Raw genomic sequence first — 125,819 nt, forward strand, 5'->3', positions numbered from 1 at the left:
TCGAGTTGTGTTTCATCATTAAATATGCATTTGTGCTTGAGCTTCCTGTAGATTTCTAGGCAGGTGGGCGCTTGCAAGCTGAAATGAAATGAGGTACTCTGAGTAACCACCTGGAGGGTCCTGGCTCCAAAACCACAACCACAAAACCCAACGTCCCAGGGCACTTTTCCTAACTTGGAGTGATGGGCAGTTACCTGCTGTTGAAAAGGGAAAACATCTTCCCCTTCTCTCCTCAGCTACCCTTCCCAGACCCATTCATAAGGGCCAGAGCACAGCAAAGGAGAGGCCCCAGGGTAGCAGCTACAAAGATATCAGCTTCTTCTCTAAATAGTCAGAAATCAGACAAAGAAGTGCTTTTGGCCATCAAAACCTGCTGAATGTGGCCCAGTGATCAGGCAGCAGCAATGATGCTTTATCCTTGTTTTCCCCTGCTGCATTCTCTGCTCCTTGGACACGTCTGTCACATGCTGTTGGAAATTGAAGGGGCTTTCTTACCCCTGTGGGCCTGTTTTTGAGTCTCAGATAAAGGTTTTACAAGACTTTCATGGAAAGCCCTAGAGAAATTCAACATCCTGTCAGAGCTGGGACACAGGCTGACTGAGGAGATGATGCACAGCCCCAGGGCTGCCTCAGGGAAGGGTTTCTTGTGCCCTCATTCCCTTTTCTATCCATCTTGCAGCTCCAGCAAAGAGCTCTGGATAAACACAACTTGGGCCTTTAATAATGTACAGCTTACAGTGAGCAAGACAGCAGCCTTGTGTGTCTTCTCCTTTTCAAAGGTTGCTTCTCCTCTGTTTCCTCCATCAAGGCGAGGGCCAGAGGCAAGTTTAATGCTTCCCTGGCTGATAGCAGGAGGGCTCAGTGATGGAGATGGGAGCACAAAGGTTCTGGGGACAGCCAGCGGGATGTCAGAGAGGGAGAGTCCTGAGGAGATGGCACAGAGAGGCTTGAACCTGCCCCCTTCTGTTCTGTCAGTAATTCACCACTGCTGTTTCAGTGCAAACAGATTCACCATGTGATGCACGGACAACTCATCATCTTAGGAGGCTACTCCTCCCAGCAAGGATGTCAAGGGCTCCCTCCAGTTGCCAGAAGGACTACTGCTACCTGAGGGGTGATTTAAGGACATCTGAGACCTCCTTGAGGCAGATGTGAAGCATAGCAAGGTGCCCCATGGCGATCTCAAATGGCACCAGATCCCCGTGTTAAAGCAGCTGCCTTGCAGGCGTCTGCCCCACTGGACTGCAACATGGGAACACAGCTGCCAAAAATGCACATTTTGTACCTTAACATCATTCCAAAGTCATGTTGGGTTACAAATTACAGATCCAAGTGCTGACTTTGCCTGTCACAATTCCCAGCAAGATGTTTCAGCTGAGCCAATTAAGACTCAGTCTGGTAACTTTCTGTAAGTTATTTCTTTTAGGATTTCAGCAATAGGCCTGGCTGCAATGTGACATTTCTGAGCACTTTGTTCTAAGCTGAGGCAGTCTCTGTTGATGCAAGCCACCCTGTGAAGACATGAGCAGTAATCCCTTCAAAGACACAGCCCTCCTTTTCCTGTGAAATGCTGTTGGCAGTTTGTTCCTTTCTGAAGGAAAACAGCAATGCTACAGCATGATACATAGTTTATTGTTATTAATTTTTGGATATGTTATTCCTGAGCATATTCTATCTCTTGAAGTTTTTTGTTAACTGGAATCATTTTCACTATTTAAGGGAATCTGCCTATTGAAATGTGGACTTTCTCTACGTATTTAAACTCCAAATGAGTTTAAATAAGGCAGATAATAAAGAGAAGGAAACTTAACCAAGACACACGGTCCCAGTTCAGATCTTCCTTGAGCAAAGATTTCTCTTCATGCATAGTTTTCCATATCACCGCTTCAAATAATTGGGAAAGACCAATGAAACTGCTCAGAGGAAAGCCCTGGGGGCAGACCAGGAATTATTAAAATGCCATACCCTGCCCATAGCTTGTACCTGCACCTACATCAGCCCAAGCCACAGGCACTGGAATCAAATGCTACAGTCCCTGCTAGGGATTTTCTGGATGGTATTTCCTGTGTCTGTAGAGAAGAGAATTTAGAGACATTTCCAAATTCTAGAGGTGATCATCTGTGAAGTTTAAATCTGTTTCATAGTTGGGATAGGGCATAATAATGTACTGCCTTACAGATAATTCTGCATAACATAGTTTTTCTATCTCATTCTGTCAGCTGCAGCATCTCTCTCCATTCTTACTGCAGCCCAAGAAACTCTCACATTAAATCTTCCCCCACCAGTCTTGTCTGTCACGTTTACACCAGCCTACATGTTATTGTCTCTTTAATTTTGCTAGGCAGGATTTCATTGTGCCTTACACCATCCTACACATGGTTCTCATGCTATCCTCTAACTTTTTTTGCATCCTTTATTTTGTAGTTCTAGGCAGTTACCATTTCTCTTAGTCCTGTTGTTTTACATTATTCTCCTGACCTGGCTATATGACTATCCTATTTTTCATATGATCACATTTCACCTTCTGCTTTCCCCAGTTCTGGTGGGTTCTCATTTGTTTTGCTGGCAAGGTTTTGGTGTCAATTCACCAATTAATTCTTTTTGTCACCACCTGCTACTAACACAGATTAGGTGACTATGGACTTTTGAGAGCTTGAGCCCTATTTTCCAGCAGTTTTAAGGGGAGACAAGCAACTCACAGCTGACCTGCCAGTTTGGGAGCCCAGATGTCTTCAAAGGATGCCTGTACTGGACCAGACAGTAGAAATCTGCAGTAACTCACATGAGGAAAAGACCAAAAAGAGGAAACTTCTCATGTTTATTACAGCAGTGATGATTTCACAGTGGGAGTGTGTTGCCTTATTCCAGATTTATAGCTGGGATCTGTGAATGTCCCAGGGTTCAGCATGCAATCCCAAAGACACTCTATTTGCATGTACTCCACATTCAATAAATAAAAAATGGAAGTGTCAGAGAAGCATTTTAAAACACTCTGTTATTAAGCAGTTTCCAGCAGATCTTGTGCTTTTTGGTCATTACTCTCCCACGAGCTCTCCCTGTATGTTGTGACGAGCTGGAGATATTCGAGCTTTACTGCCAGACTGAGAACCAAAGCAAAGGGGAGGAAAAAAAGGAGGAAAACTCATCTTTAAATCTGTGTGTCTTAAGATAAAATCCTGCCTGCAGACAGCCCCAGCCTGGCAGAAGGAGTGATGACTAAGCCCCATTTCCTTCTGTGAGCAACCACTTCACTGACAACCTCAGACATGCAGCCCTACACACCAAGGGACACTGATGGGCCATGAAATTTGAGTCTGTATCAATGATACGTTTAACTTCCCATCCTTCACTCCAGTTCCAGATAGATATAATTCATAAAGGACAGTTAGCAAACAGAAACAAAGCCAGTGTTAACGCAAATGTCAGTTTTTTACCAATCCACCCTTTTTCTGCAGATTCAGGATCTGAAAGGTGATTAAAGCAACACAAGATTATTACTTGGAATGAAAGCATGAGGATATATTTTTCCTCTGAGGTGCAAAGCATGTAGAGGGAAGAGTGAGACCTGCAAGATCTCTGAGCAGGGCCTTCTTTCACACCTCTACCTCCTTTTCAAGCTGTCTGTACCCTCCCCAGCCCACTTAACTCACTCTTCTAGCAAGGGAGACACAGGATTTTCATTCCTGCAGCACATCCCTTCTTCCCCAGAACTCCATGTGAGTGGGCAGACCACCAGATCTCACTCTTGCATGACCCCAGCAAAGCTGAAGCGTAACTTTGATCTGAGCTGCCAGCTTGGAAGAAAAACAGGTGGTCCTGAGAGAGGTCCCTGCATCCTCACCGATGTCCTCCCCATGGTTACCTGTCCCCTTAAGCTGCCCACTCCCGGGACCTGTCCTCTATGTTGCTGTCCCTTTTTCTGCTCATTTCTCCCTTATCAGAACCTTCTTATTTCAATTCTGGGAATCACACACTTTCATGTCAGCTATATAACCCAGGGATGTATGGTGTATTTAACCACTACAGTCAGCCCCCTTACTTTTTACCCTCCAGAACATAATCTTTTCTTTCCAGTGGAGGGCAATGTATTGCCATGCAATGACCTCTTAAAGATGAGTAAATTTATAGCTCTTCCACCCCTGCGAAGACAAATGAAAAAATTTAATTTGATTTCCTAAAGCAGGACTTTTCCTACTCCCTTATGTTGGCACTTACCCAGTGCCAGGGCCTTACACACTTCATGAAGTGACAGGAAATAAAGTAATTTGTGCAGTAAGGCACCTCAGCCATTAGGTAATTAATCCGAGATATTTTTGTGTTTGGGCTGGAATGGAAGGATGAGTTCCACCTCAGTGAGAGCTGAATGTTTCTGTGCCCCAGACTTTTTGCTCATGCCTGCAGATATTTCCCCACTAAGTGCCACACCTGACACCTACAGAGGTGACAATGAACACAAGCTCATATCTCTCACTTCTCCCACCAGCTCTGCCAGGTTTGGTGACTTGGTTGAGATTTTGCCCTTTACGCAGTGCCTTAAAGTCACAGCCCCCAAAGTGAAGGTTCCTGGTGGATCCTACCACATGTGAAATTACCTGTGCTCCCATGATCATTTTCCTCAGTTCCTGTTGGGTCATCCCAGAAGAAGCAGCATCACAGATGAAGCAGCAAGTTTGAAATTCGCTGCCTTGGACTTTTTGATTATTATTCTGCTTCCTCTGTGAGAGATGAACTGCACTTCCAGCCTCGTGTTCTTTATTTGCAGGTGATTTTGGTTTAACTGCACTATTGATCCCAAGATGGATAGGAAGTCCAGCAGCTTAAGCTCTGTCCCTGAAGGTGTGAAAGCTTCATTAGATTTATGAAATTGTCCAGGATAGACTGGGGCTCTGCAGTCTATCTAACAAAAAAGCTTTACATTTTACTCACATTCACATGATTTGTATTCCTTGTTGAATTATTATTTTTATTATTATTATTTAGACTCAATGTTTCTCCTCTAGCTCAGCTGCACAAGAAATGCAGTCAATTAGTAGGCAGGGAGATGGGCAGTCCATCCCCCATGAGTCTCACATATCCCATCTCTCAGCCTCATCCTAACACCATCATCTCCCTTTCACATCCTTTCTTTCGGGTAGGACAGATTTGGCATTTTCTCTGGGGGAGTTAATGAGGCTTCATGATTTCCTGGTGTTTTCACCTGGTATAAACCAAAGCATCTTTAGAAGGGGTCAGATAAAAGCAAGGAACAATGGCCTTAAAGGTGTGTCCCAGTTTTATCTGGGATAGAGTCAATTTTTTTCACAGTAAGGGTTGTGTTTTGTATTTTTTATGGAACCAGTGCTGATAACTCTGGGATGGTTTCCTTATCCCTGGACGGTGCATACACAGGGCCAAGGTCTTTTCTGCTCCACCAGTGAGGAGGCTGAGGGTACACAAGGAGTTGGGAGGGGACACAGCTGGGACAGTTGAGCCCAGCTGAGCCAAGGGATAGCCCAGACCACAGGGCATCATGCTCAGCACACAGAGCTGGGGCAAAGATGAGCAAGGGGAGGACATTTGAAGCAACACTTTGTCTCCTCAAGTCACCTCTGCGTGTGATGAAGCCCGGCTTTCCTGGAGATGGCTGAACATCCTCCTGCCCATGGGAAGGGGGGGATGAATCCCTCAGTTTGATTTTCTTGAGGGAACAACTTTTGTTCTACCTTTTGAGCTGTCTTTACCTTAGCCCAAGACTTTTCTCACTTCCACTCTTCCGATTCCCTCCCTCATCCCATCATGCAGGAGCCAGCAAGCAGCTGAGAGGGGCCGAGTTGTCACCTGGGGTTAAACTATAACAAGATGCAAATAAAACCTGGCATCACCTTCTGACTAAGCAGGAACATCACCCAGCTGTGGGGACAGAGCCCCAGGCAGCACACTGCACACCAGCTCCATGGCTAGTGGCACTGGGGCACCAAGGGGACCACTTAGGACCAGCAGTTTTTAATAACTTCCCTCACAGTGTGTCATGGGGAGTTACTGGCAGATCCCTGACTAATTCAGAGGCTGAGAAGTCCAGAGAGGATAATGAAGTTAGACAGGTATTAGCTAAATGAGACAAGAAACAGGCCACCTTGAATATACAATCCAAAATGTGGAATTTTTATTCAGAAAGGAAAGCAAGCTTTGAAAGCTCAAGAATAAGAAGTAGTCCAAGAACAGACAATAAATAAGGTGAGTGTAAGATAAGCAGAAACTGGTAAATGTCATCAAAATGTGACCATGGCTCTGGGCTGTTCTCTGGAATAGCTATAGGCTCTGCTGCTCCAAAGGGAATAAAGGCAGGGAGTACCAGCACTGGATGGATACACTGGTAGGATTGGTGAGGAGGATGGCAAGGAGTCTTGAAGATCAGGAAGAAGGAGACATGACAGCCACACACTTGGGGATTTTGCAAAATGGGAACATCCAAAGAAATGCAAGCAGGTTTCAATATAGCTGTGTGTGGAGGGAATGTAAATCAGCCTGCTGGAAGAGCAGCAAAACCTCCCTGACATCCATATCAAAGTCTGTGAAGTCACACAGCTTCCAAGAGGTAGGATGGGAGCATCCTGCACCCAGTCTGGATCAGCATGAGACAACTTCCCCTGGACACTGGTAAGCAGGCATGGCCACAGCCCTGGCCCAGCCACCCCCTCTGGGCTCCCATGCCATCAAGGCAATACTGCTCTGACAGTTTCCCACTTAAGATAGAGGAGAAACATTCCTGCTTGCACTTTTCTGTGGTTTTGGTGAAGCTTCAGCATGAAAAACCCTTACAGAAATGGCATCTTTTTAGGCATTTCTAATTTTTGTGCATAGCAAGAAAACACGCTTTTCTTCCCATGAAACAGTGACTGCTCTCACCATTAAATGGCTGTTTGGATTTTCATTACATTTTCTACTTGCAGAAACCCTTTGGACATTGGCATTATTTTAAACTAGCTCTAGCAGTGATACTTGCAGTCAGAACAAAAATGGAGCTTTAAAAGGTCCTTTACAGCTCTGATTTTTCTCGCTTCTGCCCATAGAGCATCAAGATTTTTGCTTGCATGTTCAAGGATTACTGAGGATGTAATATACTTCTGGTATATTTTTAACACATTTCACAAGCAACATCCCCAGATTACAAGCAGTATATCCCTTTTCTACAGGTATATTTTTGGCTGTACCTAGTGGTACCCTGGAGCAGCCTGGAGCCACAGGGATCACTGCCTGGCCAGAGCAGTTGGATGTGACGTGCAGAACTCTTGTGCCATCACCAGCCCTCATGAACCAAATCCTTTGCCCTCCCTTAAAGTCTCTTTGCTAAATGGTGGGAATGCACCAATCTGGAGCAGGCAGACAGCAGGTTTGGTTTGTTTTGTTTTGTAGGGTGGGGAGTTCCTCCACTTCCTCTGACAGAAGAACCATGGGATGCACAAAGTGTTACTGTAATTAAAACCCCTCTGCTGAAAAACAATTTCACAAAACAGGCAGCCCTGTGCTAAACAAGTGCTTTGAGCTCCCAGGCTGGCTCATAGTCCTGGCTGACCTTTAAAGAGCGTTTCTGCTGTGGCATTAATTTTCACAGGTCCCTTAGGTGGGCACTTCACAGAGTCTTCCCCTCACTTTGCATGCTGCAATTCCAGGCTTATGGCATTTTCAGACACGCCAGCCAAAGACCTGTGCAGGCTTATTTTATTTAATGGGTACTTATATATCTTTTTAATCAAATATTTGGCTGCTGCAATCATCTTGACTAATGAATGTGAGCAAGACCCCTCTGTGTTCAATGCCTGGGTCCTTCTCTTCATTTCACACCCACATCACACCATTCCTCCCCTAATATAGGGACACAGGTACAGGGAATCTTGTCAGAATCTAATTGATTATTTCTAAGCATTACTGGAATCTATTTCTTCCTCTTGAACTAGAATCTGAAATAGTGAATTATTGTCCTATAAGGTAGACCGCCTAAATAATTAAACCTTTGACCATGTTGCTACTTTAAATACAGTATTTTTAAAAGCTATTGAAAAAGGCCCACTTCCCAAAATCATTTTTCAAATCTTACTTTATTTTAAAGCACAGCCCTCATAAAAAAACACCTCTGAAGGCAAGCACTAAACATATTTCTAAGCTGTCCTAGAGTTACTTGGGCTGATTTACCAATGTCTGTGCACTACAGATAATGAAGGCAAACACTGCAGTGACAAAGGGAGGCCAGACAGTGTAAGGTCCTGCTTTGGAAAATCACATCCCAAGTAGCAGCCGCTGCCCCAGAAGAGCTCCCAGTAATTACAGCCCCACAAGGAGCATAATGGGATGTAATACAGAGCAGTTTGTGAAGTTCAAAGTACACCTGTGGTGCATCCCAATTCTACAAACAACTATGGCAAACATTATATAGCTTTCCTTTGGGGACTAGTGAAAATTATACACACAGCAACTAGAAATCTATTAAGCCATTCAGCAGGTAATAATTCCTGCCAAATCAGGCAGTAATGTTAGCTGCTTGTTAGCTGTATTAGATACCCGCAGACAGAAGGCATCCTGCACCGTTCTGTAGCACAGCATTAGCCCTTGATTTGTTTCAGGCCACTGGTATTTGTCACCCACTCCCTCAGGAAGCCAAAGCCACCACCTGGCATCAGTTAGCTGGAGGCTTCCCTCTGTAAATTGATCTTTGTGAATTAAGGCAGCAGAAGCTGCGGGCTGAATTACACCCAGCTGTGTGCGGGGCTGTCTTAAGAGGAGATTGTATTTTTAACTCAGGTGAGCCCAGAAAGGGATGAGCAAGTTTTGCTGCTGCAGTAAATCATACTCCAAAGGCTTAGTGATCTCCTCCAAAACACAGCTGCAAGCAGACCAAGAGCTCTAGCAGCAGTATTAGCACTTGTATCCAACATCAGACTTAACAATAAAATGATCAATGCTCCTGCAAGAAAAGAGGTGAGAGAAAATGCATCAACAGATATTTTATAGGCATAAAGTGTAAGAATTAGATTTCAGTAAGTTATGTGACTCCTTGACCAATTATTGGGTAGTAATCTTGGAGAGCAATCTAATTTAAATTTCTATTTGCTGTTATTATATTACAGCCACTAAGAACAGGAGCCTGTTGTTCCTTCCCCTCCTTTTTCCCTGATTGCCTTCACCCTTTTACCGTGGAGCTGCTTATCCAAAACTCCATCTGGAGCATGCAGGCAGTAACCCCCAGGGCAAAGGGCCCCTTACTGCAGGGGTACCATCCCCACTCATGTATAAAGAGCTCAGGCACCTCAGTGCCATAAGTGATACACTCCTCCATTGTGTAATTTATTTAAAAACCACATCAGATTTTAATTATCACATTATTTCCATGTAATACCTAAAAATCATGGCAGAGGGGCACTATAGAAAAAATGTTATGCAGCAAGTCTCTCAAGATGTAAAGACCTGGGTGTTAAATGATCTTTCCCATCACATCTTAATTTTTTTTTTTAAATGAAAAGGGCAGATTTGGAGTTATCTGAGCCACTTCTACCTAAAACCTAATATACATGACAGCTTCACAGTGTGTGGTCCAGCTGTGAATGAGTGAAATGCCTTTTCAATACCACCTGTGCACATCAATATAAAGACAATATTGAAAAGTCTCTTGTGTTTACCAAGTTAATGTGCACCTTTTACGTGCTCACTTAAGCCAGTGTGCTGGGTCAGTGGCAAGCAAAGCTGTTAAAGCAAATACAAATAGTATAAAAACTGAATTAAGTTTTTCTGTATCTTTGCAGTTGCCTCTCATTTTATATTCTTTGCCTCCTTTTTTACGCCCTGTGTGAATTTGAGCACCATCCCCCGGCTGAAAGGCTGACACTTCCAGTTATAACTTCACTGCAGTGAGAAAGCCCCAGGAAGGTGACTCTGGATGCTGCTGCCAAAGCCTGGGTGAGGGGTGCAAGGCGATGGAAGTCACCAGGCTGGGCTGGTGGTGCCACAGTGCTGTCCAGAAGTTCCAGGCATGTGGTTTGAAGCAAGGAGACTCCCAGCCCTGCAGTTCCTTCCTTCTGCTTTCTCAGCAGGTATTGATTGTTTATAATGTATTGGAAAAGTGCCTTTCCTGATCTACCACCCCAGAGGAGCCCCTGTACCTTCATTACCTTCCTCTTTAGGTCTGGACATTTGTCCTGCCTCAGGGAATTCCCAGTCCCCCTCCCTTCTCCTCTGCTGCTCAAACACACCAGAAACAACACATGTGAAGTTATCCCTATGCTGAACAATGGAAAAAAAAACCCCAAATGGTATTTAATGTGAATCAGGGCTTAAAGTCAGAGAGGCAAAATAAATCCTGCATTGTCATTAATACTCATGAAGAGTGAAATATTTTTTCCTTTGGGAAAGACAGCAAACAAAGCAACAGAGTGATTTTCATCACTTTCTGGCTTTGGCCACAGCAGCAGGTGAGCAGGGGCCACACATCTGAGGAGACTTAGGGGACTCACTGCAGCCCTACATCACACGGTCCTGCAGCAGCAGCACCTCCTCCTCCAGGATCAGGGCTGAGGCAGCTGCCAGCACTGCCCACCAGAGAGAGAAAAACCCTGCAGATAGGATCAGGCAGGTGCAAATGTTTTCTGCCAACAAAATTTCACATTTTTAGTATGTTTTGAATGAAACCTTTAACAGCAATTTTTTTATGCCAGTGAATTTCTCCTCAGATTTTTTGTTTAAGCTACTCCAGCTTGCTTGAGTTTCTGAAGAGCAAGAACTCTATGAAAATTAATAAATTGCTACCCAGCTATGTATTTAACAAAAATTCTGTTTCTAAGGACCAACAGCCTGTGTACCCAGCAGAAGGCATGTATGTGGTCACAAAAGCTGTCAGGGGAGATGCTTGGGTGGGCTAAGGAGCAGGCAAGGAAAGCTGCCCCTTCTTCCCAGTCCAGCTCTGGATGCTCACCTGCAGTGACCCTCAGGATTCAGCCCTGGGCAGTCCCTCTGTCCGACTTCTTGGCCTTGCTCTGACTGCTGGAGCCAAACAAAGCTCTCATTTAAAGGATAATTAACCTTCCAAGTGAAAGTCAGGGTTCCAGGCTGCACAGAGGTGCTGCAAAAAGGAAACCATGGAGACCCCAGCTGCAGGTCTGTCAGTTCAAATCCCACCCCACTGCATACCAAGCCCTCTGTCTACACAAGCTCCAGGTATATTTTATCTGTCCCTCTAACACACCCATTTATAACATGTTTAAACTGTTACAGTGCTGGAAAATAGTCTGCCATTTGGTTTCCCTGTCTTCTGGAGGCTGGAAAAGCAGCTGCTGCAATTCTCATTAGGGTTGGAGTGGGTCGCAGCACCTGGCCCAGGCAGCCATTACCTGGAGAAAGCATTTAACAACTGCTATCCTGTAGGTTCTTCAGCTGGGAGAGGAGGTGGGAGCAGGCATGAAGGGGAAGGCTGCATTCAGGCAGCACAGCTGAACCATGACCGTGGTCTGGACACCACCACAAATGGCACAGAGTCCCCTAGTCCCCATGCCATCTGGTTTCTCAGCCTGGTGCTCAGCTCTGGTGCCATTACCACAGCAAACACACTCCATTCATTAGGGAAATGATGGACATACTGGAATTTAAAAAAAAAAAAAAACAACAACATGCAGAGGAGGGCAGTTGCAGAGTGCTACAAAATGAGACATTGACCCCACAGGTCATGGAGCATTTTTTCCTGTCATCCCTTTGATCATTAGTTTTGATCTATTCAGCTCTGTAGGGCACAGACAATAAATGAGAAACCCTTTTCCTGAGTACAACAGGAGGAGAAGAGGGAGCAAGGGACAATAGGTATTTGGTGGGCAATATTTGTGTCATCAAAGAGCTGCCATCCCATCACCAGTTTCCCAGCCCAGAGACTCAGAGGCTTTTGCCTCCATGCAGTGAGGAGCTGAAGGATCAAGTGATCGAGTCCACCACCAGAACAACACCAGGAGCCCCAGCATCACCTGGGCAAACACACGGGCTGTGCTGTGGGATGCACCTCCCGTTCACCCGCTCCACATTCTGTGCTCAGCCCCTCTGGCTCAGCTCCTGATGTGTCAGACACTCTCTCACCTTTACCTTGCAGACGGGCCCATGCTCATCTGGCTTGGACAGATTTTAGCAGCTGCCAGGGTGCTGCAGGGCACGCAGGGATACAAGAGTGAAAGGACCACGAGTTAGATGAGATTGCACAAACATTACAAAATCATCCTCCCTCTCAAGGTGTTTCACAGCTGAGGAAAGATGTATCTGCCCTTTTGGACCTTGCTGTCAGCTTCCACATTTGGCAAATAAACCACATTAGACTTTTTGTAGGTCAGATGGGTTAATGGAGGTGAGAGAGGAGCAGAAGGTTGCCAGGTCACAACTTCAATGAGATCAAAGTGCATTAGCAATAATCAGAGGAGTTTTTCTATAAATACTCAGGAGTCTGTAAATACAAGAGGCACACACAGCTGCTGCCCAGTCCCAGCCCAGGACAACTTCCAGGGTGTCTGCTGAGGCTGAACACTGTGATTAGACCAGAGCAGCCTGGTTACAGCTCAGCTCCCCAAAGCAATGCAAAAATACTCCTCTTCCCCAAAACAACCCTCAGGCAACAGCACATTTTGCTCAGAAATGCCTGGCAAGCCATACTGAGAGCCGTGCTGAGACATCCATGCAGTATCAATGTAGCAGGGTAGGATTATCATTCCCTACACTTTGTGGGGGACAAGCAGAACCTTGCTACAACCAATCTCTCTCAGGACCATGATAAGCAAAGCTCTCCCTGGCTTTATCTCTGCTTGTGTGATGGGTGCATGCCTGTGCCATCTCTTGTGCGCTCCCTACAACCAGCTGCAAGGAAAGGTTGAGGTAATTCAGAACTGAATTGCAGTGAGAGTACAAAAACCTGCTCGCAGTTATCCCCTGAAGTGGTGTCACATATTGCGTGTGACATCTTCCCACTCACTGATTCCCTTTCAGCGCACCTCTGGTATTCCCTGTGCTGAGAAATTCAGTCCTGCTCAGCATCCGTAGGACATCTCCCACCACTTCTGGCGGGAGCATCTGCAGGGAGACACTGATTGCTTGGCTCCACATAGAAAGCCGAGGCTCTAATCTTCCTCAGCCTGACGTGACTACAAGGCACCAGCCTTTCCAGGAAGGTTTGCCATCAGATGCTTTCAGTGAGCTGCTTTTTTCCAGGCAGGTTGCGCTAAAGGGTTTTCCAGGCCGCAGCCACGCAGGATTTCTTGTGGGAAAGTGCCATCCAGTGGCGAAGTGTGAAAGAAACCCTGGCTGCATTCCTGCCAGGCACAGCCTCAGACAACTGAAACGTGGAACGTGCTGCAGTAAGGCCACTTGCCCCCTCCCACCCCCACGGTGCCCTAGCTGCAAATCTGCATTACAACAGATCCGTGCATGTTCCTGATTTTCTGGCTTCTTTGGGAGTTTTACCAGTTGCTTCATATTTGCTATTTATTATTGTTTGAGGCACAACTTTTGGTATTTTTCACCACTAACATGGTCTGGCTAAAACAGAGTTCAGAAGTTGGAGAAAATAAAACCAACCCACAACTAAACAGCACCTTGCCAAATGGAGGCTTTGGGGGTTTCATCTCAGAGCAGTCACTGCAGACAGACCCTTGCCATGCTTTTGGCATCAGGCCCAGCCTTGGGCTCTGCAACAAGGGAGGGATAGGGAGACCCAAGCAGGACCAGGAAGAAAATTTTCCATACAGCTGAGTAGCCAGGGCATGTAGCTGGGAAGGAGAGATGTATTTAAACCCCTTCTCCAGCTAATGTGCATTTATAAAAAAAAAAATTGGAACTACTCTAAGATGCTAAAAGAGATTTGTCCTGGGTGCTCATAGAGCAGTTCAGCTTCTGGGCTTCTATGAAGCGGAAATAGTTTCTTCTGTGCTGGTCTGTCTTTCAAACAAAACATCTTTCTTGACCTTTTAATTCATGAGAATAAGAAAAGAACCCAAGCACTTTTCTCAGCTGTAGCAGTGTTACAATCAAGCACTACACCTCCAGCTCCTATAAACTAAAATTGCTGCTGTACTCTCTGGGCCTCCCTCCAGCAGTAAGTGCATTTACACTAAAAACAACTTTGGGGGGAGAAAAAAAACTACAGCCACTCTGTATGCTACAGCCCAAACACTTGGGGGGCATCAGTTCTCATGGAGGTGAGGGACACCTGCAGCCAACACCGGTCAGGCTGGGCCTTCGCTTTGGCAACCCAGATTTTGATAAAATTGTTGAAATAGACATCTGCAGCATCCATATGGGAGCTGGGATCTCTGTGCCATTTAAAATAGGAAACTAAAAGGCTTGTATCAGAACAGGGGCCTGGCACTTGGAGCTGGTTATTCCACCACTTTGCTCCTGTGGGGGAAATAAAAAAATAAACAAAACAACAAGCCCGCAACTAAGTGATGCTAACAACGTATTTCTCCTAACTTTACTGCCACAGGAGTTTTTGTCCTACACAGGAACACCAGAGTTACCAGGCAGGGAGGTTGCACAGCACTACCCCACAGCTGGCAGTAGCAGCCCAGCCCAGCAGTCGCCTCCAGGCAGCTTTTCAAGTAGTAACTCATTCATCCCAACAATATCTAGCCTTTGGTACAAACATTTGCACAAAATGAAGAGATGAGCCTAAACTGACTTGGCAGAGACCTTTCATTTATTCCAAGTTCAGCTGCATGAAAATATCAGCTTTTAAGCCAATTAAACCTGGAGTCCTACCTCATCTACTGAAATAAAACCAAACTCCTGGAGAAGAGGAAAGTGACCCAAGTTCAGGCAGACTGGAACTGTTTAGGGCTCTTTGCAATTTTCTGTGCAAAACCAGCAGTGCTCCAGCTCATCCTGCAGGCAGCAGGACAGTAGAAGTGTAAGTCTCCTTCATAGAATCCTAAAATCAGTAAGTTGGAAAAGGCTGCCTCATCTTTCAGCAGATGGGGAGAGCTGCTCCCGTGTCTTTGAGATTTCATTCTTGAAGAATGCCCAGCCTTCCTGGACTCCTCTGCCCTTCAGCATTGCGCTGCTAAGGGATTCTGTCAGCCAGTCACAGGACAGACACAAAGCTACTCCTAGATATCAGTCCCATTAAATCCTCCTACATAGGTGTAAAATTGCTTTTTTCCTGTAACCTCCCCAGTAACAAGCCTTTGGAGAAGAAAAATATAATCTCCTTATATGTGTTTTTTTTTTTAAACACTTGCCTCTGCAATTAACCTTTTGGATGCTTTAAGCCCAACCCAACACAGAACAAGGGGAGATCCAAGGGTCAAGATTGCAGAGGGATTTTCTGGAAATGCCTCTGTTTCACATTGCGCAATGTGTGCTCTACACAATCTCTGGGATGACCTACCCAGAGGCTGCTCAGCCCCTCCACCACTCACCAGCAGCAGATCAGATTTGGATCTGGTGTTACAGGTGTAGAACACTGATGTGAGCCATTTCCAGCCAGTCATTCCCACTGTACAAGGCTGATTTTAGTATTATGTCTGGTGTGTTTAAATATTGATGACTCTCCATGCACTCCAAGTCATTAATAGGAGCTATTCATACTTTGTTTTAGCTCTTTTAACATACCCCAAATCAGCTGTGGCTGTGTAACTTCTCTAAAATTACATCTAGATTATAAAAAAAAAAAAAAGAAAACATACTACAAAAAACTCCCACTTACTTCATTAGATCACAGCTACAAAAAAAAAAAAAACAAAAAAACCCCAAAAAAAACCAATGGTTGTGTAAGGTTGCTATCCCTCCCCTTCTACACAAATGACAAATAGAAGCTTAAAGCAGCTTCCCTGGAGCCTCAGGAAGATGAACACAGAATTTGTGCAACACTTGAGATCTCCCCACAGCTGTGTGCGACAGGAAGAGGAATTCACTCCTTTTCTTTGCACTTGCTCACTGTTAGTTATCTATGTGTCAGAAATTTGAGTTTTTCAAGTGAATTTTAAAGACTCTTCTTTACTAGAGAGGAAAAAAACTCTTGCCTTAGCTTCAGGCCATTGCAGTGTTTTAAAAAATCCTGTCACTAGAGTATGATACTGTTGCAGAACCAGGACTGCTGGAAAAGCACAATTCAAATTAACTTTTTTATTTAATGTGTATTTGCCTATTGGTCTTTCTTACCACAGGAATCAGTGTACAGTTATGACTCAAACAGTGACTTACAAAAAAACTACAAAACTGTATCAGTGATAGGGAAGATGTTACTAATAGAGTTTTGTAATGAAATTGTTCAACAATTTCCTCTTTGCACCATTTTCTGTTTGATTCCAGCATGTAAACGTTTTACAATGCTTGCTTTAAAAACACTTTCCCACATTTATCCTTGTTTTGGAGTTACATTTACCAAGTTTTGAAGCTCTGGCAATTGATAAGCTTCTCTGATAAAAATCTGAGGCATCTTTGCAACTCAGAAGAAACCAGATCTCCCTCTTGTGGTCTTCTGTGCAAACAGCCTCAACTCCACCATGGGCTCAGAAGCGCCTAAGGAAGAGTTTTCTCCCATCAACTATCAACAGAAATTGTAAGCAATTCCAATCACTACATAAAGTGCTCTTCCTAGAAAGAATGAGAAAGAGATTGTTTTCACTTTATTTTTATCTATATGGTATTTTCTTGCAGAAAAACCACAGAGATTGAAAACGCAGTGCTGACTCCTGAATAGCACCACCTGCAAGAAAGTGGGGGGAAAAAAGTTACAGAACAAAGTAGATGAACAAACCCAACAGTGGAGGAGCTGTCAGGCTTCTCTAGGTAAGTGCTATCTAGCTGAACACACAAACTGCACCTCTAAAATGCTCACACTTGAGTTACACAAAGCAAATTACACCTCTACCTCACAGACCAACCTCACTCCTCAAAAGCCACAGCAGCTATGTAGGGACCCATGCTCAAAACTTCCCATGTCATGAGATTAACAAGTCTGACACCAACATAAAAAGAAATTTTGTGCCTTTATTGGAATGGTGTTAGGCTTTAAATACACCAAATTTTAATAACCTGATTATTTGGTTTAATTAGAAATGACACTACAGAACTGCAATACTGGTCCAACAGTCTTGTCTTTACTTTTTTTTTTTTTAAAGCAAGAGATAGTATGAAAATGCACCAAGTAATCAGAAAGCACTAGCAGGCATTGGTTAATCCAAGATAGTAGCTTCATAGTTCCAAAAGCACTCGCATTGTATGGAACCCAGGATTTAGACTGGTCATGATTTGCAAGAGCTAGTTGCATGACTCATGACTTTTTTTTCTTTTAATTTACTTTCAAGTTGGTCACTGGTAAATTTTTTTCCTCAAATATTACAGTTTCTTTTATTCATATTTTTCCTCAAAGTATAAAAAAGTATGAAATATAAACAAGCTCCTGTATTGCACCCATGAAGGGGTACAATGGAAGCATTAGAGAGCTGACTATCTACACACCATCAAATCCCATCAAATCTTGGATAATTCATTAATATACAAAATATCAGGGCACAGAAAGAACTAAAATCCACTTTTTTGTTTTGTTACGCACAGGTTCAAATAATCAATCTAAAGAAAAAACGTGATCATTTTGGCTTTCCACTACATCCGTATGTTGAGACACTTATTAAAATGATCCTGCTTAATTGTGTTTGGTCTTTTCCTTATTGTCAAGTCATGTTTGTTATCTTAATACCAGCCATCAGACAAACTAGTAATCAGAAAGACTCCTCCTCCTCCCCACTTCCCCATCCCTGACCCCTGCAGGGTCAGCTTTAAGACATGACTCCAAACACAGGGTTGTGACGACAGATGCTAGGGCCAATCTCTTCATAATCTTTTTTGGTATGGCATACTTGGTAGAATTCAGGCTGTAAAGGGAAGGAAAAGAACATTAGTGTATGGTATAGACACCTTATTTTAACAATAGCAACTCTTATGTAGCCAGTGCGAAAAAACAAAGATAGCACAGAAATCCTAAAATTAACTTACATCACACATGGCTAAACACCAATGCAAAGAATATATTCTGCCACAAAACTAAAATGCACTATTTAACAACTCACACAAAGCTTTAATTCAGCTTTCATTTGCTCTTCCAAGTCCTCACAGTCTAATGCAAAAAACTTCAGGGCAGGCAGGAAGGGTCTATTTACTACCTGAGGTCTATCAGAAATTCCCCAACCACATTCAATATACAACGAAGGGGTGATGAGAGCTCCAAAAGCACAGTCAGAATGGCTCAAACATGCTCAGCTTTACAGCTAAACTTACTGTGGAAGCCAGCATTGATCCTCCAAACCAGACTGCATATCTCTGCATATGGTGTGTAATGACTTGGACATCAATGGGCTTCGGCTGCAGAAAGGAGGAGAGAAAAGGAACACATTAAAAATCACTTCTGCTGGTAAAAACTAGACCTAGTTTTAAAGGAGTGTATATACCAAGCTTACTTTTCATAAATTAGTATTTTCTTAGATGCTGTGTATGTAAATTTACAATTACAGCATCAGACTTTCCCTTGTACAGTGAAGGGTAAGAAACGGCTCCTGCTTATAGAGCAACAGTTACCTGCTTTATCAGGCATAAAGAGGTACTTGCATTCACACCCATTTTTTTCACACTATGTTCTGATTAATTTATTGATGGACTATTTATTTATGCAGTTATAAGCATTGATCCATACTACCCAGACCTTTCAGAAAAAACACACTTTAGGAGGTTAATTTTTAAGTTTCACATAATTGCTCTAAAAAAGCATCAGTTGCAGATTAAAAGTTTATCCAGGATCAATAGAGTCAGTCATGCTTTTCTAAACTACAGCACTCATTCCAGTCAGCCACAACCTTCATTCCTTGTGTTAATCAAAACTAGCAGTGTATGTAACAGTTTCAGAATTTAATTTGTTTCAGCCCAACTCGCTGAAATTTGAAACAGCATCTAAAAATGTTCTGTAACACATTTGCAAAATTCCAGCCAGTGATTCTTTACCATGCCCAGCACTTTGAAGAAAAGAAGAATCACATCCAATTTCCTTACTCAGACTCTGCTTCCTTACTAAGTGGTAAAAGTCTACTAAAGAAAACAGAGACTAAATGATGTTTCTTGAGCCAGAGAACTGTGTATGACTGAAATTTCAGAGTTGCCTACCATGGCATATTATAAAGCACTGCTGGGGCTTTAAAGGATTGTTTGAGCTCACCTAGCTAGATTGCTACTAAAAAATAAATGAGGAAAATCACTTCATTTTTGCTTTAAAAGGAAAAAACCACTTTATTTTTCCTCTGCTGCTCTTTTATTTATGTAGAGACAACAGAAGAATGCAACAGTTAGGTCAGAAGTCTGAAGTGGAAAAAACACAAATTAAGGATCATGCAGTTTAGTAAAAAAACAAAGTCCCTTGTAGGATAAGATAATATGATGTAAGATAATTGAGGAGGGAAGGGACCACATCACGTCTCTGGTTTGGCCTCCTGCTCACAGCAGGGTCAGCTATGAAGTCAGAGGAAGGTATTCAGGGTTTTATCCAGCTGAACCTTAAAATCAATAATCTCCCCACATATGTAATGAGGTGCTATCAGGAGTCCCAAAGCCTTCCCTTCTCTAATCAAGGCTCACTCATTCCTCACAGGACACATGCTCCTGACCCTCCTGGTGGCTCAACAATGAGCTTGATACATCTCTTATCTTTAAGCTCAAAAGACCAAGCACAATGAATTGTAACCGATCAATAAACACCAAGCACAAAGACAGCTGGAGTGGCCAACTGCTGGTATGTGATCAGTGTAAAGGATGAATCTCTGAAAAGCCTCTATAGGAACTTCAAATAAGATAAAGACATTTCAACAAAGACCACGATCATTGCAAGATGTTATTTGTACATTTTCCAGGTAACAGAGGCTTGTTAACTGCATGAGCTGCACAAACCAACCTTCAGTCTGCCACCACTAAGTTCTTCACTAAGTTTCAGTCTGGCATCAACAGTCCTTTTCAAGTCTCGCTGTAAACGGCGACCGAAGTCCCTGAACATGGTTGAGCCTCCAGAGAGGACAATATTCTGTTTTGAACAACAAAATTGGTTAACCACATCTGAAAATGAAGGTCTCCAGTTTTCTGCAGTTCCTAAATTTTAAATATCTAAACACAGTTTTTAAAGCTGCAGTTAGCAGGTATGCTTTTACTGTAAGATTTAAAATATCTAACACAAATATGACACAACATGAATTCACAAAGAGTTTGTCATTAAAATTGGCTGTGCTTTAAAATCTATTTATGTCTTATTACATCTCACCACTTTCACTCAGTTTTTCATTTCCCTAATGAAAAAACACATTCTGAAAACATCTACGTGAACAACAAAGCCTTCTGCATATTGGATTCATTTCTAGAAAAATGGTTAATTTTGCTCATTTGGTTTTGGTTTTTAAGAGTTTCAAATATGTACTTTGATAAAAATCACAATTCTTCTAAAACCAGTATATATAAAAAAGACATTCTAGCTACTGACCTTATATAGAGGACGTCTAACATCAATGGGACAATTCTGAATAACTTCATCTACTACTTCTGAGATTGGTTGTGTAAAGTCAGGATTAGCAAACTGCAATCAAGGATAAAATCAAGACAAGTCAATGTGGAGGACCATGTATTGCAAAGGAAAAGTGGTAAAGAGGAAACAAGGTAAGAACCATTCTATAATTCTAGAGATGGCATGAAAACTAACAATGCAAACAGCTGGCAAATATTTTTTCTGCCATTTATAAGTACTTTATGTATCAACCAGAATTTTTATAAAAATTAGTAGCAATCAAGAATCAAATCATGCTGGCTTGCAACAATAGCTGGTATCTATTTATAAATAAGGAGAAATGTAAGTCAGGATAACCACTTCCTTACAATTTTGCAAATAGGATTTCTCTGCTATCATCTAAAATGCATCTAAAACAGGAAGTACAGACAATTCAAATCTACTTACCTCAGGATGGAAGAAAATCTCTGGCCCCAGGAATCTCTCATAACCAACATCAATGGTAAATTCTTTCTTTGAGATAGCATTAATTCCAGTATATTGTTTAATCCACTTTGTACCATCTGTGTCATACTTGTTAAATTCTTTTACTAAGTCAGGGCAAACATAACTAAAGCGCTCCTGAAAATTGAATGGATACAGTTAGAACCATCCAAAGTATAGAAATTTCAAAAAGTGTAGTAATTTAAACTTTTAAGAGTAAGTATTAAACTGGCAGATAAAGAACAGGCCTCAAAACAGCTGAACTGACATTTACTGTACACAGGTAGATAATGGCTCTGCTACTACAGATCATTTCTGTGCAGCACTGAAAGCTCTTGCTGAGCTAAATTACTTTTCTTCTGCTTTTCCTCTAAACTTTGATGATTGTGAGAAATTAATTCTGAAGTACATTGAAGAACTGCCAGAGAAACAAAATTTAAGTGTACTTTAGACTGAATGTCTTTCAGAATAGCTTTGTTCTCTAATGTGTACTACAAAAAAGAACACATTAATATTCAGAAAGAATATAGAGCAATTACAGCTCTTTATATGACACATTCAACCAATAGTTCTTCCTACAGAACATTACAATAATAACAGGACAATAACAACAACAATAATGATAATGGAGGGGAAGAGAAAGGGGAGACAACAGGTGAAGAGTGAAGTTCCAGGCCAGACTGAGTATAACCCAACTGTAAACCTTGGGTTTAAGCTACTTCATATTATTATATTATTTAGACATTTTTATATTACTTAGAGCACCATTAGTCAGAGTACAATTATTTTCAGATATTCTTGCACTTTAAAACCATATATCAAGTTGTGATACAAAATCTTCACATCTGCAACATTCACATTACCTTCACTGCTTTAGCTGTTTCCAAGGATTGTTCAGGAGGAATTCCTACTTCTCTCTCCCTCAGCAACTGCTGAATGAAGTACGTGATATCTCTCCCAGCAATTGGAATGTGTTTGATACAGCTGCCAATCACATATCCTTCAGCCTGTAAACAAAATTAATGGGCACAAAGATACTGATAAGAACCACTTTCAACAAAGCTCAGGAGGGAGAGAGAAAGACATGGAGTCTAAACTCCTATCCACTACCTCTGATTCTGAGGCTGAAGCCCTTTAAGACTGGCTCATTTAATTACCACAAATCCAATTCTTCACAGTATAGCCTTACTTTACACTTTGCATTGGTTTATAATTCTTACAAGGTTAGAAGGAACAGAAAGGTCACTAGTACATAAGGCAGACAAATCACTATACTCACTATTCCTTGGCCTTTATTTTCTCTTCAAAATGAGGTTACTCTTACCAAAAAGGTCAAGGAACCTTGTTTCATGAAATATTATTTTAGAATAACTGATGTGGCCCTGCAGTCACAGCCACTGACGTAAGACGTTACAATTCCACATGAACCAAAATTAATTTTCTGAAAGCAGGGAGAAAATGCATCATTTCAGCACATGAATTGAGACTGCTTAGAACATCAGACTTGCCCATCCTCACCCATCAACCTACCCTTGCAAGTCACACTCATCCTGGGGACCAGTATCAATGCATTAAAAATATCTGGTCTAAACAAAGAAACCAAGTGTGCAAGGTTGGCCTTCCACCCTACCAGACCTGCTAAATCCAAACAGAATCCAGATATCACACTCATAAAATGCTTAAATTTTCCTATATTCACACATCTTACATTCATACAAAAATGTCTTACTAACATGAAAATAATGTCATAAAAAAAATCTACCGCTATTGTTAACTTCACTACTGAAATAAGCATTTGTTAATTCCTTTTTATCTGTTTTATTATAGAAGTGGTGGAACATTGTTGACAATTTGTTCAACATGTTTAAAAATTTCAGAAATCAAATAAATGGCATTCTGCAAAAGAGGTGAATGCGTCAAATGATATAGAATACCTACTCTTATTTCAATTTAAAAAAAACCAAACCCACAAATCAGGAAAAGTTCCACTTTTTTAAACAGCAATTTGCACTACTAAGTACAATTTAAAAGTTTACCTATAGAAGGTCTGAGGTGTCAGTTGTTCCCTAAGTCTTATTAAAAGTATGTTATCTCAGATGAACAGTCTGAACAAAGATTTAGCCACTATATTCCACCAAAATTAGTAAGAAATTGCTACATGGCAGTGAACATTTGACCACCACCAATGCTACTGTTTTTAAAAAATTAATGTTACTGTGGCATGATAAAGCTTTGTATAGATTTTTGTCTTAAAAACTGTAATCTAACTTCATTTTGAAAATACAAATGTATCTGGTACACAGACATGAATTTAACTCCCCCAGGAAATATAGGCAGAGAAAACTGTTCTCAGCCACTTGAAATGAAGAACACTATTAAATATTCCAATTACAAAATTTTGAATATGTAGCTTTCTGAAAGGAAATCCATACCTGCAGTAAAACCAATAATTTGACATTAAAGAAACTGCAGCCCTAAGTGCTCATTATTTAATAAAACATCACACAATCATCCAAGTTTTTGCTTTAGCAACCTGATGTATTGGAACAGATATTCAACACTAACCAACCTCGGGGCTGTTTTTTTCCAGTCAAGCAGTTTGGGGTTTTTTTCTGCTATATAAACCTCCCTGCTTGTATGGCTGAAGCACTACTAAACACTGGGAACAGATGGAGAAAAACTCTCAAAAACACTACATCTGCTCTCAAATACTTCGTATTATTTCTACTTTTTATATAAATGGACTGAGCTAAATGAAAATGAAAAGTCAAACTTTTTCTACTGACTACTGGAAAGAGCCTATTCACTCTTACCAACAAACCAAATTGGAAATGTGCTAAAGGAATTTTGCCCATCACTTAGCATGGCCTTGGCAACTCACCTTTTAAGGTAACTGACTAAAAGACAATTAGCCCTGCCAAGCTCAGGGTTACAGCAGTTCTTCAAGACTTCTGCACTACAAAATGAACCAAACTCACACCCACAGCCCTGGGAATTATCTGAAGTTTTTGAAAACTCCTATCTCTGCTTCAGTCTGTGTAGGTGTACACTTCAGAGAACTCAGAGGACAAATTGTTCTCCATTGAAGGTGTTTGTGCAGCTTTGAGGCACACTTACCACAGGAATAACGTGAGTGACACCATCTCCACTGTCTATAACTGTACCAGTCAGCGTTCGCTCTCCTACTTGTCTCGACGTCCAAGATGCAGCTAAGGCAAGGACAGCCTTGGGAAAAGCCACACACCAAAATCAAATACTAGTAAAACAGCTGCATTGCAGACCCCACTTTCCACCAGCCCTCCCAAGGACACTCAGACTGACACCCCCATAGTAATTTACAGCATGGAAACTGATTTAATAGTATTACATATGTCTACACAACAGCTTAAAAAAAAGAGGCTGCACAAATGTAACTTTTGACTCTTGCCTGACGTTTTTTTCAGCCACGCTCAAACATCATTTTTTGTTACTTCATACTGAAAGGGATGCAGTTCTTGGATTAATACAATTACTATGATGTGGTGTGGTTTTTTTATTTACTTCTGATGCAACAGATATTATACTTTACTGCTCAGAAGCCTTCTATGGAGGTAACAGAGGAACAGTATCCAGTGACTACCCACTGAAACAGGCAGTGCTGGAACTGCCAACCAGAAGGACCTAAAATATTCCAAACATCACTTACACAACTTTTCACAGTGAAACTAGTTTTAGCCCAAGGAGAAATACTGCAGCTGTGACTTTCAACAGCTGTGCCCTTACCTGAACAGCAATATATAGCCCTGGAACGTTGAAAGACTCAAACATGATTTCAGCAGTATATTCTCTATTTTCTGGAGTATTTAATGGAGGCTCAGTCTGTGAGACAAAAAAAACCAAATCCCATGAGTTTTACTTACATTGAAACTGAACATTTGACTTTAAAAAAAAAAAATGAACAACTACCAAATCCTAAGTTTTGGAAGATGAGTCATTCAACAACAATAGCATGTAAAAATAGTAATGTACAAAGGGTGCTTTTAAGAATTTATGCAAATTGCATTAAAAGAAAAAAACAGAAGTGCAATAAAAACTACAGTAGTTACTGCTTTAAGCATTTACACGGAAGGCCCCCTTTGTGGGTTGGTTAGCTCATTACAACTTTTGATTTCACTTGAAAGAATCAAGGACTATCAAAATATGTCAAAGGATGCAGTTTAGCACATTTAAAGAATGACATTTTTCAGATTTCTCAGTGAAAAGAGCCGCTTTCCTTCAGAAGGCAGCCACTCTAACACAAGATATGCTCAGCTGTAGGAATGTACTCAAGTGAGAGAAGCTGAACAACATAAAACATACCATAATAGTGTGCTATAGCTTTCATTGAACAATCAAACATACTCAAGGCTCTACTCTGAAGGAGCATTTTGGATAGTACTACAGAATATCTGAGAGGAAAAAAAATATCACTTTTCCATTGCAGCAACTGGGTAACAGGAGGGGATAAAGAGGAGGGAGTCAGACTCTTCACAAAGGTGTTGGAACAAGGGGCCAGGGACACAAACTGCAATGTGGGAAATCCTAAGCAGGTATTAGGGGGGGGAAAAGGTAACGTAAAGGGGGTCAAATATTGGAAAATGGGACCAGGGTTGTTATGGCGTCTTGATCCTTGGAGATATTCACAGATTGTATGGACACAGCCTTGAGCAACTGGACCTAATTACTGCTTCAAAGATGAAGGCATTTGAACAGGTATGGCCAACACCTCTCATTCCAAACTTGGATCTATAAATATCACACTAAACAAAATTGCCTATTTCAATGGCCTTAAATAAAATACTAAGGAATAGCAAATGCTTCAGAATAACATTGAGCTTAATTTAGATCTAATCAGCCCAAGTATGACAATCAACCCTTCCAGTTTCACAGAAAATAAAAGACAGACATTTACTCTCTAGATACTTCATCCAGATGGCAGTACTGTAAAAACAAAATAATTGCAATTATGTAAAGTCAAAACACAAGTATTTTTTTTGTCTTAAACATATAAACTTGAGATTATTGAATTCAGTGGAGAAGTAAAAGAAAAAGGTCATGAATCAGACAATTTGGAGGGAAATGAGAAGAGAACAGAAAAATGTTTGCTGTTCAGACACAATAACATTTTTAGAAAATTGAAGAACCTGGATGGCTTAAGGCAAGTCAAGAAAGCTGCAAGCAATTTATTTACTTTAGTTTTCAAAAGATGCATATTTATATTTAAGAATTTACATAAATCAGCACATTGTTATTCATCATACAGAATTTCTTAAGCAGGGCATAAATTTACCTACCAAAAGAAAATAATGGTCCTCAGGTTCTGCCCTTAGATACTTAAAGATTACTTGCTCCATAAACCTCTCCATCAAGTCCCAGTCTTCAACTATACCATGGCGGATAGGCCACTGTTGGAGAAAAACATCAAATTATAATTGGAAAGAAAAGGAAAAAAAAAAGAAACAAAAAACCCCAAAACCAAACAAAAAATCTGCTTTCAGCTGCAGTAAAAGTATATGATCTACACAGGCAAGAAACCCTGCTTTAAGCCTCCCCTATTCCCATGTGACACCTATTCAAAATTCTGATTCCAACCATGAGTAGCAGAGACAACACATTGCATTTTTCTCAGTACAGCAGATTGGTGGCACTGGGATAAACCAGAAGTTCCCCCAGCCCAGTGCCCCACTCTGATGCTGCTGACAGAAGTTGCCAAGGAACAAGAGAATGTGGCATTTCTGCTTCACACCCTCCCAGCCTCACTTATGAGGAAATATATATATATATATATATACACACACAATAAATATATATTCACAGTGCTTTGCAAATTCCCACGGGCTCCCCAAGGTCAACAAAACTAATACCAAAGCTTATTTTAGAATGAATAAATAAGATTTAAGTTACCCAAAAAGCATTCTTAATATTATATTTACTGTACACGTGATGCTTGCTAAACAGTATTGAACAATTATTTTTTAAATTTCTCTTAATACCTTGGTTGCATAAGTTGGTTTTTCTATTGCTTCGTCCCCAATAAAGAAGTCTAAATCATCCACACCTTTCAAAACCCTCCTTTGTGCTTGATCGACCACTTTTGCTGACTCTTTGATAGCAATACCTTCAACAGAGAACACAAACATTATTGTAGGTCACATATCCTGCACTGAAAAAAGCAAACCTACACTGATAAAAGATAATACTGTAATCACAGTCATCCTTTGTTTCAAGCATAACTCAGAAAAGCTACACAGAACAACAGATAATTTGACTTCCAGTCACGGGTAAGCATGGTAAGGACTTAAAAAGTTAACGCAGTAACAGGCTTAAATACAAATTTAATTGTTAGACACTCAACATGCAATCAGGAAAATAAAATATAAAAAGAATCACTAAAATAAGATATCCCTACAGAGCTCAGATTTTATTCAACAAATGAGCTAATTTTCCACACACTCCAATAGTAACAATAACAATTTTTATTATTAGTGCTATTCTTTTAAAAAGAATCTCTCCCCAGGTACCAGCACTACAGCACCAGCAATATCTGCTGTATTTTTTCAAATCTTAAACACAATCCTTCACCCAGATGAGGAAATTCATATATACAAGCAGCATTAATATCAGCCTCGACTGTTCTAAGGTTGTCCTCCAAAAGCTTTTTCAATGGCAGAAATATTTTTACAGTTCTCACCTTCAGCAAGAAGTTATGTTTGCTCACAACTAAGATTAAAAAAAACTTAAGAAAACAGCTGCAGTCTCAAGCCCAGCAGCCAGGGCAGCACAGCTACAGGACCTGGAAATCAGCAGCTTGCTAATGGGTAAAGCACCCCGAGCTCATTGATCCTCCCCATCCTCCTCCCTCCCCTTCCCACACAGAGCAACACAAGCAGAGCCAGAGAAACCAAGAAGTTGAATATTGTGAAAGACTGAACAGGATGAAACAGAAGTCATTATTCTGAGCTCTTCAGGAAGAAAACTGAATCATACTGCAACTTCTGTAGCTGCTTACAGGAGAGCAGAGAGGAAGCAGAAGGCCGGAGGAAGCCAAATAGGGAGTAGATGGGAAGCAGAACCTAAAATCACAGGGAAGGAAATGTCGCAAGGCAGGTGCTTGCTGCAAGTCAAGAGAAGAGTCTTGACAAATATTTTCAGGTCATTGTTACAGAGCTTCCACACCTGGGGAAATTTTTTTGTGTGTTCTCTTCAAGAACTTTCAGGTAAAATCCATCACTTGCCTCAGGATCACATCAACTTTCAAGCCCAACTAGTTTCACCCTGTTACGAGCCTAAAACAAGATGAGAGCTCTCAAATATTTTTCTGCCCTCGAGGCCAGCTTGTTCAGCCCTGCGTTTGAAAGGCAGAAATTAGGAGCAGACAACCTGAACCAAGAATCATATCCTGAAAATACAAACAAGAAAATAAATCTTGCTGAAACCTCAGCTGCAGTGCCTGAGGATGGGCAGCACTCCAGCAGTACCCAGAGCAGTTGCCTTTGGTTTGCTTGGCACAAGAATTAAGAGCTTTTAGGGGAAGAAAAAAAAAAAAAAAAAAGAAGAACATCCTTGCATTGAAGCAATTTTTGTGCTGAAACACTATTCAAGCCAGTTTTTTCTTTTAGAAGTAAAGCAAAGGCCAACAGGTATCGCAGATTAACTGAAATAATGAAAAATCAAGGGAACTACTGGGTAATGGAAAGAAGGTGACTCCCATTTTAACATACAACAGGAAAAACCTGATTAAGTGAATAAAAATCAAGCAAAATTAATCATCTAAAATCTAAAGGCAGCCAGGGAAGAAAGCAGTGAGCCCAAGCCTCATCAAAAAATTGGCCCAATATATTCTCATTTACTTCACTTTTCATGCAAGCATTTATCATCTCTACAGAAGCATATTCAGAATTAAATCAAGAACACATCATAAGGAGATAAAAATTTGTTAAGAGCAGTAGTGAATAAGATAAGCTGCAAGTGAACAAGGCACAAGGAATGCTGCTCAGACCTGTTTAACAGCAAACATTAATTTTAGAGAATCAACCTGATAAAATGCAGCTGCCACTACTGGAAGTCAAAGGAGAAACCAAACCATTTTTCCACTGGGAATAATATTAAGGAACTTATAGACACCAAAGAGCTTTTTGTAACATTTTACTTTGAAACTAGGTACTGCTGTACTCTATTTTTGTTTCTCTAATGTGGATTAACCCAGTGCTACTTTATTTCATTCGAGGCAGAGGATTAACACAAACTCAGGCAGTTACTGGAATTATCTAGCTTGGATTGCAGTACAAATGAGAAAAATGTCTTTTTTATTGAGAAAATTGCAGTCAAGGGCCATTTCAGCTGTAGGAGCATCTACACTGAGCATCCTTTTTTTCAACACCCCACACTATATCAAAAGGCTGTCAAAAAATCTCATTTCCCCTCCTTCTCTTCTACTTTAATAGCATCCCTGTTGGATAAATTTCTCTGCTTAATGATCTGACAAGTCATTCCATTCCCAGTGTTTAAAGTGTCATGATATTTCTTCTTTTTTGGAACAAGAAAGTGATCTTCAAATTAAATAAACCAAATCTAAAGATGCAGAAAAAGTATGTATGTAAAGTCTGTTTATCTGAAATTAAATAACCACTTGCCCACTTATAATTTAACAACTGCTATGAAGTTTAAATAGCAATGTAAGGGCTTTTCCAATATTTAGAAACTTTTTATATCTAATGTTAGACTAGCTTTTGTGTGAAAAGCAAAACTGTACTGTTTTACGTGACACTGAAGTAAACTTAATGAAGTTAATTTGAAAAACCAAGTAATTAAGAAATATCTATCTGAAGCCAAAACAGAAGATACAGAAAGGATTCTCTTAATGCATTCCTTGTTCTCATACAAGTGACTTAGCCTCACCTTTCCACAAAAATTACTTTCTGAAGTATGTTTCTTAGAAATATTAACACTATTAACAGAGCCTGAACTACCAAGTTCTATTTTACAGTCACTGTGCTGAAGCAGTATTAGCTCCAGCCCTCTTCCTGTTGTATTTGCAAGGAAAACTGGGTGTGCTAATTATTCCTTTTCACCAGGATGTAATCCGTGATTACTTTGGCACAGATGAACAATGACGAACTGCCAAGTGGTGAACGAGGTCAAAAGGTGAAGCATTTCTAAAGGAAGCTGAGTGAGTTCCACTCTCTGGATTAGGAATGTATCTCTTCAAGTGGGAGAAAGAGTTCAGAAGACAGGGAGCAAATAAATAAGCTATTCTACATGGGGGAAAAAACTGACATTTTTTCTTGTTGTATTTGCAAAGCACAGTAAATTAACATAGCTGTAATACTGACAACTACCAGGCAAATAGAACATTTTAAACCCTAGAGATATTAAACCATACAGTTTTATTTCTCTTTTCCTATTATAGTCAACTCAGAGTTTTACGAGAAAAATCACTAAACGGCAAAGAACCTCCAAAAAAGTAAATGTAGCCATGCTACTGGATTTTTACATTATTTCAATGTCCAACAAATTAGCCTAACTATTACTATCCTTTTGTAATGAATGTATCTTTCTAAACTGAGTATCCGTAGCAAAACAGAAAAGCCACATTATTACTCTGTGTCACCTCTCAGAGGTCAAGTCACTCTTTTTAATGTGTTTTTTTTTACATGCCATGTTACAGAAACTCCAAGAGTAACTTCAGCATCGATACACACTAACAAATACTTACATGAAGGGATAATGAACTGTGGTTCAGTATTACCCGCATATCCAAGTTTTGTATACCTGTTGAGGCAAAAAAAAAAAAAAAAAAATCAGTTGTAATATTTAATACCACAAATAACAAAGACACCTCCCCTTTTTAATGAACAGACCACTCGTCACATATAACAAGGACACCACGCTGACTTTTCTTTAAAGATGAACAAACTAAAAAGGACTAAGGCAAACTAAGAATTGCTCTCTTTTAAAGTGTAAGACAATGCTTCCTGCCACAGATCAAGAATCACTGCTAACTTCTACTCTAATAGCATTTTACTACGGAACACGAAGTACGTCATTCAATCTATCAATATTTAGGAGTATAACTTTGTCAGAGCAGTTCTTCCCTGCTCAGCAGGTAGCATTTCTATAGAAATATTTTCATGTAATTAATGTTAGTGGTAGAAGTGTTTTTGCAATTCCTAACTGTAGGGGGGAAAAGCTGCCCTGCCCATGGACTGCCAGCTGGGCTGGCCATCCTCATGTCACAAGCAGCTGATAATGACAAGCTGTGGCAAAAGACATCTCATTTCACAAATGGAAAACAGTGTCAAAATGTGTCTAATAAGAGTAAAGAAAACAAGAGGAAATTAACTATGTGCCTCCACTCAGACTCCAGACTGTGCTATATATATTATCTTTGTTATCATTATGCATGAAAACGGAAGAAATTAACCAAGCATTCATGAAAAGTAACTACAAAACTCAAGGTACCAAAACCAGCTGCTAGAAATGTTGTCACCAAAGCAGCACAGGAAAATTCTAAACCATGCAGACCAAAAAGCCTTGCTCTAACTCAAGAGTTAGAGCCTACCCACATGTTTTTAACAAACACAGACGTGACAAAGTTCTCATTTTCTTTGTACAGTCAGGCAGCTGCACTAAATTATCATCAGCAAAAGCATGAATGCTGTAGTAGCACCTCTACAGCTTTCAGCACTCTTGATGTAAACCTGGAAGATCTTAGGAGGTGTAAGGCAGCAGTAACTTTACCAAACCATAAATTCACAGCAGTAACTCAGCAAGAGGCTGGGTTCCCCAGGCTGGGAGAGGAGAGCTGCTGCAGTAGGTCTGGCTGCGATGCCTCTCATGCTGCAGGGAGCAGCTTGTGCACGTGCCCAGAAACACCTGCACAGCTTCTATCACCCATCAGCGCTGGGCCAAGACACAGATCCTCGGAGGGAAGGTGGGTTTCTCTCTCAATAACAACGTGGTTGGCACAGGACCTCTTCTAGCACCAAAAATACTTTGCAAGAAATGTGTTTTCAAAGCTGTAAACTCCATCTTGTGTGTAACACACTGTAACTGTTTTGAGTAGCCACACACAGAAACTTGACTTTGTACCGATCAACAGGAATGTTTACTGGAAAAGAAAACGTCACAGCCAAAAGATGATAAATAATGAAAAAAAGAAGCTAAATATCAGAAAGAATTTCACACTTCATGAAGATATCTGCATTAGGCACTGTACATGCCTCAACTAGGGACACACAACTTGGATTTTGCTCATTCAAGTTTGTTTTTAACTTTCTTCTTAAAGATCTACTTCCCAAAAGAAATATAGCAAGAATTCCACAAACTGGTGCTTCGGTAATCTATCACGCAGAGTAAAACTAATCACTGTATTTATAGTGTTTTAAGAGGCTTTTAGTGCCACAATTACTAAGTAAACCAGCAAATACTGACTCACTCCCTCTACCTTCCCCTGCAAACCACAACTGTGGCACGTAGATTTTAAAGCTAAATCTACACAAAAACTTTGGAGTCTGAATGCTACATAAACCTACACCTAGATTAGAAGTGTTTTTTAACAGTTAAAACTGTTTGATTATTAAACTCAGTATTTCAAAGAAAGCAAAAGCTGAACTGTTGCAGGTAACTGGCAGCTTAGTTGCTTGTGGGTGGGAGTTTGCCCAGCACACACACAGCCAGCAGACTGAAAGAAAAACAGTCTCATGAAAGATGCATTTTACATAAAAGGAGTGTATTCAGACATAAAATCAGCATATATAAAAATACTATGGCCTACTCAGCAAGAAGTGTACTGACTCAGGGAAAAAAAAAAGTAATGCATTTTTAGGCTTCCAAGAAAAGAAACAGGAAAAAAACCTGCATGACTTTTGGTCTTGGAATATTAGAGCATTGTATCAGCAAGTCTCCAGTGCAGTGTTCTACACAACACATCTCTCATGTACAAGACTTCATTGCATACCTGGAACTCCAGCATTGCTGGCACATGGGTCAGGGAGGGACCCTCTGCTCCCCTGGGAGCCTCAGGCTCACAGCACAGCCAGGGACCATGGTACAACACATTATAAACACTAAACCTGATTTTCGTAACTAAATGCATATAGAGATACTCTTGAGTTAAAATGAAGTCTAAAAATGTGATAGGTGAGGCAAAAAGCTACGGTAAAACTGAATGAAAGTTGATAAAAATCTTCAATTCACCAAATGCACAATCTAGTAACAGTAGGATTCCTTACAAATTAACTTTTGCAGATAGGAGGCTTTATTCGGACTGATCAGATATATTCTACCACTGTCACTTGAAGTAAACATTTAAATTGCATGAAAAGAAGGATACTATAGGCAATCCAGATTCCACAAGGAGTTCATACATGGCAACGTGTCTGACTAATGAATGATTCACAGGGGAACAAGGCACACCCCATCTTCTTCAGGGCAGGAGTTATTGCTGCCACAGGAAAAGAATCCTGATAGTAGAGCTATCATAAGGCAGTACCAATACTGGATCACAGTTTTCCACAGAACACCCTTTGTCTTGCTGCACAGCACTGAAGAGTGGCAGGAGGGACTTGCATGGAGACAGGCAGGCACATGCCGTTAATGAGACATGGACTCAGCTTTCCCATATGGAATTTGGGGCATTCAGCAGTAAGAGCACAAGGCACTGCACACAGGAGTGTAATGGTATAAGCTGATTTCTATTAATATCTGTAATACAAAACTGATTTACAAAATCCCAAAGGTGAAGGCCTTGATTGTTCACGTGTTTTCCTTTATTCCTCCATGTTCAGCTCCCTGAAATGTTTCTGTAGACCTAAAAGCTCATTAAAAAAAAAAAAAAAAAAAAAAAAAAAAAAAGAGAAAACCCCTAAGAAACAGTCAGGCAAAAAATTTGTTGGGTAATCATGACCTTCAGCTTTATTTCAGAAAATCAGCTACAGAGTATCCAAGAGCAGCACACAAAGTCTCTACACATGTGCCTGTCTGTACATGGAGAACCACACACACACCCACCCCCTCCCACACTATCTCTCGGTATATACATATAGGTGTGTACATGCATCTATCTGATATTCCCCACTGACTTCCCTGTAACACCTTCTCCAAAAGGCAACACCACTCTCTAGTCCACACAGACATGTGACAAACAAATCACGATATTTTTGTAATGGACATTCATAGCACAAACAGGTTTGGGAGAGCAACTAATGAAGGTTCCTTCTGCGTTAACACTACTAACCCATATCTCACCTATCAGTGGAGAAATATTTCCAGCATGTGATCATCACCCTCAAAAACTCACATCCTGAAGCTGCACAGCAGCTCTGCACTCTCTGCCTGAGAGCTCTCTGGAAGGACAGCCAAAGGGCTTCCCACAATGTTCTCAATGGCACTAATGGGATTTCTTACATGTGCTCTCTCACCTAGAATAGACATTTCTGAGGCTCTTGACACGAAAGCAATGTCACTGGAAGGTTACTTATGCATTAGTCACACAGACAATTTTAAAGCCAAAAGGAAACAGTGCTGAGGGTAAGAACTTGCAACGAGGATGTCATTACCAGAACCTCCATCTGCAAACCACAAACTCTGACCACATACCTTTGCTCCACTGTTTCCCTGCCCAGAACAAATGCCATTCTCCCAAGTTATTCAAGCACAACTGTAATTTTAACAGAAGTGAGGAACGGAGGGACAACTGCTTTGTAAGCAATGAAGTTGTCCAGCTGCTCCTGGAAGTAACACAGAGCTGGGGCGGGGTCCAACATGAGCTGTGAGTGTCATTTCTCTGACAGGTCCACACCAAGACAGGAGTTAACCAAGCACAAGCAGAAAAGAGCACTCGAGGACAAGCATCACCTGATCTCCAACTCCTAGAGCAGATCTGGGTTGCAGCCTATTCCTCAGCTACTCCTAATGACCTGGGCTAACAGAAATGTCACACATTTAAAATGCACACACAAACAGAAGTAAGATGTACCTGCAGTGCTGGTCCCACTGGAAAGATGCAAAGTAACTTGGAAAACAAACAAAAGAAGAAAGAAACACCTTTCTGTGGGAAGAGTAAAGCAAGGGGGAGTAAAAAACCCACAACAGAATGCAATCAAAATGGTCTCTTTCTGGTTTACCTTCAAGGTACATCATTAGAAAAACTAGGGCATTTTGTTCAGAGGGCTGTTTTCTCTTGTTCATGAAATTGCTCCCTTCATGATGGCTCTGAATTACTGTTCACCATCTGAGCTTGCAAATGCAATGGGCTTCCCAGGCACCGCAGGCTGTACAGCATACATGTGTAAGTTCTAAAATTCTGCTTTGGTGTGCACCACAGCCTGTACATCAAGCCCAGCAAGGTTTCTCTAACTAAACACACCTCAAATCCTATGCAAAACCTGTCCAAGTGGCCATGCTGCAAACAAGTCTAGCATCCAGTGATAAGATTAGGCTTTACACAGAATTAAATGCATTTATTCTTAAATGTAAGCTGATACTGGCTTTTTGCAAGGTGTCACACTTGCTCAGGCAGCAGGAGATCCCTACTCCATATCCTCTTCCATGCAAATGGGTCCAGAGCCAATCTCCCATTTCCCGTGAGAGCCTCTTCCAATGTTTTTATGAACTCTCCTGAGGCAGAAGTGCTTTGCATTTCTCTACTAAAAGCATGTGGAAAAAAGGATCCAGGAAACAAGGGCCAAAGACAGAAAGCAAGATGATTGCAACACACATCATTCAACACACTTTCATTGCTGGCTAAATTACCTTAACCCAAAAAATTGTAATTAAGCAGGGTATAGAAGGCACTACAGAAAAGCTCAGAGTGTGGAGATTCTAAGGAGAACATGCATATGGCAATATATTCAAAAGAGCATGAAATAAATCACATGGCAAAAACTCCAAGTTTTTAAACAGAATGGGAAGCGATTCTGCTCTTCAATACCAGCTCCTGACATATGGTCTGTCCATCAAAGATTTTATCAAAAAGGGCTTAATAGCCTTTCCCATTTGAACTGGATAAATTCTATACAGACGGAAATTATAAGATAGATACCATGTTTTTACTGTCTGACGTCTTCTGATAACAGCTGCTTTAAAAAGAAGTGGAACATTTCTTAAACATGGATGAATTCCTAGTCTTCATACACAGAGCCTCATGTGACTGAAAAGCCTGAACAAGCCCTTATGTTTTTATTCGTTGCTTTTCTTCTATCATCCTTCTTGTACACCAGATGGGACTGAAAAGCCTAGGAAGTATTTACTTTTCAAATCCCTGTAAAGAGAAATTGATCAGAAAATTACAGTGAAAGAAGAAAGCCAACTTACTCCTTTAAAAATGTCCCAGCTCTAGCATCAGGTGCAAATTGTTTAAGCAGCAGCAGAAGTCCCTGAAGAACTGATTATATTAGGAAAATGGGACTTGTATTAATAAATTAGTTTACTATCTCTTTTCAAATGTCCTTGATAAAACATAAGACAGCAAGATTTTGAAATTACTCATGCTTTTCATATTTAGATCTTTAGCTAAAAGGTAAAATATACCTTTTACACATTACTAGTTTGCATTTTTAAATAGCAGCTGCTTCTGTCAAAACTTAAAACATTTTTGATCAACAAGTGTTTTAAGTAATCAATAATGGTAGCCAAAAAATTAGCTCTATAAATGGAAAAAAACCCCACAAGATTAGAAGCACTCAGATAAAGAACCTTCTTAAACCATAGATAAGACACATGAAGGGATGGTAAAAGGGTAGCATAGTATTTCAATGAAAATGACTACCTCTAGGTAGCAGAGGTGTTAAAAATCTCAGAGTCTACAAGCTTGACCTTGGAATTAACTGTATTACTGTGTATTTGAAACTATTTTAGAGCACTTCCACCCAAAAATATCAGCCCAGTCAAGCAAGAACCTTCACCTTGACAACAAGTACTTCTGTGCCACACACTGAAACTGTCACAGTAAAACAAACCATAAGCAGATTGGTGTGCAATTTAACAAATGAGCTCAAAAGCAGCCTGAAATAGAAGTGCTTCTAGCAATCATTTATTTCCTAAATAGATAAAAACCACCTTTAAAAAAAGCTGATTTATCTTTAAAGGCATCTATATTTTTGTGTAGAAATTTATCCAGTGCTGCTTTTTATCAGCAGCTACCTCTACAACTCAGAGCACAGACACGACTGTCATACTTGCTAGTAAAATCCAGCTAAAATGGGTAGTGAAAACCACAAAGACATGGCTGCACAGAGCCAGACCAGAATGACCAAGAGGAACATAGGGACAAAAGCAGCCTATGCTACAAAGCTCTCAGAATAAATTCACATGTACTGCAATAAGAGTCTCCAGGTAACATTTTTAATATCAGTCTGGAGAAGAGGAAGCTACTGCATTGTGCTGCTTCTAACTTCACTAACATTTGGACGGAGTGGAAGGGCAACAACTTTCAATTTTGCTCTATGTTTACTACCACCAAATCTTTAAAAACCAATCAACCAAACAAAAAACAACTTTGGTAACCTGACTCTAGAAAAGTTCTCTTCTCCTAAAAGTAAAGAGGAAGATAAGATGCATTTATGTCCAAAAGACTGGCTTATGATTGAGCCACAAAAAGTGGACTTGAAACCAGACCATTCTTAAGTGCTTTCAACTAACAAAATCCAAATTCTGGTACCCTGATGATACTACCATCTAAATTTGTGGTCTTTCACAATTTTATTTGTATTTTTAAACCCATTTCTACTATCTAATGCTGGCACATATTTTAATACAAAAGTTAATACAAAGCTTTCCTTTGACTATATTTTCCTCAAAGTAAGAAGAGCAAATGGTTTTGGATATTATCTTTGTATAATGAGAGTAGAGTAGTTTGTGTTGGCAAAGGCAAAACGCTCCCCTTCTACTTACTGCTCCCTTTGAGACTTCTACACACTAATTCATTTTAGCAAGTGTCTTAACAGTGCCTCTGTGTTACACCACACCCACACAGCACTCACCTATACTGATAGGCTCTCTAATAATTTTTTTAAATTATTTTTTATTTTTCCAGGTTTTCTGAGCATTTTTCCCAGTCTGCCTACTCCATGCAGTATTTCCAAATAATGAGGGAAGAATGCCCAAAAGTTTGGCAGTCTTACATGAATAATTACTTAATAGTATAAGTTATTTAATATGAGGGGGAGATTTATTTGGCAACTTTCTACATCATTTAACCAAAATAAGCTGAACATCAGGAGTTGGATTCAATTATCCTTGTGAGTCCCTTCCAACTAAGGATATTCAATGACTGCACAGACATTTCTCAGAAGCAAAAAACCCAAGAGAATAAATTAATACACATATTTTTCAACAGATAAAGCAAGCAAGGATCAATTGAATGAATACTTAACCTGCAAGCAAACAAAATCCCACACCTGAAGAAATTAAGCAGGTAAAACCTAAGTCTTATGATGCAGAAATAGCCTGACTTGGAAGTTTTTTTCAAGCAGATGCAATACAGGGGCTAAAACTGTAAAGTTATTCCACATTAAAAAATTGGTCTTTTGTGCTTGCTATTTGCACAGTTTCAGCACTTGAGAGTTCCAGCTTTGACCCAAGAGCTGCTATGCCATGGCCCCAGTCACACCAACCTGGGCAGAGGGCAGGATGAAATCAAATGGACTGGGAGAGCAGGGATGGAGAGCAGGAGCACCCAGCAAGCACCATGGGATTGGCCCAGCACTTCCAATCTGCCCTGCACACCCATCACCACTTCAGCCTTTCAGTAGGTAACCAAATGTTTTCCATCAAGAGCAGGCTTGCACTAGAGCACCAGATTACACATTTATCATGTTACAGCACGCTTCTAATAAAAGACGGGTCCGATTAGAAACAGTTGGCCCGTAGAAAAAAATGCCCCACTCAGCTGTGGACAAAAACATACCAGTAAATCATGTTTAATATAAAAAGCAGGTCTCATTTAACAGGATCACAGAGATTCTGGAGTCTGACTGCAAATATGCAAGGAGTCATATTGTGAAAGCTCATGAAGACAATAAACAGTGCTCTGTATGTAAGGCAAACTATCACAAAAAAATACTAATACTGAAAAGCTAGATAAGAGATATGGTGTTAAGTAAAGTATTACAATTTGGATTCATCCACTGAGAGCATTTATTTATCAAAATAAAGTAACAACAGATAACCTCCTGTCTGCATCTTGCTCTCTACAGCCTGAGCATGCCAAAACACATCCTGCGCACAGCTGCAAGCATTTGCACTGACCACAAGAGAATAATAAAGAGAGAAAGGAAAACCTAGAAAAAATTAAAACCGTACATTTATCTAGAGTTTTTCCATCTAGTCTTAAAAATGCAAACCCCATGACCAGAACAAAAAGAAAAAAAAATTCAATCATATTATACCCTACATTAAGTCAGTGGATAAAATGATTACTTTTTCAATTTTGGATATAACTGAATAAGCAAAGCCCCAGCAATACATCACTACTAGCACTTGGAAAGGACTGATGCTTCATTTTGATGGTTAAAGTAATCCTGCTATGGGCACTAACAAGCTTTCAATCCAACTGGTATTTTTAAGCATCTACCCAAGGATGATTTCTGTTAGATTGGTACACCTAAATATATTTTAGTTCAGTGACCAAGACCAAAAATTAAAGCAACAGATTCCTTTTCTCACATAGAGCAAAAAAGAACTTTGAATTTCTTTTCAGACAAACCGAAGTATGTTTTTAGTCATTTTACCTTTGAAATTAACCTTGTCTCCCTAAAGTCTTGTAATTTTGGACAAACATTCATTTAAGTTTTTTTTTTTTTAAAGTTTGTTTGAAATTGTCAAAACCTTTCAGCATGTCCCAAAGAAAGCCTGCAATGATGAAACTAAATGTTGAAACATTACGTTGAAACTTTTCAATTGCATGAACTAACAGACCAACTGTGACGTTTCTTATACATGCCTATAAAACAATACAGAGGATGGATTACTACTCAGAACTGGTATAGTATTTCTGTACTCCTAAAAACTATTTTCAACTAATTTAGACAAGTAAATGTCCATAGGAGTCATGTAATTAACACACTTGCTGAGCAGAAAGTCCAAGCCAGGTACTAAAAACACCAAGGAACAAGAATTGAATCTGCCCCGACCCAGGCACACCTCAAACCCTGCCCTCCCTCAAACCTTGCCCCATGCAGGAGCTCTGCAGTTCATAGAAGGAGGTTCATTTATCATTAACTTTACAGATCCAGCCCAGGGATGCACGTGGGTTTGTCCTCTACTCTGAAATGCCACTGCCCCTTTCCTCTGTATCAAGCATAAGTGAGACCTGGGAAAAGAGGAGCAGGAACAGAAGGACTGGAGGGTGCCATGCATCTTGAATGGATTCTGAAAGGCACTCAAATAAGATACAAACTGATTCCTGTGATGAAATTACAAAAAACCAAAAGCGTGTATATATATATGTATATGTATGTTCTCCTAACTGAACTCCTATTATTCCCAATTGTACTGCATACTCTGACCATTTAGTGTTGCAACATGGACTGTGATGTATTAAGAATCATTTAAAAGATACCACAGGCCATCATCAGCCTTCAAAGTCTCCTTGCAAATGTTCTTTAAATGTATTAAATAAATTCTTAATCTAGTACAATTCCTTTTTCCACATTAAGGATGACACATTTTCCCCTCCCTCCCTAACCACACTTCAGCCGCTGGCAAGCAAAAGATGCTCTTAAAACCCTGGAAGAGTATTTTTTCCATATGCCATTAAGGAAATATGTTGTCCATGCTTTCCATATTGAAAACTTACTTCTGGGATGACACAACACAGAAAACTTTCATGAAGACTGGAGCTCACAGAAGGTCATGACAAGATATCCAGTTGAAGTATAAACTACAAAAATATCATGGAGCTGAAGTCTTCATACTAAACATAAGTTATGCTTTGAAAAACCTTCAGAAATAACCCATGTCTGGAACATTAGGAAAGAAAAATAATTTCGAGGTGCAGTATAAGATACTAAAAAGTCACAGAGCTCACAAAACAGACTGCTACTTCCCCCTACCTTGCTTTTACAGTACTGGATTTCTCACCTCACAGATTTTGCTGTTTATTGAAGATTACTGCTTTTTATGGATCTTGTACTCATTTACACTCTCAGGTCAAAACCCAGAAGAGAAAGAGAACAACCTAATCCTTTCATAACTTATCACATAGAAGACACTCAACCCATAAATACTTTGCTCTCCTTAAGAGCATGAATTTATAGAGGTGTTGCATGAAGATTAACTAGAGCAGTAGGGTTTGTAGAGAAGTCCCCACAGCAAACTCACTCCAGCCAGCTTCTGCTCCTCTGAGGTTCTGTGTGCCCAGATTTACTCTTCCTTCATTCACAGCACTGGTTATAGAGACTGAACAGCCAAGAAACTCTCAGATGTATGTGACTCATTCCAAAGAACAGCTTGCAACTCCACATCAAGAAACCCTGGAAATCCTGAGCAGCCTCAATCCTCCTGGCTCTCAGCTCAGCAGGAACCCGGACTGCCAGGAGGTGTCGAAGAAATCCTGAGTTCCCATCAAGACCAGGAAATCTTTCTCCAGGCAACCCCCAAACCTTTAGTTCACCCCTAGTATTCAAGAAAGAAGTTAAAAAAATACATCAATTTTTGCAACCTGTGTATGGGAAATGAAAAAGGGGCCTAGATTGGCACAGGAAAGGAGGCAGAAGAAACAAGATCCATGACAACAGGTTGGGCTTTTTTCCACACAATCACATAACCAATTTACTCAAGAAAAGGGTTACGAACACACATGACCCTCCCAACAAGACTCTAGGGTACATTACAGAAGCTGGCCACCAGTGACACTCAAGTATCAAATGGATCCACCTGGCAGCCACTGAAAAATGGCACACAAACCTACCAAAACCAAAGTTCAGGTATAGAAAACACAAATAATATTCTTTAAATCCCTTTCATTGCTATAATTAGGTTCTCATTTTGGAAGTACAGTAGTTACATAGCCACTTACCTCAGCTCAGCTAAAGAGCCATTAATTTGAACACTTGCAATTATCTGCCATCCCGAACGAGCTATTTCAGTGTTATACAAGTTATACTGAAGGAAAGAAGTGCATTCACACATAAAGACACAGTTAAAAATCTACTTGTCAACCTAATCAGGCTAAATTCTAAAGTGGCGTAGGAAGAGCTTTTAATCATGACTTGCAGGCAGCGCTGTGCTCGCCTGTAGAAGAGGCGGCAAGAACAATTCAAATACCCAAAAGGCACAAAGCAAAAGACTGCAGCCTACTGCGATTAAAAAATGACTAAGAGCCCTTTCCTTTCTTTGGCATGCTGCTCATATACTTTAAGGGAAGAACTCCATCTTGTATTTCTATTCTGAACTTTTATTTTAAAATGCATGTAATCCTTAGATACAGCAAAGCATGAAGTAAGTCTCATTCACAACATACCTACTGACTTCGGGAAAATCAAAAATCTGACAGTGTTTGAAGGATATAAACAGAACAGCACATAGGTGCTACTTTATAGCTCATTGCTCATGGACCTTTCTTTTGTGAAAAGAAGGGAAAGAGAGGGGCTCTCAGCTGCCAAGTGAAGTCAAATTCATTACTAACATGGACCAAGACTTCCTGACAATAAGGTCCACAGTGTTGTTCTACAGATTACCCAACAAAACTGCAATATACTTAAAACTTAAATAGACAAGGCTATCAGTTATAGAAATACATAATACTGGGTTTAACAGTTATGTTAAGCTAACTGGGCTCTTCCAATTTTTCATATCATGCCTGTAACTCAACTGTACAATTAAAAGGACAGTACTTCAGACAAGTAGCTTTTTTAAACCACAATTAAGTATTTACCTGCTCTTATGCAGGTATCAATTACCTTATTTTCTAGGTATCAAGTTTGCTTAAGCAAAGAATGCAAATTTCAAGGCAACAAATGTAACACCGGAAGCATTTTGGCTGCATCCATAATCTGACTGTCATGTCACTGATTAAAACCATTTCCCAGCTCCAGTTGGATGGCATGTACTTAGATGACCCCTAAAAAGTTTGACTGAGCTGTTAAAACCTCAAATGGCAGTGATTACATGATCTCCCCAACCTCTTCTGGGTTTTGGTCTCCTTATGCTTTGAAAGAAGTTCTTATCATTTGTATAATCTGTGCAGGCTGATGCTGAAAAGCACAATTGCTGCCTTTCTCATCCCTGTTTTAGCTGGCAAAAATGCACACACACATACACTAAAAACCTCAAAATTTAACACTCAGGTAAACAAACTGACCTGTGGCTACAAGCACAAGACACATAGGAAGACACTCTTTAATACCTCTTCTACACCTGCCCTTTTGCTGATTGAGGTAAATTCTCCCGAGATTGCAAAGTAACAATCGCGATCGACCACTCCCTCTAAAAAAAGCCTACCTTTTGGAAAAGCAGTGCACATTTAAAGCCTGTTCTAAACAACACAGTTCCTTTCACCCTTCCTGCTTTGGTTGTATTTTTCAAAACCTCTTTTCCTCTTTTTGGGGGCTATACTTAATTTCTCTGCTTTCTGTCATTTTGGCAGACAGAACACTGAGACCTTGGGTGATCTGCACTGAGCACAGGGCTGACATAATTTGTCTTCTCACACACTAAGTGAGATGGGCTGGGAGGGTTGCACCAATTAAAAAAAATAAAAGCTAAAACCATGATTATGCTATCATAACCCACTGCACTATTACCCACCTGTTTCTTATTCATCTCAACTATGGTATTTTTCCTTTGTAAATTCACCACTTTATATTTTTGTCGACTGAAAATATTGAATTCAAACCACCCCAACACTCTGCAATCTTTACAGTGCTGCAAATCTTTGCCCCCACTTTCTTGAAGCAGAATTTTACAGAAGAACAACCTTGGACTAGGAAACACACCTGAAATGAAAAGCTTGGAGAGCAAAATAGGCTGGGCCGCATGAAAAAAAAATACTGGTGCACAAGAAAACAGCATCTTAGAGCTGTAAGGAAATAAATAAATGAAACAGGAGCAACATTTGGCTAACGCCATATTCAAAAACATTACAGAGTATACCCTCTGAAGTTGATTAATGGTGTACTTGCACACACATCTTCCCCAGGAACATTTGTTTTAACACTCACGTCCCTTGGTACACCTCTCACATCAACAAGACAAAGTTGTTTCTTACACAGTTCTGTGCTTGCATGCTGCTCCTGCGGGGGCATTGTTGAAAGCTTTAAGTGAATTTCTAATCCAGTGGTCACAACCTGTACTTTGCAAACCTATAAAGACATAATTATTGCCTTTAACGGGACTACCTGTGATACACAAACATGTGGGATAGGAAAAAGCCTCCGGTGGCATATGGCAGAGTAGTTACAGATCTTTTGCCTTGAAAAATAAACAGCACATACACACATGTTAAACTCACAAATACTTCTATACACTCAGCTACACACCCTCAATCCCACTGTGCTAATTTTCCTCCATCCCACAGAATTCAAGGTTTTAGTTCTGCTTTCACTACAGGAATGACTTCTTCATACAATTGTTAGACATTAGACACACACATACATATACCTGCTCTTCCTAAAGACCGATTTATTACTGTCCTACACCAAATTCTCTTGGGGGGATAATGAGCATGTGCTTTCAGAAACAAGTGCCTGGATTGCAGAACACACCCTTTCAAAAAAGCATGATACATATCTGCATCTACAGAGCATTCACTGAAAATTTTCTTTATTTTTAGCAAGAGGGATGAAAGGTGAAACAAAAGTAAAAAAATAGTTAAAGAAGCAGCATGCCATCGGTAGTAGCTAAAGAGCTTTGAAAATACACCCGCGCTGTCCCTTCCAATGAAAAGCTGATGCCTGATGGAGACATTTCCTCTTTCCCATCGCCCTGCAGCCGGCGGGTCACAGCGCGGTTTCCTGCGAGCGGCACCGCGCAGCCCGCCCGGCTCGGCTTCCCACGGACACCTCCGGGGCTGCTGCCCTGCCCCAACCTCGGGAGCCCCGCAAAAGGGAGCCCGGATCCCCAGGGCCTCCTGCCGCCTCGCTGCTTGTGCTATAGATCACTGCCACCGCATTCTCTCCACCGCCCGGCAGCTGCTGAACGAAAAGAAGCGTTTCCAAAGCGGATTTGGTTCAGGTTTGACACTGAAAACTGCCTTATAAGGTATAAAAGCCCGAAAGCAGGAAGAGGCTTTGACAAAACTAAGGAAGTTCCTCTGCGCCTGCTCACTGGAGGGGGAGGGGTTTTTTTCTTCCACAGACAGAAGTAACATAGAATAAATGACATTATCCTCACATTAAAAAAAAAAAATAAATACACACGATCCCCCCAGACGGCGCCGGGCAGAGCGGCGACTCCCCCGAGCCGGGGCATCCCAGGGGCTCCGGGCACCGGCGGGAGCCGCGTCCCCGCTCGCCTCCCCTGGCCCCGGCAGCCGCACAAGGTCCCGCACCCCGGCCCGGGACCGAAGGGGGCGGCCCCGACCGGCCAGAAAGCAACGAGCTGGGCCACACCAGGACACCTCTCCCGCCGAGCGGAGAAGGGAAGGCGGCTGGATGCAGCCCCGGCCCGGCCCGGCCCAGCCCAGCCCATCCCATCCCATCCCTCCCGGCACCGGCCCCGCGGCAGCTCGGGCGCGGCTCCCCGGCCCGGCAGCGCGACCCCCGCCGCCATCTGCAGCAGCATCGGCGGCGGAACCCGCCCGGCCCCGCCCCGGGCGGCCCCAAGCTGTCAGCGGCCGTGTCTCACCCCGTGCCGCAGTCCACCACGCAGGCCGGGAGCCGCCCTGCCATGCTGGTCGGTAGCGGCGGTGCTGGGGACGGCGGGCAGCCCTAGGCTCCGGCGGGGCTCGGCGGGCTGCGCTCGGCGGCACCGAAGGACTTCCGCAGGGCGGGCGCTGCCTCCGCCCCCGCCCGCTCGCTCGCTGCCCGGCGAGCCCAAGATGGCTGACCCGCCCCGCCCCGTGACGTGCGGTGGCGCGGCCTCGCCCAGCCGGGCGGAGCGGCGGCAGCGCCCTCAGGGCGGCGGGAGCGGCTGGGCGGCTGAATCACTGAATATCACGGGCTGTCACAGGCTAGCACAAGCTAGCACAGGGTCAGGCGGGCTGGGAGAGACCCCCGAGATCGCCGAGTCCGACCGGTGACCGAACAGCACCATGTCAAACAGACCATGGCACTGCGTGCCACGTCCAGGCTTTCCTCAAACACCTCCAGGGACCGTGACTCCACCACCTCCGCGGACAGTCCGTTCCAATCACAGAATTGTTAGAGTTGGAAGGGACCTGTGGAGATCACCCGGTCCATCCCCCCTGCCCAGGCAGGGTCACCTGGAGCAGTGACACACGAACGCATCCGGGTGGGTTCGGAATGTCTCCAGTGCGTGAGACTCCACACCCTCCCCGGGCAGCTGTGCCAGTGCGCTGCTGCCCTCGATGGAAAGAGGTTCTTCCTCACGTTGAGGTGAAACTTCTTGTTCTTTAGTCTATGGCCAGTGATCCTCGTCCTGTTGCTGGGCTGAAAACAGTCTGGCACCATCCTCTCGGAACCTGTCTTTGAGATATTTATATGCATTCATGAGATCCCCTCTCAGTCTTCTCTTCTCCAGACTAAATAGGCCCAGCTCCCACAGTCCCTCCTTATAACAGAGATGCTCCAGACCCCTCATCATCTTTGTCCCAAAGAGGGCAAGGGACAATGTACTATTGGGGTCTGGTTTTCAGGTGAACAAAATACAGTCTGTTCTCTTTCTCTCTCTCTCCACCTTCCAAAACTCAGGCTCTGAAGGACAGAGTGCTGTGCACACCAGGTCTGGCCCAGTCCTTGCCCTGTGGTGTACTGCAGCCACACACTACTTTTTGTTTGTTTTCAAAGTATTTTAGTGTTTTAACACTTCTCATAATGGGGCTTTTAGGTATTTTCAATCCTTTGCCTGCTGCTCCTGCCTTGGCAATGAGAAGGCGTGAGCTTCATGGCATAATCAGATGTCAAACTGTGAACAAATTTGGTAGTCCACAGAAAGGAGTAATTTTCATTGTCAGAACTCAGCAGGCACTAATGGATCTTAATGGCTCTAATAAGTATCACCAGGGGCCTCCACCTCACCGTTCCTGTCCCAGAGAACTGGAGACCCAGTTAATCTCAGCTCTGGCCCCTCACTCAGTTCTTGTGTGAGCTATGCTGTAGGTCTGTGCTGTCCTAGCCTCACTTGCTGGCTTGATATTAGGCTTGCCTTGCCCCTTCGGTAGCCTCCAGCACTGGTCCTAGTCCTGGTCTGACATCCTGACTTCACCTCGGAGCCATGAAGTTCCAGGTGGCCCCGTGTCCCTTAGGGAACCCTCCAAGTATTCTCACAGTGGTCCTGCTTCCTTCTTCAAGCATGTTCTCTTCACCTGGTTTAACCTATCTCTAGTTAATAGACTCTTTGCCTTTTTTACTGGAGGGATAGGCTAGAGGCAGCGCCAATGCAAACAAAAGAAGGACTAGGTACATGCCCTTCAGGATGAGATAGGAGGGAGCAAAACCATCCCTTTTTGTAGCAGCAGCCAGGCAGTTCATTTGGGAAGTTCAAGTCACCATCTGGCTTTTGTGGGCTGCCAGATCTTCCTGAGGAGCATAAGCAAGGAAAGGAGATACTGAGAATATTAACATTTTTATTTTAATGTCAAAGCAAATTACGAATAGAACATTATGAGACATTTTGGAGATAATGAAAGGGATTTCTGCAGGATATTGTGTAGCTCGTGAGCTGTGCTGGGCTAGAATATTAAAGATGAATATCTCTGAAAGCTTTTAAGAGAAAGTGCAAATAGCGCTTTCCTATGTATGTGCCGCTGTGTGTGTGTAGGTAAATATTTATCTAAAATGAATACAGTTAGGATATAAACTACCATGTGGACTTTTCACTCTCCTCTCAGTTTTATTACCTGGTAGTCAGGGTTATACATGCAGCAGGTTCAACTGCTGCATCTGGCAGATGGAATCATGGAATGACAGAGCAGCTTTGGGCTCCAGCTGCTAGAGTTCAAGTATCCTCCCAGAGGAGCACAAGACAAGGTCCAAAAACCTGAGGCATGTGGAAAGGATGGAGCTGGAAGGTCCTGTCCTGGCCATACAGCTCACGGAGCCTGCACAGAAGGGATCAGCACCGCTAATTTGCCCAGCTGCAGTCAGATTTAAACAGAGCAAGTCTTTATTAAACAGACCAGTCTTTGTTACCTAATATTTCCAAATAATGCTCCTGATTAGTCTTGCTAAACCTTAATAGCAAAGTCAAAGGACAGAGAGTAGAATGGCTATAAAAGTATGCTGGAGACTTTCTGCTAGCAGAAGCATCATTTCACTATAAAACTTTAAATCACACCCAAAAGCACTTACTCTAATGCGCTCTACAGAAAATATCCTGGAGCTGGATTTATCTTTTCCTCTCTCTGAATACAAGTGTTTTCTGGGAAATGGTGGGGCACTGAGCAGAACAAAAAAGTACTGCAGGTCATATGGAAAGTGAAACAACTCTATTAAGCAACTCCACTGCAATCTCTTGCTATCAGTGTGTGTTCTTCCTGAGTCTGCATGAAGAATGACATTGAAAAAGAGCAGTGCTGGTGCATTTTGGTTTACTGAATTACAGTGGAATTTACATTTGAGGACCAAAAACCATAGGATTTCTCTCAGTGTTGAGGTGCCAATTCAATCACAGTTTTGCAAGGGAAGGAGTTGAAAGACTGAAATCCCTGGCCATGAGATCTCATGTTTCATTTTATTAATCCTTCCAGATGCAGTTCTTCAGGTGGCTGTGTACCCAGGCATCACTCTAATAAAGGGGCAAGATTTCTCTTCAAGCAGTATTATCCCATACTGTTGGACCATAAATACAGGTTTGATATATTAACTCATCCAAGTTCAAATAGATCAATCTAAATTTCAATACTGGTTTCTCTATAGACCTTTTGTTGTTTTATGCATTGGCATCTACATTATCTTGGTGGATATTTTTAGCAGAGAAGTCTTGTGCTTAAATTACAAAACTGAGCTTATAAAGCTGAAATTCAGCTAGATCCAGCAGGATTGCTGTGCTGATTGATTTCATGGAAAGGTTTTCCAACCTTTACTTTTTTCTTCAGTACAGGAACAGTAGAAAAAGCCTACAGTCTGTTTTCATGGTGTAATTTTCTGAATCTTTTCATCCTTATTTGGCCAGAAGTCTGTTCCTGAGTTATGAAAAGCTTTTCACTGTTTCAGGGTGTACCAAAAACCAAATTTTTAATGTGTAGAGGCAATGTCTTAATATATTCTCAGTCTTACCAATGGAATGGGAGTGAATAAAAGCCTGAACTGCTTTTATCTGGTACCATCTCTGGAAGTATTCACAAAGCATGTGGATGTGTCACTTGGGGACATGGTTTAGCTGTGAGCATGGTGGTGCTGGGCTGGTCTTAGAGGTCTTTTCCAACCTTTATGATTCTGTGAAATCCTGTACAGCACACATAATCCAGCAACAGCATCCCTCTACAATGCACCAAGTCCAGCTTTTGTAAGCACAGTTGGATTGCAGGTGATCTTTTCCTAAATATCCATGATAACAAGAGTAATTACCATTGCAGAGCATCCTCCTCCTGTTGCCATCTGCTTCCAGGCAGTTTACAATGTAAACACAGAGCAAGGGAATGCAGGTGAATACAAATGAATAAGGAATGAGAGGATTAAAGTCAGAAGGAAAGTATTTCTATTAATCAACAGGTGAGAGATACAGTCTAACAGTTTGATTCAGATGGAGGGAATTTGCAGACAGCTTTCTGCAAGTGTTATACAAATAAGTTGTGGAGCTCCAGAGTTTTCCAGGATGTGGGTATGATTTACCAGCTCCAGCAGTGCTAAATATTAAAATTTCACACAAGTACCTCAGCCCGAAGAAGTGTATACCTAGACAAAAGGATTACAAGTCCCTTGCTAAGCTGTGTGGGAAGCTTTTCAGCATCCTGCTCATTTTGGATCATTTTCATGCAGTTAATGGCCTGCCCTTGAACATGCAGAAAGAGCAACGCTGTGAATCCATATATAGATCCACGCCTGGGAAGCACAGTAAAGTGCAAGAGAAAAAACAAAACAAAACAAAACAAAAAAAGCCAAAAGGAAGTTCCAGGAGTGGAAGGATTCTGGAAATGCCCAGGAGGGCTGGGAATCTGATGCCTGGATCAGCATGTTGCCATTCAGATTGGCATAAACTGAATTTAAAAGGAACATTAATATCCAGTACATCACACTGAACAGCCCTTAAACCCAGCTAAACATGACAATAAAAGCTAGAGAAACAGCCAAAAAAAATCAGGTCTAGGTTATCCATTAAACAATATTCCTTTATTGTAAGTATTTATTATAAAGTACACTGCATAATCTCTTAACCATCATGTTCTGAGTACTTTGATATAAATAAGTTTTCCAGTAGTTGAGAGAATACTACAGAGAGCTAAAAAAACCCAAATCATTTTATCTACCCAGATATAAGATGTATGCAGATTTCCTTCAAGAAGGGCCACAAGCAAGATTACAGTGTAATTGGATGATTTTGGCATAGCTATAGCAACAGCCATATGGGAGGCATGTAATTTCATGGAGCTGCACATGGTGAAGTCATGGCAAATTACCAGGAACTCATTTGATGTGGCTGCTCTCCAAGAGTTCAACGTAGATCAGCTAAAACCATTAACTTTCAAAATATAATTAGTCCAACCATATTTTTTTTTCTAAATGAGGGATGGGAAAAAACCCAGCTAATAATTCTTGGCACACTGAAACAAGGTGTGTAGGGAGAGAGAGAAACTTATAAACTGGGGCTTGTTTATATCCTTGGACTATTACGATGATAACACCACTATTGCCCATTTTATTTGATAGGAATAACAGCAAATCATGTATCAAAAGACGAACCTGGAAAAAGAATTTGACTGAAAATGTGATGCCTCGAATAAGAACTTGATGTTCTGGCCTGAGGCAAAATCTGCAAAAGTCAAGGGAAACTGCATTCCTATCTACAGCTTGCTTTTCCATTCAAAATTGGTTCTCTTTGTGCTGCTATTCTGTTCATTCTCATAATGAATGCATCTTAATCCTTTATAATGCCTCTGCAAGTGAATTAGAAGAAGGATGGCAGCAGGATTGCTACAACAGCAAAGCAGAATACAAACCTCTGCCCTTGTGTTGTATCCATACTGCACAGGCTCCACACAGTCACACCTGGGACCCAAGGAATAACAGTGCATATTTTGTCCATGATCAGAAAATCTGTGCTTTGTTGTGTAATAGAAACATTATTATGTGTTCTCAGTTGCACCTATTTACTTCCTTGGCTGGAACAAATGTGTATTGCTGCCTTTTTCATGTGACTTATGCACCTCAACTGAACTGAAAACCTAAATCAATCACAACTGTAGGTACCTGACCTCCATAGCATGTCATGAACATTAATTTGAGTAAAAACCGTGGTAACTCACAAATTTATGTAAAATCACCGTTTTTAATTTAGTTGTCTTTTATTTTTTATTCAGAGATGTCATCCCTGTGCCAAATAAAACCAGTACATCACCAGTTTGCAGTTTAGTAGCTGTTTAACTGGCTTGTGAGCTTTCCAGCAGAGCACAGAAGCCCATCAGGGTAAAACCAAGCCTTAACACAGGGTCAAGTATCAGAGCAAGAAAAGCTGGATTGGAAAAGAGGATCAAGGTGAGCCAAGTGGGTCATTTCACAAAAGAGGTAGCATGAAGAGTCAGGGAGACTGCAATGACACCATGGGTTTTTTTGCTACCCAACCATTTGAAACTGCAAGTAATTGAATGTGTGGCAGGTAAACAAATGGGTTTCTGTTCTGAGACACTTTTCTGGCTTTCACCAGTTGCTTATCAACTTTTGAGAGGGTTTGGCTGCTAATGTTTGCCCTCTCACTCTAAATGGCTTTGCATAAGGGGATTGTTTAAAAACACTCATATTGTAGGTGTTTGGATTTCTACTTGGTGTGTGACTTTTGATCAAAATACATTCTCTTCAGTTTACCCAAACTGTTGACTCCTCAGATTAGCTTTCAGAAGACAATAGATGTTATAAGGTTATTATATCACATCTATGGTCATTGTGCTGCGGCACAATTACTCTTTTTGTATTTAATTCAAGATAATTCAGGGAAGAGAGGAGGACTAGGAGGAGAATTTGGAACTCACATGGGCAGGTGTTCTTCTGTGGATGCAGCAGGGTGCTGCTTGGATATACAATATCAGTCAGCTGGATATTATAGCATCCACAATTCTATTGGAGAAGCACGGATAAGCAGTCTCCAATTGTCTCTAGACAAAATGAGACATAACTAAAAATACCCCCTGTGATGGGTTAAATTATTTGGCTGCCTGCTTTCTAGCAGGATAGGGAATGTTCCCTTGCAGAATAGGGAACGTTCCCTCCACCAGAGCTGGGGGAAGGCAATGAACAGCTCATGCAGCATCTTTTTCAATTATCACAGCTATCTGCAGTCCAAGTTTCTTATTAAGACATATGATTTATTTAGAAACAATATACAATGCTAGTTAAGTTAGTCAACAGTGGAACACTTTAAAAGTACTGTGTTCTTCGATAAATGCATAACTCAATCTATTTCTAGTGACAATGCTGCTTGCATACAAAATGGAAACAATTTCAAAGCACTATTTCTGCATGCTGGGTGCATCCACACTGGGTTTATTCTATCTGTTTGGTAATATATAAAGAAACTGTTAATTCATTTCTGTAAAGTTGCAGTTTCTTGCTTGTCCTGCTCAAAGACCATAGGAAATTTTCCTGAAATAATACCTTAACAAATCACCAAAAAGTATAAAAGCTGATTTGCAGCTCTACAGTGCTGTGTCTGACACTGTTAGGATTATGTGAATGTCTTTGAAGAAGGCCACGGCCAATTTTTAATGATGTGGTCTTCACATGTCCAGTACCAAAAATATATCAAAACTAACACATTGTATCCAAGTGTTTCTCTTACTCTGCTGCTTTAATAAACAGCACTAAAAGCAAACACTCTGGTAAATTATGCTAATGAATATGTAAATTGGGGAAAATTTTATAGACAAACAGATTACATTAATTATGTTAGTCCTTCCTGTGAGAATAGGGGTTTTTAAGATTCTATTAAGATCTCTATTTGGAGCACTACATGCCTGTTCAATTTGGTGTGCCATCCTAACAAGCCAACGAACTTGGCCTTGATGATCAATACACTTTGAAACATTTTGATCTAAAAATGGTGCACCAGTGAAGCCCCAGTCCAGTAGCTCTGTCTGTGCAATTCCTCACCTGATAAAATTTCATTCTTGGTGCAGTTTAAGACCATCTGCATTGAGAAGACCAGAGGCACGTGTTAAAATTAGAAGGTGTGAAAAATGAAATGTTCCCCCCTGTATTTCCCTGCAGAACAGCTTCCAGTTTAATCCATTCTATAGAACCCATATATACAAAGGAGGCCTCCCTTGCTAATGGGGTAAGAATCAACATGGGCCATCCATTCCTTTGCTTTAGGCCCTTCCTAGGAGAATCCCTGCCTTATCTGGAGCATTATGCATTCCCAGCAAGGGATCAGTTCACTGTTACCATATTGGGCAATGCTTCCATTCCCTTTGAATACCACCTTATGTTGCAATGTGCCTCTGTGAATCATTGTGATTATTCACCCAGGAATGTGCAAAAGCACAAATGTAAAAATCTGTTCTGTGTTCTGAACACGGAAGGGTCAGATTATCAGCAATTCCATCTGGTTAGCCTTGTGCTGGGAGAACTGCTTGACTTGACCTTTAGAGAATTTGCTTTAATGGGGCTATTCAACGTAAATAAAATTCTCTTTTGACTCTCTGTTAAGGCCTTTTTGGTGTTTTTGGAGCACATCTCCAGCAGCACAGGTATTCATGCTCACACATGCCTTTCTGCCAGCTCTGGTTGCTCAAAGGGCTCTCTGGTTGTCAACATGCATGAAGGCTACATGTGCAGTCCCGTCCTGCATACGATTTCTCTCAATGTCATGGTAATTCTGTAATTCAGAACACTTCCAAAAGGTTTACTTTCCATTTCCTTTTTGGTTTGCTTGAATAAGCTTTCAAATGGTTTTTTAAATTGTCTTTTTTAAAGCAAATTATGATCACAACTCATCTACTGAAAATAATTGAGTGATAGCAATTCAGTAATTTTCAGTCTGGGAAATCCCATTGCCAGTTAAGCTTCCTGTTTTCTTTCCTATTATAAATCAGCAGAGTAAAGAGACTGAAGCAAGGGATGACAAGTTCCCCAAACGAGTTGTTGTACTAGTCAGTAATTTTATTACTAGATAACACTTGCAAGTAGTGTTCAGTAGGAAGTAAAAAAACCTCTTGGTTCCAATTAATTTTCTCCAGCTATTAAAAGTAATGGTTGATAAAAAATTACATCACAAAAATATTTGTGTTTTTTCTTCTATTACATCCACAGTGTAATATTTTCCCTGTAAGCACCAGTAGTTCTCATAGTGATCAGCATAGATTTTATTCAAAATAATAAATTTTTAAGCACTGAGATTTCTTAGAGCCTTGTCATCAGGTAAAACATTTCAAAAACAGCCATGTAGCAGCTCAGCATGGGTCAAAAATATGAAATGTTTGTAAATACACAAAAAAGAGACTGAAAACAGAATGGAAATTATAACTTTAGCAGTCTAACTATATTTTGTGTATTCATATGAATGTTTTCGCTTCAGCCTCTCTAGAACTGGACCAGGAGGAGGGGAAGGCAGTGAGTATAATTGAGCAATAGGATCACTCCCTTGATCACAAGTGGCTTCTTGCAAAGCTGGACTTAGGATGTGAGAACACCTCAAGGACATTCAGGGACAAACATAAGACAGTTAAAACTCAAATAATGCAAAGAAGGTGAAGTGGAACAAGGATTACAAATTGTGTGATAAGATTATTAACCAGTGGCCTAAACCCAAGCAAAACAAACTATTTTCTGCTATGTCACAAGACTGTCTCAATAAATCCTTAACAGCTTTTTTGTTACTGAGTTCACAGAAGGGATTATCCAAATTCATAGGTCCATCAAGAGCTATTAAATGCATTGGCTGAATTACATCCTTCCAGATGAGGATGCTGTTACCCATTTATTTCTAAAAACTAGAAGGATGTGCCATGGAAACCACTCCCTGGTTTTGAACACCATTTTCCCCAGGCATCCATTATGAGTCCTGTGGAGACATGAGGATTCTGAGCTAAATGGACTTTTGATCTAACCCAACAGGACAGGGGAATACCCCGCTGTCATGTGTCCTACACCGAGTCTAGTTCTGAACACTCAGACCGAATCATTTCCCTGTGAAGAGCAGAAGATGATCAAAGCTGACTTTGTCTGTTTGAATTTCTAATACAGTTTCTTCTGCTGCTTTGCCTTGTTCATCAACATGAACATCTTGTTCATCAAAGATCTGTTCCAAATCCTTTTGAAGGAAGCATTTCTCTAAATTAAGTGGTTTCAACTCCTTTGTAGAGATTTATTATGAGACCTACAGAGTATTAAATTTCATTCTTGGGATCTGATCTATTTCTTCCAAATCAGCTTTTATGTTCTTGTAACTAGAACATACATGAGCAGAAGCTAAATTCAAATTTTCTTTGTAAGAGCAATTTATAAGGTTTCCATGAATTGTGGATGTTTTATTTTATGAATTATTATAGTGCTACTGGGAAGTAGATGTAGTTTTGCTTTGCCTACAGAAATGCTATTCATGTAACTAAAATATCCACAGCAAGATAAATAAATATGCAGTATGTGTATATTTTCAAGATACATATTGTTTTATTACATGTGTTTACTAAAACCTAATTCCTGAAAAAGGCACAGTAAAAACAAACTGGACATAATTCTCATAATAGTTTCTTTCAGAGAAGACACAAGATCATCATGTGAACTTTTACAATAGGAAGCAAATTACTTAAGAGCTAAAAATACAGAGGTCCTGTGATATTTTAAAGTGTAAGAAGTACAAACTTCTGGGCTTCTGCCAATGTTGACCTGTTTTTCTCAAAACACCCCAGGAACCACAGTGTAAGTGCCTCATCCTGTGATGAAGAAATCTTGGCACTCCACCTGAAGGACAGCAGTTCTCTCCTGTTTGCCTGCCCCAGTCAAAAGGCTGAAAATCAGAACATTAACAAGGTGGATTTAACTGTGCTGCCATATTGACGTGCAAACTGCTGCATTGCCTCCTAAAGAAGAAAACTCATACACATGAGAAGACACATGGAGTTACACCCAGAGAGCTGGTCTTGTTTCAGGTGGGATTTCATGTGGTTTTTTCTGTCAAAGGAGACTAAAGGATAAAAAGAGAGAAAATCTGCATATCACAGATATTTTGTCACTGCTAGAACCAGCTACTGCCAATCACCATGGAAAAACATTTTCTAGGGGCAGCAAACCAACATCTCAAAGGTGAATTCCCCTTTTCCAGAGCTCTTGTATCAATGCAGGTTCAGGTAAGACAGAAGAGCCTGGGACTCTCAGCTTTCCCTGTTGCCTTATTTATTCTCCCTGCTCACATGCAGCAGGGTTTGTTTTTTTTTTTTTTAATATAAAACATTCACCCAATTTTAATATAAATTATGCATAATATTTTCCAATATATTATTTAGTAAAAGCACTATTAGCTAGAGGAAAGTCTTATATGCAGTTTCTCTGTCAGAGTACTGGAGTTATAACTCTTTGGTTTTCTCTTCATGTTTTGCTGCTGTTGAACTGAGTGACCTTGGATAAACCATGTAAGTTTACTGAGTCTCTGTATAAATACTAAATAAAGATCTGCAAGACCCAAGAAAATTAGATGCTGTGAGATACACACGTGTTTTTGCAGTTACATTTTATATAATTTTCAGCTCCTCTGAATTTCACAGAATGCACCATTTCAAGAGGACTGCTATTTTCCTGAAGCTTTGGCTAAGAAATTCATTTAATGTCAAATCTCTTTTACAAAGTTGTAAAGTCAAAATTTCATGTAAAAGCACTATATTGCACATTTTGGCAATTTTGGCTGAAAGGCCAATAGTGGTGGTGAGGCCCGGAGAACAACAAATCAATACAGCATTTATAATGTGTACTCAGAGTACATCAAAAAAGGACAGTTTGAACCAAGAGCATAATTCACTGCATGTCCTTGTGCCATTTATGCTATAATGCTTCAGGGTAGGGATTGTATCTTACAGCTTCTAACAACCAGTTTTATGGGGCATCAAACTTGTTGGACATCTCTTAGTGCTGCTATATGCAAATTAAAATACAGCTGTACTAAGAAATTCAGGCTCACAAAAAAGCCCAAACCAGTTTCAGACTAAAAGTTCTTAGAATTTTGGGTTTTTTTTAAGAAGTAACTTTTGTTTATCTACAGGAAATAACTCAAGCCCAACAGCAAAACTCACCCAGATATATGATTATAAGACATCACATTTTTATGTGAGAGGGAATGGATATTTTCAATCACTAACTAGTAAGAAGGGTGAAATATAATATTTGATTTCAACAGTAAGTGTGAGTAGCATTTAAAATAATTTCACAGCTATATCACATGTATCACCTAATAACAATTAAACATCATTTACCTTTTTACTCGTGTATACATTGCTTACTCTTGTTTCCTAGCAGTTTTTGCTGTAAAATTTCCAAAATATGTAACAGTTAAATTTTGGAAAAAGCTTTATTTCTGTTAGCAGGTGAATACTGAATAATCTGCAAGACGTGACATACAACATTGGTTATCTTTAGGTTGGTATTGTGAGCTTAGTTCTTAAACATTAATCAACACTGACTACAGAGATTACTAACACAGACTGCAAAACCAAACCAAAGAAGACCAGAATCTGATTTTGCGATTTCATCTAAGCCTATAATAGTTCATTTTATCCAATATATTTGATAGACTTTGTCTAGTATTTCCTTTTGCAGCTTGTTAGTCACTAACTTATACATCTCAAAATTTTGATTTAATTTAGCTTGCATATCTACGCAATATCACTTTTTTATGGTCCTAAAAGAGTGTTGATAGCGAAGCAGACATCTATTCAAAAATTTAATTAGTTGCCACTACTTTCAGGTCCTGTGAGATTTTGTATCAGAGCGTGTAAAGATTATGGTAACTATGAAACTACGTTTCCACCACCTCACTGCATCTTAGGACGTTTCTCAAGGGTCTTGCTCACTTTGGTTTTTCTTCTTCCTTTTTTTTTTTTTTTTTTTTTTTAACAGGCTGGTTTCAAGCTCCATCCCACTTCTGCATCTCTAGTTCTTCACACCGTGCTCTCTTCCTCTGCCGTTTCTGTTCCTCCATATTTTAGTTGGTTGTGGTTTTTTTTTTTTTTTTTTTTTTTTTGGGTTGGGTTTTTTTGGTTTGGTTTGGTTTTTTTTGACTTGCTTGTCTTACAGTTTTGGACAAGCCCGTATAAATGCCCGTGTCTCCGGAGGAAGCCCTGCTCCATCAGAGCTATTCTACCCATTCCCTCGTTAGAGATGGTAAATCTCCTTGGAACAGCCGGTGCTTCTCCCGCTGCCAGCTCCGCTCCCAGGAGCCGCGGCGGGATAGCCCCGAATGATCCTGGGACCAGCAGGAGCGCGGGGTTGCCAGCCCGCTCTGGCTCTTCCCCGCGGTGGCTACGGAGCGGTGACTCCGCGCCCCGTTCCGCCGGTCAGGGCGGCACCCCCGGGCAGGACCCGGGAGCGAGTCCGGCGGCAGAGCGGGGCTTCCCGGCGGGACACGGAGCGGGCACCGGCAGCGCAGCCTTTGGCTGCAGACGGGACGGGCGTGGGGATGAGCACGAGGACGGGAACGTCATGGAGATGGGGGTGGGGGTGGTGATGGGAACGCTGCTAGGAATGGGGTCGGTGATGGCATTGGGGACGGGGATAGGGATGAGGATAGGGATGGTGGTGGGGACGCAGAAGGGGATGGGGACAGTGATGGGGACGGGGACGGATATAGGGATGGGCATAGGGATGGTGATGATGACAGTGGTGGAGACAGGGATGTGGATGGGGATGGAGACGGCGCTGGCGATGGTGACAGGGATGGGGACAGGGATGTGGATGGGGATGGAGACGGCGCTGGCGATGGTGACAGGGATGGGGACAGGGATGGGGACAGGGATGTCCCCCCGCCGCCTCTTCTGCCGCCCGGCGGGGGGCGGGTGGAAGGACAGGGGTGTGGAGCTGCTGGCCGAGCAGGTCGATGGGGCCGGCCCGCGGGCGGGGCGGGTGGGGCGGTCGCTCGCCGGCTCTGGGATGGATTGTGGGTGTCCGGCGCGGGCGGGCGGTGCCGCCGCCGGACGGAGCGCGGGGGGCGCCGGGCCCGGCGCGGTCTCAGGTACCGGGAGCGGGGCCGGGGCCGGGCGGGTCCTGCCGCCGCCGGGGGTGCCGCGGGCGAGAGGCCCCGCAGGGCTGAGCGGGGCCGGGCCTAGGAGGGAACTTTGTCCCTTCGCGCGGGCGGGGCGACCGTGCCCGCCCGGGCTGGGGGTGTGCGAGTGCCCCGTGTCCCGCCGCCCCTCGGCCCCGTCCGCCCCTGACAGCGGTGTGGGGAACGCGCTCTCCGCTCCACGCCTCGGGGGAAGTCCCCTGACCGGTCTGGGGGTGCGTGGAGGGGTTCCTCTCTCCCCAGAGCGAGCCTGTACCAGCAATAGTGCGGGCAGGCGACCAGGGAAGTGATTGTGCCCCTGTGCTCGGCGCTGGTGAGGCCACGCCTCGAGTGCCGTGTCCTGTTCTGTGCACTCACTACAGGAAAGGCACTGGGGCACTGGAGCGTGGCCGGAGAAGGGCAGCGGAGCTGCTGAACGGTGTGGGGCACGAGTCCTATAAGCAGTGTCTGAGGGAGCTGAGGGAGTTTAGCCTGAAGAAAAGGAGGCTCTGGGGGGACCTTATCGCTCTCCACAACTCCCTGACAGGAGCCAGGTGGGGGTCGAGCTCTCAGGCAACAGTGACAGGACAAGAGGAGGCAGTGTTAGCTGCGCCAGGGGAGGTTCAGGTTGGACATTTGGAAGAATTTCTTTGCAGAAAGGATGATTAAATATTGGAATGGGTTGCCCAGGGTGGTGGTGAAGTTACCACCCCTGGCGGTGTTTAAGGAAAGCCTGTGCCGTGGTCTGGTTGGCGGGGTGGTGTTTGGTCATGGGTTATGTTCGATGATCTCAGAGCTCTTTTCCCACCTAATTGATTCAGTGATTCTGACCTGGCACCACTGTCCTGCCTCGCCGGGAGTCTGGGGGAGGGTCCATGTTTCCCCTGCTTGGGCTGCAGCTCCCTTTCCTCCTGCAGTTTCCATTTTTTTAGGTGCGAGTGCAGCACACTCATTTTTTACCCTCCAAGATCCCCAGGGCTTGAGCCATATATCTTTCTTCTTAGACATCCCCTTTTCCCTGAGTGCATTAAGGAGACTTACTCATTTCCTTCTCATTTCCTTTGTTCCTGCTACTTTTCCCCAAAGATATCTATCGTCAGGGAGGAGACCCCCATTCACTCTGAGTGCGGTGATTTTGCCGATTTCTACCTTGCCTGGAAGGCTCAGCTTTCAGCTGCCAGGGTGTCTCGCTGAAAGCTGCTGTGCTGGTTCTTATCAGGGATCTGTGTCTTTATACCCTGTGACAAAGCACGATATGTTTAGTCCTTGCACTAGACAAGATTAGATCTGCAGCATGTGAAATGGATGTCATTTGTAATCCTTAGCTGATGTTAAATGTGGAGCTACTGGTGGCTGACAGATTGCTCTGTACGTGGTGAAGCTTAGAGAGGCCTTGGCAGCTTGACGTGGAGTTTTTTCTCCTAATGTTCCTGGACAAGAGTAACAAGGAGGTCAGCGTCTGTTCTGCTTGTCAACTTTCACTCTGCAGACCTGAAACTTGGGTGTTTCTAGCTCATTGCAGTCAGACTTCAAGTCCAGCAGGGTCACAGGCTTGGTGGGGGTGCTGTAGGAATTACTGAGAACTGTGTGCTTGCACAGGCTGGTGGCTGGTAAGGACTCTGAAGTATAAAAGAGATGAATACTCTGCACTAGTTCTATATAGGAAAATTTGTTTGAAACGTTGCTTTATTAATTTTAAGTGCTGAATAGGAAACTTCAATTTCATTCATGAAAACATTCCAACATCCATGTTCTTTTTATTCCTTAGATACCCAGATCCAGCTGTGCCATGACAGTTTGATAGCATGACTGTTACATACCACCAGATTCCTAAAACATATCTTTATGTTAAGCTAAATTCTCCAATTTTGGTAATAAAATTAACGTGTTTTCTGTGCAAACTTTGGTCTTGTGTAACTTCTTGTTTAGATGGGAACAGTGATCTCTACTTGCAAAACTCAGTACTGGCATGGAAAATTTGGTTGCTTTTTTGGATCTTTTGCTTCACTATGTTCTACAGATCCTACAGGAGACTTTCTTTGAGTAAAAATGACAGGGCTGTGGTGAATAAAATAATCTTGTTGCATAAGGCTCACGTTTCCATCTTTCCTGACCATTCTTGGCTTTGCTCTCGTCTCGTGGTACCCTTTGGAGGTTGAGTGGAGGTCAAAATTGTGTTAATCTTGCTTTAATGTATGCTTACAGATTTTGACATATAAATAGAAATCATTTTGCTTTCAGCTTTTTTCTTCTGGTTAAAGTGAAAGCAGTGTCTCTAAAAGCTATCTAATATGAAACAAGAGTCACCTGATGACAGAACATGTTAAAAGGGGGAGGAGGTTGTATCCCAGAACTTGTATTGTTGGAGCAGCTGGTATAACTGGAAAAACTAAACCCATTTATTTTGCTTGCAAGCCTTATCTTGATATGTTGTCTTTCAAATTGCGCATGAAATCGTATTGAGTAAATACAAGGAAAAATTTCCAGTTGACTTGCACCATGGTCTGTGACTGAGCTGCTGTTCTGTGTCTTCTGTCATTCTTGTTATGTACTTTTTTTCTATTCCTTGGTGGTGGAGGGGAGAGACAAGCTATGTGTTTTCCTCCTAGAACAGTCAGAACAGCAATACTTTTGTTTTGCAATGATTTGGCAATTCTTTGGCCTATAATATTCTTTTCCCTAATTGTCAGTGCAGTGAAATTTTGTGAATTTCATGTGATTTTCTCTTTTTGGGTGGAACTTTTAATGTGGAAATAATCTGCACAAAGAAACATTTGATGCTGTCCAAATAGGAATGCACATGAAGTATCAATGTTGCAGTTATATCTCCTGCCCTCAGAAGCTGCCTGTTGCATGTTAAGAACAGCAGGGTTGGACAGGCTGCTGGGCCTGTTGGCTTTAGTGCAGTCAGCTGTGTGAGCATGCACTGTAGACCACAAAGGGGGAGACCACTTCTTATATCTTTTTATCATAAATTACAGTGGTGACTCTTCTTACATGATCTAGGGTACTGCAACATTTTAAAATCAAAGTACAGTGTCACGACAAGAAAATTTTTAATGTTTATTTTTCAGAAGATCTTCATGTAACTGGCTGGAAAATGGTTCTACAAGATGACAGCACCAACTCTAAGACTGTTGGAATGGTAAATAAATTTTAGAGACTTTAAAAGGTCTCTGTGCTATTTGCTGAAAATTATAATGATATTAAGAAATGCCTTTTAATGAATATTCCTTTAAATGCCAGATTTGAGTTGCTGTGTTTAAAGTTACACCATGTGGAAAGCATATTTCTTTCCTCATAATGGAAACAAAAGGCAAACATGCTGAAGTTTCTGCTCTCTTAATAGAGTAGAATAAGGTATTTACTTTTAAACCATCATTCCTATTTCAGCCTCTCTGTCTTCTGGTGACTTAAATTTATAATAATTTTGTGCACTTGAGAAATTAAATGTTTTGTAAGGGTCAAGCCCTACAATAATAATGCCAAGGTTGTGGCTTCAGTCCCTGGGCCATTCACTTAGGAGTTGGACTTTAGCATCCTTGTAGGCCCCTTCCAACTCACAATGTTCTGTGACTTACTGCCTTGGTATTCAGGGTCTACACTGAGCATTGGCTTTGTGGAGTAGAAGTTAGGTAATCACATACTTGTGTCTTAGAAAATGTATCTTCCAGTTTGTTTGTGTGTTTATTTTAAGCAGTTATGGCCATTTGGTGAACTGTGGAAAAGGTTTGAACTTGCTGTGTGTAAATGTTGAGTTCAGTGGGGGCTGAACTGCAGGCTTGTAGGGCCTATCCTTATGGGCTGCCTCTTAACCTCATAGGTGAAAAGCATGAATTTAGCTATTGCCCCATGTTAACAGTTTACAAACTCTCAGCCGTGCTTGACAGGTGATTAAGAGCAAGATATTGGGTAAGTATTTAGTTCTGCCCTTGCTGCTACTTCTGTTTGGGACACTAATTTGAGACTCATTAGCATAGTGTGTGACTCCTGTTGATTCAGGATATCCCTAAAACAGAGTTTAGAAACATTTCACATGAATAATAATAATAATAATAAAAATTCCAGCACTTCCAGGCAATAAAACTTATGGCTCTATTTTGTATAATGTTTCTTTTCCTATATAACACTTTTAAAATGAATTTTATTGAATGTGTCTATATGATCTGAGTTTAAAAATTAAAAAAAAAAGTTTCAGGTAAGGTGGTGTTTTGTTTTAATACAGTAATAATGCTGTATCCATTTTAGGAGTGATACTGGGCTTCCCCAAGACATAACATGGAGGTGCCTTATCTTTCTAGATTATTTTAAGACCAACAAGCCAATATGTTCTTCCATTACCTTTCTAGTTCTAATGTTTAAATACTTTGCTTAGGAATGTACACTTAATAAATAGTGCCTTTCTGTGCATAGCTTAAAAAATCAGAACTTAACATCATCAGGTTCTTGTTCCTCATGTAGATCTCTTATAGACAATTTATAAGGAAGGGATCATGTTCTTTGTAATATCAAAAGTAGTAAAGGATCATGTTTTCTTGCATTTCAGGGCTGTCTTGTTGGCATTTTTTATGCAGACTGATTCTTAAGATTCTAGATCTGTATGTCTCCAACACTTAGGACTTGAGCTGCAGAAGACACTTGTGGAACTTGAAATTTTAGACAGTATTTTGCACAGATAAATGCTTAATATACCTATGCACGTGTTTCACACTGCTTTTTTTTTGTTTGTTTTTTTTTAGGAGGCTGTCTTCACTTTGACATGAAGTGTGAAGTTTGTTAGTCACCACTTTTGTTTCTTTTTTACAGTTATTGTGGAAGGTAATATGAGAAAAGTAAATACTCTTTTGTGTTCATTTCTATAATGAACATAACAGTAGGGAATTGTATTTCATTGCAAGTTCACGAGTACTGTTAATAAGTGGGGATAATGTGTCTGTTTAAAACTTTCCAAAATAGTAGTTTCAATCTGTCTTTGCATTTTGTGTGATGTTTTACTGGGTTTTAATTCTGTCCTAAAACTTAGTATTCAGGTTTCAGTAGGCTTTTGGATTTCTGCAGAATGTTGTAGGCATTTTAGTATTGCTGCTTTGCAACTTTTTTAGTCAGCTATTAGCTTGAAGGTGATGGTGCTGCACTTGGTAGTTACCCTTTCTTGTTAAGCTTTTTGCCTTGTTAGGGAAGGATTGAGCAAAGCACTATATTAGGCACACAGAATTGTTAAACAGATACTTGGTAGTCAGAGGAGAAAGTAATAGCTGCTCTTATTGTAACATATAAAAAATTTCAACTTCAAGGCATAATTATGGGCTCTTTATTTAGAATTTTAACATCTACTTATCAAAGGTACAGAAGAAATGGTGTAAAATGTACATAGACTGTGAATAACTTTATGTGTAACCTCTTATCTAAGAAGTGGTGGATAGTCTGTCATCCTTTACTTTGCTCCCATTGAGGGATTTTAAAGCAAGGGATTTGTTCAAGCCTAATACAGACAAGCTGAGTACAAGATTAAGCAGCTGCAGAATGTGAATGTTGTCTGTGCACGATCTCTGTTCACAGAGTGTGCTTTGAAGCAGCTTGTGGTGAGAACAGCAGAGCTGTAGGTGTGAGGGAGCCTCTGATGTGGAGATGTCCAGTTGATTGGGCTGCTGCCTTTCCCTCCTGTCTCCCCAGCTACCTCTCCCCTCCTGCCTGCAGCACAGAACTGGTGGAAGGCTGCAGTGCTTTCATTTCTAGGATACTTTCCCACTGTCCATGTTTTGTGCTGTAGCCTGACAGGAATGAGATTTCTTCCTTCCAGTTTGTTTGGAGCTCTTCTATGCCCAGCTTCCATGTTAGCTGCATCTTATGCAAACACAAGAGCAATTTTTAGGCTGTATATAATATAATATAACTTCATGTAATGGCTTGTAGGCTATTAGTCATAATAAAATGAAGGCAGAGTTTGTAGAGTATAATACATAGTATCTGTTAAACCAATTAATAAAAACTGAAAAAACCTTTATAAGCTTTATGTTAATTTATTTGAGTTTAAGATAATATACTTATTTGTTCTCTCTTTGAGAACAAATGTTTTCTCCTTTATTCTGTATCAAGTAAAAACTGTAATTCCTTGCTGAGTCTTTCATAATTTTGCCCCTCCATACTTACAGATTTCTGCTTTCTTTTGTCAGTCCCACCATTTTATCAGAAAAGCAGAGTAATTATCCAGAACTGATGCCCACACATGGAATATATCAGCATAGATCTAGTGGTATAATTATACTTCAGGAACTCTGCCTGTTCATTTTTCTTTTGAAAGAAGCCCTTTAAGAAATGGAGGAAAAAGTGTCAAGATTTGAACATGGCAGAGACTGCATAGAAATATGAGTCAAAGCAGGAAACAGTGCTGTGATCTCCAAGCACTTGTGCATATCTGGGCATTTAAATCATTAATCGGAAGAACAGGCTACTCTGGGAAAAAGAAATGTACCTTCCTCACTCACTGAGAGCATTGTTGCACTGTCTCTTTCATTAATAATGAGAAGAAATGTAAATAATGAGAAGAAAGCAAGTATTTGTATGTTCACACGTGGAAAAAACAAAGTTCAATTTAAATTTGCCAAAACATATTAGCAAATCAGATGACCTCTATTTACTGTGAAAGTCAGAAGCTGGTCTGTAAAGGTGGCTTGGATTGCAGTTCTTTGAGCAGTTCTCTCAGAGGTAGTGTTTGAGTTTATGGTATGCTATGCCATCTGTAGTTATTGAACTCTTGATAAATTGGTTCTTAAAATATAGACATAAATAAGCTAATGTCAATCATAGAAATAACACATACATGTCTTACTGACATTCATTAGACAGTTTGTAAAGGATTCTGGTACAAGTAGAGCAGTGAATGAGTCATCAGTCTCTGTCACTTGAGTTTGAAGCTTTTTAGTAATATAATTGAAACTTTTCCTAAATTTAGGCCATCCAATGGGCAGCTGTAAAGCTGTGTCACAAATCTGAATTCCCTTGTAACATTAGTGGATTTTTGATAGATTTTCCCTTGAATTGGTTCATGCTTGTATTTCATAAATTGCCAAATAACTGTATGATTGTTTTTTAATTCAACTGCATGTGTAGTCTGCTTTTTAAAGTTTACAATTATTCTTTTTTTTTTTGCTTGAATCACCTCTTGTTATAAGGGTTTGTGATTTACCCAAACGTTTTCCTATGTCTTCAGAAATGTTTGTTGAATGTCTCTAAGTTTAAACGCATTTCTGACATTTGTCACAACACATCAATCTAATTTATACTGTCAGGTATCTGAATTTACCAAAATATAGTGGTTTCAAATTTTGCAGAACTTGCAGCACAAATTCCAAAAAGGCATTGTGTTTCACCTACTTTTGCTTATTTCAGTGCTAAAGCAGTTGATACATTGTTGCAAAGTCAAGATTTATTTTCTAATTGTCCCTAATATCTCTGAAAATTTCCTGCCAGATCTGTCAAAGATCTGCTTTTTAACAAGCACAGGCCTATGTGCATCCTTGCATATTAAGTCCTGTTTATATATATGAAACAGTTGCCCCCACTGCTTATTTTTTTGTGTGTCACTGTAATCTTCTGTGTTTTATTTCTGTGTCTCTTTTGCCCAGGTTCCAAATGGTGTGGGTTTTTATCATGAACCGGATGAGCTCCCAGAGCAGTTCATCCACTCAGCGCAGGCGAATGGCTCTAGGAATTGTCATTCTCCTCCTGGTTGACGTGATCTGGGTGGCCTCTTCAGAACTCACTTCTGTAAGTGTTGTTCGACATCTTAAAGGGAAAATAAAAGAGAAGGATGCAACAGAAACATGGTTATCAAGCACTCAGTGTTTCACCAGCCTGAATCCACTTAAAGTTACAGATAAGCTCAACTCAGTGCCTGTTTCTTTTGAGACTGAAGGTGTTACTGATGACTTTAAAGAGCATAAGCTCATAACTATGTACTGTAGTCAGGGAGTTCATTTTGTTTATTGCCATATTGATTAAAATAATGCCCTTATGGTTCCCAAAAAATAGTAAATGAGCTGTAACATGGAAGACTGAGTGATGTGGTGCATTATAGTTCAAAACATCCTGAAGTCCAGGATGAAAGGACTTAGGTCATGGAGTTTAAGCCCTGTAATTGCATTTAGTTCATATATTCACCATATTGAAACTGTTGTGGTGTTTATTTCATACTAAGTTTTAGAACTTAAAACAGAGCTTTAGCAATGGAAATTGAATTTTTAGCAAATTCTTAAATTCAGTTTTCTGAACTGTCATCAAGGCATGTTCTATATCAGTTTTGAAACTAAGCACATACAAGTGTTTGTGCTTATCATGTGATATTAATAAAACATTTTTTGCAATAAGCTGGTGGAGTCACTTCTGAGACCTAAATGTTATTTAGCCAAAGTAATCTTCTCTAATTTATGATTAATGTTATTGCTTATAAAAGTGGTCTTTAATTTAGAATATATTTGTATGTAAATGTATTTTCATTGCTACATTACAGTAGCATATAAATATGTTGCTTGGTGAGATGCCAGTAATAAGTAGCTTTCCTCCTGTGGCATTGTATCTTGCAAAAAGGCTTCTTTTTGTTGGCACCAGAGATAGTTTGGGAGAGGGTTCCCTAGAACAGGTAGGGCCAGTTGGTTCCTTTGGTCATCCATGTCAGTACTCACAGCTCTGTTATTTTGGGAACCAGACTGGACTATATACTTAACACCTGTTCATTCATTTTGTGAATTCTTACCTATTTGGTAATTTTGGATACTGCAATTATTTTCTTTCCACAGTATGTTTTTACAAGGTACAACAAACCCTTTTTCAGTACATTTGCAAAAACATCCATGTTTGTTCTATACCTCTTGGGATTTATTGTTTGGAAACCATGGAGGCAACAGTGCACTCGTGGGTTTCGTGGAAGGCATGCAGCTTTTGTAAGTATTATAACTCTATAGATGTTGTGATATTTGTTTAAGTTTTTACAGAATAAAACCCCTTAAAACAGACCCTAGAGAAGAGCAGAGTTTATGTATTTGAGGTATAAACTGAGTCATGGCACAGGAAGACATAGCAGCTGTAACAGTTGTCATGTGAAAGGATGAGGCAAGAGAAAGCAGCATGAGATGTGTCAGGAGTTGTAAGAAATGCTCTGCTGGGCCAGACCATTGGCCCAAGCAGCCTGGTATTGTATCCTGGGCAGTTACAGGGGATGGTTCCTCTTAACAAGAGCTTGTGAACCCCACCACTGTTGGCTCTTGGTTCCCTTTACCTCCCCCAACATCTGTAACCAATGGAGTCAGAACTTGGACTTTGTAATTGATTTTTAGCACTGACTTTTTTAGTCTCTGGCACAACTGTTTGCTAACTGTTTTGAGGGGTTTAAAGTTACATTTAGTAAGGGTGGTAGAATTATGTTTTTGTTACTGTTAATACTGTTTTTTATAGCTTTTGTGCATGAGTGACCTTCTGATGCCCATTCCAGAGTTAGGCATAGTTTGTGCTAGAACGTAAAATTATTGTTATATGACAGAAATACTGGGTTTTTTTCCAAGAGATGCTGGGAAGAGCAGTTGTTCTGTGCCAGTGTTTCAAAATGCTGAACAGCAGCACTCAGGAAGCAGTAAGGCATTTGGCCTGATACTAATCTCACATTAAAAGAACAGAAAATGTGATCCAAGAACATGCTGTTAATCAACATGTCTTTATAGAAAATAGCTTGTGTGAAAGGACCTGATTTCAGATTTTCTGGATATGTTAGACTTCACTGATAGTGACAGTTGTAGGCATAACATATTTAAAGTGTTACGTGACTTTTATACAAATTACTTTTATTAAAAAAAGACAAAACACAACAACTAAAAAAATTTCTTTCTTTTAAATTCTTGAGTTAAACACATAGAGCATTTAGAGTTAGCTGATATCTTGATATAATATTTGTTGAATGAGCTTTTAATACCAAGTGTCTGTGCCTAATATAGCACGTTAGACTTGACGTTCAGAATCATCACAAGATAATTTGGCAATAAACAGAACTTAGTTTCTTTGCTGACAGTAATGAAATATGAACTGGAATGCAATGAGTAAGAATGCCCAGTCTGTCACATGTTGTATGTGGTACTCATGACACTGCTACTGGAATGCCATTATTTTTCCTTTTCAAAAGAACAGTGCAGACAGGACTGTAATGTGCAGTTAGAAGTTTCCTTCCCCTCAAGGGATGTAGTTTAATATTCAACTCTATAATTATTGCAAGCACCTTTAAAATGTCTTGTGTTTATTAATCTGGAAAACATGTCCATTTATATGGTTTTATTTTAATGATTGCTTGGATAAACACACCTTATTTTTAAGTTCTCTTCCACATTAGAGGCTTTAATAGATTTGCTACCATCATGGTAGAGCAGCAAGCTGCAGCTCAGGAAATAGGGGTTTGGTAAGGTGCAGAAAGGAAGAGGGAGAGGAATTTTGCCTCAATAAAATGAAGAAAGAAGCAGCTTGTTAACAGTTGCACGATAATTTAGTGGAGAATATGTCCCTAATACTGATTTTTGCAGGTTTTCTGTATCTAAGAGTCTCATTCTGCATTCATACCTGGGTAGTTGAATTCAGTGGGGTTCTTCAAGAGGTACAAGAAAGTACTGAAATTATTTACTGAACTTGTAAGCCCTCTTGGTATTGGGGAGAAGGGCTGAGGAGAGAGAGGGAATTGTGACAGAATTATGGAAAAAGTAATAAAAATCTTACTCTTCAAAAATTTCAGTTACTAGTAACTTTGCCTTGGTAGTTTATTACATTAAAATTTCTGTAATTAGTTTGCAGATGCTGAAGGTTATTTTGCTGCTTGTACAACAGACACCACTGTAAACAGTTCTCTGGTAAGTGCCCTAATTTATGAAGGTCAATGTTTTTGTCATTTACAATAACATGGCACAATCATCCTGACTTACTGTTTATAAAATATGGCAGTCTTAAATGTATTAGTTTTTGGCAAAGGGGATTGGTAACTTATATGCTTATATGTTACTAATAAGTACTGCACATAATAGTATTGCTAATTATAAGAAATATGGATTCTCAGCTCAATAAAGCACTTACTTGAATGTTTCTGTAGTCATTTGTCAAAGAAATACTGTCTTGCACGAAGGAAACCTTTACATATTCAACTCAATACCATCTCTAATAGAGCGGGGGAAACAACTGAGTATTGGCAAATTACTGTATGGATATTTTATACAGAATTACTTAAAGAGACTTTTTTTCAGATGCATTCTTCATTTAATTTTTAGGGGATTTTCAATTTTATCTCTCTGTGCTTAAGAATAAAATCTTGTTAGCCTGCTCAATTCATTAAGTTGATGTGACTCTAGAAACCTGGGCAATTTTGTGTTAATTTAAACATCCACCAAAATTCTAGTCCTAAACAAGCCTAATGTAAATCCAACTACCAGATCGTTTTCATTACTTCACTCTTACAGTTAATTAATTTAATCTAAACAAGCACCTTAAAAGTTGTCTTGTTAGCAGAAGTTTTAATTGCTTGAAATACTTCTAAGTGCTTTATGTATTGTACATGTTTCCCAAAGTTTTTTGATGTTTAGATCTAGGGAAGAAAATGAGGGCTTTTAGGCTCATGGGGAGAAAATGAGTGCATTAATTTTTGTATACATGTTCTATATTTCATGTTTCTAGTTTATAATTTGGACAGAAGCTATAGTTTTATTGAAATATCTGTGATATTGATCACTTACTTTGTAATTTTAAATCAGTAGGTGTGAATTTTCTGGCCATAAGTTTTGTATTCATGAGGATACATGCAAAAGAGCACAGTTCTCTTTTAGTACTGTGTTTTCCCAATATGTCTAATATGCTCTATACTTTATACATGGGTTTTGACAAGTCTATATGCAGAACCACTTTAAGTTTGATTCTCTTACTATTCACCAATCTTTATTTAGTTTTCTAATTCGCTAAATAAGTTCTACTGCTTGTAATTTAAATATCCTGCTTAACTGTATTTTTACTTATACTGATTCATTGCAGAGTGAACCTTTATATGTTCCTGTAAAGTTTCATGATTTGCCAACTGAAAAAAATGGCAGTAATAGTAGTGATGCAGAGAAAAGTGAGTAAAGACTTTTGGAATGCTGTAATGTTAGTTCTTTGGTGAAGGAGTTACTTTTCTCTTTGTTTAGTGTAACTGCTGTCATGTTGCAGGTCTTGCTTCCCCTTCCCCCCCACCCCCTTTTTTTTTTTTTTTTCCTTTTTTCGCCTTTCTAAAAATCTCTTCTTGCATGAATTGCAGTCTCATGTATTTACTTTCAGGTAGAGAAAACATAGGCCTGTCGTTCAGTTTACCTTTCTTGGTCACTACAGATGCAGCCTATGTTTATCTCAAGGGACCAACTGGGTTCAGTACTTGTGATTCTTTCCTTCTGGGCTTGTAAGACCAGCAGCAGTGAGTCAGCCTCTGGAAAAACAAGCTATTGTCCTTTTTAGAGCAGGAGCAAAGCAGTCAAAGTAAGAATTTTAACAGTCTATGTGCGTTCTGGTTTTATTTAAGCCTCACTATCTTGTGATAGTACCTGAACAGGCCTAACTGTCCTAGACAATTGTAGAAAGGTTGGCTTCAAAACATCCAGTTAGCCAGTCCTCAGCAAAAGAGTCCCAGCTTATCAAAGGGAAAGTCTCTTAATTTCTACATGGCACACGTTAAGAACCAGTTTGGTAGACTTTGCTTCCTGTGGCAACATGCACCAATCATTTCAGAATTGTTCCAGCTGCAGCTTTCCCGTTACCTTTTTTTAGGAAATTAGGTATTGTTTCATATTGATCTAGGCTAATATTTACCTGTAGTGTGTAGTGTAATGTTTTCTTTACAGAGGGAGCTAATGATACTAAAATAACTATAAATAAAACATGATCCTAGTTTGCAAGATTAGCTAGAGGGTGGCTTTCAAAAGGGCAAGTGACTTTATGGTCTCTGCTAAGCTTTGAGGTCTGTTGGACTTTAATCTTCTGAATGAAACATTGTCCTTGCAGTTAGGTACAGTTGTGTGCAGGTTTTGGCTGTTTGGCTGTTAGACATTTAAAGAAAATGTTTGTCAATATGGAATAATTCCTGTCTAAAAATATGTTGTTACCTTTTGTTGATATTTTTGACAGGGAGCAGGGGTGATGCTTTTCAGTGAGGTTTTTGTGGATGGATAACTTACTGATTGAAAACAGTAATTAATTGTGCTTTGTCTTATTATTGGCCTCCTGAATAGCAAAATATTAGTTTAATAAATCATGATGGCATGTCTTCTACTTGGATAAAAACCTGTTATTTGTGCGGTATTGTAATTAATGGTGTGTTGCAACGTCATAGTTTTATTCGCATATTGTGTTGGCTCAAAAAGTTTAATGATAATACGAATCTTTTTTCTTTTTTTCTTTTTTTTTTCTTTTTTTCCTCCTTTCAAGCACCCAAAAAGCCTCGTGTGAGGTTCAGTAACATCATGGAGATCAGGCAGCTCCCATCAAGCCACGCTTTGGAAGCAAAGCTGTCCCGCATGTCGTATCCAACAGTGAAGGAGCAGGAATCAATCTTAAAAACTGTAGGAAAGCTCACTGCAAGCCAAGTAGCAAAAATCAGCTTTTTCTTTTGCTTTGTGGTATGTGCTCCATTCTTTCAGAAAACTTCAGTTTAGATGCATTTAAAACTTGTATAATAATAATAATGAAAAAGTATTGAGATGACTTGTATTCTTTGATTCTTATTTTATAAATGTACTATAAGAAGTAAAACTTTCCTTGTGCTGGACATGCATGTGCAAGATTTAATTATGAATCCATTGGTAGATGCTGTTGCTGCATCATGCCTCAGTTGTGAGGGGAGAGAGAAAGATAACAGTGGCAGGATTTTTGAGACAGAAAAATATAGAGGGCATATCAGTGATACCTTTTCCAGAGGCAGCTTCACTAGTACTGCCAAATGTGTTCTCTGTAATGTGGCTCACCACAGCTTTTCCTCAGGAAGTAGAGCACTTTAAACATTATTGTTACTGTTATTATTATCATCAATAATAATAATAATACCACTGATGCATGTGCCAGAAAATAGTGGTGTAATTTTTCCTAGGGTAGTGTCCTCATGTCCAAAACAAATCCTGTTTATTCTGTTCAAGGACGCTACTGGCATGTACATGTATTATTTCTTGGACTTTAGTCTTATGTGGAAATATTCATAGAGAGTGGTTACTTCCCTTAGAATATATCTGAGATCTTATTAATGAGATCTCAATCAAGAAGTGAGAAAATGCTTGCCATTTTATTCCTTTATGGAGGAATTAGGAAATATTTTTTAGGCATTGAATGTAAGAGATGCTTGTTTTGAACAGTGGAGATGAATGCTGGTTTTAAGTACTCTAAAAGACCTCATTAGGCTGACTATGTCACATGCATTACTGAAATTTCTTTGCAGCCCTTGTGCAGTTATCATCTTGAAGCACTCCAAAACAAGTAAAAAGTACCTTTAGTTACTACAGACTAGCTATTATAATGTCATTTTAATTCTTTTTAAGTTCTGAAGTATGTTATTTCGTTATTAAAGATGTATGTGGTTGGTTTGAGCCAGTTCTAAGTTTGCTTCTTTCTTTTAATGTTCCTGCCACTTTAATAGAAGTCTCTTTAAGCTAAAAATCTAGTTCTGATTTTATTATTTTGGTTAAATAATTTTTTCGCTTATTCTCAAAGCAGGATTTTATTGCACTGAGAAACTTAAGCTCTGTTGTTGGTACCCAAATATTAACAAAGATATTTTTCTTTTTCCCCAGTGGTTCTTGGCAAATTTCTCGTACCAGGAAGCTCTGTCAGATACCCAAGTTGCCATCGTTAATATCTTGTCATCAACCTCTGGTAAGTTTTATTTACACCACCAGGTGTGCATTATAAGGCTGTTTATAACATAAAAATCTCTTGTTACAATGGATTTGTGTAACATTTTTACCTGTGCATTTGACCTAAAAGCATTGAATATGTGTGTTTAGAAAATTCATTTTGTATTTGCAGTGGTTTTTTAGGGTACCTTCACTGCTTTTTGTGTGTGTACTTCCGCAGTTACATCTGTATATTAAAGAAATATATTTGGAGCGTAATAGCTTTGAAGCTGTGTAATTTTCTGGGCAAACTACTGGCAAAACTTGATTGTATAAACTCTTCTGAATTTCTTTTGCAGGGCTTTTTACATTGATCTTAGCTGCAGTCTTTCCCAGTAACAGTGGAGATCGGTTTACCCTGTCCAAATTATTAGCTGTTATTTTAAGGTAAGATAATAGGAGGGAACATTTGGTCAAAAACTCCCTGGTACAGTGAGGGGACAACTGTACCTACTATACCTGTGGTATCAGGTATAAAAGGTGTCACCCTTTTAAAAATCCTTGTTTCACAGATGAATTGAGCAAGTGAATTAAGTTAAATGCTTTGTGTCATGAACCATTGCCAAATATCATTCTCTTGCAGGAAATTAGAGTGATTTTGGTTGGAAATAGATGAACTTATTTTATTGTTGTTTAGTTGTGGTTTGTTTATTTTTGTGTAAATGGTGAAAAAAGAAGAGGTTTGATGTTGAGTGTTTTCAGCCTCTTTCATTAAATGCCTGGTGCATTGTTCTGGGAAGTTAAAAGTGGGATTGGTTGTTTCTGACTTGGGATCATGCCTTAGCAGTTGAGAACTCCTTTTGACTTTCCAGAAGTGGGTTTTGATTAACTAAAAATGCCTAAAGATAGAACTGTATATTTGTTTTTCTCTTTCTTTTATCTGTTTTTTGTAAAGAAATTCCTGAGTTTGAGTAACATTTTGCATTTCTTCTTTTTTTGCTAGCATTGGTGGTGTGGTACTTGTTAACCTTTCTGGATCTGAAAAATCTGCTGGAAAAGATACAATAGGTATTTGCTTATGGGCTTTAGTCCTGAAATATGCAGTGATGAGTACCATCTTCTGACAGTACTAAGTAGTCATATAGCAAGCTCTATATCTCTTGCTCATGTAACATTTCACAATCTGGTTTTTTAGTTTCAACTTCTAAAACTTGCCATTTATGATAATTTTCCACCCTGTGCATATGTTGGGAAAGTATTTACGTTGTAGAGCTTTCTCCATTTTTCCATGTTTTTCATTTAGTAATGGATTCTGTAATCAACAGAGATTTAGGAGAGTTGATCCTTCTGTGCGTAACATGCTTGGCATATCTCAAGGGATTATTTTTTCCATTTTTCCAGGTTCCATTTGGTCTCTTGTAGGAGCAATGCTGTATGCTGTCTACATAGTCATGATAAAAAGGAAAGTAGATAGAGAAGATAAACTTGACATACCAATGTTCTTTGGTAAGACCAAAAGTAACTCCTTTGAAAGTTTTAATTCAATGTGTGATTAAGTGATCAGGCACTGAACTGTGTCTGAGTGGTAAAGGGGCTTAGAAAAGCCAAGGAAGTAGAGAAAGCCTCTTACTCCCATGGTTACGAGTCCTTCAGAGCCTGGTTTAGTGAATTATTTCTTGTTTAGTGCCTTAACAATGAGAGGTAACTTCCTGTGGGAAAGCAGACAGCCCCACTGACTTAGTGAGATTTCTGATTTTTATTTTCTTTTCAGTTTCAAACCTGTAAATATCTGATGCAAATTTAGTTTGTGAATTTCAGGTTAAATTTCTTACATTTGTTTCCTTTCAAAGATTTAAAATACTGCTTCATGGCTGCTTTGCTATATGCATATTGTCAAAATAGCAGATTTTAGCTGAGATTTTGGTTATGTTGAAGAATATTTATTGTGATTTACTTAATACTGTTTTTATATTCAGGGTTTGTAGGACTGTTTAATCTGTTGCTGCTTTGGCCGGGGTTCTTCCTGCTTCACTATACTGGATTTGAAGCATTTGAATTTCCCAATAAACTGATATGGATGTGCATTGTCATAAATGGCCTTATTGGAACAGTTTTGTCAGAGTTCCTCTGGCTGTGGTATGTCCACCATACATTGAGTATGTTTCACATGAATTATCTTACCTGTGTTCTCAGATCTTGAGATGTAAAATTGTCTATGTTAGGGTTCTTGCCCTTTTCTTTTTCTTTTTTTTTTTTCTGTCCACATGTGCAGTTTTAGCATCGTGTTGTAATGTCCTGTTAAGACAACAGCTGACTTTAAAAAGTAGCTGATGTGATCTTGTAGTAATTAAAATACTGTGTGCTGGACTTATTCCAGAATTAACATTTGGGACAAAAAGACTTTGTGCTACAGAGTTGCAGTAGCAAAAGGAGAGCATGAATTTTGTTGTAACAGTTCTGTGACAATACTGCAATGAAAGATCAAGGTGGAGTAGATGGATTTCCACAAAAACCTCTTGGTTTTGTTTGGTGCTGTGGATTTTGGTTGTTTTTTCAAGTTGAAAGTTATGTATGAAATTTAATAATGAGATTTTTTGTTTATTGTCAAACTTTTACACCAGTCCTGGGTATACATGCATTGCGGCATATGTTGCTTTGCAATTGAACTTTTTTGTTGATAGAATATTTTTGTGATGTTAATGCCATCCTGTATCAGTATCAGTGTCAGGTTAAGTGTAATTTTAACATAGGCAAAATAACAAACAAACCAACCCCCCAAACCTCAAACATTGTCTCTTGTCCCAAAATCAAGTACTAGCGTAGGGTTAAGTACATGGATGTGCAGAGACTTTTTTACAGGATATTTGTTTAATTAACTCAGAATGATATTCCAGTCAATTTAAGAGCTAGTTTTACTTCCAGTTCCTTTTCTATAGTTTTGCACTGGGACTGATTCAGAGTTTGTGCTGATACCATCCGGTGTGCCACTAGTGTAGTCTTCTTTACTTTTTTTGGTAGTAAATAATGTCATTTAACCTACTTGTTTACTCCACCCAACCACATATTACTGACTAAATAATGGATGGATAGACGTGACTCTTCATTTTTTTTTAACATGCTGATAAATTTTTATTGGATTCTGTACCATTTGTTCATTTGCAGTTCTCTGTGGACAGGTTGGTTGTAATTCAGAAGCACTCTCTTATGCTATAGAGAATCATGGTATGGAAGCAAAATGCAGGTTTTTCTAGATGAAGTTACTACATGTGAAATAGGGAAATTTCCATCATCTCAAAAGATTGGGATGGGAATTAAGCCTCAGCCCAGAAGACATCAGTTGCCTAGTTAAGAATTTTATGCACTTTTGTAGATTTATAATGGAGTGTGATGGTTTGAGTTAGTTTTTGGTTATTTAACAGTAGCTAACAGTTCATCAAATGTCTTCCTCATTTGATGTATTATTTAGGTTGTCTTTTAACTTCTAAATAAAACCTCATTATTATAATTATTATTTATTGTCATTAAATCGTATAACTGTTATTATTTTATTGTCTTTTAGGGGCTGCTTTCTTACCTCATCACTGATAGGCACACTTGCCCTAAGCCTTACAATACCTCTGTCCATAATAGCTGACATGTGCATGCAGAAGGTAAGGTACTACTAAATTTTGATCATTGTTTACAGAATTTCTTCTAATTAAATTCTTTTAGGCTTGTACTTGTTTATTTGGTGCAAGAAATCAGTCAAGTCTTGCGCTTGGAATGTTTCCAGACAAAAAGAAGCTTTGCTGTTCAATGTTTTCACAAGCAAAGTGTAAATTGTGATGAGTACCTTTAGACTTCTGAAATTTTGTGCATGTAAAAATGGGGTAAAAAAACCCCAAACACAGCTTGTATTTTGCTTTTACTTCATGTCAGTGTGGATTTTGGAAAATAAGTCAGAAAAATAAAAGGATAAAGAAAAGCAAAGTCAAAAAGAGTCAGACCCTGAATAAATACTTTCGTAATGAACATGTGACATACAGTATGTTTTGTGTTAGTACTACCTGCATATTACAGCATGAAAACAGAACAAATACTGCAGTGGTTCCAACAATAGTAAAACATTTGTTGGTAAGATAATTGTATTTGTGTGGCTCTTAAAGCATCTGCAATGCACACTTGAGAGATAAATTGTAATGGGGTGGTAAATAACCCATGATAGCTATAAAGGATTCAAGGAATAAAATATCTGTAGACTCCTCCCCCAAAATTCACTTTCATGAGCTCGAATAGATTTATGAGTGAGTTAATGCTGGTAGAAAAAATAAGAATTTCTTATGTAGGTTTGTGTGTTAGTACTCATTTTAGATATACACAGGTGTGGGTGCATGTGCAAATACATTGGTAGAGATGTGTATATAGATATAGTTACATATATCAATATATGAAAATTTTAGGTTGTCTTCTGAAGTGATTCATCTAAACTTTCTTCTGGGATACATTGAAAAATGGAGTATGTTTTTCTAATTCCCAGTAAACAGCTTAATCTTTAGGCTGTTTATTCTGAATAAACAGAGTCCAGATCTTGTAGAATTAATTTTTATTCATGTACTAATGCAATATGGAGGCATTTCAAATAGCAGAAACATCTCCAAAGCTCTCTTGGATGACTTTCAGCTGCTGTTGGTAACAAAAGGGCAAATTACCTTTGTAACTCCTGGTGTTGGAAGTAAATCCTTTCTGTCTTTTATTTTGGAAAATAAATTACTAGTATTAGAAAAACAAGTGAGGGACCCTGATTAAAGGCAAACTGCTGTAGACTTTGAGGGTTTTTGCACAAGTGTGTTTGTACAAGTCTGTCTCTGCCATACAGAGATTCAGAATATCCTAAGCCAAGCCCTGTGCTCACGGAAGTCTCAGGTGTCCACATCTCACGTGACCTGATAGAAATTTAAGCTTCCAGCTTCAGGCTGCTCTGTTAATGCCTCTGGCCAGCCTTGTTTTTAGTTAAACCTGCACAAGAGTTCCACTGGCATGGCTAATAATCATGGAATCATAGAGCTTGAAGGGACCCATCAGGATCACCCAGTCCAACTCCTGGTCCTGCATAGGACACCCCAAGGATCACACCACGTAATGTAAAGATTAAAATATCAATACATGCAGCCTTCATATGACTGTTAAATGGCATGGTAGTTATACAGTATTCATAATCACTAACTTTCTGAGTATTTACTTTTCTGTAATTTTCTAACATAAATCTGAATCTTAGGAGATTACAACCAGGTTTCTAACAACTAATTAAATATTCCTTTTGTCAACTTACATGTTCTGAATTTAATTTGAAAATAGGCTTAAATAGGCTCACAGGGTTTAACAATTGCAGTTTATGAGATCTTTGAGGAGGGTCATCAGTGCCAGGTACCAAAGCTGAATCTGTTTTCTCCAAAATCTTCAGTTTTGGATCTTTTCTCCATTCAGGGGGCCATGCCCATAGCTCATAGCTCTGTTGTCCTGAAAGGCAGGTCCCAGGCTCTTCCTGTCCTTGTGCCCTTGGTTTGGAGTTACAGAACCATGGAATGGTTTGGGTTGTAAGGGACTTTAAAGATCATGTGTTTCCAACCCGTGGAATGTGTAGGAGGCTTTCTCCTTGGCACCAGAGACAGAGCTAAAAACCTAAAACTGAGACTGTTTGGAAATGGCAGTCTTATTCAGCTCCCAGTGCAAACAGAATGTTCCATTGTAAAGAATGGATCAGTGGGAACAGGTTATGCAGTTCTTCAAAGAAGTAATAGCAATAGAATTGGTACCAAATAACTCACACTGTTTAAAATAACTCAAACTGCATCTCAAACTTACAATAATAATCATTCCAAATATACAGCATGTCAATTCTTTTTTAAGCTATTGAGTGAATGATGTTTGTGTTTCAATTCCAGGTGCAGTTTTCCTGGTTATTTTTTGCAGGAGCAGTACCTGTATTTTTTTCATTTTTCATTGCAACTCTCTTGTGTCACTATAACAACTGGGATCCAGTGATGGTGGGAATCAGAAGAATTTTTGCCTTTATTTGTAGAAAACATCGAATTCAGAGGTAGGACAATGACAAACTATAATCCTGTCTCTTCTTTAGCTTTTCCACAATATTCATACTCTGTTTATTTTCACCTGATTTTATATTCAGGTGTATTAATTTCTTAATAGTTGTAGTTGCCAATCCGTTTATTAACCTATGTAATGCTCAGAAAATGGAAAGATGTGAAGTCTGTTTACCTTTTAAAAGAAGTTTCCTAGTGGTTGTCACAGCTTTTTCCCTTAATGCATCTGTGATAATTTCTGTACCCAGCACATGCAGTGAGAATTGTGCAAACTTGAGTACACTTAATAGACTTAAGGAGTCTTTGCATGTTTTTGATGGCTAAAGTTCAAACAGCTGCATACTTGGTACTTCTGTTGGATTCATAACAACCAATTTAATATTACTGTATGACTTAAATAACTGTGTTTCTTTCAAGAATGCCAGAAGAAAGCGAGCAGTGTGAAAGCCTCATCCCTATGCACAGTGTTTCACAGGATGGAGACAGCTGCTGTTCATAGACAAAAGGTAAACCTTTAATAAACCTCAAACAATGCACAGAAAGGTGAGGATTGGTTTTCATGGTGGCATTTGTGTTATGCAAGGACAAGTTTTTCAAGAGCATGCCGTCGGTCTTGTTCTGTATCTATGGACAGTTTTAAAGTGTGTCTTCAAAGTTATTGCTACTACTTGTTGCCAAGCATTATTCTTACAGTTCTTGGTCAATGGTTTTGAAATGGAGTTTTTCACTAAAGAGTATTACAAAGTTCATCCAAAACTGGATGTGAGTCAATAAGCCAGAAGAGGTATTCAGCTTCTTGGCATGGATGATGTGCTTGGAAAACATCTGAGGTAATTACTTCAGTCTTTAATGCTGTTGGGGTCTCAGTCTGGGCTACTGCAGCTCATGAAAAACACCAACCATTTAAGGACATTTAGAGAACATCACCAGACTTTATCATTACGGGTCCCAAAAGTGGAAAGGAGCCCTTGTGTTTGTGGTTGGCAAGAATTAGGTTGTTAAATTCTATTAAATATTAGGCTAAATATTTCTCATGATAAGCATAGGGAAAGTAGACTAGAATAGCTAAAGAGTTTGCAAAATATCCCTCCTTAAGAGGAGGTTAAACAAATCTCTAAAAGGAACATTACATGGTTTGTCAGTACTGGCTTGGAGCATTAAAACAAACAAAGTTTAGGACTCTCTTAGCCCTGTGCTTCAGAGCTTTGGTTTTCAATAATGTATGCAGAATTACTTGAAAGGCATGTTTTTATTTTCCAATGTTGCTTAAATCTAATAATGAAATTAAAAATATTCTAACCAGAGCAGTAATTGTGATGTCTTAAGACATGGAGTTATTTCCTTTGTTAGTAAGATGGAAACAAATACTTATGGTAATTCCTCTTTTGTAATCCTGAATTTTGTACCCCTGATAATTTTTTTTTTCTTCTTCTTAGTTTAAAAATGGAATGATGCCCAGCGAAGAGACAATCTTCAGGAAAAGTCCCTAAGGAATCATGTTTCAGTGCCTATTCTGAATTTGTAGTAAAAATAAGATGTTTCAGTTCTTTTGAAACTCTAAACTTTTTCTTGCTTTCATCTGATTTTATAAATGAACAGATTTACTACATGCCTGTCACCATAGGGAGTCTTAGTCCATCTGAGCAACCAACCTGCCTTATAACACTTGAGCTGGTGACATTACTTAAGAAAATCAAGAAAGCAAATGCTGTTAAGTGATTTCTTTCTTTTTTTAAGTCACAATTTTGTTAAATGCTGGACAATATTATTTTTAAAAGATACTTTTAAGTGAGTTATGTAAATAAGTTTGCAGGTCATCGAGTCTTACAGGCTTTCAGATGAAAAGCTAAATAGATATGTTACCTGTAGTAGGTACAAATTAAATTTTTTATGTTGTATAAATGATTTGCATATTAATAGATGAAAATAGAAAAATAATTTATTAAGTGCATTCTTATAATTACTGAGGAAGGATCTTTGTATGGTCCTGGAACACTACATATATAATGTCTTAGGCCATTTTGAGTAGCCTTGTAATGGCAATGGGTGCTGATGTTTAAAAATCAAAAAAATTTCCCAACAATCAGGAATCCTTAACATTTCAGTGAATGATAAAATATTTCTATTACAATACATTTGGGTATACATTCTTACACATGTTTTAAAACAGATTGGTTCTTTAACCCATTCTCAATCCCAGTTATCTTTCAGACATGAACATTTTCAGGTGTAGCTGCCACGTTGTGAAAGAGATAAATTGGTTATGAAAGTTTTCAGTCAATGGGTTGGCACTACAATAATCTGCTAAGCAATCTGAAAAGGAAAGGTGTTTGCATTGATTTTTCTTTCCCCCCAGCTGTATTAATAAATTTGTTCTAAAACTGGTAATTATCTTCCTTCCACTGCAGTGTTTCTATCCTTTTGAATCTGGAGAAGCTATTATAATTATATTCAGGAATATTTGAAATTAGTCAATGCCGTTTTTCAGCTCCTGGCCTATAAGACACTTAGATCAAAGTTAATTTTGGCTTTTGATGGATTTTATTTTTTTGTAATGAATGTAAGGTGGATTTTTAGCCAGGAGTATTTTCTTCCACATAATAAGGTTATTAATAATGTAGGGTATTTCTACTGTCCCTCCACACAAATACAGAAGGATGACATAGCAGAAATGCCTGTTCATATTTTGGCACTCCGTAATGATCCTTCCATAAGAAATTTTGGTCTTTTGGTGATAAAACCATTATTTAAAGGGAATGCAGGAAAGCAACATGCTTAACTCTACATTTATAGAAGAATTCGAGCCAGCAGCTGGAATTTAATATAAGAACTATATGTAGAGAAGGAAGACAAAATGAACCTGGGGCTATTCTGTTCAAATATTTATCAAACCTTTCCTTCCTGTTTTTAATACTGGATTGCACTACAAACTTTGGTGATCTGAGGCATCTCTTCAAGATGAGATAGTAAATCCTTCTTGGACACTAAAATAGGAATTAAAAAAAACCCCCAAACCAACCACAACGAAATCACAAACCCAAAAGAGACAAGAAAGTCGATTAAATTTCACAGTTAAATTTTCAAACCCCACAAGTCAAGGGGTTGAAAATGCAGTATGTTGAACTAAATTTTACTTTAGTAGAATTTTCAGGCATTTTTTGATCAGTGGAGTTTCCTTAGGTTTTGGATTTGTCCTTCAAAATGATGACAAATTTAGGGGATGTTTGCATCAACTTTTTTTCAAGAAGTATTGTACTGCCTACTCAAAATAAAAAGATAATGTCTCTCTTCAGTTAATGAAAAGTTTCAGCGATCCTGCTGAATATTTCATACCAGGCATTAACTCCAAATTTGAATCAGCTGGGACTTGTGGCATCAGTGAATTAAGCCTGGGAAGACTGAGTCTGCTTTCAGATGGGCAGTGACTGTATTTGTAGCAAAATTTTCTATTACTGTTATTAGAAATTGGTCATGCAAATATGATTGGATCTGTGATGTCAAACAGGCAGTTGCTATTTATATTTGCCCTTGTGTTCGTGGGTTAAAATCAAAGATCATCATAGCCTCCCATGTATATGACTGTTAATTTGCACTACTCATTAGTTTGAGAGGTTAATAAGAGAATATTCTTCTGCCTCTGACCCCAGGAATGTTGAAGAACGTTCAGTAAACTCAAAGTCATGCCTTTCCAAATGTTTTTGTTTTTAACAAAATGTGTTAATTTTTTTGAAAATAAGATACGAAATATTTTTATCTCGTGGCACTAGGTAGCTTAAGCTGTGTTTTTGCATTAAATTACAGTTCTTTGTATAGTAAGAACAAAACAAACTCTCCTTCCTGAAAGGATTTTTAAACAGTGGTGCCCCTGTAGTTACAAGAAACATGTTACACTTTTAATTACAGAAGCTATGACATATGACATTGTTCCTGCATTTAATAGAATGTGATGGAGTTTTTTCTACAAAACCTTGTGATTTTTAGTACAATGATATTTTATAAATATAATGTCTGATTTGAAATGTAAATTGCATAGCTCTCTAATGGGTGCTTGGTAAATGCACAAGAGATTTAGCTTTGATTCTCAGGTACCTCTGATGCAATGGAGACGTGCTGGGTTTTTCTTCCCCGTGACACAACTGGAATGTGAAGGAGCTCTCTCATGAATGCTTTACCTCTGTGTGGTAGTGTAAATTGTCATTGCTCTTACTGTTTTGATTTGGGAATGTCTTTATTCTGACTTACTTCTTGTAGGAACCACATATGCTTTAGAAAAATAATGTCGAGCATTTCTTTGATTGTCATTAGATGGTTAAGGAACAGTGATTTCCCAGGCCTACAAGGTGGGAAATGAATACTATGTGTTGCTCTGTCAAACAGTTGAACTAATTCCTGTAATCCTTTGAGACAACCATCAATTTCTTCTGTGTGTGCAATTGAGGTTTTGGGGCTGTTTGGTTTTTGTATATGAAGGAAATTATGATAATTTGCCAAAAGCTACAGAGCATGCCTTTGCTTTTAGGGTTTTTGGTGAGTCTCCTGTAGTTTGATAAGCAGTGTGCTGCACTTCAGAACAAAGGCAGAAAAGGATTTCAGTTTTTCTGGCCACTTTGTGTTGGGTTTCAGTCATGCTGAAAATGTGTTCACTACAAGGGACTGCTGCGGATGTAATGCTGCTTCAGCAAGGGATGGAAATATCACATCTGTAACAGAGTCTGGGGCACATGAGTGCTCCTGAAGGCGCTGAGTGCCTGCTGTTTGGCTTTCCCAGTGTCCACTGCATCCTGCTCCTTGGCTTCTGGCCTGTGGGAATCCCTGTGAGGGGGTAGGGGCTGTAGGACAGGACTGGTCTGGCTGGCCATGGAGTTGGGCTGCAGGGATTGCACACCAACTCAGAAGCTGGAGGCTGAGGCACTGCCCGGGTGTCCCCGTGGAATGGCAGATTCTGAGGTATTTTGTGGAAATGGGGTGTTAAGCAGGGTGGTTGTTCAAGCTGGGGAGCTGCAGGTGATACTTGGTCTATTCGTGGCAGACTTCCTTGGAATGTACTAATGAAAATAGGAGAGCCTGCAAATTGCTTTTCTTGGTGTGTGCTGCTGTCATTGTCATTCCTGTCACAATACTCGTGCCTAGGTACTTCTATTCACAGCTGTGATGGCTTTAAATAAGGTGGCAAAATGATTTCTTTGTAATTCGTGGTTCCATTTCTCTTAGTGTTGAATGTTGTCATTCCTATTCCCTACTAAAAGATCCTCTTGTCTTCAGGAAATGATGTTACTGAGCTGAATGAAGCTATCAGAGGGCAGGGAAAACCAGTTAAATTTTGGAGATAGGCTGAGTTTATGGACACACTTTAGATTTCATATGGAAATAGGCCTTGGAAAGGCAGAGTGTAAATGAAGTGAAGAACTGGCATGCTCAAAAATCAAGAAACAAACTGATGTTAATATCACAATGGTGAGTTATATGGCTAACTGTAGGATGGTCCTTTGAATCAGTTTTCTTTATTTGGGGTAAGTTTTGAGTTAGTTACCATTTCCGTTATGGCTGTCACATGTAGTGCCTGCAATTTAATAGTTATAACTCCAGTAGCATTTAGGTGTTCATTCATAAACTGTTAGGCCTTTTTTTCCCCTATCTAATCCATGATTTCATTAATGTTGTATTTTGTGTTACATGATCATTGCAGGGCATGATTTCTCAGGGAAATATGGATGATACCATATGTTGTGAGAGGTGATAACTAATTCCTGCTTTTAAAATCCCTACAAACATTTCCAGGTTTCACTCAAACATTTCACATCATGTAACTTCCATGTTGAATTTCCTTAGGCTTATCAGGTAAATCATGATGAGAATGTTAAGAGCATTTAAAGATGTCAATAAAATATACTCTGCCCAACACTTTGTTACTTTCTGGGGAAGTATCCATTCTAAGCTGTTGCTGAAATGTGTGTGATTTTCTACTTTATTATCTTCTGTGCCATAGAAATGAATAGTTACTCTGCTGATTTTGAAGCTGCACTTCTGGCATGACAGTGACATTAACTTTCAGGGTTGGGCAGTGCTGTAATAATACATAATCTAATTCTGGGGTATATCAGGATAAATCTCTAACATAAATATATTCATTTGTATCATTAAATTTTTACAAAGTCTGTTCACTTTGGGGATTTTTTGTTTGTTTTTCCTGTAAAGTTACTTTGGCTAGACTGGGATTTGATCCAAAGCCCATGAAAGTCATAGACAGCATTAATAAAGTAAAATTTTATTGAAAGGAACTCTGAAGTCAGGTTGACCTTTATGCCTTTGCAGTATTTCTGTCTGCAGCATGTATCTGGAGTGGTTTGCTTTAAGACCTCAGTAATATAAATGGAGGGATTTTCGTGCTGGTAAAAATGGTAAACACTGCTGTTACTGGTCACAAAAGATATTTCCACATATCCAGTATGCAGCTTAATTATTTAGAAGGTGAATTTGTCTTGCTACATGATTTTTGTTTAAAATCAGCAGCATGAGAAATATTAACCCCTGCACTTTGCTGTGTACTTTTTTGTCTGTAGTGAGAATATGTGATCATAGTCATCAGCCTTGAGCATCAGCTTCCTCTTGGTGATTTCTGCTTTGACATTTCCATTTCCATGCCCTGTTGCATTCATTGCAAAGTGAATTTCCTCTCTAGGTAAAGCCAGTGTAATTGTATTTTGACTGCCCTAGTCCTCTGTGGTGTTAGAAATCTGACATAAGACATAAATCTGACATGTAATGTGACTACTTAGAGATCTGTGTTCTTACTCTTGTCATTAGTATTAGTAGGTAACCAAACCTTTTCTGGACATGCCTATCATGATGTGGAATGCATCCAGAATTCCATCTGGCTTTCACTTCCTACTTTTAAAAAGCATTAAGAGCTTTTCTCTGAGGATTTTTGTAGAAAGCAGCTGTTCAGTTCTACAAGTTCAGAGTCCTTTAACTGCATCTCAGTTTATGAAGTTGCATCCAATGTTCCCTTTCTTTTATTAATGAACTTCTGAAGGTTTTTTTCAGGGAAGGTGCACAAATTTTCTTTATGTTTCACAGGAGAAATATGACAGGATACTGAAATGGCCTCAAATAATAATTCAGGGCCATTTCTATAGTTCTTCAGATATGTTCCTGATTTTTTTCCCACTTTTTTTTTTTTAAGAAACCCAACCAAATAAAACCAATCAAACTCCACACTTATCAAGCTGAGGGGGATTAGCCATTTTGCACAGAACTAATTTTATAATATGCAAATGACTGTATTTTATCAATGATATCAGTCAATATATTACTGATGTTGCCAGTCCACAAGTCTTCCTTGTCTGTGTTACATGTGGTACTTCTACCTAAATCTGACCACTTGCATGCCAATTAAGGTAGTTCCACTGCCAGAATGACTAATTTCTAAAATATTTTAGGATCTACTTTTTCCTCTATGTAGGGTAACAGCAGGGCTTTCCAACCAACCAGTGTCACTTTCCTATTGGAGAAGAAAAAAAAAATGTAAAAAACTTTAAAACAGAAATCCTAATTGAAAATCAAGACTATTAATAGGAAGGTAGGAAGCATATGCTGTAAAATCATTGGGGTAATTTCTTGCGTAGCCCAATTCCACATAGGAAGTGCTTGGGCAGTAGTTTATTGGATTGATCTCTGGTTGATCTTGATGTAATATAGAAAGTAGGTATTTTAAATAATCATTTCATATTGAAGCTGAAGGCTTAAATTAAGCCCTGTGATTGTTAAAAAAAAAAAAAATCGTGGAAAAAAATTATATTTGGAGACTTAGGAAGGTTTTTTTTTTGTTTGAGGTTTGGGTTTTTTAAAACAAAAGTCCATCCAATGCAGTTACAAAGGAATGCTCTGTTAGTTGGCACTCATGAGAGGCTGTTTACACAAGGCTGCATGGAGAGCACAGCCAGGTGTTGGAGCTGACATTACCTGAATGGAATTAGAGAAATGTACTAGGTATGAGCTACAGCTTCAGCATTGTAGAGCTGAAGGGGTGTTTGTAATGATTTAAAATCTGTGTGAGATCTCTTTGGAATAGATATTAGTGAAACAAAATTGTTTATGAAACCTTGATTGATGAAAGTCCTGAAACTTGACTGTGTTAAAAGATGCACAAAACCAGTCATAGTTTTGATGGTTGTTTTGGCACTGCATTTCATACCAACTTTCAGGGAATTCTCAGTTACACTTTTAAAGTGGAAGCTGCTTTAACTGAAGAGCTTTCACCTGAAGAAAACTTGGTTTCCCCTGAAGTCTGTACACTTTGCTGATAATTCAGATGTTCTGGGAGCATAGCAAGTTCCAGATATGTGTCCTCTATGAAACATCTTTATGAATCATCTTTTAACCATTTTCTTTAGTGAAAGCAAAACGTGAATTGCTGATTTGTATTGCGTTTGCAGTTGAAAGCCTGATTCCAGAGTGTGTTAAACCTTGATCTATTTTTGATAAAAAAGAAATGTAGCATTTAAATCTGATTTCCATTTAATGGCAAGGATATTCATGCAGAGAAAAACATATATCAGGGTTTGATGCAGTGATTTTTAAGCCAAGAAGACAGCAGGATGGCAGTGGTAAATCTGGAAAGAAGATGCGTATCTCTTCAGAAACTCTGGTTTCCTCCTGCCCTCTTTATACCAAATTGTGTCTCCATTATTCCAGGATAATACAGGTGAAGCAAGGACCAGAACTTCTACCCTTTGTTCTTTAAAAGTGAACACTGGCTTTTGTCTGGGGTGTCTTTGTCCTGTCACTTCATTTTCTGATGTGAGGTCAGTTAAATAAAAAATATAGAATAAGTATTTTTAATTAAAATCAGATTTAAGCTATTAATTATTTTGAAAATCTCTATATTAATAGAGATCTAATGAATGGAAATTGAAGTCCTATATTGCAAATACTGAACAGTGCTTATATATTTTTAACAAAACCAGTATATATATGAAGATTTGAAATATGCATGAAGGTGAAAATTGGAAGATTGTTTTTATGTTAAAAGGTTTATAAATTGAAATTCTTAATATCCAGTACCAAAACCCTATAAAAGGGCTAATGAAAAGAAAATGTAATGTATTCTGATTAACAGCCTGTGTAATACAATCAATGGGTGTGATGTTTTTGTTCTGTATTATATTTATTATATGTAAGTAAACAATAAAGATTATAAATCTTATTTTCTTAACAGGAATTGGTATTTGGTTGGGGTTACTGCCCAAGGTGTTTTATATCATCAGTTAAGAAAAAATGGTGACTAGGGGTGGGCTTAAAGTGAGTTTTGGGGTCTCATTTTGTCTCATTTTGCCTAAGCCAGAATGTGGAAGGTAATAATTTGGTGTCAGCTTGGTCTGTGTGCCGGTTTTGGCTGGGGCAGGGCTAATTTTCTTCCCCGTGTCTGGTAGGGGGCTATGGTTTGGGTCTGTGCTGAGCACGGATGATAACACAGAGATGTTTCTGCTACTGCTGAGCGGGGCTTGCGCACAGCCAAGGCCTTTCTGCTTTTCCTCGCCCCTCTGGGGAGGAGTTTGGGCTACACGGGAGGGTGGGAGGAGACCTCGCCGGGGTGGGTGACCCGGGCTGAGCACGGGGTTATTCCAGACCGCAGGACATCGTGCTCACTACTTAAAGTGGGAGCAAGAAGGAGGAAGAGGGGGACATTTGGAGTGACGGTGTTTGTCCTGCCAAGTCACCACTACCTGTGATGGGGTCCTGCTCTCCTGGGGATGGCTGAACACCTGCCCAGCCGTGGGAAGCAGGGAGATCATTCCTTGGTTTGCTTTGCTTGCGTGCACCCTTTGAACTGTTGAACTGCCTTTATCTCAGCCCATGAGGCTTCCTGCTTTTACCCTTTCCATTCCGTCCCCGATCCCACTGCTGGGGCAGGAACAAGCGGCTGTGTGGGGCTGGATGCTGGCTGGGGTCAAACCATCACAGTCGGGTCATTTAAGCAGTCAAGCACCGATTTTTGATCTCTTTTTGCGAGCGCCTGAATGGCAGAGTGTGCACAGGTCTGTGAGCAGCAGGGGGAGCTCCGGCCGTGTCCATCCCGCGGCTCCGGCTGAGCAATTAATGTATAAACAGTGAAAAGACAATTAATTTACCTGTTTATCGTCCCTGATTCCCGCAGTTAACCAGGGCTAGACATTGACCTTTCTTCTTGCAGCTGAACTTTCAGCGTCTTTAATAATTAAAACCTCGGGGATGATAGGCATTTACCTAAATACGTAATAAAAAAAAAGAGGAAAAAAAATTTCCACCTTAGGCTTTTCTGAGTTTGCTGGATTACCTACAGCTGAATTATTTTTTACCAAATTCATAAATAGTACTGCTATAGGAAGAAGCAGCTTTTTACACTAAAACAAGGGGATACTTGCTTTGGCACTAACTAATTAAAAAGAAGTTCATCTCATATTCCCTGACAAGCAACAGGAATTCTGGAGCTCAAATTAAGAATTTGAAGCAACTTGGCTTGAAAAGTTTCTATATACTTTCAAAGGCAAGTTGGCAACAAGAATCCTGTTCCTTTTTCTAGTGTCCTAACTGATGGCTAGAATCCCAGTCATTGTGTGATTTCTCCTTTTTAAGTCAGAGAGAGAAAGTAAAATGTGGAATAATTTTTGGCAGGTTCTGCCATTAAAACATAAAATCGCTTTCTTAGGCTCTGTCAGCACCTGATGAGTTGTGCTGAGAGGACAGCTGGCTGCATAAATGGCTGGGGCAGGTGGTGACAGAACCACAGGAAGCAGATTTTGCAGTGGAGGCTTTGATAGAGATGTGTGGAGGCCCAGAATGAGCTACTGGAGAAACAACTGAGGTAAGAACTTATTTTGTGGTTTGTTTTTTTGTTGTTGTTGTTGTTTTGTGGGTATTTGTTAGTTTGTTTTTCCTTATCCACACTGTGAATCGATGTATTGTTATTCTGTTAGGCTATTAAGATCTAAACTCTCCTCTGTGATATCCTGACACCTGGTACTTTTCTGTATACAAAGGGATCAGTCAGTGCAGGCTCTCTAGATTGCTTTCAGTCTTTCGGATGTAATTTGTTGACACATTATCTTGTTCTACTCTGTATGCTCTTCAGTTTTAGGAGACGCATTTCGTACATGAAACTGCCACTTGCCAGAAGCTCAGTGTCACTTGCTGCAAGGTGAGGTTTAAAGCTTCTGAGAAGGATGATTTAAACCCCATTTTCAAACTTCTTTTCCTATCAACACTATGTATGTGGGAGACATTCTTGGATTTTATTTATGTCTGCAACCCAAGAATATTCCATTTGTATTGATTTTAAAAAACTTGCACAAAATTTAAGATTTCCGAAGAAACAATAGTTTACTGCCTCAATGTGAACTCTTCTTCCTCTTTTCCCCTCACTTCCCCCTCATCTTGCCCCCAGCCACTATTTCAAGATCGTGAAACAAAAGCCAGTTCTAGTTTGTGGCTTTGCAAGCTTTCAGGACTTTTTTTTGGTAGTGTTACCTAATGTGTTATAATTTGCTGTGAGATGAGAATCTTCATATCATAAAGATTCCTTTAATTATCTAAATAGGCTTTTCTTTGTGGGAATCTTCCAGTGTTGGGGCATTTACTAGGCTTCTTTGATTTAACTACTGGGATCCTGCTGCTAATGATGATAGAAAACTCATGATTACACTGCGAGTGTGCATTTACACAATGCAAGAGAAGCTCCATAAACATAAAGGAACATTCTGTGTATCTGTAATAGTGTTCCCATTAAGAGAGAAGCTCATCTGCCAGTATGATTTTCTTTTTATCCCTTTGGAAGAAAAAAAAAAAATTGAAAAGTTAAGTTTTAAGCAGATGGCTTTTGTGGCTGTGGTGTTGCAGGAAAACAAGAAGTGGTGCCCTATGAGAGGTTTCTGGCCATGGACATGTGATGATCTCAGACCAAAGGGAGATAAAGAGGAAATCCGATGCAAGGGCCGTGATGAATGGAGCTGGGTCTCATGCACACCTCTCCCCAAGTCCTCCTTGCCTTTTTATGTGTTTCCTTCCTCACAAAGGAATGTACAGAAGACACTTTTCACTAATTGAGAGGATGTCATTAGTTCATAGTGTAAATATTTAAAAATATTATGGATATGTGTTAGTAATTTAACACATGTCTTTTGTGAAAAACACATTTTGGCAAAAGTGCTGCAACTGACTTCTACCTCCCCTTTCACTGTTAGGTAAAAGCTGATACAGCTCCATCTGTCACTCTTTTGCATGTGATGTTTTTCCCAGTGCTTAAAAATGGAGTTGGATTCATTACTCTTCCTACAGGAATGTGTTGGCCATAGTGAGCTTGAAGTGTAGGAAGAGAAGCTCCTGGAAAATGTGTTCCTAGGGTAAAACAGAGTTGCAGTGAAATATTTTTCTCAAGGAAACGGTTATGGACTAAGCCAGTGTCCTCTCTGAGATGCAAAGGGGCAATCAGGACCAGCCTAACCTAGAGAAGAAAAGAACAAAGTGATGATCTGTCAGGAGCTGATGGAGAGCCTTGGTAAGGGAATGAGCAGCCCCTTGGAATTAGATGCATAATGGATTTCCACTAAATGAGGTATACCTGAGCTCTTGCAAAAGGAGTCAGCCTGAGCTGAAATTATTCCTGTCCTTGTCTGCTCCTTTTGTACTCGAGGGTAGGGTAAGAGGTTGAGCTCTTGATAAAGCTTCAAGACAGAACAATTTTGTGAGAGTCTCAACTGTTCTGTGAATAGTGAATGAATCAGCTTCAGATTGTCATGGATTAAAAGTTTCAAAACACCCAAAAATTGAAATGGTAGAAGTGTTTCATTATTTTAAAAAACACTAATTTGCTTTTAGGGGTCTCAATGGTATAAAGGTTTGGTGACACATTGAGTCTGTCATGAAATAATAGTAATGTCATGTTGGCACCCTGCCAAAGTAATTCCTCAAAACACCTAGTTAATGCTTTTAATGATGTATTTCTGCTTTCTGGCTCTGGTCTGCCATTATACCTGCCAGCCTACCTCCTCCTTTTGCAGCTGATTTCTAAAACTGACACGTTTATGTCTCCCTTTATAAGTTCTTCATTTTTCCCTTTTTTTTCCCCCATCTCCTCTCACAGGTTTAAAAAAAAGACAGTTCAACTCTAAATCGTTCGAAAAATTGGCAGCAGAGTCACCCTAGCAGTATAGCAAAGAGGCACAAGTACAGAGGAGTTGAGAATCCTGGCTTTGTGAATTTCTCATCACATACCAGACTATTTAAATCTGAAGTGTATGTTGGCCTTGAAGTGGATCTTCAAGAGAACTCCTGAACAAAGCTGCTTGTTCCACACAACAATATTGTGTCATTTGTTTAGAAAACACTGCTTCTTGCTTGGTTTGGTTTTTCAGGAGAGGATAACAGTTTCAAGGTAAAGGCTGCTGGGTGTCAGCTCAAAACAGAATGGACTCTTAGAGAAGCTCTAGAGTACTACAGTCAATTCCATAGTGTCCTTCTGAACATGACCTGTTCCAAGGACCCAGCCTTTTATGTGCTGCTTTGAGAGTTGTGAGTAGACACAATACCTCTTCCCTTCCTTATCCTTACTGATTATACTTGGGAAAGTTCCTTCACCTTCCAATGGTTTGGGTTTTCCCCTTCCTGAAATCATGATAATCATTACAATTCCTTTTTCAGGAGGCGAAAACAAGATAAATTGTTAGCACAGTTGCTTCAGGGCCTGGGCACAAAAATATTGTTCCCATGTCCTTAAGAATGCCTCAGTTCTTAAGGAAGCTACAGCTTTCAGCCCAGGCCCTGCAGCAATATTGCCATCTTGTCTCTCATATTCCCTAAATCTCCCTAATTCCTCCTGCCCTGCCTGACCTGTGCTACTTGAGCAGTCAGTTCACTTCCCAAAGTCCTTAATCAGTGCTAGAGGTGCCAGCACTGAGAGATCAGGACCTTTAGTACAGATGCCACCAGAGGCACACCAATGAAGATTAACTACTATTTCTTACATTATTAAAGGAAGTCTTTTAGCTGCTTGAAAAGAGAGTGGGGATTGCTCCAAATACCTAAAAGTCTTTTTTCTTCAATGTAACAAATGTTGGTTTACCTCAATGGCTGTGCTACAGAAGCTATTCCAGTACCAAAGGGTGCAGAGCCACCATAATGGAGATATAGGAACATTAGAAACTGTGGCTGGGATTCAGTTTTTGAGGAACTGGCCTAGGCTCCCCAAAATTCACATCTGTAGGAGACCAGGGAAAGGAATAAACCAAGAAGGGGAGAGGGGTAGGAAGAGAGGTAAATAGGGTGGCACACACACAGGGTGAAGGCAAGTCCTCTCCTTCCATCTCTAATTCTGCCCCTTAAGGTAGTTATCAGTAATTCCCAAAGCTGGAAGATCAAACCTTTTCCATGTTTACTGTTCTCTAAGCTATTCCTTCTTACAGCAGTGAAATAATTTTTATGTTCTGTCCCCTTAGACCAGACCTACCTTGCAGCATTGAAACACCCCAGAGATGTTTGTATATTTATTTTTCGGTCTTAGAAAAACCTGCACATAGTGAAAAACATTTTGAAAACATTCTGCTAGCAATAATTTCATCACTCTCCACCCACAATCTATTGAGTCTGAACATTTGCTTCCTCTGAGCCGCCTTGTTGCCTCTAAACCTGTTCACAGACCTCTGAAAATGCTTTTCCTGCATTCTGCAAATCACCAAACTCAGGTAGGAGAAATTCTTCCACTGGTAAATGGACTCTGCGGGTTAGTGGTACCCTGGTGTGCTTTTTGTTTGGTTTTTAATCACGTGTTACTCCTACAAACCTCCTGTGTTTTTCTTTTTCCCGTCTTTATATGCACCAAGTTACTCCTTGGAGATAGTCAGGCTTCCAAAAGTTGGGAGCCTGAAATGTGTGTCTTTTACAGAAAGTATAAGCACTTACATGTAAATTGTAACTCTCTGAAGAAACACCTAAAAAATTACCCCTCGCCCACACACTCACTGTCCCACTGAGCTGAGATTTCTCTGTGCTTTATGGGCTTTAAATATAGGGTGTCACTTTCCCCCTTCTTAATTTGCTGCTGTATTGGGAGGGTTTTTTCCCTTCCTTTAGAGACAAAGCAGCCTTTTGGAGAATTCAGGATAGCTGAAACATCTCAGCAGGTGTGGTGTGAAACTGGGCTTGCTGTGAACACTGACTTACAACTTTTTGCTCAGAGGCATCCCACTGAGTCTCTGTTCAGGTGAACAAAATCCCACTTCTGAGAGCGTTACAGGCTGGATCATCAACTGGGAGTCAAAGGCATGGCCCCATTTATTTGAACAGAGCTGTGCTAATTCACATCAATGAAAAAATCTGATCTTAATGGATAATCTGCAGTTAATCCCTACAATGGGTAAATAACTGTCTCTAAATGCTGTCCTTAGGGTGCTTTTTTGCTGTTAATTTGATTGTGTAACTTTTCTGTAGATTTTTTGGTAGCAAATGAAAATTTATGTGACTAGAAGAAAGAGATATACCTGAGGCTTGTTACAGTACAAGTGAGAGTAGGAGCAACAGAGATGTATCTTGCTCCTTGCTGATTGCATGAGCATGTGGATCACATGAATGAATTCTTTATATTAAATGTGACTTCTTTGTTGTCCATCACCCTAAAGGAAACTCAGAGTTTTAAATTTCATCTTTCCATTTCTCTCCTAGTTACTGCTTCAGTTCTTCTCTGCACTGTTCTTGGAATGGAGTTTTTTAATATTATTTCCCCAAATAGTTTGGTTTTAGAATGATATTAACATTATTGCCAATAGTAACTAAAGTGCAGAGCTTCTTGGAGTCAGCGATTTCATGGCTATGTGCTGCTTATAAATTTCTGGATGGGGTTTAACAAATCATGCCAAGAAAACAGAAGGGCATACTGTCCTTGACCCTTAATAATGTTGATTTTCCTGAAAAGAGTTCTTGTGTCACTAGTCTTGATCCTTTTGCAAAGTAAGTACCTGCTTGCTGCTGTTTTCTGTCTGCAGAACATCCTTCTCAGAATCAGTTAGGTACACTGCAATAATTATTTACTCTTAATTAAAGTGGTAGTTTTATTCATGGCTTCCTTTACTGGTCATCTGTTCTATTATTTCAAATCCAGGTCTGGCAAAATTTCTTTGCCTGCAATTGCTTGAGAGGAAGATTGTACAACTAATTGAGCTGCCTGGCTCTGGTCCATGGCCTGTAAATGTCCATCTTGCTCACACAGCTGTACAGAATTTTCCAGACTAGCAGGCTGGTCTGGCATGCAGAGTCAAGCTTTATTCACCCAGAAAAATCATCACTTATCCCAAGAGAAAGAAAGGTGAAGACACCTTCTAGTGAAGGATGCTTCAAGAATTGGGAAACTGATTCACTCTTCAGGGGTTTAGTTATCAAACAGAGATCAAATATACACTCCATGAGTTGACTCATCTAAATAGTAAAATGGACAATTACTAAAATATCCAAATTACTAAAGTATCCAGGCAATTACAAAATTAAGCTGAGCCTGATAGCTGACACAATACCTGGTGCTCAGCTCAGTATTGCTCCTCAGTCTTACAGACATGGCCAGGGGGAAAGGGAGGGGATGCACATGTCGCAGTAATGCATCATCACACTGAAGTGTGTCATTCAAACTCACTTTAGGAAGCAGGTCCAGGTCTGTAAGGTGCAGTAACAAAATTATCACATGTACTGTTTACTGATGCTGAAAGACCTAAATGCACAGAATTTGCAATTCTGCATGGCATAATAGAAACTAAGCAAAAATGTTATGGCAAAGACAGACTCCAGTGGGTGTATTTGTAAAGTTATCCCATACAATCCTTAGCTGTTAAAACCTGCCATCCATTCTAATCTCCTCAGACACTTAGTTCAGAGCAGTTCTTGCTAAATTCACACAGTTTTAGTCCTGTGTTTATCTCCTGGCCAATTTTGTATTATGTCCTCCTCTGTGAGCACCTCCTCCCTCTGCTGCCCACTCTGGGCACTCTCCAGGCTGCCCCTCAGCCCCTGGTGCCCTTGGCCCTTTCTGAAGTGCCATGGGTGTCACTGCTGTGCCGAGCTGTGCTCTGTGCAGGGTCTGTGGCACAGCTGGTGGGAGCTGTCCATGTCTGGCACAGAGGGAACTCCACAGCCAGCGCCCAGACACGAACACCAGGCAGCAGGAGCTCTGGGCTGTGCTCTGGAGGCTGTCTCTGGAGGATTTTGGAATCACCAGCTGTGGAGAGAGAGCCCTGGCAAGCATGCTTCATTTCCCGATGCCAGCAGGGCCAGGTGAGTACCAGGAGCTCCTGTCAGGGGCCCTCAGGTGTGGGTGAGTGTGGGTTCACAGCACAGCGTGGAGTGATGAGGCTGGGAAAGCCATCGGATGAGCTGTTACTTTTACTTTTTCTCCACAAAGGAATGTCTTACCCTGTGTCTTTCCATAACCTTGTCCTCCAGTTGCCACTTCCCACGGGTTCTCATGGACACAGTGCTTTGCTGTTGCCCAAGGGACATGAAGTGGCTCTCAGGGAGCTGCCAAAATAATGGCCTTGAAATCATAATCTTACTAACATAAGCTCACATTGGTGCTCTTTCATGTTTATCTACTTACGTGGTCTCCAGAGATGGCTTTAACATTGACTTTGGTTCATCTGGACATTACAGTGTGCCCTCCAAAGATGCCTGCTAAATCTATCTTACCCCTGGCTTTAGCAGGGATGCCATCCCACAGAGCTCATACCCTGTGCTCCAAAATGTGATCATGTAGACAAGGTCAGAAAAATACCACAGAGGTTTCTAGTTTGGGTGCTTGTGCCACGTGTGCTTTGGCAGGCCAGGAGCTCTCTGCTCCCACACATCATGCAGTGCCTGGGGTGTGGAGCAGCTTCATTGGAAACACCTCCTGGTGCCTGGAGTTGGCAGGTTCTTTGGGAAACCTGAGAATTCACCCCCAGCACCTCTTGCTGTGCTGCTGATGGCAGCATGTCTTTGCTTGGCTTGGGCAGGTGTTGGGTTGGGCTTGTCCCTGTGCTGGGAAGATTTTAAGGCTCAGGATGAAAGTTGCAGGTTGAGAGGTTGGCTCTGTCCTTAAACCACCAGTCTGAGCCTGAGTTTGGTCAATAACACCTCAGTGGGTTAAGCTGCTCGCAGGGATGTAGGAGGAAAGGTGTTGCCTCCACTGCCTCACCAGCAATCTGTCCTGAGCTTCCAAGAGCAGAGGCAAAAGGGTGACGGATTTCTGTCTGTCCTCTACAGCTGCTCCTGCTGTCTGACTGTCTGGGCAGAGCTCTGTGCCTAAAATCCTGCCTTTCTGGAACAGCAGACAAGGTCTTTTTGTCTGCTGTGTCCTCTGATTTGAAATTGTGTGCACTGAATTTTAAAATTCAAAACCTTTCTTGTCCTTTCTTGCAGGACATGGTGTTGTCTTGCAAGCCAGGCCTGAGGTGACTGAATGTGATAGCATTTTGTAATTTTTGATGGAATAGGTATACTCTGAAAGTAAAACAAACCTAATGGCTCCATGTTCCCTGGGTCATGATTTTCCAAGGAAGAGACCTTGACTTCTTTGTGCAAACACAGCAACCTCTTACTTCACCAAAAAAATTTTAAGATATAAAATGGGGAGCTAAATAACCTGAAATATAAAGTATTAAATACAAAATAATTTAGCAAAAATATATGTTGTCTTTTTTTACCAAGGAAGAATGCATCCATCACATATGATAGTCTTTCAGCAGTAGTAGAAACTGCTATTCTGCATAATAAAGCAAGTGGAAAACAGCAAATAAAATGGCCAAAGTTGCTGTTTCTCCAAAAATTATCTTCTTTGAAATCTAAATAAAACAAACATATAGAAGATAACAGGGAAAAAAAGCGCCCCTTGTCTAGAGGTAATTCTTGCTTGCAGCCTGAAAGCTGAAGAATTTCAGTGACAGAAGATACCCTGAGCCACTCTGAGGCTGCAGATTTGCATGAGAGCCAGGCTGCTTTAAACTGCTGCTTTTGGAGCTTCTCTGCTGGCCCTCAGCTCCCAAAGCCACTGCCTTAGCAGCCTAAGCCAGGTTTTCTTTGAAGAAAAGGGATAACAGTAAGAAGAGGAGTTTACAGAAGAAAAAGGATACCTGTCAGGGAGAGGACACTATTAGGAATTAAAAATCTTGCCTGGTGGTATGTAGGTTGCTCAGGCTGATGGAGATTATTAGATTATTTTATCTTTGCTTCTGTGGCTGGTCAGGATTTCTTCAAATGTGAGGTTGATGAGATCTGGGTGGTGCCCCACTATCTCGGGAGCCCTTGAGGAAGGCAAGCCAGGAGAAGCAGCAAATTGTTTTGAGTTCTTCTTTATATGGGTGCCTAACAAAAATTGAACATAGCTACCCCAAAGGGATTGGTAAATAACTAACTACCACATCTAAATATTTTTTAAGGATGTGTTTTTAATCTTGGCATATTGTCTTTGTTTCACTGATTTTCTAGTTTATTCTCCTTTTGTTTTTTACTCATGATCAGCACATTCTTCTTGGTAATATTTATTTATTTGCATAAATTTAGACCAAATAATATTTTTGTAGTAAAAATTTGACATTTTTATCATCACTGGTAGCTGACCCTTTGTGAGTTTTTTTTCTGTGCAAGAGTGGTGTTGTTCAAGATCTCTTGAGCCCCAGCTCCAAAACTTTCCAAAGAGTGAAATTATGACCTCACTGAAACCAGTGGGAAAACACCTTCTTTGGTGATGGAGATAAAAGAACACTTTGGGGTGAAATGCTGGACATCCACAAATATAAGTGCATATATTATGTCTCTTTTTATACATCACTTTTAGATCTAAGATGTTCTCCACTAAAAGAGGTTAAAATGCCTGTTATATTCTCCTGGGGTTTCTCCCTTTCCAGCTTTTTTTCTTACCTTTTAGTAAGTTTCAGAGTCTGTGGAAATTTCTGACTCCTGGAAGTGCTCTTACATTTAATTTAAGACTTCCAAGTCTAAAACTTCTTACTCTTTGTAATGTATTCTGCAGAGGGACCATATGAATTTTCAGGCATGCAATAATGATCACAAACCTGTACTTACACACTGTGGATTTCATACAAATAAATGAGCATGCACTATTCATTTTCCTACAGTGGGAATACATCTTTCCTATATTTCTAAGATTTCTGGCAAAATTTCATGATGGTCTTAGTTACTCAGTACCTATTATGAGCCTCCAAGATGGGAATGTGTTTCCAAGAAATGAAACATGGAAGTGTTCTCCGAGCTATTTTAATGCTAATTCTTGTTCACTTTTTCAGAGCCTGAGCTTTAAACACCACCACTGTGAAAAGATCAGACTGAACTGGGAAATGCATTTTGGCCATAGAGATGAAATTGTGAATGGGCATTTAATTGTGGGAAGCGATTCTGTAGTAGGTTGTTTTAGATCTTTCAATTGGTGTGAGTCAGTGAGCTTTTATGGCAACAAAATTGCACAGTAGGCTTTAATTGTGCATAATTATTGCACTGCATGGTGCAGAGTACTATACTGTAGGCATTCAGCTGCATTCTGTTAAATGTTTTTTTTTGAACTCTCTGAAGAAGTGCACCTGATGCTATTTGATATATGTTTGCTTCATGTGCTCGTGCTTTTTTTTTTTTTTTTGTCTTAGGAAGGTGAAAATAATAATAATAGAACAGTTTTCATCCCTCCCCTCCATTTTCCAGATGACTAATTATACTGTATGGGATACCTGTGGGCATCTGCTAAAATTAACTGGAGTCCTATTTCTGATTTCAGCTGCAAGAATTTTACAAAAGTTCTTTGGGTTTATGAGGATAACTTTAAATAATACAGAATAAGACAGGGTTCAGGTTTTTTACATCCATCTGTACATTCTGAAGGCTGAATGATACTTGGCTGAGTTTCATCTTGTTACTTCTGTAATCTGCAGCTCTTTCCAATTTGATTATTTTTCTTTCTTGAGTGTTTTATGTCTGCTGGATCTGACAAGTGCACCTACCTACAACACAGCCTGTGATTCAGGATTAGGAAAACTTTATTTCCTACTCTATAAGTAAGTAAAACATTTTTATCACTATGGACCTAGTGATTTGTGAAATCCTATTGTACTTTCTTATTTCTCCTGCTAAGCTTTTAAGTTGTCAGCAGTGATCTGATTGTTTCCCATCATTTCACCAACAATGGAGCCCAGGCCAACACTCTTGTTGCTCTCATGAATTCAGTATCATAGCTCTCAGTCATCAAAAGGGCTTTATGATGTTTCTGGGATGTGACATTTCTGTGGAAAAACAGCTTTGGGTTCAGGGCTTGGGTTTTTTGGGGGATGAAAAACTAGAGCCTGATATTACTGTCATTATTCTACCACAAGATTCTGTAGTTCCCTTGCCTTTCCAGGGATGAAAGTACTATATAACAAACAGTAACTCTGGCAGATCTTTTTCCTGTCTGTGTTGATGAACTTGCCGTTGCTGTAATGTAGATAACAAACCTCACAATAACCCTTTTGCTTGTTAGCATCTTCCAGCGCAGCAACTTCTGTAGCTGGCCTCAAAGAATGAATTTTGATTGCACCACTGCAAAAGCTTTTATTGTTCTTGTTTGTATAGTAAAAGTGAAGTAGAAGGAAGAACAGGTGAAAATTTCTCTAACAGTTTTACAGCTCTTTTCAGACGAGTGTGCATTCGGGAACAATGCAGGATCATTGGCATCCCACTTACTCTGGATTTTACCAGGGAAGTGTACCTTTATCATTTCTGCTTCACTACTTCTATCAGTGGGAAATAACTGTACAAACACCACGTCCTGTCTGACATCTGCCTTCCTATGGTGCTCTCAGCCCAGAGGGCAGAGAACAGACGCCTCTGCAGGAGGTGAGGGGTCACTGTTGATAGGAACTGTGAAAAGAAACATTTATACACATTTTAAGACCTTTCTCTTCTTTTAGCTGCTACCTGTTAAGTGGGGTCTGACCCTCAGTTAAATAAGGTAATTTTACAACATGGCAGGTTTAAATACTTGTTTACTTCAACAGCCGTTGCACTTCCAGAGATAATCAAGTCTTTGATAATGTGCCATAGAACTACATCAATTGTGATGCTTCAGTCTGTTTTTCGGTTTAGTTTTGTTCTGTTTTGTTGGTTTGGGGTTTTTTTGATTTTGTTTGTTTGTTTTTGTTTAAAGGTTGTTATTTTAAATTTTCTTTGTTTTCCTTGCTTTAGTTTTTAAGGAGCAGGAGGAAGAATGAGCAACAGTAGAAGGGAAGAAATTCTTACTGATTATATTACTGCGTTAAATGACAATTTGGATGTAGTCCCAGATTATACATCTGCCCCTTGAATGTACATCTGAAATGATGTTAATACCAAACCAGACATCTGTGTGCTAGATGTGTTCAGCTGCTTGGGAGTGTGGTGCTGCTGCTGCTGCATCTGCAGGGAACAGCCTGAACTTCCTCCTGTGCTCAGCAAGGAGTGGCAAGAGGGAAGAGCAGCCCTCGTGCCCGGGCTCTTCATCCAGCTCACAAAGCTCTGTAATCGGCATTTCACCCTTCAGTGTCCATCCTGCTTTCTCTGTAATGCTCTCTAGCTCACATCTAGAGTCAGGTTATGCTTCAGATTTACAAAGGCAATGGAAGAGAAAAGCTTTTCTCAATGCATTGTTAACTGGACAGATGCCAGCACCGAGGTCCTGATGGGATGGGATGGGTCAGGGCAGTCTTTCCATGCAGGGTTGAAGCCTGAAATGGAGAAAACTGCAATGCTCTGGCTGTACCACTTACTCAGGCATACTCCTCTCACCGTTCTTATGGTTTAATTAATTAATTAATTAAACACTTGCAGCCTTTCAAAGAGAACTGAAGCTTTTTTGCAGCTCAGGTGAAGTTTAATTAATTAATTAATTAAACACTTGCAGCCTTTCAAAGAGAACTGAAGCTTTTTTTGCAGCTCAGGTGAAGTTACAGGCCAGGGCAGGATAGTGAAAAGGTCAGGGAAAAGGTTTTACCATCTTTTTTTATTCGTATAAACATATTTATATTTTTTTTGTATTTTGCTAATACTTCTAAGTTTAAACTAGTCCCAGAGTGGAAAGAGCCATTTACACTTGAAATCTTTTGTGAGAGAGGTTCATGTACAATGTAGAAAGAAGCCTGATATTCAACAGGTCCCTTCTTCCAGGTTTCTTTTCCAAAGACTTCATTTATAGGTTGCCAGGTAACCATAACTCTTTGACTTTTAAATAATACTTCATAAAGATACAAAAAGCAAGATTTTTTTCCAGAGCTGAAATGGCAAGAGCTATCTGAAATGAACAGTAGCCTTAGCAAATGTGTACAGAGCTGACCACTGATACACACACACAAAAACATGGAAAAAGCCATTTGCCAAACTCCTCTGTGGCTCTGTGGATCCAATCCCAAGCACAGACAGTGTGTATTTTCCTAGCTGGTTATTAAATTGAATCTGCATATTCTTACTTAAGGCCATATTGCTGTTCAATAGGTAAATAATATTCTTCATCTCCTCCAGGAAAAGCAGGTGTCTGCTGCTCCCAGTCTGCTTCTGCTTCTCCTCTGAGCTGGCTACAGTTTCTGCAATGTGGGAGAGAGGGATTAAAAAAGATAAGGGTAATTTAAATTGTCAGCATTAACATAAGAAGCCAAATGTCTCTAGAGGACAGTGCCAGCTCTTCCTTCCTCCTTCTACTTTAATCTGAGAAGAAGCTGAGTGCTGTGGAATACCCAGAATCACTCATGGAGCTGGAAGAAAGAGCTTAGTGGTGGGTCTGTTGGTTTTTCAGCCCAGGACAAGGCCATGGCTCAGTCACCACTTAGGTAAGGTACCTTGTTCTGAGGATCTAACATGGTATAAACCAGAGTTAAACCTATGCTCATTACTGCCCTGTGCTAACCAGCACCAGTGAGAGGATGCAGTGATTTTGGTTTAACCCTATGTAACTAAAGCACCCCAGTCCTGACTGTGGGGCAGGAGAGCCCAAGCTGGGACTGGAGCCTGGGGAACAGGGTGGATCTCAAAAGTTGTTGGTGCTTCCAAAGGTGGAATCGACTTTCACAGCAGTTAAAGGAAGCTGTGGCTTTAGAGCAAGAAGGTCATTGCTCCAACACTCCTCCTGCCCTGCTTGGCTTCGTGGTGACTCTTGCAGAAGAGGAGTTTTGGTCTGTGTCTTGCTGTGGCGAGTCTAAGGGGCAGATGATTGCCTCAGGTGATTGCCTCTGGTTCTTGCCTCTCTGATGTGTAGCGACAGGGCAGGAGTTCCAGCACAGCCCTGCTGGCCGGGAGCTGCCTGAGGCCAGGAGCTTGTGTCACACAGTTTGCTGTTTGTCCCAGTGTGGCAGGGAATTTCAGTTCTTACATGCTGAGATTTGAGACTAAAATCTCCACACAACAACAACAACTTTCATTTACCCTTAAAGGCTGGCTTTTGAAAATTTTCTTTTTCACAGTATTTTTACCTCTGAGGTCATTGTGGAATATCTTACAACAACATTCAAGCCAAATCAATCTATTTCCAGACCTTCATCACGGCAGCAATGCATTAGAACAACTTAATAAAATGTTTATATCAATGTCTGAAGTTCACAGCAATCTGAGAGTGCGCAATGACACCTGTAGGATAAATCGTACAGCTCAGCACTGAAACATGACCGTAGTACAAAGTATATTGTTTGGAAATCTACTGCCAGACAAGAAATCCAGCTTTGCAACTTTTGCTTCAGAGTTTATACTGACACTTCTTTATCATAAATGAGATGCTTACATGCCATCCTTTTGGGCATTACAGAATACTTCAGGATCAGAACTGGTGCTGAAAACCCAGCCTGTGTACCACTAAAACCAGACAGATTTTTCCTAGCAGTGTGCTCATGTTAACTTTACTGATAAGGTAAAACTGATAACACATTTATTGTGTGACTTGCTAAGTCTGCTTCTGATTAAGTGCTCTGGAATTGCAGCATAAAGACTGCAGGCTTATTGCAGCAGGACATGAAAGTCTTAATCCTTTATTGCTGCAAAAGCAAACAACTGTCCCAATGAGCAGCCTAAGCCAGAGCAACAGAGCTCGGAGAAGAATCCTTCCACTCAGAGTTACTGCAGTGCTTGGGTAGCAGGTTACCCACTTGTACCTCAGTACATATTTATTGATACATATGTTACTAAGCTAGGAGGACTTTAGTAACACGAAGTAGAAATCTGGCATCTGCAGCCTGCATTTGTCTCTTTGCATTCCCACCAAAACCCAGTAAAACAGATTCACACCTGCCCAAGTACCAAAAAGCCTTCAGCACAGCTAATACACCAGTTTGCTCAAAACGGAAATGGAAGTGATTCATCTTTTCCACACACTAGCTCCCTACTGTTAGGTCAGGAATAGTAAGGAGATGTCAGGGAGCTGGAAAGTCACTTCAGCAGTTTTTTTCATTCATAATTCAGTTGGAGTTGGACTGAAACCTGTTGAAGAGCTATTGCAGTTGATTGCAGTAGGATTGTAGTATCCAGCTATTTACTATGCAGACAGAGAAAAACAGAACTTAGAAATGAAATACAGCCACATGATGCAATGGAATATTGCAGTCAAATCACACCCTAATCCTTCAGACCACACTCAAGTGTTAGGCTGTTTCCAGGTGAAGACAGCAAAATTGTCTGTAGTGATTCAGAAATGTTCAATGAAGTTTCCTGGTTGATATCACAGCAGGAAGACTTAAGTTTAAAGCAGCAGACTTGGATGTCTTGCACTCTACAAAACTGACAAGAGGATTTTTAAAACAGCATCTCTGGCCTTGTGATGCTCTTTTAAAATCATGAAATGTGGGTTAAATAATTAATGTAATAGCATTTTCCAAAGATTTAAAAAACTTGACATGGGTGAGAAACCATACTCTTATCCTTAACGTTGGCAAAATAATGGAAAAGTTAATAAGGGGTTTAAATGATAGAGATTCAAAGGACAGAAATATAATAAATGTTAAACATCACAGTTTCTCTGAAAAATATAGCTTATGCAGTAAACCTGATTTTGAATGAGATTATCAATGTGTTGATAATGGCTGTTGCATAGATATTGATAATATTTTTCTTATATTCTGATGAAAAATTTTGCATTCTGCAGCTTCAGTGAAGCATGCATTAAAAATGAGCTAGCAGATCTCAAAAGTGAGATGTCATTGGCAATTATTACAGAACTCGTGGAGTGCTCCAGGGAGGTTGGTTGGGGGAACATTAAAGAAAATGTAGCAGATCGACTGATCAGCTCAGGCTAATCATGGGCTGGAACTGGGTATCCCCTCTGGGAATCAGAAAAACTTGGATGTATTTCAAACAGTTCACACACCATCTGAAACTACTGAACATTTTTATCAATGATCCAGCTGCAAGTACATGGATTAAAGTCTGGAGCAGTGGTCAGCATGAGGGCGGGGTATCCCAGCTTGATTCGTAGTTTATTAGATAAATCTGAGCCCGTGCACAAAATGCAACCAATAGACAACCTGTAAGGGATGCTTCTGCAGAAGGGAGAATTCTCTGCAAAACAGCAGCTTGGAAGATGTTTTAGGAGATTAATTGAAATTCAATGCAATTTGCCAAGGTGATACTGTGGCAGAGAGGAGGAGGAGGAGGAAGAATGAAGTGTTAGCTGAGAAACAGCTGATAGGGCTGGGAAGGTATGTCCCAGGTGTACCACCCTGCTGAGGCTGAAGACAGTAATGCTTTTCATGGGAAACCCTGACCTGAGGGGTGTAAAAAGCTGGATTCCAGGTAGAAAACAAACATGACCAGGGCCAGATATCTTGGTATAAGGAAGAAATAATCAGGAAGACCACACACAGGTGACAATATATGGGTGACTGGAAGAGTCTCTAAGTCCTTTCTCAAGGGCCATTTGAACTAAAATTAGAGTCCCAGAAAGAACTAGAGTCTGGAGGCAGAAATCAAACCAGTGCAAATAAGAACCTGTACTCATACTTTAAGGAACTACAAAAAGAAATAACGATGCCGCCATAACTTGAGGTCTCTGAGTGAAGGAGGGTGCAGGTATCTCAGCCAAACAGAATCTAATGTGCTCACTGTGAGGGGCTGGGTGATCGTCATGGGATCCAATCAGCCTGCTCCCTTCTGGTCTTCAATGAATGAACCTATGAGTGAAAAAGCACAGCTTTTATTGAAGGCAGTTAAGTTTTACCTAGAGAAGTTCTGCAGCATAATTCCAGGTTTTTGAAAATTGAACAAAGTTCTTCGTTCTGAATACGAATCTTGCCTTACAGTGTTGCTGTTTGCACACATCACAGAGTTCTTGAGCTATTTAATCCTCATTAGTGAAACATTATTAATCCACAACACTGAAAGACAGGAGGTATAATTTAGAGAAATCCTTATGGGAAGGATCTCATAGGAGATAAAAGGAATTAAAGTGTTTCCATGGACTAGTAACACAAATCATGGAATTCTAATGCAGTTATTTATTCTATTAATGTTGTAAATTTAAATTCTGCAGAAGAGTTTTTGGTTCCTATGGGTGCTATAAGGTTAGGGAATTATGTTCATTTTTAATCTGTTTCATATCTAACCCTGGTCTGTGGGATTCCCATCTTGTTTGCTCCTTAAGGCTTTTCAGTAGAGTAATGTGTTAGAGAACCACTGAACTGTTCAGCTCACTATCTTGGGATTATTTTGTTTTATACTCACTACCAGTTTAACCTGTCAAAAACAATTATTAAGCAATATGTAACAGAGATGTAAATGGTCTCAAAAAGTGTATGACTGAAAAAAAGAGCAACGGCTTGCTGGAGCTTGCATTGTAGAAATCCATATTAACTTGTTTCCCAAGGGTTAGACTACTTGAAAATATTTTGGAAGGTTAGAATAGTCAGGAATTATCAGTCTGGATAAAAGGGGGAAGGGCTTTACAGCCACCTGTTCAGGGAGAGAGGGAAATCTCCCTGCTCATGGGAGGTGCTTCCTGTGTTTCCCACACTGTGCAGAAGAGCAGTTCTCAGGGACACATCCCAAGTTCCCTGGGAAGGATGTGATGCTCCTCGGTTTGAGAAGCCGGATCTGTCATTTCTCACAGCTTCCATGTGAGAGGTGCAATGCCTTGGAAACAGCAGTCTCCATGAGCCATGCTGCAATCAAAGTGGGAATGAAACAATGATTAAATAGCAGTACAGACACTGAAAGGGTATGGGAGTGATGCTCTCTTCCAAAATGTTTCAGTGTGGGAGGCAAATTATCTCTGCCAGTAACAAAGGGAGCAATGAAAGAGCTTGTATTTTCACTTAACAAAGCAAAATGGCTGTTTTGACCACATTCAGCGGTTCCTCAGCTCCTTCTCACTGAATTAATCACATTGTGGAGTTAAAGGCATCAAGTACTTAGATTTAAGACTGACATTTATTTTTACAGCAGCACTGCATAACTTCCAGATCAGCAGTCCCCAGTCTGGGGCTTCCTACAACCCATGCAGTCAGGCTTGACCTCAGTGTTGGTAATAGGAGATTTTGCCAATTCAGGGCCAAAAGAGGAGAGGGAAACCTCAGCAGGCAGGAGTCTCTCACTGCAAGGCCTCTTAAACTTAGCTCACATGTAGAAAAAAACCCAAGACCAACTCTAAATCTTGCAAACACACACAAAACATTTTCTAGGAGACCTTCCTGACTTATCATCCCTTTAGGCTGATGTTTGACAGTTCCAGGTTTCTTTTTGTACCCTAGAGAGCCTTTTCTTTCTGTAGATAGTACACGAGTCTGAGTTAAAACTTTGTATTTTTACAAATTCCGGTTTGTTCTTTCTGGGTAGCATCTGGAGAGACTGTCTTTCTAGGATAGTGTCTCCAGATAATCTCTATTCCTTATCAAATGTTTATTTAGGAGCAAATCAGGCAAGTCCATTCTGGACCATTCTGGTCCATTGACCTAGACCCGAGTCCTTTATTCATCAGAATGGATGTCCTGTAACACTAATGGCTCTTGAGCAGTCTGTATTGCTAGCTGGTTTCTGCATGCAGTGATTCTTCCTGATGGCTCTTAAGTGAAAGAAAAGTTAAGACTGGGAGCTACAATAGCAAAGAAAAGTCACCCAACAGTTGGGTAATCAAAGTAACATTCACAAAATGAGTGGGATATGTCAGCTGATGCACACACAAAGATTTTTACATGCTGTCTCCACTCTGTGTTTGTGCTGGGAGCTCTTTTTGTCAACAGAGAAAAGAGGGACTCCTGGGGTAGCAAGAATATTTTACACATCTTCTTTAGGATGGCACCAATCAAATCTTGGTTCCAGCGAGGAAGATCTTCACTGCCAGCAGGCAATCCTGGGGTGACAGTGTCAGATGTCAAAACAGGCCTTGTGGCAGCAGGCTGGCATTTCCAGCTGTTCGAAGCATATGTTTTCTTAGTAGGAAGAGTATGCCAAGGAACGAAGATAGAAACTATTGTCAAGAAGGGTGGGGATGAGGGGGAGAGAATTAGAGATTCAGAGAGTGAAGAGAAAAAAAGGCATAAATAAAATATTATCACATTAACTTGATATAATTCATGCTTCAAAATTTATATAAAAGCGCTTGGTTTGCTACAGACAAAGGAGTTTTTGTATTTTTCTAAAACAGAAGAGCTCTACTTACCTACTATGTGAAGTCATAACAATTTATTGATCACAAGTATGTTCTGATAGGTGGTCCTGTTGTGCTCAAACAACCACTTGCACAGAATGCAGTACCACATAAACACAGGTAAAATAAACAGTTTGAGATCCCATTTCCTATTTATTTCCCTGTTCAGTTTCAGGATTTAGCTCACAGTGACCAGCCACTTCCCATGTCATTGTTTAATAGAAGCATTTCAGAAATAAAAGAAGGTACACAGATAAAGTGAGCATAAATGCATCCCCAAAGCAAATGAGGAACCACACACACACCGTGCAGGGCCATCAGAAATAAGCACTGCAAACAATACAAACCCTAACTCAGAAGTAAAGTGTGTCCTCTAAATTTAGATCAGCTCACTTGCAGGTTTGTTTGTTTTATATTTTCCTTGCTTGACTTGCATTTGTCAATACAGTGCTAAATTGCCAAACAGTCCCATTACACTGTTAATATTTGCCTCTGCATTTCAATGACAGCTAAAATGCAGTGAAGGAAAAATGCAAACCTCCACAAGTCAGCAGTGAGCTGGTGGTGTCCTGGAGCCAGATTCACCTAGTGTTTCTGCTGAGAAGAAGAACTGAAGCCCTGCATTCTGGCCAGATTTCAGCTCTGGCAGAATTTACATCTTTTACTTAGAAACTGAGATGTGGCATCTTCTATATGCATAAATTACTGTATAATATTAATTTTCTTGCCGTATCCAGAGGTGATTGTTGCTACCTGCTGTAGCCCAGATCACAGCAACAGGTGAAACACTCTGCCTTTTTCCTTACAAGCTATTTGAAATTGAATTTGTTGATGTTTCTGCAAGGGAATGAACTACATAATGGTAAAATACAATATCCTTAAAATGAGAAGGGTATTTTGAATTTTGGCATCATATATGTATTGCAAATGAGAAAGAGCAGGGTGACAGAAGTGCCCTTGCTGTGGTGATGTGCTGCTAGGGCTCCTTAGATTTGGGTCAAAAAGCTGTCATTAGTTTGCTTCAGGCTAAACCCCATCAGCTGAGTTCTGAAAAGAGGCAAAATGATTCTGTAATAGCTCAGCTGGGCAAGTCCTGATGGTGATAAAATGGCGAGTGCAAGAAGCAAGGAGATAATTTTTGCTTTTCCTTCCAATTGTAAGGTTTAACATTTCTATTAAGAGATTTTTCAGGAGACCAGGATTAAACCATCAATACCTTTTATGAAGATTCCCTGTTGGTTTGTTAGGAAAAAAAAAAAAGCATGAGCTCTGAATTGCAGTGCTTTGGTACCAGCATGTGACAATCATTTCCATAGATTATCGACCTTGCAGATTTTTAACAAAAATTATGGAGAATTCAGGATGTGAGATGCATTTTTACAGAAGTTCTCTCTGTCTTGTCACTTTCAGCAATTAACTACATTCAGAGAAAGAAATCTCAGGTTTTTATTCTAGGGCAGTAGCACAGCAGCATCCAAAAGTGTGAACCTCTGTTAAAAGATGAGCTGGAAAAGTACACTGCACAGAAGAATTTCACTTAAAATATGGCATAAGGAACTCAGTATGCTCTCAAATAGGAGCTTTGAATTGCATTTTGCAGCCATTAATGTCTATTTGGACAAGGTGGCCATTTAGAAGTCACACAGAGAAAAATGGGATTTGATTCAGTGTGCTGGGGATTGTGCCCCAAGGCCCACAGTGGTGATTTGTTGAACCAAATGTTGTGCCTTGATGCCACTGTGCTTCAGACAGAGGGGAGGCTGACAGATATTTTAGGATATGAGTTCAATACAGTCGATTTGTGTTTATTGGGACCCAGGCTTAGTGTATATGTTCATTTTGGTTTTAAGTTACAGCTCCTTTATATATCCTGGGATATAAATAAACTCATTTCCTTTGGTGCCTCATTCCCAAAGGATGCAAAAAGGACCATCTCATTTCAGGAGATTTGCTTTACCTGCATTTTCCAGCCTGTCTTATCAGCTGCTCTCAGTTTGGGGCCATGACTGGTGGCCTCTTCTTGGCCTGCTAACACCTCCTGCAGTGTCAAGGGACAGAGAAGTGCATCTCTTCCCTTACTCCAGGAGTGGAACAATAACCCTTCCACTTCCTTGCCAGGCAAAGTGCTCTCCCACCTAATCACAGCAAACCACAAACCTCCTGCTGCATTTGGTTTACTTCAGACACCATTGCAGTTGAGTGAAGGCTTTGAACAGCTTTAACGTCTTTCATTTACTGGGGAGATCAGACAGCAGGTGGTGTATTGTTCAACAATTCCAGATATGGCTGCATACAATAATTATGTGTTTTGGTGCTGTACTTGTGTTTTAAATTATCATTAATTAGCATCAGTTACAAACACCAGAGCAGCCAGTGAAGACCTGTGTAAGTGCATTTCTTCTCAGCAGTCTGGGTGCTGCAGGTCGTGTGAGGAAGTTAGCAGGAATCCAGTGTATTGGTGAGGAGGCTCAGGTGTTGCACAGATTTTCTGTATCTTAGATAAACCATTTAGTCTCACTGTCACCAGTTTCTCCTCATGTTGCTTGCCAATTTGTAAAATACACTGCAAGCAGAGAAGCGCTTTCATCTATTTATTTAGATGGAATGATTTGGAGCAGAGATCTTTTTCACTGTGTATCCTGGAAGCACTTTTGAAATCCTATTTCCAAATCCAAATTTCTCTATCCTCCAAATAAGCATACACAATACAATGCTCTGAGAGGATGGCATTACAGCAGGTAACACTGCACATTGCTGAATAAAAGATGGCAGCTTTCCGTATGCCATCCTTGTAGAGGTAATCTAACCCAATAGAATTCATTATGGATATTCAGGTTACACGGCAGATCCACTCTCCAGCTTGCATAACCCAGTCTCTCATCCTACCAAAAGAAAAGGAGCCAAGCAGTTAGCAGCACAATGGTTGTTAACCTGTTTCACCCAAACCCAAACTCTTAAGGAAATGAATAAGACATAAATTTCACAAATGACTTGTATTTATTTATAATATTAACTGTGGGGTATGCCTGGGCATACCCCACAATTAACTATCAAAATAATCTTCCAAAGAAGAAAATTATAATTCAAGACTAACTCACCAAAAGAATACAAAGAGATCTTAAGGGTAAGGAGGCTTGTTAGATGCTAGAAAACTGAAAGAAGCCTCAAGTTATCTCAGAGCAGTCTTTAATTATTTAAATTTCTAATGAAAAATAATTTTAAAAGCCAACGTGAGCTGTCTTACGCAAATTGATGTCTTAAAACATTTAAAATCACTTGGACATTTCACTTTTGTCTTTGTTGCTTCTTCCTTTCATTCCCACAGCACTTTCCCCTCTGCCTGTGCAGATCAGAGTAGCTGCCTCTGCAGAGCAGAAATCTCATTTTGTTTACTTTGTGTTTCAAAGAGAATTGAACAAGCCCAGGATTCACTTTCTCTAAACAAATACTGGCAAGACAAAGGTATCACAGATATTCTGGGGACAAGAGGTTTGTTGAGATGGGGAATGGTAAAGACTGGCAAGAAAAAAACAGTCAATGTGTTTTTATCTGAAAAAATTTTAATCCTTTTCACAGCTTCATTTTCTTTGCTTTTGAGATAGCTCTCCTTTTTCATTTAGGTTTTAGAGTTTTTAAGCTAAGGGAAGCAAGAAACCGAGATATTTTCTTTGTTCCTGTCAAGTAGCTTGAACAGTTTGAGAACAGAAACCAGTTGGAGCAGTGTGATTAGCGTAGCCAATTAAGGTGGATTTGCATATTCACAACACAGCTATCGAGAAATAATTCTGCAGAGGTAACGCGAGTGTGGCAGTGCCTGTGTGCCAGTCAGAGCAGCTTGGCACTGTGCTGCATGGTAATTGAGCAAGAGCCACGGGTGATCCTGCACCCCGAGGCAGCAGGGGAGGGAAGGGCACTGGGGAAGGTGGGAGCAGCGATGGCCCCGCACGCTGGAAAAGGTAAATCTGCAACCCACTCACCCAAATGCAACAGCATCTGTCCAATGGGTTTGTTTTTCCAACATTTATTCCAGCTACAGTTTGTGCTACCTGCTGGTTTTGGGGGCCCAGCCTCATCAGGAGTTTGGGAGACCTGGTTTTTAATGAGCAGCTGGCCAAGGACTGAGTGCCTTGCAGCCCCTCCTGCCCCCTGCTCAGCCTGGTCCATGGGCACGGCGGGATGAAAGGTGGTGGGTGAGCTGTACAGGGTGCACAAGGGGAGCTTCATGCAGTGGATGTGTTCATGCAGTGGATGATAAAGCTCTGCTTTCTTCTGCCCCAAAAAGCTTTTCACCAGGATGTTATCCAAGGACCAGGCAAGAAAGCAAAGAGCCCTCCAGGAAACCTTGTACACTCTGTTGGATAACAAACTGGGGCAGGTGAGCACAGCAGCTTTATTATCTCTGAAGGTGAAAAATCACCTTATGCTCTACATAAACAACAATCTGTGCTCCATCTCCGTGATTCTCTATCTCCCACCTCTTGTCGTCTCTTACCAACAACTGCATCACTACAAACATTTGGGTGAGCATGGACAGGCCAAGTGAGTGGCACACATAGCCAGCTGCACCCTGTGCCCATGGCATCTGCACCCCTAGGAGGCTCAGCTTTCTTACCAAGGGGCTGACAAGTGATTGGCAGTGTGCAGCATCCATGTGTGCTGATTTTAGAAAGAAATACAGCCATTTCTATCCTTCATGCTCTTGCCTCCTCCTCGGTGCTGGCAGCCGAAGTCACGATGTGCAATGCAACAGATTGGGTCAGGAGAGACTCCCTGGAGTGCTCTCCCAGGTGCAACTGCACAGGCCACATTCACTTTCAGAACTGCTATGGGAAAGGCAACAACACAGAGATAACTCATGGTATTCACTGCTACAAGATACGAAGGAAAACTTAATGAAATCCCTAAGGTGGGACCATTACAGAAACCCTAAGTTTATAAACTGGTATCACATCCACCGGGGTAAAGACTATGACCTCTCAACCTCCATGCCACAAAGAGGCATTAAGCACATTTAGTTCTGGAGAAATGTCTCTCTGCAGGAAGGTATATTTTCTATAATCACCCGTGATAGGCATTTTACTCTGGAATACTCACTCCTGGCTTATCTAATCCAGTAACCTATGTAAGTTTTTTTTATTTTTAATGGTCTCCATCTATGATCATCCACAATTGTCTCTTTCCTTCCTATCCCCTTTGTGGCACCAGCTCTTTATTAGAAACTTAATAAACTTTGTGTATGTTCTAAAGATAATATTGAAAATGTAAAATTGTGTTCTGCATTTTATAATTGGTGTGGGAAAAAAGGGGGAGATCTAATCCTATTGGGCCTTCTCTTTTGCTCTCTCTCCCTTTTCCCTTTTGATGGTAAGCAGCAAATTTTAATTAGCTTCATTTCCACAATTCAGTCATGCATATGTAATCTTTGTTCACACTTTTATAAAGTAAAATTAAGTGAAAGAAATGGGGTAATAATAGAAAGCTTGTCTGAGCAGAACAAATGTGAATTATCAAACGTAAGGAAAGATGACTGGGACTACACAGCTTGAAGTTCTGCAAGGTTTGAGGTGATTTTTCTGAAACAGAAGTGGATAAGTAATGCACAGAAACAGGTGCTGATTATCCTGTTTTGGGCATCTTTTGTTCATTATGTACTTGGGCTGCTGAGGTACAGTGATAACCACTGAATGTGAGGAGACTGCTTAATAACTTCCTAATGTTTCTCTTTTATCATGAGCTGCAAGTGTCACATGAGCTTGTCTAGATAATAAAAATCACTTTGTGAACCCACTGTTCTTAGATTTGGTATTGGAGCAGATCACTGTGCTGGGCCTCTCTCTGTTACAGCTGCAAAAGCTGTACTGCTGTTTTGCACTGTAATTTAAAGGTCTCCTAATCCATATACTCACCCTCTAATTAAATGTTTCCAGGGGTTACCTTGGGAGCCTTCACTGCTATGGTTTGTAACTAAAACTAAACACCGCATTAAATTCTTTCCCCCCGGGGTGAGATGCAGGAGGGGGAAGAACATTTGCATCCCTGCTAGTCCAGATTATTTGAAAGCATGGTCATGACTGGGATTACTGACTGTGTTATTCTGTTATCTAAGAAGATGGAATTTTGAAGGGAAACAATCCACATGTCTAAATTCAGAGCTCATCTTATTTTATAACTTCCAAGAAGCCTCTTTAGACTCTAATCAGTTATTTAAGGAGCTGCCAGTTTAGCAGCAGCAGCTGAAAACCAGAACCTCCTGTTGATGTAAATCAGTCTGTGGCTGCACAAGCTCCATAACCTGCACTGCAGATGCTGAGGTCTTCATTAGAGGAAATGTGAAGTAGTGAAGCATGCGGGCAGTAGCACATACAGTAGTGAAGTCTGAAGCCCAGTGAATGTTAAACTCATGAGGACATACTTTCTCTTCAGCACTGTTCATACATTCAGCCTGATAACCAAACCACAGCTTTAGGAGAAACACCTCGTCCTGTGAGTGGAAGTGAATTTCAGATATGAGGGGCTTGCTTTTATTTTTTTCCCCTTCTCCTGAAACCTGCTGTGCTGACAGTGACTAAGGATAGCCAAGATTTTGGTTAATGGTTAACAGAATAGTATAACCACACAGACTGACTTCCTTCTGCTGGGGCCAGGACCAAAAGCTGCTTTGCTTGCAGGGGAAGAGGCAAGCGTGGAAAGCAGAGCAGTTCACATTGTGAAGGGCTGGAGAACAGAGGCTTCACCCTGTGGAGAAAGGAGGAGGAAAATCCAAAAAGAGCAAGAGGTGTTTGCCATAAAGAAAGGTAAGAACTGAAACACTTTCCTGTTTGACTGACTCAGAGGCTGTTGCTCACAAACCAACAAACCCCACAGGTGTGGCTGGTTGAGACACACGTTATACCTGACTGCTCGGACATGTGCGGCTCGGGGAGAGGGGCAAAGTGAGGAAGGACCTGTTTGCTGTGAACTTGAAAGTTGGAGAGGGCAGGAGAGCACCTCCTCCACCCTGGGACTGCTCATGGCAGGAGAGACACCCTCTTCAGACTGTTCTCATCTCATCGACCACAGCCACGTCCCAGAGTTTGAGGTGGCTCTGGGGGTCAAGATCACCTTGGCTTTTATCTATGTCTGTATCTTTGTTGCGGGCCTCCTGGGCAACAGCATCACCATCAAGGCCACCAGGATCCTGCAGAGGAAAGGCTACCTGCAGAAGGAGGTCACTGACCACATGGTCAGCCTGGCCTGCTCCGACCTGCTGGTCATCCTGCTGGGCATGCCCATGGAATTCTACAGTGCCATCTGGAGCCCCTTTTCTGCCCCCAATGGCAACATTGCCTGCAAGCTCTACTACTTCCTCTTCGAAGCCTGCAGCTATGCCACTGTGCTGCATGTGGCCACGCTCAGCTTTGAGAGGTATGTGGCCATCTGCCACCCCTTCAAGTTCAAGGCTGTGTCCGGACCCCGCACGGTGAAGCTGCTCATCGCCTTTGTCTGGGGTACATCTGTCATAGTGGCTCTGCCCCTGCTCTTTGCCATGGGCACAGAATATCCCCTGGAGATCATCGAGGGCTACCAGAGAGTGAGTTCCTGTGTCAGACCTACTCCCAGGCACTACATTCCTGAGCTGAAGCACAACATGACCATCTGCACCAACCTCTCCTCCAAGTGGTCTCTGTTTCAAGCCAGCATCTTCAGCGCCTTTGCTGTGTACATCATCGTGCTGGGATCTGTCACCTTCATGTGCCACAGCATGATGAAAGCCCTGATGATCCACAAGGAAGGGACTGTGGCAGTGAAGGGTGGACTAAGACACCAGGAGAAGTACCTAAGGAAAAGTGAAAGTTCAGAGGGCAAGAGCTCCAGGAGACAGATCACTTTATTCCTGGGTAAGAGCCACATCCTAGTCTGCCTCCCCTACCCCCTTTCCACATGGCAAGAAAGCCCAGAAACCTCCGTTTTTATCTCACCAAGCTCTCCCAAAGGGGAAACATGATTTGAAAGTGGTACAAAATGAGGGATAACACTTTTGGTTGCGATGATGCATTTTAAGAAGCCTGATCTTTCTGTATATTTTTGGTTCTTTTTGTCATTAGAACAGGTGGGAAGGAAGAAGGAAAAATCCATTTACTGTCTGCTATTTCTCTTTGATTTTATTACATGCCTACGTGCAGCAATATGGGTGACAGGCTGTTGCAGCTTGACCTTTGGGGTAGCAATAGGCAACAGTTGCCTGGATATAAAGTAGCTCTACTTGGATGTTTTGCCACTAAATGACAAATATGGGTGTTTTTAGTAAGGCTGCTGATGGGAGGGAAGACTGTCTTGCAAGATCTCAAGCTTGTGTCTCTCTGAAGGCATTTCCCTGTTAATTCAGAATGCTCCTTGGAGAGTTCTTGCTTAGCCTCAGCAGTGGTGGCTGTGTTGCATCTGAGCACTAAGGAAGCTGGACTGGAGAGTTGATTTGGTCTCACAAATTGCGGTTGCCCTCTTTGATTTTTTTTTTTCCTCTGGTTTTATTTGAAGGCTTGTAACCCTGAAATTATGTTTGATTCTGATCTCTCTCACCACATTTGTCAGACAAAAAATTAATCAGGCTGTCATCTCACCAACTTGGAATCTTTCTGGGCAGTGATCCATGTAGTCTCCACGTTTGTTGATAGTTTTATAGGCACCCTTAATCATACCCTGGCTGCATTACTGTTGGTTCCTGTTTTGTTGGGTTGCTTATTATGATGCTGGATGTAGTAAATTAACTATCTAGAGTAAGAATGCACTGTAGACCCAGTATTTCTGTGTTGCTTTTTGGTGCTCTGACTGATACGGCAGAGAGGGACTTGAAATTCATGGGTCTCTCCACTTCTACAAATTTAAGTAGATTAGATTTTGTATCACTTTTTTCCTCCTTTTATTTTTTTTTTCCCTGAGGATTCTCTGCTTCTTCACCTAGTCCTGCTTTTGCCGTGGTCTGTGGCACGCCACGAAGCTGCCATGAAATGAAGAAATCATCTCCTCTCACAAGGTGTTGAGAGGCCCTGTATGTGGTTTATTGAAAGGGCTCTCTGTCCCTCACTCCAGTGACAGTACAGATTTCTGGGGTAGAGGCACAGCAGGGTAGCTAAATACACCTGTTGCACAAAGCAGAAAAAGATACCTGCTCTTGAAGTGCTGCTTGGGGGATCCTTAGGTGTCTGTGGGTCTCCCTCCCCTTGTACATTACCACAGCTGCATTAAAGCCCAGTCTAAGATACAAATCCTGGCTAGGTTGAGAGGGGAAGGTAAATTGCCCTGACTTTTCTTCCCCTTCTTGGTTATTCTTCGTGGTGCTCTAGCATGGAATAGGCAGATGCAGTGCTGCTTGCAAAAGTGCTGAATAAATGAAAGCAACTGGTTTGCCCTTTATGATAAGGGAATTTGCCACCCAGTGTATCTGACACTTCCTCTGTACTCTCAGTTTCTGGAGGCAGGAGATACTTGTGTGAATTCCCCAAAATTATTTCAGTGGCAAGACTCTTAATACAAGTCTTGCTAATTTACTTGGCTTGGGGAATAAATTAATAAACTGAGGAGGAAGAAACTCCAGCTTGCATTTCTGAGAACAATGCAAAGCAATTTAATTTGGAGATTTCATAAGAGTGATGCTTTAGGGCAGTTTTAACCCAGAAGAAATGAACATATAAACTGTTTACAAATCGCTGAATTTAAATGTTGTGATTTAGAAGTCCTCTTTGTTTTTCATTTAACAGATGGGTCAAATTAAAACCAATACTTGCGCATTCGCAGCATATTTCACTTTTAATGTGAAATGTAAATGACAGTATACAGCATCATGTCTTTGTATGTCGAACAGCAATAAAAACAATTTAGCATTTTCTTCTGGTTGTTGAAAGTGATAAGTTCTATAAAATGGAGATTAAAACCATAAATCTCCTGACGATGAGAAAAAGCTAAGTAGAGGATGACACAGGGAGGAACTAATGCTTTTTTAGTGTCATGTTATTGTGTGGCACTCGAGACCAGTCATGGAAATTAATTGTAAATGTTGAAAGTGAAAGATTACTGGCCATAGGTGGTATTGATGCTTGCAGGATAGGCTCTGGATGAGGTCACACCACTGCAGAAACTGAGTAGCTGCCATACTAATGAAAACACTTTGCTGATGGCTCCTAAATGAAATCCAAGCTTTTAACAGTATTTAAAACATCTTAATATGCTTGGCACACCCTGACAGGGATCAATTTAGTCCTTGTGGCTACTTGATCTTATCTTTCTCCGATGGCCATGAAGGCAGTGACCACCTAAATGGTCACAAGGTGCCACTGGGGACATCTTGCTGCTCCAACACTTGAGCTGAGGCCCCTGCACTCTAGCAGAGAGCTCTCAAGAAAGGGTGAGTTTGGAGAATTATATGTCTTATTATTATTATAAATATTATAAGTAGGTTGTAGAAAACACAGAGAATGTAAAGGTAGGATTCTGGAAAAGAGAGCCCCAACAAGTGCAGTAACTATAAATTATGAATATTACCAAAAAAATGCACTTCCATAGCTGAAAATAAGTTAAAAATTTTTCTGAAGTGCCAGCATTGGGAAAGGGGAGCAGTATGGGACAAGCCCCCACACAAGCTGCTGGAGGGAAAGCACCACCAGCTGTGCTCGATCACTTTGTGAGCATGGCTGCACCCTTCTTATCTTGGTCATTGTACAGAACCACATTTGTACAAAACCAACTGTGTGGTTTGTCAGCACACTGGATCTGACTCACCTGAACTTGCCCTCTACAACAAAGTGAGTTGTGACGATCCCAGCTGAAAATGGTGTCGCCTCTAAAGCTTGTGATGTTTCCCTTGGCAGCTGCAGTTTCAGCTTCTGCTAAAAGCCTTGATCATTTTGCATAAAGCAGCCTCAAGCCTACCACAGTAAAGACATTGAAATGAGAGTCCATTAGTGCTACTACATCCTCTTTCTTTGTATTATACACTTCCAGTTTGCCCTTTGGAGCAACACTCCTCTGTTCCTGCATTTCCACTGAGTTGGAGGCTGCTGGGCACGGTGGGTGCTTTGCCACTTGACATCTGGGCAGTATTTTTCTGTCTCCTGTCCATGATGAAACATCTGTCCTTCCCGAGATCTTCCATCCAGAAAAGAGAAATATCAAAGTAGTCTGGCTGCTGTGGAAGTGTTGGTGGAGGTGCACTAAAGCACTGCCGTAGCTGCAGCAGTCAGCAGGAGCCAGAGTTGATGCTGGACCTGCCTGACTGGCGGCCCTGTTGGTACCAGCCCAGCACCATCAGCTCCCCTGGGACATGTGAGGCAGGAAATTCCCACTGCTCTCTCTTTCCCACCTCTACAGAACTGCAGCTTTTCTTCTTTTGGGACCATCTGACATAGGATGAATTTTGCCAGGACAGCAAATATCCTGCAGCTCCTTTAATAAGCAGGCAAAGGAATTTGTTATGACCTATGGCAGTGCCTCCATCTGAGAAAGGCAGTGAAGTGGTGGGTGGTGGTTTTTCAATTTTTTTTATATGGTCTAACACTTAAGTGTGTCAAATACACTCAGTGTCAACCTGAAGGCGGTGGCAGTGGTGGTTTCCTGTGATGTGGTATGGTACAGATAACTTCAGGTCTGGTCTGCTTTACAGGGCAAGAGTAGCCAGAGGCTTTACTGAGGCTCTGGTGAGTGCCATGGAATGAAAGAGAGCTCCTGTCTCTAAATAAAATAAAAAAAAAAGAAAAAAAAGAAAATGGGCAAAAGGGAAGGACTGGAAAATCTAGGCAGGGGGAAGTCAGACCTGACCAAGGGCATACCACTTTTTTGGTGGCTGTTGTTGAAACAATGCCAGGCTAGTCTATAAAAACACCAAAGCCTCTGTAAACACCATGAACAGCTGTACCAAGACATAAGCTAAATCTTGACAAAACCTTGACTCAGAATTTAAAAGGATGTCTTAGAACTTAAGATGGAGCACCATTTTCTTTCCATATACTACTGCTGGCAGTTTAATGCTCTGCTCAGAATAAAGGTATTGTGTGTAGGAATAGCCTTTCCAAAGATCACTAGGGAAGTGTATTTTGTAAGGCAGTTGGCAAATTTCAGGAGGCAAATTACTTCAGAGTACTTCAAGTAGTTGTGAAAAATACATGGCTGTCATCTGGATATGACTCAGGCACAGTGTAACTTGACAATGGTGGGACTTCTGTTATAGGAAAATTAGATGCTTCTTCATAGGCTGGAACTTGGCTGGGTTTTTTCCTTACTGAAAAAGGTAGAGGTTAGGGATAGAAAAAAAATGGAAAGAACAATCTAATTTATGGGAACCCAGAACACAGCTCCAGCCCATGTTCTTTAAACTCAGCTTCATTGACTCCTCTTGGTTCATTTCTTTAATCATTCCATCGAGCTGCCTTTCTTCAGGCACTTTGTTGGAGACGTGTCTGAAGATGATGAGTACGCTGCGGGCTGGATGTAATTTTAATCTCTGTGCTTCGGATGGCGTTTCCATCCATATGTTTTCCTGAGCAGGGCTTTGAATTACTCAAGACAAGTAGGAGACTCAGAGCACAGCAATGGGTGGCAGGGGCTGAGCAGGGAACACAAAACACATAGACCATCAGACCAGGGCCTGGCCACTCAGCATTGTGGGGCATCCACCCTCTGTAACCAGTAAGTTTTTCTTTTCGGTCGTGCTTCTTGGAAGGGAGATAAAAGAAAAATATTTTCCTGCAGGTGTTTGGTAAAATTTGCCTTCCTCTTCTCTGCAAAAGCATTAACCTGGTGTCAACAGCAAAACCAGTCAGTGCTGGTAGCACAAAACTGAAGCTCAGCTTTTCAACAGGTGACAATGAGGCTGCATTGAGGGATGATGGCTTCTCAGGGCAATTGCGTACAAATAATCTCCTCTCAAGAGCGGGGGAATTTCTGTCAGTTTAAAAAAAGTCCCCACAGAAAAACAGACTCAAGGCAAATTTCCAAAATCCAGACCTCTGTATGTTCACGTTTCCCACACAGCAATTTAAAAAGGAACATAGGGAGAGCCCAGCATAATTTTCCTCCCTATTGTACAGAAAGCAATTTATCTACTGCTTTTAACTGGACTCATGTAATAGAAGATTGTGCTTTCGGAATAAGTAGACAGTCTTCCTTTCCTCCTACACTGAGGGATGGAAAACAGCACCAAGAGAAATAGAATCGAAGAATAGGGACTAATTGAGGCCAGCACCCCCAAGGTATTTAAGACTTTTGTAGTTTTAATGGAAAAATCAATGTGTGATTACACTTTTCATTAGAGTACTTAAAAATTGCTTCTGCATGAAAAGTCTGCAGCTTTGAAAACAACCTCACCCTGCAAATACTGTAGTCAGAGGACCAGACTCACCATTAGTGTAACCCACATAATTGTCCATATATGATATCTTGGCAGGTATGGTCTCTGGGGACATCTGAGTGCTGGTTTTGCATGAGAAGCCCATGAGGACAATGAGTGCTTTACTGGTGCTTTTTCAAAGCTGTGGCCACACTTCTGTCTTTCCCCTGATGCCTGCAAGGAAGATGGTATCTCACCTGGTCTGAAGGTCAAAGACCTAGAGGTCTTGGTTCTTTATGTTTCAGGGTCTGAGCTGCCCAGAGAATAAGTGCACAGCCAAGATTCCTGAAGTACTTCTGCCCTGTTCTTGCAGCTGCCTAAAGTCTTTAAACCTCATTAAAGACCATTACCTGTGTTGGCCTTAAACTTTATATTATTAATCTCTCTCTCTCTCTCTTATAAGCTGTAGCTAATAAACCTAGTGGCCCTTGGTTCTTCTGGCACTCCTAGGTGTATGCTAAGAGAAGGAATTAGAGAAGTGCAGGCGACATCCCTCACTGTGGCAGCATGAGCCAAGGAACAGGCAGGGGAGTGCCACCTTTGGGCGCTGAGGACTGGCTGTGTCACCTCAGCTTCCAAAAAATACACTCTGTGTCATGGCAAACCCTCCATAGCACACTTTCCCTTACAAGCAGAAGCCTTGGAAACTGTCTTTTTCTTCAGAGTGGATAAGAAAGCAGGGAGATTTATTTCTCTCAAAGTGGAGAAGCACAGATTTTGCTACAGGTGTGAAGCAGATTGAGGGAGACAACCCTCAGACAAACACAGCCCTTATTCTTTGGTCAAGAGACTATTGTCTAAGCATTAACTTTCCAGTTTCTCTCTCTGTTTTCTTGCTATCTCTTCTGAGCAAAGTGCCATCTCAAATGTAGATTGCTCTTGCAGCTCCTCAGTTTCAGTAGGTAGGAGTCATTTGTGGGAAGTTTGCAGATGATTTATTGGAATCTTCACCTGTGAAAGCTAAATGCATTATCTAATCCTCTATTTTTTCATATTCAAATTATACCACATTTCCTATAATTAAATCTTTTGTTTTCCTATCTGATGTTGGGTCCATTATCTTTGAACAATGATTGCAAGCCTGTGAATTTTAATGGGGAAGAACTTTAATATCTGTGCATTTGTTAGTGAAGCTTTAAATTTTGTTATTTATTATCCTTATTAATGACATAGAGGGGTCGAGTGCTCCCTCAGCACATTTGCAGGTGACACCAAGCTGAATGGTGAGGTTGACACACCTGAAGGACAGGATGCCACCCAAAGGGATTTGGACAAGTGTCCAAGGTCAGGTTGGAGTGGTCTTGGAGCAACCTGGTCTAGTGGAAGGTCTAGGAGGGGCTTGGAGTAAGATAAACTTTATGGTCCCTTCCAACCCAAACCATTCTATGATTATCCTACATAACTTCTTGGTTTACAACATTTATGTAAGAAACTGAGAAATGACTAACAGCTTAAATACTATTTTCTTCCCTCTCATTGTTGCAGCTGGGTTCCTAAAACACTGAAGGTAAACAGTTTTCAACTGTTTATCAATGTGCTGTAGCAGATTTTTAGCCCTTTTTGAGGGTATCATAAGCATGCTTATGCTGCTTAGGTGAGAAAGCAGTTATCCTTCTGATCCCTGCTATGGATGAGTAATATCAGGGTCAGAATATTATGGATTAAATGAGTTTGCCAAGAACCTTTTCATCTTACGAATTGTGACTTACAAGGAAAGGTGAAACTGAGAAAGAGGTCTGGTACCGTGATGAGCTAACTTTTCTGTGTTTCCTCTTAAGCTGTCTGTAAGCTTCTCATTGTTGCATTAATTCCCTCTTAAAAGCACCTAGCATTTTTGTTCTTAGGAATTTTTAGAATAAGGAATTTAAGTTGATAGTGCTGATATGAAGTTAGAGTTGGGGATTTTTCAGCAGGTGTATGCTTGTTACAGAAACATGCAGGGTGATTTCTGTGAGGCTCAGAAAGCACTTGACAACCACCTGCAAACAGGTGCATGTGTGTAACAATTACCAGGAAACTAAACTTTAATCATCAGTACAAAAAAACCAGGCATGCATTAGAGAAGATAACATTTCTTAGCCATCCATCCTTGTCCTCGGTGTAGATGGCTTTCTTTTCCCATGTTTGATTTGGTAGCATCTACACAGATGTTCAGGAAGATGTTCTGCTCCAATCTCTAGTTGAACCTTGCAAAAGAGCTCAGCCCCTTTTCAAGGGTAGTGTAAATATTTTGTCCCTGTTCATGCAGCATTTCTGCAAATCCACCTTGATTTGCTCCTCCATATATTATTGCCAGTTTGCTTTTTGTTCAGCATAATGACTGTCTTACACAGCTAAACGAGCAGCCACCTCATGCCCAGACTTTTGTTTTTGTGGTATGTCTGATATGGTGCTGCTGAAGGTGATTTTGATTTGAAGAAATATTAGA

General features: G+C 40.4%; 3 protein-coding genes across 4 annotated transcripts; 2 read left to right on the top strand and 1 right to left on the bottom strand.

Annotated features, from left to right (window-relative positions):
- Nucleotides 1-16,960: 16,960 nt before the first annotated feature.
- ACTR3 (actin related protein 3) lies at nt 16,961-45,989 on the bottom strand. Its single transcript, XM_048309683.1, has 12 exons — nt 45,809-45,989; nt 30,738-30,793; nt 27,016-27,140; nt 26,317-26,427; nt 24,767-24,862; nt 24,122-24,229; nt 21,868-22,011; nt 20,969-21,142; nt 20,501-20,593; nt 19,925-20,050; nt 18,268-18,351; nt 16,961-17,864 (listed from the first exon to the last, which is right to left on the bottom strand). The coding sequence occupies exons 1-12, from the start codon at nt 45,850-45,852 to the stop codon at nt 17,769-17,771; spliced, it is 1,257 nt and encodes a 418-aa protein (XP_048165640.1). The 5' UTR covers nt 45,853-45,989; the 3' UTR covers nt 16,961-17,768.
- Nucleotides 45,990-59,389: 13,400 nt separating this feature from the next.
- SLC35F5 (solute carrier family 35 member F5) lies at nt 59,390-89,622 on the top strand. 2 transcript variants are annotated; one of them, XM_048309417.1, is made up of 17 exons: nt 59,390-59,449; nt 62,551-62,621; nt 64,216-64,294; nt 67,102-67,243; nt 68,272-68,415; nt 70,294-70,356; nt 71,522-71,603; nt 72,944-73,134; nt 74,296-74,377; nt 74,697-74,784; nt 75,341-75,405; nt 75,739-75,843; nt 76,314-76,473; nt 77,897-77,987; nt 80,259-80,413; nt 80,835-80,923; nt 81,854-89,622. In XM_048309417.1, the coding sequence occupies exons 4-16, from the start codon at nt 67,109-67,111 to the stop codon at nt 80,914-80,916; spliced, it is 1,443 nt and encodes a 480-aa protein (XP_048165374.1). In that variant the 5' UTR covers nt 59,390-59,449; nt 62,551-62,621; nt 64,216-64,294; nt 67,102-67,108; the 3' UTR covers nt 80,917-80,923; nt 81,854-89,622. The 2 variants fall into 2 exon arrangements, with proteins under 2 accessions (XP_048165374.1, XP_048165375.1); XM_048309418.1 differs by lacking the exon at nt 59,390-59,449 and adding an exon at nt 60,087-60,927.
- A 26,745-nt stretch (nt 89,623-116,367) lies between these two features.
- Nucleotides 116,368-118,021, top strand: GPR39 (G protein-coupled receptor 39). The gene is made up of 2 exons (XM_048310232.1): nt 116,368-116,831; nt 116,902-118,021. The coding sequence occupies exon 2, from the start codon at nt 117,047-117,049 to the stop codon at nt 118,019-118,021; it is 975 nt and encodes a 324-aa protein (XP_048166189.1). The 5' UTR covers nt 116,368-116,831; nt 116,902-117,046.
- The last annotated feature ends 7,798 nt before the right edge of the window (nt 118,022-125,819 follow it).

Source organism: Corvus hawaiiensis, chromosome 7 (genome assembly GCF_020740725.1).
Source record: "Corvus hawaiiensis isolate bCorHaw1 chromosome 7, bCorHaw1.pri.cur, whole genome shotgun sequence".
NCBI lineage: Eukaryota > Metazoa > Chordata > Aves > Passeriformes > Corvidae > Corvus > Corvus hawaiiensis.

Coding starts and splice junctions, on each gene's coding strand:
- SLC35F5 (XM_048309417.1), top strand. CDS start 67,109: ATGGTGTGGGTTTTTATCATGAACCGGATGAGCTCCCAGAGCAGTTCA. Junction 70,357..71,521: donor CCACTGTAAACAGTTCTCTG/GTAAGTGCCCTA, acceptor GATTCATTGCAG/AGTGAACCTTTATATGTTCC. Junction 75,406..75,738: donor TGCTGGAAAAGATACAATAG/GTATTTGCTTAT, acceptor CCATTTTTCCAG/GTTCCATTTGGTCTCTTGTA.
- ACTR3 (XM_048309683.1), bottom strand. CDS start 45,852: ATGGCAGGGCGGCTCCCGGCCTGCGTGGTGGACTGCGGCACGGG. Junction 27,141..30,737: donor ACAGTTCATTATCCCTTCAT/GTAAGTATTTGT, acceptor TCTCTGTTGAAG/GTATTGCTATCAAAGAGTCA. Junction 24,230..24,766: donor GGCTATATATTGCTGTTCAG/GTAAGGGCACAG, acceptor GCTTTTCCCAAG/GCTGTCCTTGCCTTAGCTGC.
- GPR39 (XM_048310232.1), top strand. CDS start 117,047: ATGGCAGGAGAGACACCCTCTTCAGACTGTTCTCATCTCATCGACCAC.